The sequence below is a fragment of the Borostomias antarcticus genome, assembly GCF_949987555.1.
Source record: "Borostomias antarcticus genome assembly, chromosome: 2".
Classification (NCBI taxonomy): Eukaryota; Metazoa; Chordata; class Actinopteri; order Stomiiformes; family Stomiidae; genus Borostomias; species Borostomias antarcticus.
In genome coordinates, this window is record NC_140235.1 from 14,720,260 (window position 1) to 14,864,438 (window position 144,179).

Sequence of the window (144,179 nt, forward strand, 5' to 3'; positions counted from 1 at the left end):
TTATCCAGGCTGCCTCTGTCTTCCCCTGCAGCCCAGCTTCTAAAATGTAGGTCCTACATAAATCAATATCCAAAGTAAACAGACCGCTGGATTGCTTCTGAACAACAATGCATACATTAGTTAACTTACTCCAAGCCTTTCAGCGTGGTGTTTCTCTTCCCCGTAAACGGGGAAGAGTTGGCCGTCCTCCAGAGGGAGGACCGGCTGATGTTGAATGAGGGAGAGAGAAGGCAGAGATGAAGGCTGAGTGGAGGGAGGAAAGGGGGTTGTTTAAGGAGAGGGAGGACCGGCTGATGTTGCTTCTAGAAGCCTCAGTCAAAAAAAACTGTTTTATCTTGTTCCATTGTTTTTATTTTTTATTAAATGTATTTTCTTGAATTAAATTGGTGTTTGTGTGTCATTCCTTGTAATGTATACCCAGTCAAAGAACAAATGTCACTATACCTAAAACCAGTCATTAGAGTAAAAGAACATTTCTAATGCACATTGTAGTTTGCAATTAGGCATAAAAGACGGCACACACATGTTGGTTCACAATGCTTCATTGGAATTATTCAGAGACGGTTATGAAAGCATCACTGTTTAATGTGTCTGACTAACGACTACTTGATAAGGGAGTTACATGTCCAAAGCGCTCTGCGTGTTGTTGTGGGCCCAGCTCGGCCTCTGGGTCCAGTCCGGGAGTCGAGTCGTAGGGGCAGTGAGGCACACGCTTCGAGGACGCGGACTCCACCCCTTGCCGGAGAGGCCGGCTCCGCCCGGCAGCAGCAGCAATCACCTACCAACTCGTTGCAGCTGTTGCCTGTTAGCGGAGCCACTACAAGAGGACGCTGGAACCACTGCTCGGGGCTCAGACGTTTTTAGCCCTCATAGGGTAAATCAGACGAGCCGGCTATCGCCCTGATCATTTTCGAAGTTTGCTTACGGACTAACCATTTGTTTTCCCCTGTGTTGTGTTCCCTCTTTTGTTCCCCCCGGAAGGTCCAGCGTCCTCGCGCCTCTCCGGCCCCCGCGTCCTCCCGGCCTCCGCGCCGCGGTTTCCCATCGCCTCCTGCCCGCGACTCTCCCCTCCCGGACTCCGCTCCCCGCACGCCTCCTGGACCTCCCTCGCTCCGCGGGCCTGCCGCCGCTCCGCCTCCTCTCACCACCAGAGACCGCCAGAGTTCCCGGACCCTTTCCCTCCACCTCTCGTAGGGCCTCGCAGCACATACACAAACACATTCCGGCTGATACCCATACCACACACACCGCACCCACACACCCCTCATAGTTCCCCCATCTCATGTACATACCACACACACGCATCCATACATACCCCCCATTGGTTTGCACCTCCCCCATTTTGTTGTGGCACCAGTTCTCCCCATTTTATTATTTATTAAACGGCCAAGTGCCAACCACTCCCCTCTGTCTGCCTGTTCTGTCCGGGGGTCTCACTACACGGGTCCAGGGTCCGCGTTCCGGCCCCTGACAGAACGTCTGAGCCATGTCGGACCCAAGTGAGACTCCTGGGCAGGCAGGCGGATCCCCGCCCCCTCCCCACATACCGCCGCTGATCCACTCAGTAGTTTCCGCCCACACTACCCAGCTGGCTTCCCTTAATGCGGAGCTAACCAGGGCGTTCAGCCAGGTTACCGGGGAGATTGGGTCCCTCCGTGGGTCCTCCAGGGCTACCACGGAGGCCCTAGCCTCCCTCGCCGGCCAGGTGGCCGCCCTCGCCCGGTCGGTCAACCAGCCGCTCGCCTCCCTCACGCCTCCAGCGGCTGACGGTTCCCCTCCCGTGGCTGACCGCCCCGAGCCCCGTCCCGCGGCTCCCCCTCACGCTCAGGCCACTCCCCCGGATCCCCGCTGCGAACCCAACCTTCCCTGCCCCAGGCCGTTCGGAGGGGAGTTCGAGCTGTGTCGGGGGTTCCTCGGCCAGTGCGAGCTCCTGTTCCGCCACCAGCCCTCCCGCTACGGTTCTGGGGAGGCCAGGATTGCCCTCGTAATGTCTCTGCTCACCGACCGGGCCCTCCGCTGGGCCATTGCGGCGGCTGGCGGTGGCTCCCGGCTCTCGGTGGACTACCAGGCGTTTATCACGGAGTTCCGCCTGGTGTTCGACCACCCCGCTGATGGGCCGGATGCCGCCAGCCGCCTCCACACCATCGCCCAGGGGACTCGGTCGGTGGCAGATTACACTCTGGAGTTCCGCATCCTGGCAGCGGACAGCGGATGGGACGACACCGCGCTCCGGAGCACGTATAGGCGGGGCCTGAGCGAGGCCATCAAGGACCTCATCATCCGGGACCGCCCCATCTCTTTCGCTGCACTGGTCTCCCTTGCGCTGCTTATGGATGAGCGGCTCCGGGAACGCCGCGTGGAGCGCGCCCAGCGCTCAGGGGGGACCCCCAGACCCCCTCCCGGAGGCTCACCCAGTAGCAGCAGCAGCAGTCGTCGGGAGACCGCCTCCCCTCCTCTCGCCGCGTCCCCAGGCCATTTCTCCTCCACCTCGCGTGAGGAGGAGGAGCCCATGCAGCTGGGCCGGTCCCGGCTGTCCCAGGAGGAGCGGGAGCAGAGGATGCGGGACCGCCTGTGCCTCTACTGCGGGAGACCAGGACATCAGATCCGAGCATGTCCCACGCGGCCAAAAGACCAGGCTCACTAGGTAAGGGAGTACTAGTGAGCCTTATCAACCTCCCACGGGGTGCACAAGAGCCTAGTCATCTGTTTCCGGTTACACTCACTTGGGGTAAGGACTCTCTCTCTGTTGGTGCGTTACTCGACTCGGGGGCGGACGAGAGCCTGATTGATGCCACCTTGGCTCGCCAAGCAGGCATCCCTCTCGTCCCCCTCGAGCGCCCTCTCACGGCTCAGGCACTAGACGGGCACTCCCTGGGGCGCATTACACACACCACGACCTCCCTCACCCTCACCATATCCGGTAATCACAGTGAACAGATTAGGTTTATGGTTACGCACGCTCCCACTTCACCCCTGGTGTTGGGCCGACCCTGGTTTGCCAGGCACGAACCACATGTATCCTGGGCCTCTGGGCGGATCTTGGGGTGGGGCGTGGCCTGCCACGCCAACTGCCTTCGCTCTGCCCCCTCTCCGCCCAGCGGTTCCGGTTCTGTGCCTGCGGCCCCGGTTCTCACGGGCGTGCCCTCCTGCTATCACGATTTGGCAGCCGTGTTTAGCAAGGAGAGCGCGCTTTCACTTCCCCCTCACCGGCCATATGACTGCGCCATAGACCTCCTCCCGGGGGCCCCCCTCCCTGTCGGCAGGTTATATAACCTGTCCGTCCCTGAGAAGGAGGCTATGCGCAGCTATATCGCTGAGTCCCTAGCCTCAGGCATCGTAAGACCATCGTCTTCCCCGGTCGCGGCGGGCTTCTTTTTTGTGAAAAAGAAGGATGGCAGCCTGAGGCCCTGTATTGATTTCCGCGCCCTAAATGACATCACCATCAAGAACAAGTATCCACTCCCCTTACTTAACTCCACATTCGAGCCACTCTCGCACGCCACTGTGTTCACCAAGCTCGACCTTAGGAATGCTTACCACCTGGTGCGGGTTAGGGAAGGGGATGAGTGGAAGACGGCCTTTAACACCCACCTAGGGCATTTCGAGTACCTCGTCATGCCCTTTGGCCTCACCAACGCCCCGGCCGTCTTCCAGGCTCTGGTCAATGATGTGCTCAGGGACATGCTCAATACCTTTGTGGTGGTATATCTTGATGACATCCTTGTGTTCTCCCGTTCCGAGGTGGAGCACCGCCAGCATGTCCGCCTGGTCCTGCAACGGCTGCTGGAGAACCGGCTCTTCGTGAAGGCCGAGAAGTGCGTGTTCCACGCTGCCTCCGTGGAGTACCTGGGTCACATCGTGGAGAAGGGGCAGGTGCGCGCTGACCCCAAAAAGGTGCGTGCGGTCGAGGAGTGGGCGCGACCCGCTGACCGCACTCAGCTCCGGCGGTTTCTCGGTTTTGCCAACTTTTACCGCCGGTTCATCCGAGGCTTCAGCCGGGTCGCTGCCCCCCTCACGGCACTGACCTCCACTCTCCGCCCCTTCTCCTGGTCTCCGGAGGCGGAGACCGCCTTCTCGGCCCTGAAAGAGCGGTTCACGACGGCTCCGGTGCTCTCTCTGCCCGACCCCGACCGACAGTTCCTCGTGGAGGTCGACGCGTCGGACGGGGGCATTGGGGCCGTCCTCTCCCAGCGGTCGGCGGAGGACCAGCGCGTACACCCCTGTGCCTTCTTCTCCCGGCGGTTCACCCCCGCGGAGAGGAACTATGACATCGGCAACAGGGAGCTGCTGGCGGTGCACGCCGCCTTGGAGGAGTGGAGGCACTGGCTGGAGGGGGCCAAGCAGCCGTTCGTGGTGTGGTCAGATCACAAGAATCTGACCTACATCCGGACGGCTAAGAGGCTTGGTCCCCGTCAGGCGCGCTGGGCCTTGTTTTTCAACAGGTTCGACTTCACCCTCACCTACCGCCCGGGTTCGGCCAACGTTAAGGCGGACGCCCTCTCCCGTTGCTTCCCCGAGGGCTCCCCTGACGCGCCGGGGGTCCCCGACACCATCCTACCCCCCACCCGGGTGGTGGGTGTTGTCACCTGGGGGGTCGAATCGGCGGTTAGACAGGCCCAGCGCACCCAGCCTGACCCCGGCGGCGGTCCCCGCAACCGCCTCTTTGTTCCCTCCACGGTCCGAAGCCGGGTGCTGGAGTGGGGGCACTCCAGCCGGTTTGCCTGTCACCCCGGCGCCACGCGGACTGTGGAGTTCATCCGTCGGCGGTTCTGGTGGTCCTTGGAGGCGGATGTCAGGGAGTTTGTGGCAGCGTGTGAGACCTGCGCACGAAGCAAGGCCACCCATCATCCCCCTGCGGGCCTCCTCCACCCGCTGCCTATCCCCGGTCGACCATGGTCTCACATTGCCCTGGACTTCGTCACCGGCCTTCCCAACTCCCAGGGCAATGACACCATCCTGACCGTGGTCGACCGGTTCTCCAAGGCCGTCCACTTCGTGCCGCTGCCCAAACTCCCCTCGGCGGCTGAGACTGCGGAGCTATTGGTCCTCCACGTAGTGCGGCTCCATGGGATCCCCCAGGACATTGTGTCTGACCGTGGTCCCCAGTTCGTCTCCCAGGTGTGGCGATCCTTCTGCCGTGGGATTGGGGCCACGGTCAGTCTCTCCTCCGGGTACCACCCCCAGTCCAACGGGCAGGCGGAGCGGGCCAACCAGGCCCTGGAGGCGGCCCTACGTTGCGTCACCACCAGCAACCCCGCCTCCTGGGCCAAATACCTCCCCTGGGTGGAATACTCCCTGAACTCCATGGTGAGCGCGGCTACCGGTCTATCCCCCTTTCTTGTGTCCCTGGGCTACCAACCCCCCCTGTTCCCTAGTCAGGAGGCAGAGATCTCGGTGCCCTCCACCCGGGCCCACCTACGCCGGTGCCACCGCGTCTGGAGAACCGCCCGGGCCGCTCTGCTGCGGGCCACCGAGCGGTCAGAGCGCTACGCCAACCGACGGAGGTCACCAGCGCCCACCTACCGGCCGGGGCAGAGGGTCTGGCTCCTCGCCCGGGATCTCCCTCTCCCCCTCACGTCCCGCAAGTTGGCCCCCCGCTACGTCGGTCCCTACACCATCGACCGCATCGTTAACCCTGCCGCGGTTCGCCTCATCCTCCCTCCATCCCTCAGAGTCCACCCCGTCTTCCACGTGTCCCTGCTGAAACCGGTAGCCGCCAGTGCCCTGTCTCCGCCTGCCCAGGTGCCCCCTCCGCCTCGGGTCCTCGACGGGGGCGACATGGTGTGGGAGGTCAATCGCCTCCTTGCCGTCCGCCGTCGGGGCCGGGGGTACCAATACCTAGTGGACTGGGTGGGGTACGGGCCCGAGGACCGGAGCTGGGTCCCACGCTCCTACCTGGTGGACCCTGCCCTCCTTAGGGAGTTCTACCGGGCCCACCCTGACGCCATCGGGTCGCCCGGTGCCTCCCGTCGGGGGGGGGGTCCTGTTGTGGGCCCAGCTCGGCCTCTGGGTCCAGTCCGGGAGTCGAGTCGTAGGGGCAGTGAGGCACACGCTTCGAGGACGCGGACTCCACCCCTTGCCGGAGAGGCCGGCTCCGCCCGGCAGCAGCAGCAATCACCTACCAACTCGTTGCAGCTGTTGCCTGTTAGTGGAGCCACTACAAGAGGACGCTGGAACCACCGCTCGGGGCTCAGACGTTTTTAGCCCTCATAGGGTAAATCAGACGAGCCGGCTATCGCCCTGATCATTTTCGAAGTTTGCTTACGGACTAACCATTTGTTTTCCCCTGTGTTGTGTTCCCTCTTTTGTTCCCCCCGGAAGGTCCAGCGTCCTCGCGCCTCTCCGGCCCCCGCGTCCTCCCGGCCTCCGCGCCGCGGTTTCCCATCGCCTCCTGCCCGCGACTCTCCCCTCCCGGACTCCGCTCCCCGCACGCCTCCTGGACCTCCCTCGCTCCGCGGGCCTGCCGCCGCTCTGCCTCCTCTCACCACCAGAGACCGCCAGAGTTCCCGGACCCTTTCCCTCCACCTCTCGTAGGGCCTCGCAGCACATACACAAACACATTCCGGCTGATACCCGTACCACACACACCGCACCCACACACCCCTCTTTGTTCCCCCATCTCATGTACATACCACACACACGCATCCATACATACCCCCCATTGGTTTGCACCTCCCCCATTTTGTTGTGGCACCAGTTCTCCCCATTTTATTATTTATTAAACGGCCAAGTGCCAACCACTCCCCTCTGTCTGCCTGTTCTGTCCGGGGGTCTCACTACACGGGTCCAGGGTCCGCGTTCCGGCCCCTGACACGTGTTGTGTTAAGACCTTCCAAGTTACTGTACATGACATGAAGACATATCAAGACAATGTGTCTGATGTGTAGATATTACACTTTGTTGAAATGTTAATACATCAAGAAGTAACCTTTACATGTATAATGGAGGAAACACAACCATAAACATTTCTTGGATATTTTTATTACACAATGGTCTTCAAATATACTTTTGACTTGTTTATATTTGGTCAGATCATTAGCTTTCCTTGCAAAAGGTACTGACAGGAGATGCGATGAGAACGCTGATCTGTTGTCTCCCCCCAAAAAACTTCAAGAACTGATTACTATGTACAGTGTTACACATACATTTAAATACATTTAAACAAATGCCTCAAGGCTGCCTATAACCAACTGATCGGTGTTTAAAGCCTCAAGGCTGTCTATAAGGAACAAGGCAAAGCACACTCATGAACTGATAAGACTGACTACTTATGACAGGATGGGGGTAATCGTGCTCACCAAGAGCTGGGATCCACTCAGCTTGTGCTGGTGCTGCCGCTGTGAGACACTCATTTCTGAGGCCATCTCCAGGGTTGGGATGCTCTGCAGCAGCAGGACCATGGCCACCATCAAGGTCTTCAACCTTTAAATGGTTAAATGCAATTAGGCCTACTGTAAGTCGCTTAGCAGACACACAAAAGTGTCTGCTAAATAAATTACTAAGGTAATGTTGGACAAAAGTGTCTGCTAAATGACTGATGTAATGTTACCTCCAAAGACTAGCACCTGTGTGTGAATGACAAGACCATTGTAAAGGGTGAGTACTGAGAAAAGCTCTAAATGCAATGAATTATTATTATTATTGTTATTGCTATTATTAGCACCTCCATGGTCTTGCCCCATCCTCCCTGACCATCACCAAGGTTCCTCTGTGTCGATTTTGACAATCTGAAGTCCCTCCTTGTGTCCGCGCAGTCAAAATAGGTCCTCAGCAGGGACGTGGAGGTTGACTTGGTGAGGACCTCTGTCTTCCATGTGAGTCTACAGGGGGAATATTATTAGGGCAAACTTTAACTCATTTGTGCGTATGGCATATACTTGTCTTTACAATATGATAATAGATAGATGTCATTATCTGTAGAGCTAAAATGTAACATTACAAAGCAGGCGTGTAGTGATGAGTAAACCCAGGTAAACTCAGTTTACCCACCTCTTTAAAATGAGTTGAGTTTTATTGTTTTGCTTACTTGCCTCTCAGAATCTATTTAATATAACATCCCTGGTACAAATGTAACAGTATAGCTAGCCCCAAGCGAGCACGTGAGGGCTATCAACTAACCTAGCTAACTAGCGTAACTAGCAAGCTAACGTTCAATATTTACCTCAACTACAAGCTTGTCGAGAAGATCTCATGACGGCTCTTCTCCTTGCAGCGTTAACACGACTTCTCCTGGCGGCAGCAGCAGCCGCACATCCCATGCCAGGAAAAGGCAACATTTTTGTGGATAATACACAAAATGATCACAGAAAACACCGGATAATTGTACCACAGTTTTGCGGGAGTAAACAGTATCGTACCCTGTCACTTCCGCTGGATGACTCGAGTAGCATGCTGTATTTTCTCGCATACTACACGCGTTTTGTGGAACAGTAGGTACTATATAGTATGTAGTATGCCTACTATATAGTGCCTACTATATAGCAAGTAGCAGGTAGTATGCATTTCGGACACGGCCAGAGACCTCTCTCTTTCTCTTCCGCTTCGCTCTCGCATCACGTGAACTAGTGGCGCGAGCTAGTAGGGTGAACTCCGGCTGAAATAAGTTACTGATTGGAGGAGAAATGAATGGGGTTGGTCAAAGACCATTGAGTTAGGTGCATTCACCGGGACCTGAGCTAAAGCTACATACCAAGGTTGTTAGGCGTTCACGGTAGGAAACGTTTTGAAATGTGTCCGATAAAGTCCAAACGTTTGGGCAAATTTATGACAAATTACGTAATGAAGTGAAATAAGCAACTAAATATTTTTTATTGACGTTCTTGTCACTAGTTCAAAAGAATACATGTCAAAGGGCAAAATATAAAAAAATCTCAGAATTGGCAAAAAAAAAAATCAATGCTATTTTGCTAGGTGGTCTCCCCTTACACAAACAATTCAAAGAGCGACAGGTTAGTGAATGTGATAGAAGATAAGATACACACAGCAGCAACACCAGTACTGTTACTGAATACAACCGAAGGATATTTAGCCTACCTTATGTTTGAATGTATGAATGCACAATATATTTATTGCACCAGATGATAGCTAGAGAAGCTAATTTCCATCCGTAGCATGAGACTTTTAGCTAGCATAGCTGCAGCCTGTTAACTGTTAACCGTGAAACCATTATCTCTTCTAATAATTTGGAATAGCAAAAATGCTTCAATAGGCCTGGGTTAATTAATAATAATAATACTAATAATAAGCTTTTCAAGTTCTTCTAATTATCTCACAGTTTGCAACAACATAGGGATAATTTATTGATTTCTCCCCACACAGACAAACAGATGCCAGCACAATCACAAAACACCCAGTCGAGGCAGCTTTCCCTTCCAGCTGTGTTTGAAAGCTACAGGAAATATGATAAAGACTCAAAAGATGCAAAAAGACTGAACAGAGCACTAAAGAAGGCCAACAATTTAAAGTTCCATGTTCTGTCATCTATTATTCCTTTACTTTTCCTTATGTTTTAGATTTTCACCGTGGTATCGTTTCGGTATCGAGATATTTTGGGCAGGTATCGTATCGAAGTCATAATTTTGGTATCGTGACAACACTACTCGGGAGGTGCGAGTGGGAACTGGTAATGGTCACTCCCGAGGTGAGCGTTCCAGTTGCAACAGTGGGTGCGTTCAAATTCAGCGAACATAGCAAACGTTTGCGAACGTTTGTGAACGTTAGCAAACTATTTTCCGTTAGCTTTGTGTTCACCGCAAACGTTTGCTAACAGAAGCTAACAGTCTGGAGAGGTAGTTTGCCAGTAACAGAACGAGGATCACAATGGACCCAGGCTTACTGGAGATGTGCTCCCAGATGGGGATTGTTGCGTTTATGCGAACTATTTGGGACGTTCATTAAAAGCCATTCAAATGTGACCGTTTGGAGAAAACATGTTTGCGACGAACGTTCGCCTCTGTTAGCTGAATTTGAACGCACCCCAGATCTCGTTATCAACAGCTAACTAGTAGCTCTAGCCTTTGTTAGCAAACAAGTTGATAACAACGCACTAAGTGGTATTGTGCACACAAAACACCATATTCAACAATAGCTTTAGCAGCTTGTCACTCTACACTGCAGCCAGTAGTCTCGTCAGGCGCAAGGTGAAATTTAAATATTGCTGATTTAAATAATAACACTGCTGCATACGGAAGAGCATTAGGGCCAACAACAGTTTTTTTTTTAAGCTTCTGAGTTTAAAATCAGAAATTCTGACTTTTTTCTCTGAAATTCAGAGGTTTTTTTCGCAGAAATTCTGACTTTAATCTCAGAAATTCTGACTTTAATCTCAGAAGTTGTTTCTGACTTTTTTCTCTGAAATTCTGACTTTAAAGTCAGAAATTCTGACTTTAAAGTTAAAAATTCTGACTTTAAACTAAAGCTTAAAAAAGCCCTCAGTTGTTGGCCCTAATGCTCTTCCGTAGCTGCAGCATCATCTTCCATCTGCCGGACGGAAAAATGATGGTAGGCGGGCTCTAGCGTTATACCTTCCGGATCGAGCTGAAAAAGTAAATAGACACCAGCCTGTTGATGCGAGCATAACTCATCATGGCTGGATCATGGATGTTGCTCAGTGGCGCATGAAGCAAGCCCCCATGGCCAGGAACAGACAGTTTTTGGCGTAGTGGCCAAGCTCAGTATTGCAAGTGGCGCCAAGAACCTGAAACCTATGAGGAAACTGAAACCTAAATCCCCCACTACACTGAAGTTACAGTAATATGGATACTGTAGAGCCACCTATGAATGAATCATGGTCAAAATTGAACGGTGAGTTCCTTGGCCCATGCTGCACCCCTCCACCGAGTTTCATACATATCGGGACAGTAGTTTTTGTTTAATCCTGTCCGCATGCAGACAGACACACACACAGACAGACAGACAGACAGGGGCGAAAACATTACCTTAGGTAATGATGCTGAGCGATACCAACGAAGATGGAATCTTAGGCTCTATGGTCTAGAGCAGGGGTGTCAAACTCAAATACACAGTGGGCCAAAATTTAAAACTTGAACAAAGTTGCGGGCCAACATTGAACAAATGAAAATTTTAATATGGACCCAAACAAGTTTTGCTTTAACATTGAATATGCACTTATCACTTTCGCTTTTGGTGCGCATCAATGGTGTGCACTAACATATGTAAATACGCCCTCAGACACAAGTGTTGGTGCTCCATCTGCTCAGTAGAGAAGCTTGTAAAACCCTGACTGTCCTACAGCCAGGCAGACAGACAGACAGCCGGCATGCAGACAGGCCGGCAAGAAGGCAGACAGGATTGAATGAACAGGAACAGAGCAAACACAGCGGCCGGCTAGGTCAACACAGGTGTCTCTATCACAGTGAGACGTTACATAACGTAACGTTCTGTTTTCTGCTTTTCTTTTCACCATTTCAAGAAGGGGTAACACGGTTACAGTTGTAGTATGAGATTGCTATGACTACTGTCACAGAAGAGAGGGCGTTTCTGGGTCCTGTCTTGATTGACGCGCCAAAACAACAGCAGAGCATTATGGGATTTGTAGTATTAGCGGTGACTGCGGTGTATAATACTGGCGGGCCAGCTCTAGTAGTCATTTGGTATTGCCTCGCGGGCCAAATATAATTACACTGCGGGCCAAATTTGGCCCGCGGGCCAGAGTTCGACACCCCTGGTCTAGAGGAACAAGAAGGAGAGGATGTCAAACATCGTATGATCGACATCTGCTGTGCCATCATTCCAGAGGCTGGAGATAGCCTTCGCTTCCACATTGATGTCAGCCACAGAGTTGGAAGGAGGAATGGAGACAAGGTTTGTCCAGTGATCACAAGATTCACATCCAGATCAACCAGAGATCTGGTGTGGAGGAAGGCAAAGGGATCTGAGTACATAATGTCCAGGAAGCTAAGGTTTGGAGAAGATCTGACGACAAAGGACAAGGAAACTCGCAACAGGTTGTGGCCCCAACTAGAGGCAGCGTGCATAGAAGGAAAAAAAGCTTTCTTTGTTGGAGCCAAGGTGATAATTGATGGGAAAGAGCTATGGTCCTAAAGATGACAACATGGCACCATCTACTGGAGTTGATCTTTGAACACTAAGCCAATGCTTAGGAGCAGTTTCAATATAGTCAGGTATAAGTTTGATTATTTTTCATTTTGTTAACAGGAATTTATCATCTTTTCACTACTCTAATTTTTATTGAAAGTAAGTTGTATTTATCAATATGTTAAGTTAATGGTAGGGGTATCAGAGATCTTTTGAAAAGTAAGGCTGTTTTTTTTATTTTGTAAGACGGGTTAATACGGCTGATTTTTATTTTATACAAGAGACGCGACAATATCTGATTATAATTTCTGGAAGAACCAATGGGGAGACAATATTTGGATGTCTTATTGTAGTAATATGTCTGCAGGTGTTGCCATTATTAGAGGAAAGTTTAACGGTAGAGTTTTGAAAAGTTAAGCTCAGAGTTCTGGTAGATTGCTAATTTAAGTTGTAGAGTTAAATGACACATTTTTCATTATGGGAAATATTTATGCTACAAGTATTGGTTCAAGAAATAGAGATATTTTCTAAGAGTTTGAGGAGGAGATCTCATTCTTCCTTAGAACTTTTGTTAATGCAAATGTAACTAGGTCCAGCCTGGCTTATGTGCATGGCTGTCTTGTTTCTGTTCAGGATTGGTGGACGGAAGCTAGTCATGCCACTGAAATAGCTGTGAATTGAAATTACATGAAATAATGTCTGATACATTGAAGCAATACATCGTGATATTTTGACCTTTACAAACATGTCTGGTGCTAATTATCCAATTAGATTTACTAAAAGTAAGCTGAATCATCCAAACAGTCTACTCAGAAAGATAATACATTGACATTTATTACCTTTATAGCGGCTATCCAGTGCATGCGTAGACTAGATCTTGACGGGTACCGCAGGCTAAAATGAATTTATGTTGAAGCGTTAACTTTGCGTTTTGTCCATTTAATTACACTGGTGAAAGGGTACATCCGTTCACATCAGTTCCAATGCTTCCAATGCTAATCCAGCACAATAAGAGTGGGATAGCCAGTTAGCTCATGAGCTCAAAACAACTAGCAGCAGCTTCCATAACATTAATGGTAGCGGTCAGTGGCTAAAGCAGTTACACTAGCTGTGTTCGAAACCGTTCCCTATTCCCTATATAGTGCACTATATAGTGCGTCCACCATTTTTTTGTAGTGTTCGAATTCTCAACAGTTAATTTTATTCACTATATTCCACTACAAAATACCCACAATTCACATTGATTTCTAGTGAACAGACGATGTACCCTACAATTTTTCCTGTATACCACAATCATGGATGTATTAATAGAACTGGATACAGCCACTCCATTCACTGACCGCTATCAACAATGAAGCCCTATTGAACCGCGCCATCTTGGCAAATAAATAGTCATTTGACTATTTCCGGTGACTTTTGTACTTGCGCAGTTGTGCTTTTCTGGCCTTCCGGTGACTTTTGTACTTGCGCAGTTGAGCTTTTCTGTCCGACGCGCGTCCACGAAAAAGTTCACGTTTATGTGAAATGTAGACGCACGTTCCCGGCTCTCTTGGCTCTCCCCGCTTTGATTTAGCAATGAAAACCGGCTTGCATATTAACCTGTTTTGTCAAATATATCCATTGGAGAAATTATTTTTTCATCCAGGCATCTTAGTTTTAACAGGTTAAATATAACTGAACATGTTTTGTTTGCTGGTAGATGGTATTCATTCCATTCGCGATAACGTTATTGCAGCCAGGCTAAATTCCTCCAGGGAGCCAGTGACCGGCGAGTTGAAGAGCTTCACTCCCCGCCGGAGATCGGCAGTGCTGCATGCATGTTACAACATCATTGTTAGCTTTATTAACATAACCATAGCCTACATTTATCTTTCTAACGTTAGGCTATCCATCTTACACCAGTCGGCCATTCGATAGCTAGAAGCGGTCAACGCCAACGTTGACTGAAAACACCCAAACTCAGTGTATCGTTTCATCTTCATGCCTACACATCAACTCCTTTCCATTGTATGTGAATAAATTCCTGTTATTCTAAAAATATCCCATTTCTGTCCATTCCTGGAAAAGGCTAATAATTGCTGTCAAATGATCACTCCAGTTTATCACCGTATCCCACTACCATTTCAACTATGCACAGGAGGTTGTCTTGTGGTCATTTTCATTAAAAAATGATTAGCCTGATCAGTTTGTGTATTAAGCCCTAACAAAAAAAAGAGCAACAGCAGTTTGTTCATCATCACATAAAAATAACACACTGATTTATTTGAGCTGTTCTTATTAAAAAATAATGCTTTGTCAGTTGAAGTTGCAATCCAGAGGAGGTGTAGGCCAAAGCAACTTCAGCCACTCCGGATTGTTGCTTCAAGGGACCGCAAGATGTTTCTTAAAAAAAGGTCATTTCCCAAAGTGGATGAATAACATCCATCAGTCTCAAATAAATCGGAGTTGTCATGTTTTATTTGATGATGCCCAACACTGTTGCCGCCTAGTTCCCTAATAAATGTGACCATCACATTGTTCACAAATTTCCGAGCTTTGTTGAGTCTCGCCGGCTTGACAGGAATCCTCCACTTGCGTCTCTCGTTGATGAGGGAGATGGAGATCTTCATAAACGGAAACCGCTCGTGGAGGTCCTGCATGTCCCGCTTCATCACACCGACGAGGTCCACACTCCGGTTGTAGCCAAGGTCGTTTCCCCCGCAGTGGATGAGCAGGACGTCCGGAACTGTTCTTCCTCTGAGGGACTCCTCGAATTTGGTTTGGAAATGCTCCCTATTTCTGAGGTCCCAAGGTTGGTGAGTATGGCAAGCTATAAGCTATTAATACATCTATGATGGCAAGCCAGCAACGCAGACACAAGTTCAAGTACCACAAATAAAGGTAGCCTATTAATTCTAACAACAACGGGGTCCCGGCTAAAGTCTTTTAATACCATCCATCGTCATCCGCTTATCCGGGGTCGGGTCGCGGAGGCAGCAGTTCCAGCAGGGAGCCCCAGACATCCCTTTCCCTAGCAGCATCAACCAGTTCTGCCTGGGGAATCTTTAGCCGTTCATAGGCCAGTGCGGATATAGTCTTTTAATACCATTGACTGTTTAATCAAATGTGTTAATGAAAATGACCACAAAAAAGGAGAGTAGTCAAAGCACACCGCTCAAAAAGGGCTTAAAGGACAATGCTCGTTTTTGACAACCTGGACCTTATTTTTAATATTATATATTATATACATATTATAAGACGTTTGACTCACCGAGATCACTTTGGTGTAGTTCGGAGGCCTGTAGAAGAAATGTAAAATCCAGCGCGAGCCAGTATATTCATGTAATGGCGGTGGTCGGGGCAACGAGAATGCAGCTTCTTCTTCTGCCACGAAACGGTTGTTTTCATCAATCTGTCTTGATGAATCGCTAGTTGTGCTTACATAGAGCATAACTGTTGTGGTTTTCACATGCCATGATCTTTAGAAACGTCTTTCGAAACGAAATAGCTTCCTCACTTGCTCCAGCACTAATCGCACGCTGTGCGCATGCGTGCTGGAGCAAGTGAGGAAGCTATTTCGTGTCTAACGACGTTTGTAAAGATCATATTACAGAGGCATGTGAAATACCACAACAGGCCTATGCTCTCTATGTAAGCACAAATAGCGATTCATCAAGACAGATTGATGAAAACAACCAATTCGCGGCACAAAATAGATTTTTAGAAACTGCATTCTAAGTGCCCTGTCCGCCGCCATTACATGGATATACTGGCTCGCGCTGGATTTTAAATTTCTTCTACATGCCTCCGAACTACACCAAAGGGATCTCGGTGAGTCAAACGTCTTATAATATGTCGTAAATAAGGTCCAGGTTGTCAAAAACGAGCATTGTCCTATAATACATACAACAAACTGATCAGGCTAATCATTTTTTTATGAAAATGACCACAAGACAACCTCCTGTGCATAGTTGAAATGGTAGTGGGATACGGTGATAAACTGGAGTGATCATTTGACAGCAAATATTAGCCTTTTCCAGGAATGGACAGAGATGGGATATTTTTAGAATAACAGGAATTTATTCACATACAATGGAAAGGAGTTGATGTGTAGGCATGAAGATTAAACGATACACTGAGTTTGGGTGTTTTCAGTCAACGTTGGCATTGACCGCTTCTAGCTATCGAATGGCCGACTGGTGTAAGATGGATAGCCTAACGTTAGAAAGATAAATGTAGGCTATGGTTATGTTAATAAAGCTAACAATGATGTTGTAACATGCATGCAGCACTGCCGATCTCCGGCGGGGAGTGAAGCTCTTCAACTCGCCGGTCACTGGCTCCCTGGAGGAATTTAGCCTGGCTGCAATAACGTTATCGCGAACGGAATGAATACCATCTACTAGCAAACAAAACATGTTCAGTTATATTTAACCTGTTAAAACTAAGATGCCTGGATGAAAAAATAATTTCTCCAATGGATATATTTGACAAAAACAGGTTAATATGCAAGCCGGTTTTCATTGCTAAATCAAAGCGGGGAGAGCCAAGAGAGCCGGGAACGTGCGTCTACATTTCACATAAACGTGAACTTTTTCGTGGACGCGCGTCGGTCAGAAAAGCTCAACTGCGCAAGTACAAAAGTCACTGGAAATAGCCAAATGACTACAAATCTAGCCAAGATGGCGCGGTTCAATAGGCCTTCACTTTAGATTTAGAATCCTGGGGGCTTGGACCACAATGCAACGCTGTCGTGTTTTACCGAAACATAAGACGTGAAGAAGACGGTAGCTATCGGTGGCAAAAGCAGTTGGCTAACGTTACGGTGATTCCTGTAGCTGTTTTGCTGCTAATGCGAGTTTGAGTTCTCCTCCGTTTATGCCTGAGAAACATAAGTTGAACCAACGCAGCATCAAAATAGCTACATGAATCATCATTGTAATGTTAGCTAACTGCTTAAACCACCAACAGCTACCGTTGATGTTATGGAAGCTGCTGTTGTGAGCTAACTGGCTATCATGGTCTTATTGTGCAACTTTACAGCTTGCTATTAGCAGACAGCACCATAGTTGACAAAACCACACTTGCACATCATTAGAAATTCAACAATTTATTTGGGATTCAACATTCAAAACTGAACATGTAAAGTTAATACTAACTGAGTACATTTCAACCTGCTGTCATCAGTACTCGGTTTGTTTACATTACGCGCGCTGCTTGCGTCCATGAATATCTGACGGAATGACGTTCCATGTAGTGTCCCAAAACAGTTTAATCATTCCCTTTGTAGTTCACTATATGGGGTGCACTACATAGGGAATAGGGAGTGAGTGAACGAGTGAACGATTTCGAACACAGCTACTGATGATTCCTGTAACATTAGCTATTTTGCTGCAATTGGATCAACTTCTGTTTCTGGACAAAGGTAAGGGATGAACCCAGATAACACAAGGCTAGCGGACCTACAGCAGGTCCCCAATGGACGAGTTGGCGGACCTCCGGCGGAATATAACACAAGGCCAGCGGACCTACAGCAGGTCCCCGATGGACGAGCTGGCGGACCTCCGGCCGAATCCGCTGGTGGGTTCCTGGCCATTTGCACATCGAATGGCAAGCGGACCTCTGGCGGATTATTAGCGCCAGGGACCAGCGGTCTGCTAGTTATCCGAAATGCTCCCGCTATTTCTCCACCACCATTCCACCGGTAGTTTATTGTCTATATCCTAGGCCCATTGGCCCTAGACTTATGGATTTCTATTGCTAAATGAACTTACTCTGAACATTTTTTGGGTAATCCTTCCTTCCATAGTCCCCCAATTACTAAACCTTTACCTGGTAAATACATGCAAAGTATAGCTTAATATATAATAGGTAATTACTGAGACACCTATTACTGTAGGTATCATTTCAAAACAGGAGTATTTCATATGTTAATTACTGCACATAAATTCAATAACTGACATCCCTACTAACACACGCAGGTTGCGCAAACGTTCTACATACGGCCGCTTTAGGTGACGATTCATCTGCGCCACGTGCGGAAATTACGCGGCCATTTACGGAAACGCGAGATCTGCCGATTAGTAGCCGCTACGTTAGAACGACACGTCATTCAGAAGTTGCGGCCGCGTGCAAAGAACGCACGTGATCACGTGGGCAGGAACTTCCGTTATAAACTCACTTGGCTGACACTAGATTTACAGGTATCTATATGACTTGGTCTGCACGTCTTTTTCGCACGGTGCAAATATGGTTGCGGCCGCGTGCAAAAAACGTGGGCAGGAACTTCCGTAATAAACTCACTTGGCTGACACTAGATTTACAGGTATTTATATGACTTGGTCTGCACGTCTTTTTCGCACGGTGCAAATATGGTCACTTACTTACTAAACCCTGACCACTGGCTATATTTAGCATTTACCAGTACAAAAACGAATTAATGCTATATGGGGATATAGCAGCAAGCATTATGATACAAACCAATATAAGACTGAACACCATTAACAGTTTAGAACATTTTATTACACAAAGTACATTACCAATTAAAAGTATACATATGTGACCGCCGCTGGTAATTTGGTCCTCAACTAGGCATTTTCATTTTTCAGTTTTTTGCAGATTATGAAAGTGCAGATTGTAAGCTTTCAAATGAGGTCTCATACATTGAAATCTGAACATATTTGAAGAAGATATGCTTATTTGAATGCTAGTACTGCCAAATCAACTTAGCTGAGAAATCTCCCTCCAAAGTTCTCCAACATTTTCACACCTCTGACTGCCAGGTAATGGGCGTGAACAATAGCCTGGTAACCCCTCCCCCAGCCACTCCCCCACTGGACGATCTGTCATTATCTGTCGGAGTGGCTGTCAACTTGGGGTATTACCTGAGAGTGGCTGCCAAGTGAGGTGCTCTCTCACTGATGACCCCACACTCTTTGAGTCAGTATTAATATTGTGTTGTGAATGCAGTTAAGAACAATATAAGATGAAGTTCAAATTTAACGTTCTTTATTGTCACATACATGATATAAAGTACAAGCATAAGTAGTTAAGTGTACAAAAAAAGGCAATAGTCTAAGTGTTAAAGTGTACAGTCAGTTGTCTGTTTTATAGACAAGGTGCATAGTGTTCATTGTGATCAAGTGTACAACAAAGTAATAACAGTCCCCAGCTCAATACTCAAGGTAATAACAACAGTACTCAGCTCAGTATTCAATATTCTAACAATGCAGTCTGTGCAAGTGTGGGCAAGTCTGTGCAAGAGAACAAGCAACGCTTCAGTATACAAACAGGAAAACAGGAAAGGCTGTGGCCTTTCTCCTGCAGTGCTGTCCGTCCTGATGATCTGCAGTGAATCTACAAGCGGACAGTCTTGTTCTGAGCTGCTGTGGAGTTTGGCGGGGGACATGTGACATCTCGTCCCTCATCAGAACAGAACTCTCTGATCTTGTCAAAGAGATACGTCTGTCTGGCCATGTCCAGTCCGGGTGAAGCTTGCACAAGAAGACCTTCTCTGGGGGGCAGGACATCAGGCTTGCGCAGCAGCTGAAACTCGACTGCCGGTGCATCACGGTGTTCTCTGGCCACAACCATGCCAGGTCTCTCAGCATCAAAACTGCAATAGAATAGAAGGAAGAAAGTACATTAAACTATTGCCCACAGTACTGGCACTCCATATAGATAAAATAGTACCAGAATGTGTTGATTAAATAGACTAGCTAATGCATGATAGGATGAACGTATTCTCACCTGTTGTGCAAAATCAAAGCTGTAGTGCATAGTGATCTTCTTGCTGGCTGGTATGAAGGGAGAGCTGCAATTCCTTACAAGCTGGAGCTAGTTTTTGCTCATCCTGTAACCAAAACAAAGAAAAAGGTGTCAGACTACCATACCTCTCATGCTCTCTCATTCTGTTTCTCTCTATAATATAGCTACCTAGCTCGATATTAGCTGCCTCGCTGGCTAGTTTAGGAACAAAGGGCTAGCTCAGCTAACTAGCATGTTAGCTAACGTTAGCTAGCTAGCCTTTGTTAGTTAGTGCTAGTGCCTTTGTTATGCTAGCTAGACTTAGTCACTTGTTTAGAAAGGAGCTACTGCTAAACGACTAACGTTAATGTAATGTAAACAGCACAGATAGTATAAAGATCAGCTTACCCCAAAGCAAAGCAGAATGCTTGGCGGTGGTGTGAATCTGGTACGTCGTTCGACGTTTCGCTTGGTAGCAACTTGGTAGCAACAAGTTGATACAGTCATCTCTGTATCACAGGTCATCAAGAATAAAACTCCGTATACGAACGAGTCCTGCTCTGCTGGAGTTTTAGCTGCTCTTAAAACTCTTTCCATGCCCTGGATGCCATCATTGTCTTCTCTTTAGCAAAAGCTGTAGCATCCATGGTTAAACTTGGAACTGAATGTTAACAAAGCCGGCGTGTTGGGGAAGGGTGGGGGGCGGAGAACCCGGAAGCAATAGCCAATGAAACCAAATCATGCTAATCGATCTGCCCGCCCCCAAACCCGACTCGGAATCTGCTAAAAACGAGCTTAGTTTGCAGACTAATTAAACGTATTTCGTGAACCTAAAACTGTTGTCTGTTATAGTAAGTAGGTTCTTCACAACTTCAACTTTGGTAATACACAAAAAAACAAAAAACAAAAAAAAAAGTTTTTTTTAGTTATTTTGCCCCCTAGCGCATTTCGGGGTTTGCCGAGTTGCGGACCAAATCACCAGCCGCTGTCACATATTTACAAGGATGAGGTTTACGGTCTGTCACATTACGCATAGCCAGAAAAGCAAAAAAAAGTATGTACTAGCTCTGGCTAGCAACCCATTATCTGCAAAAGTTCTAAAAACAAAAATGAAACAAAGTGCGCATTCTGTGGCAGGCAGACCGGGACCAGACCGTTGTATCCCACAAAAAAAAAAGAGTTAAAATTTACAAAAACTTTTTACAAAAAAGGCATCCATCCTGGCAGGCTGGAAAGGCAGGTTTAGGGAGACGGGCTGGGCTGGAGGTCACCCACATCTGAATCGAGGGTCTGGGCTGAAGAGGTCATCCTCATCTGAATACTCCACTGTGGTCAGGGCTGGAGCTGCGGTCAGGGGCTGGGCTGGGGAGGTCAGCTGGGCTGGAGCAGTAAGGACATAATGAAATGGCTGTAAAAGCAAGTCGCATACGTTCATTGGAAGCGTGCCATGTCACTGGATACGAGAAAATTAACTGCCTGACATTACATACCTTTTTGCATCGAGCAGGGGCATGTTTCAGCATCTCCTGCAGCTGGGCAGACACCTCCGTCACAGTGGTGCTTGGCTAACAGGCCATAACTGCACCTTTTAACCAAAAAGGGAATGGTTTCAATGCACATGGCATGAAGCAAAGACAATGTATTATTTTGCGAAAATATGAACAATCCCTTACGTAATATGACATTGTAGAGGGTCATATTCTTCAGAGGCTTCTTCCCCCTCTTCCCATGGACGCTGTAGACACACCACACTCTGTGTATGGCAATGGCTGACAGCACCCGCCGGACCACATCTGGCAGATCTTTGCCGCCAATGGAACTCAGATATCGTGTCTGCAAAACATAAAGACAATCATTTACTTTTACATTTCCTTAACACTTCCCTGCAAAAATAAGGAACAAAGTTCTGCCCTGAAGTTACTCACCATCTTCCTTTGATGATCCTTGTCCTTCAGCTGCTCCTCCAAGACCAGCGCAGGTCATCCAGTACTGCTCCCCGATAGCTGTCTGCAGTCTCGCCGGACAGTCTCTGCTCCAGCCTCTGCTCCAGCCTCATCATTGTCTGTGCCATCTCCCTCAGACTCTGCATGACGCTGGAGAACTGCTGACACATCATCCTCTGGAAGTCTGGATATTAAACACAGATGTGGCTATAAGTAATTGTACGGTCCCATAATGGATATTCAACTCAAAGTATATCCCTACATGCAGCATGAAGTAGTTCACAAAATTCAGCATACCAGCATCTGCAGAGCTTGATGGCAACACTGCTGGAGCTGTTGGTCTCACAGGCAATGGCATCAGAGAACTACCTGAAAACCAGAAGATAAAGGGATGAGCAGGAAACTATGGTGCTGGCGGCGTAGTGATTCTGGCATAAGGGGAAGAATCAACTCGACATGAGACATGTCAGACCCTGACCTGGTCTGGCCGGGGTGCTAATCGCTGATGCATGCTGCTCGTGCCTGGACGTCTGAAGGGCTGAAGGGCCTGGTCTCACAGCGCATTGGCTCAAAGGACCCGGGCGATTAACATCTACTGCCGAGTAGTGAGATGTGAGATGAGCGAATTAGTGAACTGAGTACATGAGTCTTCAGAAAGTCCTGAGTTAACTGTCAGTGTGCAAATATGCATAGACATTTCACCAACACAAACATGCATGGATACCTGCATTGATAACTGGCAGAGCAGGCCTTCCGGCTCTGGCACCTGGCATAGCTGGTCTGGTCTGAGTTCTGCCGACCGGCTGCCTGGGCACTGGAACATATAGTAGAGGTAAATTAGCTCAGATTAGTCAACTCAAGTAGTACTCTTTTGGGACTGTTGAATGCACTTTATTATATTACCTTCGTCACTGGAGTCATAGCGCGTGTTGCGCTGTCTCTTCCTTGTGTCTTGGGAGTTAATCCATTGATGACTGCTGCTCAAACACCTTCGCCAAGGCACTGGCTACTTCATAATGCTCTGTGTGTTCCTCAGCAGAGACAGAGGTTGTCATGGCTCCTCTTGATGTGCTTGTGGAGGTAGATCTGGGAGGTATAGCAGAATGGGCGCTCAGAGCAGGAGAACACCCAAGTCTTGCACAACTCTAACATCACAGCTAGGAGAGCGAATGAGAGAGACCATTAAAAAGGATTATCTCACCTGTAGTACAAGTTCAAATATAGTGATTATACGTCATTGTAAATGAGAGCTTACTCTCAATTGATTCACGAGGTTAAATAAAGATTGAATGAATATGTAGCTAGTGGGGGGTAACAACCACACAACTGTGGAGAGAGAATGAGACACTTGGTTCCCTCCTCTATTGGTGTTCATGGCCATGGCATGGATATTCCCATTTGTTTATCCCGTCTATGGAAAAGTATGTGCATTTGTACTTACGTGTGCCTGCCTATATTGATGATCAGGTGTTTCTCCACCTAAGGGCAGGCCAGACAGAACCATCAGAGACCATTGGGCTGAGCTGAGGAGAGAGCGACATGTTAGAGTGTATGTGTGCATATGTATATCGTGCTCTTCTGTTAATACTCATGAGGGCATTCAACTGAACAAGACTCACAGAGCCTGTGGTGCTGTCCCAGGACTGCCCCTGGCCATGCCTGTCCCCGTCTTAGCGCCTCTTCCTGTCCCGCTCACCTGCTTCTTGCTCAGTTCAAACAAGAACTGGGAGGTTGGCAACTGAGAGCATGGGAGGGGAGAGAGGGAGAGAGTGGGTGGGTGACCCTCTCGTTGGCTGACATGCACACTCCACAGGACCACGTGATTTCTGACACGTTTAGAGGAACAGGGCAACATGTCTACCACCCTTCACACTCAGTAATTAAATAGATTTTGCAAGACACTATATTAGTAGTCCACATCATGAGTACCTATTATGCAAAATTTGGATTTGTATGTGAGTGAAAACGTAGTACACAATTCTTTACCCGTTTGACAGCATGAGCAACCATTTGTGACCGCCGCTGGTGATTTGGTCCTCAACTAGGCATTTTCATTTTTCAGTTTTTTACAGATTATGAAAGTGCAGATTGTAAGCTTTCAAATGAGGTCTCATACATTGAAATCTGAACATATTTGAAGAAGATATGCTTATTTGAATGCTAGTACTGCCAAATCAACTTAGCTGAGAAATCGCCCTCCAAAGATCTCCAACATTTTCACACCTCTGACTGCCAGGTAATGGGCGTGAACAATAGCCTGGTAACCGCACCCCCAGCCACTCCCCCACTGGACGATCTGTCATTATCTGTCAGAGTGGCTGTCAACTTGGGGTATTACCTGAGAGTGGCTGCCAAGTGAGGTGCTCTCTCACTGATGATCCCACACTCTTTGAGTCAGTATTAATCTTGTGTTGTGAATGCAGTTAAGAACAATATAAGATGAAGTTCAAATTTAACGTTCTTTATTGTCAAATACATGATATACATTACAAGCATAAGTAGTAAAGTGTACAAAAAAAGGCAACAGTCTAAGTGTTAAAGTGTACAGTCAGTTGTATAGACAAGGTGCATAGTGTTCATTGTGATCAAGTGCACAACAAAGTAATAAGGTGCATAGTGTTCAATGTGATCAAGTGCACAACAAAGTAATAACAAGGTGCATAGTGTTCATTGTGATCAAGTGCACAGCAAAGTAATAACAAGGTGCATAGTGTTCATTGTGATCAAGTGTACAACAAAGTAATAACAGTCCCCAGCTCAATACTCAAGGTAATAACAGTACTCGGCTCAGTATTCAATATTCGAACAATGCAGTCTGTGCAAGTGTGCGCAAGTCTGTGCAAGAGAACAAGCAATGCTTCAGTATACAAACAGGAAAAGGCTGTGGCCTTTCTCCTGCAGTGCTGTCCATCCTGATGATCTGCAGTGAATCTACAAGCGGACAGTCTTGTTCTGAGCTGCTGTGGAGTTTGGCGGGGGACATGTGATGTCTCGTCCCTCATCAGAACAGAACTCTCTGATCTTGTTAAAGAGATATGTCTGTCTGGCCATGTCCAGTCCGGGTGGGGCTTGCACAGGAAGACCTTCTCTGGGGGGCAGGACATCAGGCTTGCGCAGCAGCTGAAACTCAACTGCTGGTGCATCACGGTGTTCTCTGGCCACAACCATGCCAGGTCTCTCTGCATCAAAACTGCAATAGAATAGAAGGAAGAAAGTACATTAAACTATTGCCCACAGTACTGGCACTCCATATAGATAAAATAGTACCAGAAAGTGTTGATTAAATAGACTAGCTAATGCATGATAATTACCTGAAGTGCTGGTAACTCGAAATCTGTGGGAGTGCCCGGAAGTAGGGTTTCAGATGCTCTTGCCAGTTGTAGCATTCAACAAGCACGGTGCCGTCTTCCAGTCCAACAAGCTGGGGGATGTTGACGTGCTTCACAGGAGAGCTGTCCCTGACGACTCCAGCAATGGCAGACAGAGTGTCCACTCTGGTCTTCCTGAAGCTCTGCTTGACCAGGCCGAAGCACCAGTCAGGGCCAAACTTGGTGTGGCCTGCAATCAGGAAGTGGACGTCCAGCTTCAGGTGAAGCTTGTGCATGGTCCGCCAAGCACAGTACCACAGCACAAAATTGTTCTTGTTTTGTCCACGGCAGTTGTCGCAATGAAGGTCCACGTGTGTTTCTCCAACTCCATAGTTGTTGAAGAAATGATCCACGTAGTTGATGACTGCATTGCTGCCCTTGCTTGAGGCCATCCCTTCGTCGATCAGGTAGTTCACTTGCTTCGGTATTCCCTCACAGCAGACACCAAAAATGCCACACTTACGAGGAGTCAAGAAGTACATGGGTCCTGGCTGAAAAGGGTCAGAAGGGAAGTGAACCTAAGAGACAAAGGAAAAAATAGGAAGAAAAGGAAAAGATGAGATGCATTGAAAATCAAAAACACACATGTAACCCTAACCATACCACATCACATCACAACACACTCATCATAGGATGAACGTATTCTCACCTGTTGTGCAAAATCAAAGCTGTAGTGCATAGTGATCTTCTTGCTGCCTGGTGTGGAGGGGCCAAGGGAGAGCTGCAAATCCTCACAGGTCTTGGCACATGCAGCTTTCATGTCATTGTAGAGTGACCGCTCCCGTAGAACAAGGTTGAGATGCTGCTCCTGCTTCTTCAGCTTGGCTGATTTCACGTTGTCAGGCAGGTTGGCACTTCGGTAAACTTGATAGTTGTTGCTCTGACACTGCCAGCAGAGATCTGTCCGGGGTTTGGTGCTTGCTATGTGAGGGAGCAATGACTTCCACAGCCGTCTGAAGGTGTCCAGAGCCACAACACGGTGTTCTGAAAATAAATAATATTTTATTAGTATGATATTGAATTAAATATGTATGTTTTTAACCATAGGATGTAAATATGTATGTATTTATCCAACTTTTACATACCAAGCTTTTCCACAGCATCTTTGTAGAGCCGCCACACTGAAGCTTTGGAGACATTGGATGGCAGCAACTTTGCAGTTAAATCCCTGTGACCAGGGTGTCTGCCAGGCAAGACAATGGCATGGTCTTCAGCGTAGTTGCCGATGAACGTCACAACTCGTTCGATGTCCTCTTTCTTAAGGAAGTAGCGGTTTGTACGTGGACCTTTCTTCCTTTCTCGCACTTGTCCACCATTCTCCTGGTAGTCTTGGGCTATGGCCTGGAGCTTGTTTTTGCTCATGCTGTAACCAAAACAAAAAACAAAGGTGTCAGACTAACATACCTCTCATGCTCTCTCATTCTGTTTCTCTCTATAATATAGCTACCTAGCTAGCTAGCTAGCTACATATTAGCTGCCTCGCTGGCTAGTTTAGGAACAAAGGGCTAGTTCAGCTAACTAGCGTGTTAGCTAACGTTAGCTAGCTAGCCTTTGTTAGTTAGTGCTAGTGCCTTTGTTATGCTAGCTAGACTCAGTCACTTGTTTAGAAAGGAGCTACTGCTAAACGACTAACGTAAATGTAAACAGCACAGATAGTATAAAGATAGCTTACCCTATAGAAAAGCAGAATGCTTGGCGGCAGACAACAGTCGTGTGAATCTGGTACGTCGTTCGCCGCAACTTTCGTTTGGCAGCCACCTGCTTTGTTGATACAGTCAGCTCTGTATCACAGGTCATCAAGTACAAAACTGCGTGTACGAACGAGTCCTGCTCTCCTGGAGTTCTAGCTGCCATGTTCAGTCTCGACCAGTAAACCAATTCAGGGTTCACTTTGCGAAGGCAAGAGGTAGGAGCCACAGCAGAATTCTCCTTTCGTCTCACTTGGCACTTGCAATCAAAGTTTTTGATCCTGTCCATTTCTTCTGCTTCACAGTCGGTGTTCACGGTAACAATATCGATTGCTCTTAAAACTCTTTCCATGTCCTGGATGCAATCCCCGTCTTCTCCATCTTCGTCGACTTCCAGCTCGAGATCAGAAGCATTGTCTTCATCTTCACTACCACATTCCGAGTTTGTACCATCGTCAACATCCATGTAGTCCTTTAGGTACGAATCCATAAGTTCTCCATTGTCGAATCGTCGAGCGGCGTTGAGCAGATCTTTGTTCAGAGCTTTAGCAAAAACTGTAGCATCCATGGGTAAACTTGGGACTGAATGTAAACAAAGACGGCGTGCTGTTCTTATGGGCAGGGTGGGGGGCGGAGAACCCGGAAGCAATAGCCAATGAAAACAAATCATGCTAATCGATCTGCCCGCCCCCAAGCCCGGCTCGAAATCAGCTAAAAACGAGCTTAGTTTGCAGACTAATTAAACGTATTTCGTGAACCTAAAACTGTTGTCTGTTATAGTAAGTAGGTTCTTCACAACTTCAACTTTGGTAAAACACAAAAAAACAAAAAACGAAAAAAAACGTTTTTTTTTGTTATTTTGCCCCCTAGCGCATTTCGGGGTTTGCCGAGTTGCGGACCAAATCACCAGCCGCTGTCACATATCTTCTTCAACTATGTTCAGATTTCAATGTATGAGACCTCATTTGAAAGCTTACAATCTGCACTTTCATAATCTGTAAAAAACTGAAAAATGACCTTTGCCTAGTTGAGGACCAAATTACCAGCGGCGGTCACATATATATAGCCTTCAACGACCTCCTGAGCTGCCTGCCTCATGGTCTCAGGGCTAAAGAGACCGCGCGTCGTTTTTGTGTCCTGCTGTATTCTATACAATATTCTCTCTATAGAGTCTCCGCCCCCACCCTGGCAGCCGTCGCCGCCGCCTCCGTCCCCGCGTGGCCCCCGCCAACCACGATGACGTCATACTTCTGCCCGGCGACCCCGCTGGCAGCCCGGACGGAGAGCGACGACAGGAAGTTGTGGCGAGGGGACAGTTTCCGTGCCAACATGAGGCAGCTGCGAATAAAAAATAGCCTATATAAGGCAAATACAGAAGGACAGCAGATGAGTGGTTATAGTGTTTGATTATTACACAACCCATACTTAGAATAGTAGTGGTAAACCTATCCAAGCCAAGACTGGACCAAAACCTCCACAACATGTTACCCCCAGAGGTAATAGTTTGGGCTTTATCCCCTCTAGACACAGAGGTTATTCTTCCAGTACGATAAAACTATCGGAGGATCAGGTACGCAGATAAACTCACTCACCAACCAGGTCCCTTCGCAGTAGAATAGAAACGAGGACTGGCGCTCTCGTATTTAAAGTCTTTCGTTGATGTTTGTGGTGGTGACTGAACAAACAAACCAGCGTGAGGAAATGTAAAAGGGAGGATTACAAAACATCAAGCCATTCGCTCGGATGGGGGCCGCCATTGCTGTCACAGCCTAAAATCACAATACACTGAATATAAACGCACGATAGTTTCATCCCAAAGACGCACCAACAAAACAGGCTACAACTAGCTAACGCTAGGTCAGTTGAATTTTCGGAGCGAGTGAACCTACCTCGAAAGGTGGTGACTGACCGCAGGTTTTCATCCAGAAAAGGCCTATAGGTTAAGCTCTTTGTGTTCATAAGGTAACGTCATTGTAAACGAAAGTAGCCTATAGCCTATAATCCAATTGACTGGAACCAGGGGGGTTGACAAAAGTTAAGAGGCAAAATAATTTGTCTTGACTGCATTCAAGATGTATCTTTCACATTAAAACTACATACAAAGCTAACCAATAGCATTAGAAAGATCTCTTAGAGAGCTTTCATTTCACCTGTTCATTCTGCCCAAATGTCACTCGCGCACCTGTGATAGTAAAATAACTATCTATTCAAAAGGATTTACCAAGATTCGTTCAAAAGGTTAAGTCTGGTTTATTGTGAAAAGCATACGAGCGCAAGGACTTCCTGAAAACGCAACAAGGGTGGTTTAGTCAGCGAAGTCCCGATTATGGGTTTTGCTGTGCCTTATATGCAATCAAAACAAAGGTACGGTGCTTCCAGGATGTGATTGGCTACTCCATTGTACGTCATATAAAATGGCAGGCGTGGCCAAGAGTACAGACATGTGACATGAGAAAAAGGGCGGCAATTGGGGACAAAGGATGGTTATTCTATTGTAGACAGATGGCCTTCTCTGGAAGCCATTTTGTATGTTAGCACAGCTATGTGAAGATTTGGGGGAGGTGATGAATTACAAGAGAAGTGAGAGGACAAAGGTTTAAGGTGTTTGGATGTAAATTCCTGAACACACCCCTCTGGTTCTAAGCCATCATGCGACTTCTGTCCCTCTACGGGATGCGACTTTTGTCCCGCCACGGTCTCCTGTCATTTCTCCCTGGCTTGCAGGCACGACTTGCTCGCACGAAACTTGAAAGCTATGTTATGTAGCCAGTAGATATGCTAAGAAAATTGCATATGTTTGCAAACTAAAACAAGTGAACACAATTTTACAATCGAAAAATGCTTATGAGACCATTATTTTACTTATATGGGGCAAAAGTGGTTTCTCTTCCTGCTTCTGCCTAAGCCACAATACCACAACACAACGGTGTCATGTTTTACCGAAGGAGAAGTGAAGAAGACGGTAGCTATCAGTAGCTAAAGCAGTTAGCTAATGTTAAGATCATTCCTCTAGCTGCTTTGCTGCTAATGCGAGTTCGTCTCCGTTCCTGCCCGAGAAACAGAAGTTGAACTAATAGCATCAAAATCAAAATAGCTACAGGAATCATCGTTGTAAAGTTAGCTATCTGCTTTTTAGCCACGACAGCTACCGTTAATATTATGGAAGCTGCTGTCGTGAGCTAACTTGCTATCACGGTCTTATCGTGCAGCTTCACAGCCTGCTATTAGCAGACAGCATTAAAGTTGACAAAATCACACTTAAACATCATTAGAATTCCAACCATTTATATGGGATTTATCATTCAACTAAACATGGAACCTGAATACTACCTGATATTTCAACCTGCTGCCATCACTGATCGGCGCGTCTGCTTGTTTGAGTCATGAATATCTTACGCAGTTACATTCCATGTAGTGTCCCAAAACTGTTAAATCATTCCCCATGTAGTTCACTATGAGTCGCACTCAATACATCCATGGTAATAGGGAATAGGGAGTGAGTGAACCATTTCAAACACATCTCTGGTCATCTCCGTTAGCCATCTTACTCGTCCTGATGCCATGTTCCATATGAGAACACTCAGTTAGCCTAGTGTATTAAACTTCTACTTGTCCCGACAGTTAACAGATATAGACCATGTTAAAGAATTTCAACTCATCACCCATGTGTTCACTCCAAGATAGTTTTTCTGTTATCTTACTCAATTGATGTTCCTGTTTTCTCTGAGTTTATTGTTTTACAATGTTTGTGGAAAGCAGAAGTTAACTCCATTCACACAACCTAATCTGTTTAGCCAGACCAACTGGTACAAACGACTCTCATCCCCTGCCCCTTTAAAAGGACTCTCCCTTCTCACTGTCGGGGCTCTGACTATAGGAATCACTTCCTGTGTGAGAGACCGCTTGCAAACGTATTTGAGAATAAAGCTATTGTCTTTGTTTAAAACCAGCTTGATCGACCACTCAGCGTGTTCTTTGAAAAATCTAAACTAAAGCAAGTAAGATTTTTCATTTACAATATTGGCGACGAGGAAGAAGAGAATTAAGTCACTTTCGGGACAACTGCCGGTTTTTCAGCGAGCTCAGGAGGAGGAACGTGGGCCCACATCAACTTTATAGTTGCGGAACGACTCCAGGGCACCGTCGTAGCATGGGGGTGTATTTTTCCGGAGCCTGCTGTTCCGAAGCTCGCTGAGAAACTGGTACGTTGATCGAATCTAATAGTGGTCCTGCATTTTTGCTCAGCTGTATAGACTTAAGACTATAGTTTTCTTCGAACCGGTTTCCATCTCACGCGTGTGTCCTTATAGTGTAGCTGTGCTGGTCTGTAAGGGCATGTTAAACTGGTTGTTTTGCTATGTATATTTGTATGATATACTGGCTGTTGGCCACGTGCCCGCTTTAAGAACGTCTTGTAAATGTACCAGGTTTTGGATTTCTTGTTAGCGAAGCATTTGCGTCCGTACCTCAAAGAAGCCTTGTTTAGTTTTGTTTTGCGTTCAGTTTTGTGGGGTTGCACGAATCGAAGAACCTTGTTATTTTAGGTTTAATCAGGGTTATGGTGATGCATGACTCGGAGGCCTTGTGTTTTAAGGTATAGTTTTGATATCAGGGCTGTGATGTTGCGCGGCTTGGAGGAACCCTGTTATATAGGGTTGGATTTTGTTTTACTTGTGTAATGACGGGCATAACGCTGTAAAGGGCTTGTTATATTTCGAGGTTGGTTAGGATATCAGTGTTATGATTTACATGACACGAGGAAGCTTTGGTTTCGGTTTGTTTCGTTTTGTTTGAGTTCTGTTTGTCTGGGTTGTTAGTCTTATATTGGGATTTATGGTCCTGTTTTCTGTTTTGTTAGATGTTAAACCCATGTTTCTGCTGGCTACAGTTCTCATTTTGTGCTGGCTATGTTCTGTGGTTGTGACTTGTTTGGTTTTATGCTGGTTTTGGTTTGTGTACGTTTCTGTGATTCATTTTCATGCTGGTTGCATTCTAGCTGAGCATACTGTTCTTGTTCTGCTCCAAACTAGCTATTTTCTCTGTTAGCTATGGTTTTCGATGTTCTATTGTTTCAATGCTAGCTTCCACATGCTAGCTAGTTCGTCCACATGTTGATTAGCCCACGTGTTGGTACTTGCTTCTACCTTTGTGTAACTTCCTGTTTTGCTGCTTGTGTGGGGAAAAAAAAAAAGCGAGAGACTTCCTGTTTTCCGTCGTGGTCCGCCATTTTGTGGGTCCACCATTTTTGTTCTACAACTGTCTTGGCTCCTGAGTCGGCCATTTTGTGGAACAAAAGAAGAAAAAATAATAACAGGAAAAAAAAAAAGAGAATCTCTCAGCACAGCAGTAATTTGGTTGACTGAACGTGTTTAGTTTTTTTCTGTACTTTTTATTACATTATTTGTTCTCATATTTTCTTTTAAAATGGGAGCTACTGCTAGTACACCAAAACGTGAACCTTTTCTGGGCGCTGCTAAGGTAGTGGCATTAAAGTGTGACCCTGCTGTGTGTGAGCAAATTGATTTATGGGCTAAACACAGTGATTTTCCTCCTGTTTCAGGTACTCTGTCTGTTAAGTTGCTAGGAAAAGTTAAGGGACAGCTTCAGGAGTTTCAATTAACTAAGCTAGGTAGGAAGTCAGAGAACGCCATTAAGGGGAGACACGGTAGGTGAAAACATCGTTTTTCAACGCCCTGGTCAAATGTGAGATTTTTTGCTAGTTTGCTTCCATAACATGTCTTCTTTCATACTAGTGGAAATAAAACATCAAAAATACGCATTTAGATGTTTATTTTACTTCATTTAGTCTGTTTGCGTCTGTAGATTCTTCCTAAAATCACGAAAAGTTAGCATTTTTTCGCAACGAACCAGAGCGCGGCCGTCTTTTGGATCCGCTCATGTCATATATCATTAGAGAGATCTCTCTCTCAAGCCTGATGTTACCGCAACCAAACCTGATAGTTTCATTTGTATCAGCAACCAATCGTGGAAATACAAAGGCGGGTTTGATGCTAATCGTGAAATCTCATTGGCTGTTGATGATTTCTGAGAACGTGATTGGTTCAGAATCGTCATGTGACACGCTTCCGCGTTTCTCAAACTCTAGTCACAATGCCGTCTATGAAGTATTCGAAGCGTACAAAGCAACAAGAACAACAGCTTTTGCTCGCAAGATTGAACAGGAAACCAGATGGAAAGGATGATAAGGATGACATTTATGAGACAAAAAGTGCCTCTTCGCGCAAGTTGTCATTAGCCGGTGCTAGCATGTCTAGTGAGCAAGAGGAGGCTAACGTTAGCATGTCCAGTGAGCAGCAGGGAGATGAGGCTGCTACTCAGAAATGGTTAATCATTCATGTGGCGCGTTTGAATGAGCTGATAACTGGGTTGATTTGTCCTAATTGTGCAGGGACTGGTCTTAAAATTAACATAGATCCTCAGAATAGTGGGTTCTGTAGTACTTTGCTCTTAGAGTGCAGTCTTTGTGAGAGGAATGGCTATCGCAAAAGTGTCTACACATCGACTCGGCTTCATGATACAACTAGGAATGATGTTGCATTTGATGTCAATGTGAGGATGGTCCTCTTAGCGCACGAGTTAGGGTTGGGGTATGCAGCTCTCAAAAAGATTAGTAAAGTGTTAGGGATCCCAGGGCTTCATCTGAAAACATATCAGAAACATGACAAGAGGGTGACAGGTAGGCTATTGAAACGTGTCCCCCCCCCCCCTCTCTCTCTCTCTCTCTCTCTCTCTCTCTCTCTCTCTCTTTCTCTCTCTCTCTCTAGCCAATATCAGAACTGTAAACATTGGTTAATAAATGAATATTAGCCTATACATTATAATATTATACAGTAGTCTCCCCCTCTCTACCTGTGGCATTTTTTCTACATGTATCAATAAACTGACCGAATAAACTGTTTTAATTCCAGTTGCTGAAATAGAGAGAGGTCTGGAGTCCTTGCACAGAAGCAGAGAGCAGATAAGGCAGGCATATGCTGATGTGGACCCAGAGGTCGCAGCGTTGCTGAGGGAGGATACAGACACAGTGATAAGTATTGGTGTTTCATTTGATGGTACATGGCAGAAACGGGGGTTTAGTTCCCATTATGGAATCGGTGTGTGTATTGATCTCATTACAGGACTGGTGATAGATTATGAGGTTCTGTCCTCTTATTGCCATGCTTGTTCGTTGAAAGAAAGTGCAATGAGACAGAGCAAAATTACAGAGCAGGAGTTTAATGACTGGAAAGGGACACACACTGAATGTGCTATAAATTTTGTAGGTTCGAGTAAGGCAATGGAGCAGGAGTCAGCTAAGAGGATGTGGGCCAGGTCTCTGAACCGTCACCAGCTGCGGTACACAGAGATGCTGTCAGATGGGGACAGTGCAGCATTTAGGGAAGTGGTTGGACTGAACCCATATCCTGGGCATGCAATAGAAAAGTTAGAGTGTATTAATCACGCCCACAAGCGAATGGGTACAGCATTGAGGAAGATAAGTGCAGAGAAGAAGTAAGGGGGAAAGGGTGTAGGTAAGCTGACTGCCAAAAAATGCAAAATGTTACAAAATTATTACAGGGGGGCAATTCTCAATAACCAGCGTTCAGTGGACTACATGAAGGAGGCAATATGGGGTAGTCTGCTTCACTGTATGTCCACTGATGACAACCCCATGCACACCAGGTGCAGCCCCTCCTGGTGTTGGTATAGAAAAGCCGAGGAAAATGATCAACCACCTGAGAGCCATGAACACCATGCTCGCAACTTTTAAAAAAAAGAGGTGGGGCAGAAGCTCATCCCAGTGTACCACCGCATGTCGAGCGATAGTCTGCTGCAGCGCATGCAGCACGGAGGCACTCAAAATGCAAACGAGTGTCTCAACTCAGTTATATGGGCACGGTGTCCAAAAACAGTCTTTGTAGGGAGAAACAGGGTTGAAGCAGCAGCTAGCATGGCAATTTCGACTTTCAATGAGGGTGCCTCGGCCATGCTTAATGTAATGGAGAGGCTGTGGCTGCAGAGCACATTTATTACTGTAAATGCAATGAGGGAAGCAGATATGCTCAGAGTCACAAAGGCTGAGGCCGTCACAAGCTCCAGTGCAAAGCGTAGGCGCAAGACTGAGAGTATAGCTAAAAAGATAAAGAGACATCAGCAGGAAATGGATGAGGGACCTACATATGGCGCAGGCATGGACTAGTTTGTTTTTAGGTTAGATTAGAGTTTTGGGCATAGAGGGCGTTTCCAAGACGCCTTGGTGAACATATTGTTGCTTTATGACAGTTTCGTGGACTGCAGCTGAGTGGGATCTACAAACCAGCTGCTTAGAATAGTTTTGTGGACTGCAGCTGAGTGGGATCTACAAACCAGCTGCTTAGAATAGTTTTGTGGACTGCAGCTGAGTGGGATCTACAAACCAGCTGCTTAGAATAGTTTTGTGGACTGCAGCTGAGTGGGATCTACAAACCAGCTGCTTAGAAGTTTTGTGGACTGCAGCTGAGTGGGATCTACAAACCAGCTGCCTAGAACAGTTTTTTAGATAGCTAGTGTGGTGCCATCTGAGGAGTGACCCTGTAGACCTATGACGGCGTAGCCTGATGTCTCCTATGGTGTTGCTTTTGACGATGGTTATATCACTTGTTTGTTTGTTTGGCAATCTATATTTAGCTTCTATTGGTGTTTACCCTGGATTGTTAACCACATCTTGTCCTGTGTATTTATGAATCAGTTTACTCTTTATGTTCATTCATTCATGTTTTCTCCATGTAAAACGCTTCAAAAAAAAGTTGGATAATCTGTTTTCTCATGCATGTCCTCGTCAAATGTGTCTGTCTTTGTCCATGATCTGTTTAACAAAATAATACAAGCTTTCTTAAAGGGAATGTTCTCTTCCCTACTAACATTGTCTCGTCTCATGTCTTGTCTTACTAACATCCCACTCGTGGCCTGTACCTTGACGTGGTGAGTGGGCTTCCAACTAAACAGGTCTTGCTTCTCTATACAAAATGTCTACTCCTGGACTATTCTGAATCCACAACATGCTGTGTTATTCAGTTTTCAGTTTCTATGTGTTTTCAGATGTTGTGTAATGTTGTTACTAATGATGTGATTGGATACTGTGTTTGTCAATATTGGTTTACAATGCAAATGTATGGTTTTTTACAATACAAATTTTCAAAGCCCGTTTTCTCAAAATGAGTTATTTCTCATCTTAGGGACATCAAAACCACCACTTGAGTAGCACCTACATACACCTAACTTTCCAGTTTTGTTCCAATCCATATTCTGAGAGTTTGTCCAAGGGGGATTTTTTAAATTTCATTCATAGCCTGATTTATATAACAGTTTATCCCTAAAACATGGCGAAAATTGGTCTTTTTATGACTGTTGACAGTATTTTCTGATTTCTGAAGTGAAGAAAAGAGATATCAAAAATCCCCCTTGGACAAAGTTTGAATAGGGATATGTGAACAAAATGAAACAAGAATTTTGAATCTGGCTTGAACCAGTTAAAAAAAATGATTTCCCGAAATTATGCAAATTAGCGCATATTTAGCGCATATAATGCCTAATTTGCATATTTATCCATAAGATTTCAGAAAACTTGTAATACAAAAAAGATGCTCCTTAATGTACCTAACAAACTGGGGGAGTTTGATGGTGATACCTATTAAGGATTTTTTTTTTCCTATTCACCTGGGGTGTCTCCCCTTAACTGGTCTCACTTTTTTGCCTGGGAGACGACTGCGAATAACTCAATTGATAGAGCTGAAACTGCCCGCATCAAAAGGGAGGCTAAAAAGAACTGTCACTGCTAAAGCTAACCTCCTTTACTAAATCCCCCTGATCATACTCCTGCCCCTGCTCTTGAGACATTAGAGGACCAGCCACATTATAGTCTTACATCTACTGGTCCAGTTAACCAACAACAGCTCTCTTCTGCATTAGGTAATCTGCTATTGCCAATGATTAGATGCATTAATCCTGTACCTCAACCACCTCCGGGCCAACCAGGTCACGTCACATGGAGCCCTTTTTCCGATGTCTATAGACCTTTCCGTTGTGATGAGCTGCGGGAGCTTGCTTCCTCAATACCTGATCCAGCTAAAGACATTGACAGTTTTGACAGAGATGTGAATGCTGCCGTTCAGATGTACAGGCTGCATTCTGAGGAACTTGAGGCTGTAATGAGGCTTGCGCTACGTCTCAAATGGGCTGATCTGAGGGGAAATTTTGATGATAAGTTGACTTTTGATGATCCTGGATTTGCTGCTCAGGTGTTGGCACTACTGCAAAGAATCAGGCTCCGGTTCCCTCCTCAAACTAACTGGGACCTGATCTCCTCCTGTAAGCAGAAACTGAATGAGTCTTTTGATGATTTTTATGAACGCCTGGAGAAGACCTTTTCTCTCCACTCTGGTATGAACAAACATGCCAATGACTACAAAACTGTGTTGAAACAACAATTTATGAACAATTCTCTCCCTGCCCTCAGTGACCAAGTCCGGACTTCTTGTGTGAACTGGGAGACTCAACCCCTAGAGCAGGTGGTGGGTGTGTTCAGATTTGCAGAACGTTTCAATCTACTCAAAGAACAGCGGGAGGCCGTGGAGAAGAAAGACTCTGACGCGAGACTACAAGCTGCACAGTTTAGGTACTTCGACAACGCTCGCACTGAGCAACCAGAGACGGGTGAACTGCAACAATCAAGGGAATACAGAGAGAATCAGAGATATTCACAACAAAACAGCAGGGTTTACAAATCTAATCAGCATTGTCATCACTGCGGCCGCAAAGGGCACTACCGGAGGGAGTGTAGACTATACGCTAAAAAGCATAAGTCTCCCCCTGATCAATGGGGTCCAGCACCCCCAAATGGGGTCTCTGTCAGTTCTCCACAGGGAGATGGATACTGACTAGATGGGACAGATAGGTTTCTGTAGGGACGTCTAGGGAGAGTGAGGGTGTACGTGACAGGGTGGAAAGAAAGAAAAAATGATGATAAAAATCATTCATATTTGCCAATATCTTAGTCTGATACATATTGTCTGACAACCCAATTTTGAGATTTTTTTTGTTCTGTTTAAGATTTCATGTTATAGCTGATTTCAGATGCACATTCATCGGTTTTGAGTTTTACAGAGAACTGACGTTCCTGGACTACCGGATACATGCCAAACCGGTTGGAACCGCAAGTATTTTAATAATTTGAAATGACTGCCAATTAAAGTTGTGTTAGATGATGCTAACTTCAAACTCAATTCACGGTATTGTCATGTTAACTTAATATGCTCAGATCTGTTTTGCAAACTAGTTTTCGGAGGTGTGACTCCAACGGAATTGATATCATCCAGCCCTTAGAGGTAAAACCGCCATATTACAATATGAAGCGCACAGCCTTTAACTAATTGGACATATTCTTGGGGAAAAAGAAAAGAAAAGACATCACTCCAATTTATCAAAACTGTTTTTTGTTATGTTTATGTGCCTCCGGCGCATAGTTTCTAAGACCTGGTGTTACCCACAAGGGTGGTGAGAAATTGAAATGTCTTTTATTTTGTCTGTCTTTCATTTTGTCTGTCTTTTATTTTGTCTGTCTTTTATTGTATGTAAACTGCCCATGCAGCTCTGTCTGTGCGTCTGACGGCCCACAGAGACAGCTGCATGGTAAAACAAATGTGTAACGTATTATTTCTGAAGTTTGTTTACAGAGTAGACACAGGCACGGGACGAGAGATGGATGCTACTCCAGGAATTGGATACACAAGGTGACTCTCCGATAACCGGGGTAACTGACTTCCCATTTAGATGGGCTGACACCTTGGTTCGTGGGGACGCTGGTCAAACGCCTCACCCCCACGTTGCCCAACTGACTGTGGGTAAGAGATAGATATGATCTAGGCTAAATTTAAGAATAGTAACCAAGCGGTTGTCAGACCCAAGGAACCATCACGTCCTAAGCGTGCTCATAACTCTCTGTCCTCAAACGCAGAAATGTGGTTATTGAAATTGAGCTCAACTTATAACACCCCTTTTGAGAACGGTTTAGATAAATTATATTTGTTCATGGTTTGAGAACCGCATATGAAGCTATTAATTTAATGTTATTTTGGTTTGAGTAATGCATTTTTTCCATTTGTTCACCCTGATTTAAGGGAATTTTTGCTTTTACCCTTAGAGGGCGTTGTTTTACATAATGTGTTGGTGCTCCCCTTTTTAAATGATTATTTTGAATGACAATTTCTTGTTAGAAACAAGGACTCGTGGTTTGATAATACAAATGTGTTGTTTTATTTTAGGAAATGGCCATAGAATTTCTAAGAACTAAATCTAATTGGTGCGTGAGCAGGTTAATTACCTTGGTCACGTAATAATGATAAATAAACAAAAATGCACTGCTTGAGACTAGGCTACTGCAGAGTCTATCCCTGATTTTGCAGACATAACCCTCATTAGACAAAAGCTAGCTCCCCTTGACAAGATTACATGGACTGACGAGCCCGACTGGCTCTAAATAGCTGACTCTAAAAAGACTTGACTCTGTTAAAAGGACTTGTGTCCTACTTGAAATCAGTGGCAGCTACCACTGGCGCTATGTTTTAGACCTAGTAGCACTGCACACGCTGTTTTGTCCATGTCCTGCATGTTGTGTCTATTCTTCTTTTACATCGCACCTACACACAGCGTGGCTGCTGCTTTAATAAGAATGAACTGTTGACCGTACATTTCAAAGATGCACTGTTCTTAACTCTGCTTCCTCCTCCAGAAGGCGGAGAGACATGACTCAACATAGTGAACGAGATCAAATAAGCCACGCTCAAACCTCTCAGATATTCTCCTCTCTCACTCTGATTTTGAATGTGGATGAATGCTCATTTCATAGTTAGCATAACCTATACTGCATCTTCCATGCTTTCATTATGTTTTCAAATTAGCACACTGACCAGATCATGTTTCAAAAAAGAGGGGTAGTGAAGGATGTTATCACGTTAACTGGTCGTTGCTAATGAAACAGACTAGTAGTAGTAGTGAAGAAGGTAATGAAGAAGTTGAATTGAAGGTAGTGAGGAGGTTGTATTGAATAATGAGTAATGAGAACGTAGTTGAAGGAAATTAGAAAGTAGTTGAAAGAACAAGATGCAGAGCTGAAGAAGAAACTTAATGTGTAATATTTTAAAATGGTGGCAAAGGCCAAGCTCCTATTGAAACCTCTGATCCTGTGTCCATAGGTAGTATGGCTGCTAACTCCGCTGCTAAAAGCTGCGGTGCTCTCCTGTTTTGTCTATGCTGTCTCATCTGTGGATTCACAGGTCTCTCCTCCCATGTCACTGAAAGACATTGCCGACCTGAGAGAGCCGACCTGCATCATTTCCAAACAGGCCAGTGGGTTGTGAGCAGAGACCTGAAACCAGAGTGCCCGTTGGCTGGGCCCGTACCAGTTCCTGCTGCCAACCCAGGCGTAGCAGAGAGGACTTTGTGGGTACACGCCAGCCACTGCAGGCTGGTTCCAAACCAGGACAAGGCACCCGGCCCGAGGAGTCAACAACCAAGATGCAATATCCTGTGTCACCACCAGGGCGAAAGCTCACTCTCTGGTCTCAGATGAGGAATCAGACAAAGAATAACGCACTACTTTTCCTCATTGCTGTCAGGATGACAACTCTGACCGCCACTTCAGCAAAACACACTCATAGGCCACCACACTGTGGCTTCCTCTGAGGAGGAGCTATTGAAAGAAGTGACCTTGCCTGTCACCTCCTTCCGAGGATCGTTATGGCAACGTGGACAAGCGTTTGTCCTATTTGAATGTTGCACTCCACTTGACTGTTGGGTCTATACGGTAGACGAAGATGGATGGAAAATACTGCATTCTGCATATATAAGATTTGAAAGCAACAAAGATTTCCAGGTTATACTGTTGTAACTGTGACTGGAGTTTAGTTTAGAGTGGGTATAGTATTGAAAATTCATAATTATAAAGTTGATCTTTGAAGAGCTGTTCCAGACTATTCTCAGGGGAATGTGTTTAACTGTGTTTAACTGCTCTGCACCTAACTACATCAACCAAGTATTAAAATGAAGCCTAACAGAATTGCATCCACAGGGCTGAACTTGAAAAGCGAGTTAAACAAATTTGAAGTGACCTCTTCAATATATCACAGCATGTATTAATATTTTCAGATACAACACATAGATTAGGACAAATTAATGTTTAAGCATATTTGAGATGTGAAATTAAGGTCCAGAGAGCCATTCCAGATGGCGTATTGTTGAGCTATAGGGAAATAGCGTATTCAACTTTAAATTGCAACAGTGTCATATGAATGTTATCTTGCTCATGTAATTTCCAGGATTAAGAAGGTTGATCACACTCAAATGCAGGTAATTCATCAGCAATCAAACTAGACACCATAGAGAATTTTCAATTTAGTTCTGGTATATTATTTCTCTCATGAACGCATGACACATGATCGCATAATACCAAGTAAATTTCAGCCTTAGCTACAGAAGTAAATTACATGAAAAAGATGGTGCTACAAAATAGACTTCCCTTAGAGATAGTACTGGCTATATCTGCTGTTCGTTTAGTTCAGATCCAAATGCTACATTGAGTTCTATGAAGCAAACGATAAAGGTATTCAGATCTTAGATAATGTTCCTAAATGGAATGCTTTTTCAGGTCCTGGATATTCTCAAATATGTGTTTTCATTTGTATGTATGTTTTTCATCGTTATTATTTTTAAAAATATTCTTAAGTGTATGTTTAACTGCTGTTCCAGATATGCCTATGCTGCCTTAATAATGATAGAAAAAGTTAAATTTACTATTAATTCAATTCAAGATTTTAATGATGTCTGTGCCATTGACATTGACTATTTGGAATATTTTGATACATAATCTGTTGGTTCTAATTTGAATTTAAGGGTTTTCCTCTAAAATGAAGAAAGAGGTTTTTTCCCACTCAGTCATGAATATATGATGTCTTAGATTAATAATCATGTTATCTTTTTACCTTGCTTATGCCAAATTAGGGTGAGGAGTTTTGGTACGTGATTGCATATGGGAAGAAAATGATCTTAGTGTGTTAAATAACCTTGAGTTTATTAATCTTTATTATGCTCCACCTAGTGGAGAAATAGCTTGCTTCCTTTCCATATGTGTAGAATTAGGTTTTTGCCAAAAATGTTGGATTATTTTTATGATTTTATAATTTGATTCCACATGGTTGATTCTTTCATTTATATTATTATTGTTGTGGATGTTTTACCCACAAGAGTAGGGAATTGTTAAAGAATTTCAACTCATCACCCATGTGTTCACTCCAAGATAGTTTTTCTGTTATCTTACTCAATTGATGTTCCTGTTTTCTCTGAGTTTATTGTTTTACAATGTTTGTGGAAAGCAGAAGTTAACTCCATTCACACAACCTAATCTGTTTAGCCAGACCAACTGGTACAAACGACTCTCATCCCCTGCCCCTTTAAAAGGACTCTCCCTTCTCACTGTCGGGGCTCTGACTATAGGAATCACTTCCTGTGTGAGAGACCGCTTGTAAACGTATTTGAGAATAAAGCTATTGTCTTTGTTTAAAACCAGCTTGATCGACCACTCAGCGTGTTCTTTGACAAATCTAAACTAAAGCAAGTAAGATTTTTCATTTACAACCCGGCGACAGTTACAGAGATAGAAACTATAAATAGATAGGCTTTGTTCGGAATAATTAAATTACAACCAGACAGAGAACAAGGAGTTTGAGAACGGTAGGCTCATCTAATGTGCGAGATGAGCTACAGCAATGGGTCAATGAGTGGTATTACTGCGCCCCTATGGGCAGGCGAGCGGTGGTGCGGAATGCCGTAAAGCGCCTGTTAGAATACCGCGGGTCAAGTTACATTCTTATGTTCCCACATCTGTAGATGAAAACACATGAAACTTTGCAGATACGTCAGTTCCGGTGAAAAATTTGATATTTCATGGGTGACGGAAATGGGCGTGGCAAAACGGCTCAAGAGCGCCCCCTGGAAATTTTCAAATGGCGAGCCCCACCTATCAGTTTGATGTAGGCGAACGAAATTCGGTGGGCATATGTAGTTCGTCGAGACACACTAAAATGTATCTTGGATCCAACAGGAAGTCAGACATTTTGCTTTTAATGTGCCATTTTTTCCTTGTTTTTACCATTTACATGCCTCATACTTTAACAAACTCCTCCTACAGATTTCATCCGATCAACTTCATATTCGGCTTCATCTTAAGACCTTTGTGATCAAATTTACCAAAAAAATTAAGTTTTCACCAAACACCCTTGCCGTTGCGCCCCGACAAATTTTGACATTTCGCCATAAAACAGGAACTCCTCATAACTCCTCCATACATTATCCAATTTGTCCAATATTTCTCACGCTTCATGAAGGTTCTGTCCTGAACACATCTGTGTCAGTATTGCGTCATAATAGCGCCACCTATTGGTGAAACAGGAAGTCCTCAAAACTCCTACATACATTATCTGATTTGCACCAAATTGCTGATGCTTCATGAAGGTCGCATTCTGAACCCATTTATGCTTTGGTATTGAGTCACACTTACAGCGCCACCTACTGGTGAAACAGGAAATACTCCTACATAAGTTATCCGATTTACTCCAAATTGCTCAGGGTTGATGAAGGTCGCATCCTGAACACATCTGTGCATCAGCATTGAGTCATACTTATAGCGCCACCTACTGCTTACAGGAAGTCCTCATAACTCCTACATACATTATCCAATTTACCCCAAATTGCTCACGCTTGATGAAGGTCACGTCCTGAACACATCTGTAGGTCAGTATTGAATTATACTTATAGCGCCGCCTACAGGCCTACTGTAATGTGCTAGACAAGGCTACAGCAATGGGTCAATGAGTAGTATTACTTCTCCCTCTATTGGCATCCGAGCCATGGTGTGGAATGCCGCAGGCGGTGCGTTGAGATCCCGCGGGTAAAGTTATTTCACTGATTATCTGTACAATAAATTATTTATAATACAAAATAAAATGGCATGGGCTACTAGGGCTGGGTAACATTCAAATTTTTTTGATACAATACCTTTTTCGATACCTTGAGTTCGATACCGATACCAAAACGATGCCTTTTTCGATACCTAGACTAATAAAAGCACATTTTGTAATGCAATCACCTGAAAATGTTTTTACCATTATGAAAGTCTTTTTAAAATAACTTTTCCCAATATAAATTCCAAATGGAAAGGTAGCAGATATACTACTTTAATATATATAATAATAATAATATAATTCTATACAGATGACAAAGGACACTGGAATGTGTTGGTTAGCCAAAACTGGCTCAATAAATTTTATTCAACTCTCCCCCACAACTCATTGCAGTCTCCCCCTCACTTTTCCCTTAGTCCCACCCCCTTAACCATATTTGTCCAATTACCTTCTGCCGTGGTCACCTCCCCCAATCATCTTTTTTTTCATGAACAACTCCTAAATGAACAATTTTAACTTAAGTAGCCAAATACACTAGCAATTCTAAATAAATAATGTGCATTTATGCCATTAAAAACATAAAAGGCCATACAAAGTGCAAAGTGGGGATGTATGAACTGTGACTGACAGACTAGCAGCTTAGCAATTCTTTTTTAAGAATATGAGCATGTCTGCTTTCTCAGGCAAGAGACACGCTCGCTCCCGGCTGATGGTGTCTCCTGCGGTGGAAAATATGCGTTCTGCAGGTGTAGAAGATGCCTGGATACACAGGTACTTGCGTGACAGTTCTGACGGCGCTGGCAGGCCATCCCTGTGACCTGTGCTGCTCAGACCACAACACGAGGGCGTTTGGCAGAAGGGCAACCTAAGACATGAAATCAACGTTTCATTAATATTATGTTTAGCTACTGCGTTGCTGCAATATTAAGTGGCCCTGCATAACATGTTAGCTAACTAGCTTCGACGCAGCGTTTAGCTAGTTAGCTAGCTAGCTATCTAGCTAGCAAGCAAACTAAAGCTTGCGCAGGAGCATGAGGCTAACTAAGCAGCACTAATGTTAGCTAGTTAGCGTACACTCCCAATGATGTTACCTGAATAAGACGTAGAAGCTGCTTCTCCAAAATCTTCATCAGTCACTGATGCATTCTCCACCGACGACATAGATTGTGTCGGACAAGGGGGCACTGGTGGTGGTGGCAGCTGGCTAACATCCATGATCTCGTCCTCTTTTGTGGAAGTGGGCTGTGTCTGTTTCATAGTCAAACACGGTCCAGCTCTCTTGTCGCAAATTAATGTTGTGGACGATTAGATGCTTCCTTAATTTAGAGGTATTTCCTGTCTAGTCTTGTCAAATTACCTTGTCGCACACATTGCACCTACCGTAACACTACAGCTGAATCCCAAATCGCGCACTTAGGCGAAAGTGCAGAGCACTCGCGGCCTTGTGGCATTACATGCGCGTTCCCGCTAAGTCCACAAGGGCTCAGGGTAGTCCCAAAACGGAATTGCTAGGTCCACAAGTGCACCACTGCCGCCATTTTGCGCACTTTAACCGCACTTACCGAAAGTCCGCAATTTTGCGGACTTAGGAGCAGAAAATACCCACAGTTCACCGCGTCTCATGACACAGTGCTTGAGTGCATCCGAGTCATGATCCGAGTGCATCACATATAAATGATGACATTTGCCGATAACACAACATTTATCTTGAAATCCACATGCTGCAAACATATCCCACCCAACATACATTTTAAATTATTATAAAATTAAAGGGTTCCACATATGCTAATTTAACCTACCTTCTATCTCTACCTTTGGTCCCGAAAATGTGCTCTATAATGTCCTTTGGTCTGAATAAACATGTATTTATTTATCAGGGCTATTTTAGTATCTCCCCCCCCACCCCTCCAGGCTGAATTGACTTGATTCAGAGTATGCTAATTATTTATTTAAATTAGTTCCCGCCAGGTAATGTTACCGCCCACTTTGCTGTTTTGAAAAGATGGCAGCTAATTTGGTTACTTACGATTTTGACCCGCCTAGCGATCCAGAAAACGACAACCACCAGCCGTTAGGGTTAGGGTTGCTACCAGGTGCATCAATCAAATGCATCGATTCTATTGACAGGTGTCATTACAGCGATGCGTGTGCAATTTCGAAACAGGATGATGACGTTGCACAGAAAAAGGTCTATAGCTTACCAGCAACTTGTTGGCTAATGTACCCGAGCCTTTTTAGTTAAACCAGGAGGCTAAAATAGCAGTCACATAGGCCTAACGTTATTCCAAAATAGCAAATAGGCGAGCCAACTGTAAACAATCTAAGTGCCTGTTAGAATAATACTAACGTTAGCGCGCCGGCTACAACAGCCACCATCCACACACACATAGCACAACTCAGGGAGTTTGGTATTTTTGTACTTACAGTTTCAGCGTCTTCACGAACAGTTGGTATAGCATCGTTCCTTAGAAGCAGGAACTTTGCAAGTCCTTGTTCAAACTGGCCGAGATTTATGAACGATTCGCAAGTAAAGTGCGCAGCGCACACTAAGACTGATTTAGGAAGGGTTTCGGGAATATTACAATTATAAATAAAATTCAACCACTTATCCTTTCTTTCATCGCGTGGGAGGGAGTGGAGAGGCTTGTTTGTTAGAGAACAGCCAAGGACATGGCACCGTTTACCAAATTTAATGTCCATCCTCGTAGGAGAGACTGGAGACGCGAGGCTAGGTAAATGATAAGGTGGCCTACGCAACAAGCTAAATATGCTATTCAGGGGCGAAGTATGCAAATTCTCAAAAAACGTGACGTCAGGGCCCCCACTTCCGGAAAATGAAGCCTATTGATAGGAGGGGGGAGGGGGGGAAAGCGCTCACGGGCAATACAGAGAGAGCAGCGAGTGTTAGGAATTGGGACTGGGCATATCAGTAAGACTCTCAAAAACCGAAATGAGGGTGAAAAATACATTTTCGATTGAGTTTAGCATATGTGGAACAATTTGCAGAGCCGAGCGTAGAGCTGAGGAGCACGTCAGAGCAGCCTCTGCGTCGGAGGGACGCGGCAGCCAATGAAAACGAAGTGGGGGGGGCATTGAGCTTAACTGGCTTGGGAATCGTTGGCACGCCGCTGGAAGTGCTGTCCCATTTAATTCACGGCACTGCACCCTCTGGCCATTCCAGCTGACGTCAATTAAGTGCTCAGGCCTCAGGCCGCAAGTGCGAGGGGCCGCAATGGTGGTTTGCGCACTCAGATTGGGATTCAGCTTCTCAGTGTCTGTCGCTTTTGTGAAATGGAGCCAGACCTTAGACCACCGCTTCGCCATTTTTCACGTCTGAACAAGTGTAGACTGCGGCGCGAGGGGACACATACAATTTGTTTTCCTACCTCAGCCAGTCAGTGGCCACGTTAGATTTTAGAACAGGTAGTGATAGGATGATGAGAGACAGATACAAATGTAAGAAATAAATAAAATACAAATGTTTTTTTGTTTAATAAATTTAAAAAAAAGTATTGGGATTGAATGTTTTAAGATCTTTCGATACCTCGATACCTAGCAGTGTTTCAGTCGATACCAAAAAGGTATTGAATTTCGATACCCAGCCCTAGGCATAACAGTTTAATACACAACAAGGGATAAATAAGATGATAAGCTGTCAAATTGAGGCTGGCTGAAAGCTATTTGATGTTATCTCTGTCTAGAAAGGTAGGCACCTGAGAAGTCAAGATGGTAGAAATAAGCATGGGACCATCTACTGTACCTTGTTTAACATCTGCTCTAAGATCTGCTCCTTGTTAGGGTTCAATATAAGCTCTTTGGGTGACGCGGAGGTAGCTGAGAGAAAAACAAGATCACTGTGGTTATCAGAGAAAAGGACGACTCCATCGAAGTGGAGGAGGATACAAGTTTTGGCTCTTAGAAACTGTGGTGATGTTGATGGAAAACAACTGCAATTCGAATAGGCCCCAGGCTAGTATCAACTAACTAACATGAAAGTTTCCATGTCTGTTTGGGAGCTCCCATAGTATCACCATACTTGTGTTGAATATGGTTGATTTTCAGAGAAATGCCTTTTAATATGATCCTGTTAGCTATTTCCTAATTATGATGATTGACCTTTGAGTATGGCTGTCGGCTTGAGTTTTCGGTAAGAAACGGTATCCCTCTTCCATAGACTTATGAGATAAAGACATTCCATGGCTGGTACACTCTGTGCCAAACACCATTGTTGTGGTAAGAGATAAAGGCCTGGGCGCCGAGGCGGCGTAGGTTAACTTGACTAAACAAGGCCACAGAAGAGACCAGAGAGACAGTCTTATCGGAGAAGAGACGAGGGAGGGGGGGCACTCAAACCACATAAGAATGTTGCAACGAGACCAATACTTTGATTTGGGTCCAGACAGCATACAGACAGGTCATCTGTGCATTAGACCATGCCATTGTCTTTTGTATGTTAAACTTTCTGAAATAAACCGCTTTTGCTTGAGGCTCAAATCCCATGTTGGAGAGATTCATTTGGGATACACCTGAGAAAGGAGACCCTGGACTGTGTGGTATTTTGTGAGATTGGGGGCCGTCTTTTATTGTCATCAAAACACAACGCAGAGCTTAATAAGGCCAATGATAAAAGACAACGAAAGTCATCACATGGTATCACCATACACAAGAATTATGTATTTTATGCATTTTAGTTATTTTCCATCAAGTGTGCTGGTTGGAGGGGAAGGTTCCAGACGTTTGAATGTGATAGACATTTTTACTATTCCTTTATTTGTTTTTTTGTTAAAACTTTAACCTAGCCAGGTTAGTCTCATTGAGATAAAACATCTCTTTTTCAAAAGAGACCTGGCCAAGATAAGTTTAAAACAAGTTGCAAGTTGCAACGTACAACATAAAAAGGTTTATAAAACAAACAAAAAACAGCAAATTAATACTGTAGATTTGAAATGTCAGGTTGGTGAATATGGTAATTCTCTCTCTCTCTCTCTCTCTCTCTGTCTCTCTCACACACACACACACACACACACACACATGTTCTTCCGACTGGTTTCGGAAGTACGGCGAAAATGTATTTTCCGCTGAGAAACTGCTATACTCTTGTTCTTTAATTGTTATTGAGTCTATTTTTGCAATAACTGCACTTATGGCTGTGTTTAACATTACGTTACCGCTTTTTGCTTCCTTCTATTAGCGGACTCCTGTTGTTCTCGTCATCATCTACGGGAACCAATCAGGTACTGGGGGTGGAACAGCAGTTAAAATGCAGTTTCCTGATTGGTGCCCCATTTTCTGGGAAAACTCAAATCCTTCTGGGTGGCTGGAAGTCCAGATATCATGAAAACGTGTTTTTTTGTGCATGGCTGTAAGCCAGCGCACCAAAGATGGCAAATGTCCGATTGTCACTCCCTCCCTTCCTCCCTTCCTCTGTCGTGTTGTTGACCTGCAGTTCTATGTTGCTACCACAAGAGGCAGTGTTTTTTGTGCCTGGCTGTAAGACAGCGCACCTAGACAAGAGGCAGTTTTTCCTCAGTTGTCCCGTGATTAAAATATTACTTAAATGTTAGTTTTAATGCACAACAATAGCCATTGGTATTATAACAAGAATAACGAGTTTGTACAAGAGGGAATACAGACAAGCAAACAATTCGGTCAAAAGTACAAAGGCCGCGCTCTAAACATAACAGCTTTAGGTGGTGTTGAAGGAATGAGCTTAATGTATTAATGCTTTTTTGTGAGTGGCTGTAAGCCAGCGCACCTAGTATAGCGTTCGTCCAGTTATCACTCACTCACTCCCTCCGTTACTGCGGACAATGTTGGCCTGCATTTCTCCGTTGGCACCACGAGAGGCAGTAGTCCCAGCACACCAAAATAAAGAAGGACACCAAAATCAACCCGCCGATTTTCACTGCACAAGTAGAGTAATGGTGAGAGCATTGGACTCCCACCCTGGAGACTGGGGTTGAAGATGCGGTGGGGATGACTTTGTGGGACTATACCCCAAACCTCCACATGTTCATCCTTTCACTCCAACCTTTACCCCTTGCCTTATAGATCAGATCCTGTCCCAACCCAAACACATATTCTAACCCCAACCCACACTAAGGACTGGAAAAGGGAAATGGCGGACTGGGCATTGGGATGCTCGGGTCCCGATGGGCCGGTCCACAAGTGTGCCTGCCTGGCTGCTGTGAGTGATATATTCAGATGGGATATTCCCGGCGCTAACTGTCCCGTCCTGCTGTAAATGGCCGTAAATGCCCCCCCCCCCGCGCTCAACAAATCACACGAGCACCCCCCCGCTCAACAACTTGCCGGCTGGTCGCAAGATCAGTGGGCTGACTGGGGCTACATTGCCCGACCTGAATTATTTCCCCAGTCCGCCCCTGGAAGAGGGACACCAAAACCAACCTACCGATCTCCACCGCACAAGTACAGTAGTGGTGAGAGCATTGGACTCCCACCCAGGAAACCGGGGTTCCCGGTGGGGATCACTTTATGTTATCATCAGTGTAACTGCTTTAGCCACTGACCGTTACCATTAATGTTATAGAAGCTGCTGCTAGTTGTTGTGAGCTCATGAGCTTACTGGCTATCCCGCTCTCATTGTGCTGGATTAGAATTGGAAGCATTGGAACTGATGTGTCCAGGCGACAAGACCTACTGTATCTTAATTTGTTAGACATTATTTCATGTCATTTCAATTCACAGCTATTTCAGTGGCGTGACTAGCTTCCGTCCTACCAGTCCTGAACAGAACCAAGCCAGCCACGCACATAAGCCAGGTTGGACCTGGTTTTGCGATGAGTCTGGCTTCCAGGCTATTGTTTTCCTGCAGCCTGTGTGAAAAATTGTGTTTAGAATGGATGGATTGCCTCTGAACAGATCCACCTACTCTGAAGAAAACTTTGTTCGATCCTTGCAAACGCACCTTTAGGTGGCACAAACATTCCTAAATGCCTGAGCATTTGAGGCCAGCACAAGTGGTTCTGCGTGACCTGATTAGAGCCCCTTGTTCTCTGTTGGGACTTCTGACACTAAGACTCAAGATCTGGAAGATAGCAGAGGCTCATTTGGCCTTTTGTTTAAGTATAAAACTCAGCTAATCATAGAGATGTGAATCTATTGGTCTCTCAAAGGCATGGGTGCAGAAACACAGTATTTGTGTGAAAATACAATTGGGAATGTGGGAATGTCAGGATGTGTGGGAAGGAATCACAAGCGTGTGGTTGAAGGGAGCAGCTCATAGTACACAAACACACACACACACCCAACCAACCCTGACCACACACACACACAAACACACACACACACAACCAACCCTGACCACACACACACACACACACACAAACAACCCTGACCACACACACACAAACACACACACACACACAATCAACCCTGACCACACACACACAAACACACACACAACCAACCTTGACCACACGCAAACACACACACACACACACACACACACCCAACCAACCCTGACCACACACACACACACACACACACACACAACCAATCCTGACCACACACACACACACACACACACACATAGGTGCAAAGGGAGCAGCTCACAGCAGGAAGTGCAGGTGTTAAAACCTGGGAGGAGAGACACACACACCCAACCCTGACCACCACACACACATACACACACTCTTTCTCTCTGTCTCTCTCTCTCACAGTGTATACTGTACTACCCACACGAGCAGTGCGGCATACAGATCTACAGTACATGAGACCAGAGACAGCGCTGCTCATCACACAGCCTCCACTCTCCAGTTCAGCAACTTCAGCTTGAGGTAAGGGTTACTAGTGCTGCACAGTGTGAGGTTGTTGATCACCATGTTTGAGGTTGAGGTAAGGGTTACTAGTGCTGCACAGTGTGAGGTTGTTGATCGCCATGTTTAAAATTGAGGTAAGGGTTACTAGTGCTGCACAGTCAATCAATCAATCAAAGCTTTATTTGTATAGCGCAATTCATACCCAGAGGCAACACAATGCGCTTTACAGAGAACAAGGGAGGTGGGCATACGACCCACTCTCTACATATTCCAGAGGGAAGCAAAAAAACAGTAATCACCCGGGGGCCAGATAAGTGAGCTGTAAAAATTCTTCCCTGACCCCTCTCAACAAGGCGATCGAGCAAGCTCCAGGAGTATGTTTGTCTACCGGCTAAGAACATTTATAAAGCAATACATTGCATTAAATTACATTTCAGAGTGAGAGAGGCTAAAAGCATCATAGGAGAGAGAATATTCTACGGACATGCTACATCATCCACAGCAGACACAGGGGTATCTATCGGACTTCGGGAGGTCTGCTGGTGACAGTGGGGCATCCACTGGACCTGGTTAGAAGATAGGAGGGAGAGAGAGAGGCACTAGGGAGAGGGAAGGCAGAGGGAAGGCAGAGCAGGGTTAGTAGCACATAGAGCCATACAGACCACACAGATATTGAAACAGGCAACCTGGGGCAAGCTCCTGGAATATATTTGTCTAATGGCTAAGAACATTTAAAGAACAATAAATAACATTAAATTAAATTTTCGGAGCAAGAAAGGCTAAGAGCATCAGGTCCAGGCCTAAGCCGGATATGGACTGATGTGTGTCTGTGTGTACGTGTGTGTACTAAATACTACGATATCCACAGCTCCGCAGCTGACACAGGGAGAGAGAGAGACACTAGGGGAGACAGAAAACGGTTAGTAGCACACTGAGTCATTGAAGCAACACAACAGTCAGAACAAGCCTGTTTCAGGATAACCAGCTTCTGTACACTACTTGATATACATATATTGCATAGCAGGATAAATACCAATGTATACAGAGGATTCACAGGTAGGTTTGAGGCTGCCTTTCTGTGTCTCGAGGTCCTAGCTAGTGATTGTAGGCTAGGTCGAAAAGGTACGTCTTGAGGTCTCGCTTGAAGACCTCCGTTGTTTCGGCCCTTCTTAGGCACTCCGGTAGGGTGTTCCAGAGGTTGGGGGCATAGAAAGTAAAAGCTGCCTCTCCATGTTTCTTGGTCCTGGCTTTTGGAACTGTTAAAAGTTCAGTGCCTGAGGATCTAAGTGGTCTGTTTGGCATGTACTTAACAAGCATGTCTGAAATATATTCTGGTGAGTGACTGTGGAGAGATTTATAGACTAGTAATAGTATTTTAAAGTTTATTCTAGAGTTGACTGGTAACCAGTGTAGTGATTTTAACGCTGGTGTGATGTGTGCCCTTCGTCTAGTCTTAGTGAGGACTCTTGCTGCAGCATTCTGTATTATTTGTAGCTTAGAGATTGCTTTCTTTGGTAGGCCTGATAGTAGAGCATTGCAGTAGTCCAGCCTGCTTGTGATGAAAGCATGCATTAATCTTTCGGTGTCAGCCTGAGAGAGAAAGGGTTGCACCTTGGCAATGTTCCTTAGGTGGTAAAAGGATGTCTTTGTAATATTCTTGATGTGGTTTTCGAAATTAAGATCTGAGTCAAGTATGACACCTAGGTTTTTAGCCTGGCAATTGGTGTCAATTTCCAGAGTTTTTAAGTGTGCAGCTAGTTTCTCTCTTTCAGCTTTTTCTCCAATGATCAGTACTTCTGTTTTGTCCTGGTTTAGTTGGAGGAAATTATGTGACATCCATACATTTATATCTGTAATACACTTGACAAGGCAGTCAACCAAGCTGTAGTTACTGGGTGTTACGGAAATATAGAGTTGAGTATCATCTGCGTAGCTATGGTAGCTAATATTGTGCCTCCTGATGACACTGCCAAGGGGCAGCATGTACAGGCTGAAGAGTAGAGGTCCTAGGATCGATCCTTGGGGCACCCCACAGGTCATAGGGATCTTTCCTGAGATATATTCACAGAGGGCAACGAAGAAATCACGACCGGTTAGATAGGTCTTAAGCCAATTTAGGACTGGACCAGAGAGGCCAACCCACTTTTCCAGTCTTTCGATGAGGATTGCATGATCTATAGTATCAAAGGCTGCACTCAGGTCCAGGAGGACGAGAACAGAAAGCTCTTTGGAGTCAGCATTAATTCTGAGGTCATTTACAACTTTGACTAATGCCGTCTCTGTGCTATGGTGGGCACGGAAGCCGGACTGGAAAAGGTCAGGGGTACAACTTGTAGCTAGGAAATCATTAATCTGTTTGAAAACAATTTTTTCCAGAATTTTACTCAAAAAGGGAAGGTTGGAGATTGGTCTAAAAACTGAAGTGTCTAAGTTGTTTTTCTTCAGTACGGGTCTCACCAGAGCAGTTTTAAGTATTGGTGGGAAGACACCTGTAGATAGGGAGTCATTAACAATGGATCAAATGTCATAGGATACAGTTTATATTTATTAATTTATAATAATAATTATATAATTTATATAATATTCTTGCATGAAGTTATAGAGGGAGAGGTCCTGAACTCATGGATATGAGACACTCCCATTAACAAAATTATATTTCTCCTATAATCACCTGTCAAAGTTCAGAAAAACAGTCAAAATGTGCTTACAGTAGGATTTTGTGATAGGATTCTTCAAAATCTACACTGTAAAAGTCAAATATTCCTGCATGACATGATAGAGGGAGAGGTCCTGAACTCAGGGATATGAGACACTCTCATGAACAAAATTATTTTTCTCCTATAATCACCTGTCAAAGTTCAGAAAAACAGTCAACATGTGCTTACAGTAGGACTTTGTGATGGGATTATTCAAAATCTACACTGTAAAAGTCTAATATTCTTGCATGACATGATAGAGGGAGAGGTCCTGAGCTCATATGTATGAGACACTCCCATGAACAAAATTATTTTTGTCCTATAATCACCTGTCAAACCTCAGAAAAACAGTCAAAATGTGCTTACAGTAGGACTTTGTGATGGGATTATTGAAAATCTACACTGTAAAAGTCTAATATTCCTGCATGACATGATAGAGGGAGAGGTCCTGAACTCAGGGATATGAGACACTCCCATGAACAAAATTATTTTTCTCCTATAATCACCTGTCAAAGTTCAGAAAAACAGTCAAAATGTGCTTACAGTAGGACTTCGTGATGGGATTATTGAAAATCCACACCGTAAAAATGACATTTTTTCATAGTTTGGTAGAGGGAGAGGTCCTGAAAGCATGTATGAGAGACTCTAATGAACACCGTACAATTATCCTTTTATTACTTGTCAAGAACGAGAAAAACACACTTCAAATGTTTGTACATTAATACTTTATGAGGATTGATTCAAAATGCATCCTGTGAAGAGTTTTGGATAATTCACATTATATTGACTACATGAGTATTAAATATTCTTAGCCAGAGAGACTGAGAGCAAGAGAAAGGCGAGCAAGGGAGAGAGAGAGAGAGAGAGGGAGGGAGGGGGGGGCTCAGCTCGGAGGAATCAGATTGACGTGAGTGCGTGAGAAGTAGCCTAGTTCTGTGTCTAGCCTACATAATTTCCGAAATACAGACATTTGTTAATTCTACATTATATCTAAATTATATACATGGATGTCGCAATGTGTGTCAGTTCGAAGGAAAAGCTGCAATGACGATCTAAAATGGCATCCCAGCAACCGGTTCACTGTGTACCGTAATATGTGCGCACCCCTTTTTTTTTTCTGAATTAAAAAAAAAAAAGTGCGGCTCACTTGACTGCAGTGGCGCTTGGGTCTGGTTTTCTGGTTGAACATTAGTGCTATACTGTAGAAGCCTACTGCTAGCTAATTTAGCTGTCAGTGGAAGTAAGGTTAACGTTAGCTACCCTAACGTTTGACATTAGCTAACGTTAACTTACCGGCAAATGTTTTTTCAGGTTGGACATTGAGTCCTTGGCCGTCAAGGCAGGTGGCTGGGAGGCATAGTTTACACTGTGCTGTAATATTGTTGTGGTTCTGTGACAGGTAAATAAAAAAAATGCTGGTATTTCCAGGATTTTAATGCACATTGCGGTATTTCTGCCATGATGCCCGTGCTGCTCGCTGTCTGTCTGGCAGCTCTGGTCCAACGAGCACATCAGTGGGAATCTTGTTGGCGCGCTGCGCGCAATTGGTATTACTAGCCTACTTCTTTTTTTTTTTTTTTACTATTTTGTAAAATTGATGAGGAGGCGAGGGGTTATTGTAATCACGCCTGTAATCCCCGTTACTATGCAAATGTAACTGTAATCTAGATTACATATTTTAAATTGTACTGTAACGGATTACAGTTACTGTTTTTTTGTAATCTGATTATGTAACGGCGTTACATGTAATCCGTTACTCCCCAACCCTGGCTACAGTTATAGTTATGGTCTAGAATAGCTCAGGTTTGGGACTGAGTCTCTCAGTGCTGTTGTGGGACCATGTTGATATTGTCATGTCCAAACGGCAGCTCCCTGTTTCTATAAGGCAAGGTCTGTTTTCTGTTGGCAGAACATCTGTCACTTCCAAAGAACAATAGGCGTGGGGATTTTGTTAACACATTTGATTTGCCAAATTAATCATATAATATTTTTGAAATGGAATGAATGGAACTGAAGTCTACAATGATGATAATGATGTTCTATCATGATTATGATGATAGTGATGAAGGTAGATGTTCACCTAAATAATTATGATCAAACTACTATAGCTGTAGCCCCCACACAGGGTGGTGCAATGCTGCTTGCTCTGTGTAACAGGTCTCACTATATAACAGGTGGGTCACTGTGTAACAGGTGTCACTGCATACTTCTGCTCTCAATTAGCCATGCTGGGTTTAATATTTGAGTAATTTAGCCAATTCTACTCAGTTGCTGTACATATACACTTTCCACTGACAAAGGTCCCTGCGTGGACCGAAACGTTTGCATTTTTTTGATCCCAGTAAAATGTTCTTACTAACTTTCAGTCTTTATTAGCTTCTGTGTGAGTCCACTTTTGCTTTTTGTACATATGCAAAAGAAATGCTAAATTAAGCAATAAACCATGAGAGGTCTTGCGTTACAGTGATTTCAGAACAGCTAGGGGGCATCGTTAGGCATGACGCGAAGCAGAGTAACCCCCCTAGCTGTTCTGAAATCACTGTAACCCACGGCCTCAAGTGGTTTATTGCTTTTATACAACGTGTAGTTCTGGTCCTTGATTCTGATTGGCTGGAAGCCATTGTAAAACACTATAACCGCACACCTGTGACCGCATAACAAGTATTAATGTGCCCTCAATCCTCCTGTTAACATATGAAAAAATCTGAACATTAGACCTAATGCATTTACTAGCTATCCTTAGCTCTGCTTGTCATGAACGAAACACGTTTTTAAATGATTTCTGATGTCCCACAAACTAAGCTTGTCCCGCGTTGTGTTCATAGATAAAACATTAGTTTGAAGAAAAAATCTTTAAACATACACAAAACCGGCCTGCAGGCTGCTGAACCATAATGTTATAAGAAAACAAGCTCCATGATACTCCACACCTCCCTCCACACATCAGTTTACAGCAGCGCCGACACAAAAAGCTACGAAACTAGTAACATTAGGTGCTTGGTGTATAGTAGGCTAGCTACTGTAATTAGCCTGTAGCTAGTAGTTAACAGATCATTCTCACAGGCTTATTTTCTAAGAATGGGGGCCACTAACTTACTCACCAGCTTTACATATGCAGTTAGACTATGATTTTGTCCTGATGAATTTCAATTTGGAGTTTGTGAGGCGCCTGTGCCTTCCGCATAGATCACCAACACCTATAGCATCAACTAGTAGGCCTATATTGTCACCTGCTCAGTCCAAAATCCAAATCTCATGCATATACAGTACAGTATCCTTGTAGTTCAGGCCTTTGCTACTGGGGCTGACAGCTGTTAACATGTTTAGCATTGAAATGATAAGTTAGGCTAAAACTGCTTCGATGGTATGCAAACGACCATGCTCTTATTACCCGTCCCATCTGGGAGTTTTTTGAAAGTGAGCTTTCCATTTAGAGGGCAAAGCAAAGTCTGATTATCCACCTCGTCAAGTTTGTTTGAAGGCAATGATGCTTTTGCGTGACATACAATGTAGCCTATGGGGTCATTCATGTCCAAATTAAGTTTGTTGCTTCAATAATGTTAAATCAGGCAATGACGCGGCAACTATGCCCACCTACAGCTGGACGAAATCGATGAATGCGATTAATTTGCGTACATTTTTATTAACATGTTAATGTTTGCATAATTAATTAATCTAATTCATTAGTTAAATTGACAGCCATAGTAAATGTGTTGGAAAAATTATGATAAATGTGCATTTCCGAGACGGGAAGCACAGGGTGTAATCTCATCAGTCTCAGTATGCTCTCCTGTGAAATGTATCGCAATCTGAATATTTGTACATGTTTGGCATGGCTTGGACATAAGCTTTCCCCTGGTGCTTGTTTTCCCTGCTCCCACAGAGGACTATGTGCAAGCTATGTCAAACACCTAAAAATAGGATGGGATTGCGCTACATTTCACAGGAGAGCAAACTGAGCCTGATGAGACAGGAGAGCAAACTGAGCCTGATGAGACAGGAGAGCAAACTGAGCCTGATGAGACATGAGAGCAAACTGAGCCTGATGAGACAGGAGAGCAAACTGAGCCTGATGAGACAGGAGAGCAAACTGAGCCTGATGAGACATGAGAGCAAACTGAGCCTGATGAGACAGGAGAGCAAACTGAGCCTGATGAGGTTACACCCTGGGCTTTCCGTCTCGTGAGCATGTGGTCGATGTTTTGGAGAAATCAATTAGGATAGACTTTTGGAAGAGACTGTCTATCTGAACATTTTACTTCTGAATAACCAAATAAATCAATCTAATGAGATGCCTCTTAGTACCATCATGTGTGTGTTCTCCAGCCTGAACACATGCATTGCCTTTCAAACAAAGATATACATTTCATATTATTAAACTGGTCTCGGCCACAACACACATGGTTTTATGAAGTGGAAATCTTGTTTGGCCTGTGAATGACACACCCTCACTAAATCATGAGATTATTGAGCCCGTGTGAGAGACCAAATCTACTGACTCCTGACAGCAGTGAAACACCAACATTTGGACATTGTGCCTCTGCCGTTACCTATGCCTGTATCCAAGAGCATTTGACTGCAACCTTTGTCAAACGGTGCCGTTGTGTTCTGACCCATAGTGTGAATAATGATATGAACCATCTTAGGCTTATGTCCTTGATCCACAGAAATACTGGACCGCAGCTAGTGAAATCACTGTTAGCACAAACCCTACTGTTTGACCTGACTGTTGTGTCATCATCAGCTTGGTTTTTATCTTTGACGTGGATTTCAGCAGAACTGAGTGGGTATTAAACAGAGGTGTGGTTCCTCTGTGCTTACATCCTGCTCCAGTTCACCTGATCAAACACCCCCTCACCTGGACCTGACACCTCATATAACAGTCATTCATATTATGTAGAGGGTGTGTCCCAGCGTTGAGGACAGCCACCGCCCAGCCCAACTACATGTCATAGCACCAGGTCACCGGCCATGCCAACACACAACAGAGGGCACAGAGCTGTTTCAGGCAGGAGCTGTTGGTATGTGTGTGTTTGGTGGTATTGTTGTTGTTTGTATGTTTGTGTTTGGTGGTATTGTTGTTGTTTGTATGTGTGTGTTTGGTGGTATTGTTGTTGTTTGTATGTGTGTGTTTGGTGGTATTGTTGTTGTTTGTATGCATGTGTTTGGTGGTATTGTTGTTTGTATGGTATTGCTGTCCTTCCTACATTAACTAAAGTCTTGAGAGACTTTCCTGGGATGGCTCTAACTGTGTATCACGACAGGAGACACAATTTGTGATTGTGATGATTCTATGACCTCCATCCTCCTGTTCATGTTCAGTAAATGTGCATTGTGTAAGCCTTTTCTTTTCTGTTTTCAGATAATGTTTAAACTGTGATTGTATCTATTCTGTGTCAGTTTTGCAGAATGACTGAAGGAACTCCAGATGCTTTCAGAAGCGTCAGCAGGAAGCCTGGCCTACAGATCTGGACCATCAACGTGAGTTACCCTAAACCCAGACCCTAACCTAACCTAACCTGGGCCATCAGTGTGTTTGTTCCCATATCACATTCAAACAGGATTTCTACAGTACTTGTTACACAACTCTTCTCTAAAGAGTTCTCTTCTCTAACTGTTGTGAGGTTATATTATGGCAGATTTCTGTTCTAGTCTTGGTGATATGTTGTTTGCTGTTATAAATCAGAACATGGCCTTGGTCCCTGTTTTATGCCAGTGTTCTGTTTATGTTGTTTGATGTTGGTCTGGTCTTGTGTTGTAAATCAGAACATAGTGTGTGTGTGTGTGTGTGTGTGTGTGTGTGTGTGTGTGTGTGTGACTTGGTCTGGTCTTGTGTTGTAAATCCGAACATGATTTGTGTGTGTTGATCTGGTCTTGTGTGTAAATCAGAACATGGTTTGTGTGTGTGTTGATCTGGTCTTGTGTGTAAATCAGAACATGGTTTGTGTGTGTGTTGTTCTGGTCTTGTGTGTAAATCAGAACATGGTTTGTGTGTGTTGTTCTGGTCTTGTGTGTAAATCAGAACATGGCCATGGTCCCTGTCCCAGCTGAGGGCTTCGGCAGCTTCTTTGAGGGAGACTGCTACCTTGTACTCAATGTGAGTAGCTAAAGATGCACATGATTACCACTTGTTTTTAATACAGAACAGACCAGCTCAAATGTGCGTGTGTTTGCGTGTGTATTTGTGTGTGTGTGTGTGTTTATGTGTGTTTATTTGTGTGTATGTGTGTTTATGTATGTGAATGCGTGTTTGTGTTTATGTATGTATGTATGTATGTATGTATGTATGTATGTGTGTGTGTGTGCGTGTGTGTGTGTGGGTGTGTGTGTGTTTATGTATATGTGTGCGTGTGTTTATGTATGTGTGTATGTATGTGTATTTATGTATGTGTATGCGTGCATGTGTGTGTGTGTTTGTGTGTGTGTTTATGTATGGGCATGCATACGTGTGTGCTAGATCTCCCCTCAGTCCATGGACATCCACTACTGGATCGGTCGGTTGTCGTCTCAGGATGAGCAGGGCTCTGCGGCCATCTTGGTCTCCCAGCTGGACGAGACCCTGGGAGGAAGTCCTGTCCAGCACCGCGAGGTGCAGGATTGTGAGTCACCCCGCTTCAAGAGCTACTTCAAAAACCTCATGTGAGTGGAAAGGTTGTGTGTGCGTGTGCATGTATGTTTGTGCGTGTGTCTGTGTGTGTGTGTATACGGGCGGCTGTTTTTCGGGCGGCTCTGTGTCGGAGCCTGGAGTGCACCACATTGCCCTCCACTCGCTGTGATTTGAGGGGGGCGCCACATGTAAAATGTATTATTATTACATAGCTGGCCAAATACAGCCAACCATTCACCTCCGGTCATTTTAAACCTCCTCCCCAGCGAATCACAGGGCGGGTCCACGAGCCGCCCAAACACATCCCGGACGGCCAATCACCTCCATTAATTTTTTGGACCAGGATTACATTAAAAACTACCAGACTGCTTTTCATGAAACCCGGTAGAGGGGTGTAGCATGGGCCAATTTAGAGCCCATTCAATTTTGATGAGCACAGAGCCACGAAATGCATTCAGGAGCGGAGGTCTGTGCTTTCTGAGCACCATTTCTAGTTGTAGTATAGTCTTGAACGGCCTTTATTTAACTGATTTGACAACGTTTGCAAGGTCCGTTGCACTCTTCTTTCTGTCCTAGTGTTCAGTATAGTCTTGGGTGCCAGGGAAACAATATTCTACCGCACCATAGCGCTGCCAGATACAAAGACAGAGAGGGAGAGGAGAAATAATCCCCCACCTGATATTGACACTGACGACCCAAAATTGCACCAAAATATATGCTGATGAAGGTCATATCCCGGGCTAGGAGTATCTCGTCGACTGACCTACGTGTTCGGGAAACTTATAAGTTATGATAATATGAACAAATAAGTTCATAGGGCTGTGTGTCCAGCTTGCGCAGTGATTGTTACCGATCGTTATCGAACTAACTAAGCCCTGATCTCTCTCAGCTACAAAAAAGGTGGAGTGGCGTCTGGCTTCCATCACGTTGAGACCAACGTGTACAACATCCTGCGACTGCTGCACGTAAAAGGGAGGAAGCATGTCACTGCCACAGAGGTACGCACCTGACCCTAACCCTGACCCTAACCATGACCCTAACCCTATCCACAGAGGTACGCACCTGACCCTAACCATGACCCTAACCCTAACCACAGAGGTACGCACCTGACCCTAACCCTAACCCTAACCACAGAGGTACGCACCTGACCCTAACCCTGACCCTAACCCTAACCACAGAGGTACGCACCTGACCCTAACCCTGATCCTAACCATGACCCTAACCCTAACCACAGAGGTACGCACCTGACCCTAACCCTGATCCCAACCATGACCCTAACCCTAACCACAGAGGTACGCACCTGACCCTAACCCTGATCCTAACCATGACCCTAACCCTAACCACAGAGGTACGCATCTTTACTACACGGCGCTCTGAAATACAAAATTCTAGCTAACGTTAAGATAATTCATTGGTGGCGAGAGTAGATATATACGGCGGTGAAACACATTGTGAAAAGAGGGGTAGCTCTGGAGCAATATTTACCTCTGCGACAGCGCAGAGTAAGAGGTTAACACCACCAACAAACAGCCTATTACAGTGTAAAATATAAGCCTATAAGGCCCTTTCTCCATGACAATTCTCCCGATCTACCGGCCACCCAAACCAAGCTCAGCTTTCATCCCAGAGTTACATGACCTTCTCTCTACACTCTGCACAACCTCAGCCAATATCATAATACTTGGAGATATTAACATCCATGTCAACACCCCCTCCTGCCACTCTGTAGCAGAGTTCCTGCATCTCTTGACTGCCTCAACCTGACACAACATGTTGATGTTCCAACACACACCAGGGGCCACACTCTGGACCTGGTCATCACCAACTCTGCCCCCATCAGCAATCTTCAGGTGTATGATCTGGGCATGTCCGACCACAAGGCCATTTCAATGGTGCTGCCATTCCTGTCCCCCCTCGACAAACCCAAACGACATCAGTTTCAGGAACCTAAAAAACATCAATCCGGATACTCAAAACATCGCTGAGCGGCCTCCTGGACCTCCATGTCCCTGCCAAAACCAGAACAGTCACCTTCACACGCTCTGCCCCCTGGTACACCACCGAGCTACGGAAAATCCAACCCTCTCTGCAGCCCTGCCATCATCCACACTAACCACCTGCCTGGAGGAGATAAAGGATTGGATGAAGCACAACTTTCTGCAGCTCAACAGCTCAAAAACAGAAGCCATTCTCATTGGCACCCCACACCAGACCCGGACATCCACCATCACTCATTAAATTCTCTGGTCATGGCATCCAACTCTCATCATCAGTTACTAACCTGGGTGTTAGAATGGACCCCCACCTGACATTTGAGGCTCACATCAAACATCTCTGCAAGACCTCCTTCTTCCACCTCAGGAACATTGCAAAACTCCGCCCCACGCTCACTCTCTCAGATGCTGAAAAGCTTGTCCACGCCTTTGTCTCTTCCAGGCTGGACTACTGCAACGCTCTTCTCATTGGGATCCCTAGCAAGAACATCCAGAAGCTGCAGTACATTCAAAACAGAGCTGCTAGGATCCTGATGAAAGTGTGAAAATATGACCACATCACACCTGTCCTCAAATCCCTTCACTGGCTTCCTGTCCCACTCAGGATTGAGTACAAAGTCTCCCTGCTTACCCACCAGTGCCTGCATGGAAATGCCCCCCTCTACCTCAAAGAGCTGCTCTCCCCCCAATCCTCCACACAAGACCTCCGCTCTGGACAGGCCAACCTCCTCCAGCCCCCGAGGACCAAGCTCCGAACCATGGGAGACCGGGCTTTCTGCTCCGCTGCTCCCAGTCTGTGGAATGCTCTTCCTGACCATCTGAGGGCACCACAGACGCCTTTATAAAAGGCCTAAAAACCCATCTTTTTAAGAAAACCTTTTGTTTTTAAGAATGCTAGCTTTAGCCCTACATGTATGAAGTGTTCTTTTTTCTAAATGTTTTTACTTACTATCTGTAGCACTTTGAGATTCATTCGATGTAAAGTGCACTTACAAATAAAATGTATTATTATTATTATTATTATTATTATTGTTATTATTAAGGCTATCCTTATAATATATTAGCCTACATATTGCCTGAGTAAATATGGCATGCACAACATTGCACATTTAGAGATTTCTTGTTGCGGAAGGCTAGGCTGCATGTTGGCACACGGTGAGATCATCTTCTCTACGACTAGAGTGATTGCTGCTCTACCAAAATTGGGATTCACATAACAGTGTAAATATGAAGGCCATTCACAAGTCATTCACAACAGTATTTGAATTATATTGATTGCTTTGAACACATAGCCTATGCTGTCCACATGATTATTTACGAGAATAAATAAATAAAGGAATCATTTATGAGAATAAATAAATACATACAGGAATTATTTATGATAATAAATAGGCCTAAATTAATCAATTGTTTAGCGATGACAGATCCATTTGATTATGATTCCCGGTTGGACTGCAACATAGGCCTATTTGAGGGGTTATTTTGCAATATCAGATATATTTATTGTTCACAATGGTGTCAATTTCAAAGCGTTTCTCGGGTTTCACCTTTCTGCCATTAGGATCGCAGTTTCTCATTTTGCCAGAAATGTGCGTACTCATGGGTCAGAGTGTGCTTGGAGGTGAGCACATTCTCCGCCATTCTCCAGTCAAGTTTGTTTTTTATAAATCCCGAAGTTTGCTCAGGAGTGGCGTACGGATTCTTTTGTGCGTACGCAAGCTTTATAAATGAGGCCCCTGGTCTGTTGGCCTGGAGGGATGTAGCATGGGCCAATTTAGAACCCATTCAATTTTAGCATGCACAAAACTACGAAATGCATTCAGGGGCAGAGGTCTGTGCTCTCTGAGCACCGTTTCTAGTTATATTTAATAATAATTATTAATAATAGCAGCTTCAACAAACCTGGTCTTGAGGAAGCAGCACCACTCAGGTCCCCCAATGTCTGAAACGTTGTATAAAGGTTGATAGATGTTGTAGAACGGTTGATAGACATTGTAGAAAGTTTGATAGATGTTGTAGAAAGGTTGACAGATGTTGTGGAGACGTTAGAGGTGGTCTTTGGTACAGCTGGTCTGGGACTCAGGGTGGAGGGTTTAGGAGGGGCTGGGGATGAAGAGAGAGAGAGGTGTTCACAAACACAGCCGTCTGATATAGTAAAGGGTTCAGAACAGCATCTCGACTCACTGCAACAATGTCTGTTGACAACAACTTTTCTGACTTTCCTGTGAGAGAGGATGGGCCTCTGAGCTGACTTTTATACTATTACTGCGTTCCGAATCGCATACTACCCTGCTATGTAGTATGCCCAAACGGATGTAGTATGTCCCAATACTGTAGTATGCCACATGCAGTATGGCAAAAATACCAGGATGTCTTACTGCATCCGGTTGTATTTTGCAGTATGCAAGCCAGCAGGCTTTTCTAGCTATTCTGACCCACAATCCTGTGCGCAGCGGAAATGTGCGTCACATGTGTGAGTCGTGACAGCTGTAGACGAATGTCGCGTTATGGACAGCGACGGATGTGGGCAAATTTCAAGATGCAATGTTATAACAAGGTAGTATGTCCCAATTGGATGCCTACTGCTTGCAAAGTACGTGCTTTCTAAGGGCAGCTGTAGTAGGTACTGGTAGTAAGAAGTAGAAGTATGCGATTCGGAACGCAGCCTATGTCTAGATCAGAGATGTGACCCTGGTTGAGGACAGAGGTGATTGGTCGACCTGGTGAGGTGTGGGGATGGAATCTACACCTTGGGGGTTTGTGTGTGGGGTTTAATGTTACAATCAATTTAACACATTCCAAGACAATACAGATTATCACACACTTCATTATTTCTATCATGGAGTTCGTCATTATGATAGCACATACAGTACTGTATATAGTTTGGAGAACTTAACATATTCAGAGAAATATCCAAATGTGTGGATTTTTGTGTGTGTGTGTATGTGTGTGTGTGCATGTGTGTGTGTGTGAGTTATATCGTGTTGGAATGCACTCAGGGAGAGTACATACTGTAAGCACATACTGTAAGCACCGATAATTTGACCTTCCCCTTGGGTCCTTGGAGGAAAAATAATTTACTGACCACCAGTCAGCCTCTGTCACATACCAAACAGGGGTGAAGGATGTGAGGTGTGTGTTTGGGGCCGTGACCAGGGCACTAAGCCCTTCCTGCTGAACGGCCACATTCTCTGTGGTTGTAAACGGGAGAGACAGAAAATCAATGTTCACATGAACAGGAATATTTCTCTCTTTGGTCAATCAAGAAAATATTCCAACAAGGGCTGTCCATTTAACGTGTTAATTCAATTAATTCTGCAAAAATTAACGCATTAATAAAAATGTACGCAAATTAATCGCATTCATCGATTTCGTCCAGCTGTAGGTGGCATATTTGCCTCGTCATTTACTGATTTAACATTATTGAAGCAACACACTTCATTTGGACCTGAATGACCCTGTAGGCTACGTCGTATGTCACGCAAAAACATTCATTACATAACGGAAAGTTCTCCCAGATGGGACAGTTAGTAAGAGCGTGGTCCTGTGCAATAGAATTTTCATACCATCAGAGCAGTTGTAGTCTAACTTATCTTAAAGCTGACAGCCCGTGCTTCAACCGGCTGCCTAGGGACCTGGGGCCGGTTGCACAAAACACCTTAAAGTCCAGGTTAACCCAGTTAAAATTTTTGTTATGAGCTTCATACTACACAGGAAAACATGTCATTAACCAGCCAGCCAAATCTGAGTGATTAAAAATGTCGCTAAGTATATAAATTAAGGCTTCAAAATCGGTTAAAAATCAGCAGCATTCTCTGGTCTGAGACTGTGGGGGCGTGTCTGCTGAAGGCACCGAAGCCACACCCAATTGCGTGGGGAGGGGGTGTGGACAGAAGAACCTATCAAATAGTACCGTTCTCTGGTCTGCATATTGTCACACTGGCACGCCGTCTCTTTTGTGGTAGGAAGGCACAGCTTTGTGAAAACAGAGAGGTGTTGAAATTACACTTGTCTAATGAGTCAAATGCACAGATGCTTCCTCCTAACCTACCTCCTGACAAACAACACAGGTAAAACTGTAGCTACTCTATACCAACGCGCCAGTGTTACTGCCCTTAGATGCAAAATACAAAAACAGGCAACGCGGAATGTATGAGTCTGTCCCTATTTTCTCCCTGCCACCTCCGGACCCATTTCTATCCCTCCCAGGCGATCCTGTCGTCCCTTGGGATCAATGGAAAAAGTTGTTTAAAATGTACCTTTTAGTCACTGGCTTGAACAGCGCTGATAGCGCGAAGAAGCGTATACTACCGGAGTTGATAATCGGGACAGACTCATCCACTCTCGTTGGCAATGTTATGTGTGAGAATAACGAGCACTCGGCTTCAACTTTCCCGCAACATATCCAACAGAACTGGAATGTTCAGCCAGTAGCCGCCGAGCACCGCTTCACTGGGAGAGGGTGCGTCTTTCTCCAGCTGCAGCTGGTCTGAGAAGGGTATCTCTGCAGGCCCGGAGACTTCGAGGGGGCGGGTCAACTGTCAATCATTTTTTACTTTGGCCAATCACAGGCTGACAATCGTCTTGTCAATCAAAAACTCATTTCGCCTGAAACGGTTGTCAATCACTTTCTATTTGGCGAATCTCCTTTCTCTAAGGGCGTGGTAGAAATGACGCTATAGCTAGTTCGCTAGCTATTTACATTTGCTAGTTACGTAGCTAGCTAAGCTAATTAATAACGTAGCTAGCTATCTACATTGACTTCGTTTGCTATAGTTAGCTTGCTAGTTACGTAGGCCTAATGCAATTTGTTATGGAGTTAGATTTACTGGATTACATGACTGTGTGTGAGAGAGATTATATTTTTAATGCAAATCATGTATCTTGAAAGACTTAATAAATCATGATGATAAAAGCCTTACCAAGACTCCCCTTGGTATTCTCTTAGTAGGCTTATGATCAATGCAATGGAGGCTTGTGGGTAGAGGCTAGCAATGGCCTACACTAGCCCAGTAGTCCAGGCATTTTATGAGACAAAAGGGGTCAATATGGAAAAAATTGCAACAGAAATTATTTCAACTGTTTTAGTGTCATAAATATGTTCTTTATAACATATCAAAAGTCCCCCAAAATCCCAGTGGTGGAAAGTAATGAAAAATGCAGATCAAGTATACCATTTTCCAATTTTTGCCTATGTAAAAGAAAAAGGTTTATGCATGTTTTTCTTGTCTGATGTCCACACAACACTGTCCCCAATCAACCAGAAACTATATAGGATGCATCACAGTGCATATACAGAAATATATTTTTAATTCTATTGGCATTTGGTGAAGAGAAAAGGGGTGAATGTCACACATATTGCAACAGAAAATCTGACGTGTATTAATCAAATAGCTCAAGAGTCTAGAACCCTGGAGAGGACAGTCTACAACCCTGGAGAACAGTCTACAGCCCTGTAGAGAACAGTAGAACCCTGGAGAACAGTCTACAGCCCTGTAGAGAACAGTAGATCCCTGGAGAGGACAGTCTGAGACGTAGAACCGTCCATAGCAGAGCAGCCAGGTGCTAGAGGGTCCACTTCAGATACCTGTGGGAGAAAATCACACGCGCGTGCGCGCACACACACACACACACACACGATTAAAGGGTCCACTTCAGGAGAGAAGAGAACATGAGCAGGATGATAATAATAATAATAACTTGCATTCATCATCATCTTCATCATCACATGCCGCCTGATGTGAATTTGCACACCCTGATCCTTTACAGCTGCTACATGCAACAGAACACTCAAGGCCATGTTTCTTGATTGTGCACCTCAGGCTGCTGCAGTCTGTCTTGCAGGTGCATCTGAAGACCTTAAGAAGTTCTTGTGGAGCTGGTGGTAAGTCCGTCTGGACAGGGACAAGCCTCCCATCATTCTCTTTCCACCCCCATTCTTGGCAGGAGTTCATCTACAGGTCCCTTCCACTGTTGCACCTGGTAGTACACACGGAGACTCTGGTACTTTGCTGCTGCTGGTGGTAGACTCTGTGGCTGTACATGAGAACTGCTGGTAGCCACCTTCTCACAAAAGCGCTTGTATCTTAGACTGTCAAGTCCCTCCCCAGGCTTCCCATTGTACAGGCACAGCCAAGCATTCTCTCCTGCTGACACAATCTCTGCTCTAGAAGCTGACTATGAGTCACACTGTAGCTTGCTGATAGAACTCGCTGCTGGCTCTGAACTTCTTGAGGGGAGCTCCTTTCCCAATGCCATAAAGGCAGGACGTAGTGTCACACCCAGCTATAGCATGAATGAAGAGAATGTGAGTGCACACACTGGGACCTAGCTGCTGCTTGACGGACTTGATGTTCCAGATGCGTGGCTTCATGCTTTTCTTGGGCTCAAGTTTGAAGAAGAGGTCATGGGAGTTGAGGTTGGTGTGGTAGATGAGGAGGACGAGCAGATCTGTATCATGTCACCAGGATGGGGGTGGAAAGAGAATGATGGGAGGCTTGTCCCTGTCCAGACGGACTTACCAGCAGCTCCACAAGAACTTCTTAAGATCATCAGATGCACCTGCAAGACAGACTGCAGCAGCCTGAGGTGCACATGCAAGAAACATGGCCTTGAGTGTTCTGTTGCATGTAGCAGCTGTAAAGGATCAGGGTGTGCAAATTCACATCAGGCGGCATGTGATGATGAAGATGATGATGAATGCAAGTTATTATTATTATTATTATTATCATCCTGCTCATGTTCTCTTCTCTCCTGAAGTGGACCCTCTAATCGTGTGTGTGTGTGTGTGTGTGCGCGCGCACGCGCGTGTGATTTTCTCCCACAGGTATCTGAAGTGGACCCTCTAGCACCTGGCTGCTCTGCTATGGACGGTTCTACGTCTCAGACTGTCCTCTCCAGGGTTCTACTGTTCTCTACAGGGCTGTAGACTGTTCTCCAGGGTTCTACTATTCTCTACAGGGCTGTAGACTGTTCTCCAGGGTTGTAGACTGTCCTCTCCAGGGTTCTAGACTCTTGAGCTATTTGATTAATACACATGTCAGATTTTCTGTTGCAATATGTGTGACATTCACCCCTTTTCTCTTCACCAAATGCCAATAGAATTAAAAATATATTTCTGTATATGCACTGTGATGCATCCTATATAGTTTCTGGTTGATTGGGGACAGTGTTGTGTGGACATCAGACAAGAAAACATGCATAAACCTTTTTCTTTTACATAGGCAAGAATTGGAAATTGGTATACTTTATCTGCATTTTTCATTACTTTCCACCACTGGGATTTTGGGGGACATTTGATATGTTATAAAGAACATATTTATGACACTAAAACAGTTGAAATAATTTCTGTTGCAATTTTTTCCATATTGACCCCTTTTGTCTCATAAAATGCCTGGACTACTGGGCTAGTGTAGGCCATTGCTAGCCTCTACCCACAAGCCTCCATTGCATTGATCATAAGCCTACTAAGAGAATACCAAGGGGAGTCTTGGTAAGGCTTTTATCATCTTTTTTTGAGTTTGAACGTGCTATTTGCACAATAGGACATTGAAGAAACACAATAAAAACATTAAATATATCCGTTTTGTCGTTTTTGAGGAACTGGAAGCGTAACATTTTCAGTCCAATTTGACTTGGGGTAAAAATACTCCGAATTCGTGACGTTTTTCCCTTTGTTGACGTCACCCTAAAGTTTGAAAATCCCGCCTCCACTCCCCTGCACCGCCTCCAACAGAAATCTGTCTGCCTCCCGCACCTGCTGTCTTTGCGCCGTTTCACCATCTATCCAACATGGTAAGGCAGCTCTGAACCCTTTCTCATCTTGAGAATAATTGAATAGTTGCAGTCTCTTAATTTTATATAATTTGTACGTTTTATAGGCCTAATTGTATTTGTGGTTGTCATACATATTGGGAGGTTTTTACCATGATCTCCGTGTCTGAGTAGCCAACCTAGCTAATGTTAGATAAACGAACCATAACGTTAGCTGTAATTGGCAACAGTTTTTAAAAAGCTGTCTGATCCAGCTAGCTATTTGTCTTTATCCAGCATGTTGACGTTAGCTAGCCTAATGTTTGGAATGTCAGCTAGCTGTGTTAATTATCCTAGCATCCCTACTAACACACGCAGGTTGCGCGAACGTTCGACATACGGCCGCTATAGGTGACGATTCGTGTGCGCCGCGTGCGGAAATTACGCGGCCATTTACGGAAACGCGAGATCTGCCGTTTCGTAGACGCTACGTAAGAACGACACGTCATTCCGAAGTTGCGGCCGCGTGCAAAGAACGCACGTGATCACGTGGGCAGGAACCTCCGTCATAAACTCACCTGGCTGACACTAGATTTACAGGTATTTATATGACTTGGTCTGCACGTCTTTTTCGCACGGTGCAAATACGGTGCGGCCGCGTGCAAAAAACGTGGGCAGGAACCTCCGTCATAAACTCACCTGGCTGACACTAGATTTACAGGTATTTATATGACTTGGTCTGCACGTCTTTTTCGCACGGTGCAAATATGGTCACTTACTGACCACTGGCTACATTTAGCATTTGCAGTACCACTGGCTATATTTAGCATTTACCAGTTCAAAAACGAATTAATGCTATATGAGGATATAGCAGCAAGCATTATGATACAAACCAATATAAGACTGAACACCATTAACAGTTTAGAACATTTTATTACACAAAGTACATTACAAATTAAAAGTATACATATTTACAAGGATGAGGTTTACGGTCTGTCACATTACGCATAGCCAGAAAAGCAAAAAAAAGCATGTACAAGCTCTGGCTAGCAACCCATTATCTGACAATTGCAAAAGTTCTAAAAACAAAAATGAAACAGTGCGCATTCTGTGGCAGGCAGACCGGGAACAGACCGTTGTATCCCACAAAAAAAGGTTAAAATTTACAAAATCTATTTACAAAAAAGGCATCCATCCTGGCAGGCTGGAAAGGCAGGTTTAGGGAGACGAGCTGGGGGTCACCCACATCTGAATCGAGGGTCTGGGCAGAAGAGGTCATCCTCATCTGAATACTCCACTGTGGTCAGGGCTGGAGCTGCGGTCAGGGGCTGGGCTGGGGAGGTCAGCTGGGCTGGATCAGATGCCTAAGGACATAATGAAATGGCTGTAAAAGCAAGTCGCATACGTTCATTGGAAGCGTGCCATGTCACTGGATACGAGAAAATTAACTGCCTGACATCACATACCTTTTTGCATCGAGCAGGGGCATGTTTCAGCATCTCCTGCAGCTGGGCAGACACCTCCGTCACAGTGGTGCTTGGCTTACAGGCCATAACTGCACCTTTTAACCAAAAAGGGAATGGTTTCAATGCACATGGCATGAAGCAAAGACAATGTATTATTTTGCGAAAATATGAACAATCCCTTACGTAATATGACATTGTAGAGGGTCATATTCTTCAGAGGCTTCTTCCCCCTCTTCCCATGGACGCTGTAGACACACCACACTCTGTGTATGGCAATGGCTGACAGCACCCGCCGGACCACATCTGGCAGATCTTTGCCGCCAATGGAACTCAGATATCGTGTCTGCAAAACATAAAGACAATCATTTACTTTTACATTTCCTTAACACTTCCCTGCAAAAATAAGGAACAAAGTTCTGCCCTGAAGTTACTCACCATCTTCCTTTGATGATCCTTGTCCTTCAGCTGCTCCTCCAAGACCAGCAGCTCCTCCTCCGTTTTAGCAGGGTGCAGGTCATCCAGTACTGCTCCCCCATAGCTGTCTGCAGACTCGCCGGACAGTCTCTGCTCCAGCCTCATCATTGTCTGTGCCATCTCCCTCAGACTCTGCATGACGCTGGAGAACTGCTGACACATCATCCTCTGGAAGTCTGGATATTAAACACAGATGTGGCTATAAGTAATTGTACGGTCCCATAATGGATATTCAGCTCAAAGTATATCCCTACATGCAGCATGAAGTAGTTCACAAAATTCAGCATACCAGCATCTGCAGAGCTTGATGGCAACACAGCTGGAGCTGTTGGTCTCACAGGCGATGGCATCAGAGAACTACCTGAAAACCAGAGGATAAAGGGATGAGCAGGAAACTATGGTGCTGGCGGCGTAGTGATTCTGGCATAAGGGGAAGAATCAACTCGACATGAGACATGTCAGACCCTGACCTGGTCTGGGTGCTAATCGCTGATGCATGCTGCTCGTGCCTGGACGTCTGAAGGGCTGAAGGGCCTGGGCTCACAGCGCCTTGGCTCAAAGGACCCGGGCGATGAACATCTACTGCCGAGTAGTGAGATGTGAGATGAGCGAATTAGTGAACAGAGTACATGAGTCTTCCGAAAGTCCTGAGTTAACTGTAAGTGTGCAAATATGCATAGACATTTCACCAACACAAACATGCATGGATACCTGCATTGAAAACTGGCAGAGCAGGCCTTCCGGCTCTGGCACCTGGCATAGCTGGTCTGGTCTGAGTTCTGCCGACCGGCTGCCTGGGCACTGGAACATATAGTAGAGGTAAATTAGCTCAGATTAGTCAACTCAAGTAGTACTCTTTTGGGACTGTTGAATGCACTTTATTATATTACCTTCGTCACTGGAGTCATAGCGTGTGTTGCGCTGTCTCTCCCTTGTGTCTTGGGAGTTAATCCATTGATGACTGCTGCTCAAACACCTTCGCCAAGGCACTGGCTACTTCATAATGCTCTGTGTGTTCCTCAGCAGAGACAGAGGTTGTCATGGCTCCTCTTGATGTGCTTGTGGAGGTAGATCTGGGAGGTATAGGAGAATGGGCACTCAGAGCAGGAGAACACCCAAGTCTTGCACAACTCTAACATCACAGCTAGGAGAGCGAATGAGAGAGACCATTAAAAAGGATTATCTCACCTGTAGTACAAGTTCAAATATAGAGTGATTATACGTCATTGTAAATGAGAGCTTACTCTCAATTGATTCACGAGGTTAAATAAAGATTGAATGAATATGTAGCTAGTGGGGGGTTACAACCACACAACTGTGGAGAGAGAATGAGACACTTGGTTCCCTCCTCTACTGGTGTTCATGGCCATGGCCAAACACCTGGAATACTCCAACCCTGATTTAAAGGCATAAAAGTGGGGAACACATTCTTGAGACGGTTCCTAAAACTGGAGGGAAAAAAAACGGGAAAATGATCTTCCCTCTCCTCATCACTCACTTCTGCATGGGGCTGAGCTCTACCCTGTCATCAGTGGCAATACATGGGATAGCGGCTCAGCACACAGGAGAACTGCACAGAGAGGAAGGAGGAGAGAGAAAACCAACAACAAAAAAGGCAAGAAGGGTTAATAACTGAGCGAATCTTGCAAGTTTGCACTACAGGGAAGCAATTGCTCAATTTCCCTGATATTGTGGCGTCACTGGCGTCAGTGATGCGTCTTATGAATCTCACATGTCTACCGCTAACATTTAACTCAATATCAATATTCCCATTTGTTTATCCCGTCTATGGAAACGTATGTGCATTTGTACTTACGTGTGCCTGCCTTTATTGATGATCAGGTGTTTCTCCACCTCAGGGCTGGCCAGACAGAACCATCAGAGACCATTGGGCTGAGCTGAGGAGAGAGCGACATGTTAGAGTGTATGTGTGCATATGGATATGGTGCTCTTCTGTTAATACTCATGAGGGCATTCAACTGAACAAGACTCACAGAGCCTGTGGTGCTGTCCCAGGACTGCCCCTGGCCACGCCTGGCCCCGTCTTAGCGCCTCTTCCTGCCCCGCTCACCTGCTTCTTGCTCAGTTCAAACAAGAACTGGGAGGTTGGCAACTGAGAGCATGGGAGGGGAGAGAGGGAGGGAGAGAGAGAGAGAAAGTGGGTGGGTGACCCTCTCGTTGGCTGACATGCACACTCCACAGGACCACGTGCCAAAAGCCAAGATGGCTGCTATAACAATCCTGCTAGCTAGCCTAGCTCCGTTGTTGGGGCTTCTTGTATTCTGTTAACGTTAAAATCGGAAAAATGAATGCCTAAAAACAAACACATACTAACGGTGTCGTGGGTTAATGCGAAATCAATGAGTAAGCTAATTATCACATTTTATTCCAAGCGATGAAACAGTACGAACGTGCAGGAGCTCGCGCGAGCCTGTAATTAGGAAACAATGGCCCACAACAACACTTCATAAAAGTTATAGTGTACACAACTGAAATATTCTCACGTTGCCAAGCCAACATTATAATTTAAGCTACAATTACACAAAAGCGAACGTTTTAACAATAATTGCGAGAGTAATTTTACGTAGGCTACTTAGCTAGCCATGTACAGAAAAAGGCTAATCACGTTAGCTGGCTAGCTAGTTAGCTAACATTGGAAAGCATCTGCATATAGATAATCATTACAATAGGGTAGCTTGCACATAACGTTGGTGTTTTATCTGGGACGATACCAAAATACATAGTATGTATACATACTAATGTATACATTGAAATTGAGAGACTTACAAGATCTGTGTTGTCGCGGGCGTGTTGGTCTTTCTCAATCGCTTCTGTTCAGAACGGAACCCGTTCTCGTTCTTCTTCTCCTTCGCTGGGTTTAGTGGCGGATGTGCATACAGCCACCTACTGGCACAGAGTGTGTAACTTCACCTAACAAAGTAGCCCAATGCCTTGCATTCTACGTTCACTGCTCAGCGTTCATTGCTCACATTTAGGTTGCAAAATTAGGACTTTATTTATAGGCATATTTTTTATCATTATTTTTATTAGGCCTAGACTGCAAATCTTTAGTGTTAATATTAACTGTAAATGAGAAATTACACACAAAACAGACATGCAGGATTTCTCCTCATTATTACAATTCTGTAACTGTATGACTTCAAAATTTATTTTAAAACCTAAGTAATTTACAAATGTTCTGACCCACTGTGACACATTTCCAATAAAGTCAGATTGGGACTGTGATCTAACCACATTGTCACGTTATTTAATTACATCGTAGTTACGGATTTAAGCAGCAGTGGCGGCTACGTTCCCTTACAGTGTACTTGAGGACGGCTATTTTGGTTATTTTGCGACTGAAAAGGCAAGTGTCAGCTAGGTGTCAGCTAGGTCCGCTGCTGGTGACGTCGCAAAGTTACCACAATTACACCAATGTGTCCCGTCAGTTTTACGTACTGTGTTAGTAGGGATGCTAACGTTAGCTCTCAATGCATTTGCTTTTAATAACGTTAGCCCTCCAGTGCAATGGCAGAGACACAGCGCATCATACTGTACTCTTCCCTGGCATAAAATCTACTTGCACCAGGTGCAAACTGTGCTGTAAGGTTTCCGAAGCGATAGCCTACCAGAACTGTTGTGAGCGTGCTTTGTTGTATAGGCCAATACAATAGGCAACGTTACGAAGTCAAAGTTGGATATAAGTCAGTTTGTCTCCACAAGAATCTCCCGATTATCTCTCGCTCAAACTTAATTCGATATAATGTAGACTTACTGATAAATAGCCTATTGTTGTAATTTATGCTGTTTTGCATATGCAAAATAACGATGCTATTACTAATCGCTTTTATAATTTGCCCCCTTTTCTTGTAGCCAGATCACTACATTTCCAATACTGGGACTCGGGAGGTCCAGGTCCCGCGCTTCAGGGCTCTGGAGGTGTGCAGGTCCTGGAGGACAGGTTGCAGCCAATGTCACCTAATGATATTATAAATGTTACAACACCGCCCTGTTTTATGAGAAAGTAGCCTATGTCTTAATTTAATGTCATGTTGTATGCGCAACAATTACTTAGGAAAATAAAGACGTAGTCCTACCCGTGCGGGTTTTTGTCATTTATTTATTCTCACATTGAGATCTTAACTTGATCAAACACACCTGCTGTGTACTGAATCGTTTGTCCTAAGGTCTTGTATTGCAGCGTTGTGATGCGCATATAGAGGCTACTGTGCTAAAATTATGACTACATTTCAGGGTGGGTGGAGGTGAAGATATTAAGTCAAGTTATGTTCCTTTCATAATTTACAACTCCAAATAATTGTAATTCTGCAAAACATTCTGAAAGTTGTGTAAGGCTTATCATCACTGGCATCTGCTCCACATAATCTTGATCATCCCAGCACCTCGATCCGACCCAACTTCAGGAAGCATTGCGCATTTTGGGATTAAACAGCTCCAGTAGCGATATTCTATTATAACCAGAGGGCATTACAATAACATTCAAAACGAGATCTATTGACTGCATGACCTGTTAGTCTCCAGACTCCGGAGTAGGCTATACCCCTTGACCGCTGCGCTCACGGAGTCGTGGTGCACGGCCCTCTGTCTCCAAACTCATCGATTATGTTGAATCGCTGCGCTACGCATGCAGTCTGCCACATATTAGTAGGATCAGTAGGCTAGCCTATATGTAGGCTACATCCCCAGCCCCTTTCTGCAAAATGTATCGTGTTGCCTTTGTATGTGAAATGAGCTATAATGATTTAATTGATCTGACCAATAATCAGTTATTGCAGTGGTATTCCGCTCGATTCCTTACATCACCACAACTGACAGATGTTGAACCCAGAACAGTAACGTTTCAGTGTTCAACTGGCTTTGTTGGACACCTACTAAGATAAATAACGTTAGACTGGTGAACAATGCGGATGTTATGTCGGTTTCACAGCGCAAATGATCTGTCTTCTGGCAAGACCCACAATTGCAATTATTTGACTAAATAGGTACTGTTCGTAGCTGGCTGAAAGCTATAACGTTAGTCTAATAGCCCAAGCCTCCAAGCTTGCGTGGCCGGCTGCTTTTTCCTCTGTGTCGTGGGGGAGACGTGTCGTCGTTATACTTTTATCGTACTTTTCCCAAATAGGCCTAATGCAAATTCGAGGATACGGCCTGTTAGGTAGCGTGTATCTTTATAATGTTTGGGGGTTAATATAATATTAAGGACTTTGTAAATGCCCCTGGTTAGCAGCTAGAAAAATGGCTATTGATCTGGCTGTTGTGCGATCTAGCTCGTGTTGTCTAGCTCGGAGCGGTGGTAGCTATGGTAACGGGGCACACGTCTGTCAATCATAATGATTCCAGTTGGTCATTTGCTCAGAGAACTGTCAATCAGTTGTAATGAATCACGCCCAGTTTTGAGTGACTGAACTTTTTGAGTGGCAGATTCAGACCTATAAAAACATATTTTAAAATAATTTTTATGGATGAATTCTGAAATAGTTAAACACATTTGTTTTGTTGTTGCCTAAAGATATCTGGAAAGTGTTATATTGAATTACCATGTTAATCCTTTAAGGGTCATACTTAAGGGGAAAACTTAAGATTGTAGACAACCGGCCCCTGGCCAGCCCAATCCTCCGTTACAGTTTGTTCAGTTCTGTTACGGCTCGCATGCCCTCGCCTCCACAACCGCCTCCCTCTCTCCCCTCTGGGCCCGCTGCGCGCTCGGGGCGTCCTACGCGCTCTTCCGTACGTCGCATCGGCCCAGGCATGCAACGCTCTGACTCTCCGGAGTTTCCCCCCACTACCGGGCGTTCCCCGTCTCCGGCCAGCTCCGCGGACTCGGCAGTCTCCTCCTACTCCGGTGGCGAAGAGTCGGATCCCGACATGCCCAGCACATCGGCCCGTGCGCAACAACAAGAACGGCGCGCTCGTCTCCGACGATGACGCGGGCGCGGCTCTACTCACCGGTTTCCTATTCATCATCACCACACCTGTCCCTCGTTCTGCAATCACCTTCAACCCCTACAAGAACCTGGTCTACACTCCACTCATCGCCAGATCTTACCATAAACTCATGTGGTAAAGTATAGCCTAGCCTACATCTCCTTACCTGTGTTTTGTAGTGTTTTTTCCAGTTCCCCGTTTGTGATTACTCTCACTCACCCTGCCTCCCCTCCTCATCTCTCCAGTTCCTGCCTGACCCACGCTTGTCCGATTACCCCGCTCCTGCCTGACCCACGCCTGTACGACAACCCTGCTCCTGCCTGACCCACGCCTGTACGACAACCACGCTCCTGCCTGACCATCGCCTGTACGACAACCCCGCTCCTGCCTGACCATCGCCTGTACGACTACCACGCTCCTGCCTGACCATCGGCTGTACGACTACCACGTCCCCCTTTTTGTTATCTCATTAAATCGCCCCTCCGGGCTTTACCGTCCCTTGCCTCCTCCTTTCCTGTTGCGCCTGGGTCCCTAACCAAACCCTCACAGTAAGATCTGGCCAGTTTGGACCCAGCCAACATGGAGGAGAGACCTGCACCTCCCGGACTACTCCAAGCCCTCCCACAGACCCAAGCTGTGCAATTGCAGCAGGTATCCGCCCAACAGCAAGCCCAGGACGAGCGACTGAGGGGCCTCGCTACTCTGGTCTGCACCCTGTCCGACCAGGTCACCGCGCTCAGTGCCCGCCTGGCTCCGTTCCTGAACCCCACCGCTCCACCAAACCGGGAGCCCCATCTCGCCTCCCCGGCCCCCTACGACGGGACGTTCACCCTCTGCCGGGAGTTCCTCATGCAGTGTGAGTACGTGTTTGACCTCCAGCCAAGTATGTACTCCACTGCGTCGGCTCGGGTAGCCTACATCGCCAACCTAACCACGGGACGGGCTCGCCGTTGGGTCATGGCGGGTCGCGAGGGCGCAGCTGCCTACATGCAGGACTACACTGCCTTCGTGGCTGAATTCAGGGCCGTGTTTGACCACGACGTCCACGGACAGGACGCGGACGCTGCTCTCTCCGCCCTCACCCAGGGTCCCAGTTCCGTAGCGGACTACGCCACGGAGTTCCGCATCCTCGCTGCCCGTTGCCCCTGGAACGAGTCTGCCCTGTACAGCGCTTTCCGACGGGGCCTAGGGGAGGCCATGAAGGACAGCCTGGCTGGAAGAGACAGACCAGCGACCCTGAACCAACTCGTCTCCCTCTCCATAGCCATTGACGAGCGCCACCGGGAACGCAGGCGCGAGCGGGCGCACCAACACCACAGCGCACCCAGACCGTCTCCACCTCCCTCTACCGGCCTCTCTCGGCCTGTCCCGGCCTCCCTCGCACCCCCAAACACCGCTGGAGAGGAATCCATGCACCTGGGCCGGACCCGACTGACCCCGGCGGAGCGTGAGCACCGGAGTCTGGACGGACTGTGCATATACTGTGCTAGCCCAGCGCACGCCGTCGACTCCTGTCCCTCTGCGCCTCCCAGGGCGGCAAGAGGAGTAGGTTCACTCGCCAGGGGGTACCGAGTAAGCCGGCTCATCCATCCCCTAGCCCGGACCCGTGCCGCCAGGTTCACTGTCACCCTCGCCTGGCAGGGGCACACGCTCTCCGTCCCTGTCCTCATCGACTCCGGTGCCGACGAGAACTTCGTGGACGTCCAGTTCGCCCACAAAGCGGCGCTCCCTCTCTCCCCTCTGGAGAGGCCCCTCTCGGCTTTCGCCCTGGATGGCCATCCCATGGGCCCCATCACGCACCGGACCCTGCCCCTCACTCTCACAGTCTCGGGTAACCACGTGGAGAACGTCCGCCCCTTCGTCATCCACTCTCCCGACGCTCCATTCATCTTAGGGAGGCCCTGGCTGGAACTCCATACCCCTCATGTCTGCTGGAGCTCGGGGCGCATCCTCAGCTGGAGCACCACCTGCCACGCCCGCTGCCTCCGAGCTGCTCAGACCTCCACTCGGGTTGACCGGCCCCGTCCCGCTCCTCCTGACCTCTCCACGGTCCCTTTGATGTACCACGACCTCGGGGAGGCCTTCAGTAAGGAGCGCGCCCGCACACTCCCCCCTCATCGACCCTACGACTGCGCCATCGAGCTCCACCCTGGCGCCCCTCTCCCAGCCAGTCGTCTCTACAACCTCTCCCTCCCGGAGAAAGCTGCCATGGACACCTACATCTCCGAGTGCTTGGCCGAGGGCCTCATCCGACCATCTCGTTCCCAGGTGGCAGCGGGGTTCTTCTTTGTAAAGAAGAAGGGAGGAGACTTCCGGTTATGGAGGCCTAGAGAACAGACGTGCGGTACCAACCTCTGCTGAATGGCACTTAAATTAGCCGAATTCCACCCCACAATTCCAAGAATTTGACACCAACTTTGATTTAATAAGTGATAATAATCTACTAGTAGAGAAATTATACCGTCGAAAAAGAATGAAGAAAAGATGAAAGACGAGAAAAGGCAGACGCTGAATGCTAATCCGTCGATTGCTAGCCATGCGGTTAGTGAGCCACTTGATGAACCTCCACAGTGGTTCATATCGGAGCTGCAGAAAGGTATGCTGAGAATTGAATCCATGATCGAGGGACGCTTGGCTAAATTTTCTGAAACGATGGAGAAAATTGTCAGTGATAACGAGGCTATTGGGCATCGACTTAAGGACGTTGAGGCAAAACAGAGTGAGTTTGTAGACTGCCTGACCGTTATGCAGCAGGAGTTAGACGACTACAAGAAAGCTACGGGGAGCGAATTGAAAGAGCTGAGGGAACAACTGGACGATCAGGAAAATAGAGCCCGCAGACAAAATCTTAGACTGCTGGGCTTCCCTGAAGGAGTCGAAGGGAGGGACGCGGTGGCATTTATTCATGAATGGCTACCGAAGATACTTGACTTAGAAGGGGAAACTTTCGAAATTGAACGCGCACATAGGTCGTTGCAGCAACGCCCAACAGATGGCGCCAGACCCCGCGCTATCGTGATCAGGCTTCTCCGCTTCTCCGACACGGTCAAGATCAGCGATGCAGCCCGGAAGAAAGGCTCCCTGAAATATGGCAATTCGGCGATCATGATCTTCAGAGGTCTACCGCGCTATACCAGAAGAGGAAAGCCTTTGCTCCACTGAAAAAGAAGCTCAAGGAGAAGGACATCACTTTCAGATTACTACATCCAACCACCTTTATTATGGACCTGGAGGGAGGAAAGCGCACTTTCTCGACACCACAATCTGCTGAAAACTACCTGAAGAAATATCATCCAGACTTGCTACCGTGAGACTGATCATGACTGTTCTTAACTTCTTTCATAAGGAGAAATGTTGGTCTAGGCGGCAATGTTAGACTGCGACTGATTAGGGCTTAATTTCTTTTCAACCTGCCCTGATTTAATTTGACTGCTCGATGAAGGATTGCTGCTTCCGTGGGGACATCCACTGATGGACTGAACTCTCACGGGTCAGGATGCCTGCTGGACTTCTACATTTACTCAGATCTTGTTCTTTGGTCATTAGCCGAGGCCTACGTGACCCTACGCGTGAGTAGCCGTATAATGGCAACAGGGGGACATAGGTTACCAGGCTAACATATGGTTTACCCTGTTATACAGGTCTGTACTGTACATATTTATGTTCTAAGTAGCCTATGTCATCGACAGCAGATGCTGTCAATATGCTTATCTGGTCACATTCTTAAGAGGGTGACATGTTGAGTTACATCATGGCCACATGTTCTTTTTAGGGTTTTAGTCTGGCCAAAATTATTGTGACATTATGGGAGACCTACCTACTTTATAAAGTGGTGATTGTTCTATGGGATTGGGCTAGTAAATAACATTATCTAATGAGGTTTGGTATCGTTTAACAATGTAGCTAGTTAGATAAGTCACAGCTACAGGGAAATACGTCAATAAGACAAAAGGGCCTGTACTTCCTCAGTTGGGGAGGAAGTCAGGGAACGGGGTGTTGTATGGGGTTTAGTTTTTTATTTTTTCTAATCTATTCTGCTGACTTTAAGGTACAGGGTATAGAAATGACACACACAGATCGTATATTGATTGGAAGTGCACACCATATATGGTTTAATAATATACTGCATTACTTTATGGGAGAAGTAGATAGTGACAACTACAGTTCTTAGGTATTTGACATGGAATACTAATGGCATCAACATATTGTCAAAGCGTAAAAAGGTTCTCAGCTTCCTGAGAAATCATAAAATAGACATAGCTCTTCTACAGGAGACGCACTTAACGGATGCTGAACATGCTAAATTGACCCGTCAGTGGCAGGGCCAGGTCTTTTACTCATCCTTTACATCCCAATCTAGGGGAGTTGCCACGCTGATAGGAAAACATGTCCCTTTACATGTGGATAATGTTGAGAAGGATAAACAGGGCAGGTATTTGATACTTAAAGGCTCCTTAGCAGGTGAACCTATTACTTTAGTTAATATTTACGGTCCTAATTATGATTGCCCTCAGTTCTTCCAGAGTCTGTTTTACGCGTTATCGTGCCCTTCTAGTGAGATTATTATTGGAGGGGATATTAATTTAGTTTTGGATCCTACTAAAGACCGATCATCTTCTAACCCCCAGGTTCTAACCCAAGCAGCCAAGGCTCTCAATAAAGAAATGTTAGATTGCAGGTTGGTAGATATTTGGAGGGAGACACATAAATCACTACGTGAGTACTCTTTCTACTCGCATGCTCATAATAGCTATTCCAGAATCGACACCTTTATTGCTCATGCTGAAAAGATCCACCTGGTATCCTCGTGTGAATATCTAGCTATGACGCACTCAGACCATGCCCCTCTCATGCTTCTGATAGCTCAAAGAAACCCTGCCAGTGGAACGAGACTTTGGCGACTCCCCAGACATCTACTTAATGACGCGGACTATGTCAAACATATCAACACCAATATTGACACATTTCTTAGCATTAACAAAGGGACTGCCTCGCCGACTATTGTTTGGGAAGCCTTAAAGGCTTATTTGCGAGGGCAGACAATAAGTTATGCATCTTGGAAAAAAAAGCAACATCTGTTAAAAACTAGAACACTTGAATCAGAGATTAGGGCTCTTGAAAAGGAGCATTTTCGGACTCGAAATGAGAGGACCTTTGAGGCCCTCAACACCAAAAGGACTGAGTATGACATGCTATCTACTCGGGTGGTTGAAAACGCCATGGCCAGGACAAAACAACAATATTACGAGCATGGGGATAAATGTGGTAAATTACTGGCCTGGCAGATTCGGAAGGAGGATAGTTCGAGATGTATCCCTTCAGTTAAGACCAAGGACGGCACCTCTGAAATTCGTGATCCTAAACGTATTAATGAAACGTTTAGAGACTTTTATTCTAACCTGTACACATCTCAGGGAGTAGATAATCATAAGATGGAGACTTTTCTAGAGGGACTTACCATCCCAGAGTTGACTGTGGAAACTCAGGTCAACCTGGAAGCTCACATTACTAAGCAGGAAGTTTTGGAGGCGATAGGCAGGCTCTCAGGGGGAAAATCACCAGGGCCTGACGGGTTTCCTATGGACTTTTTTAAAGTCTTTGCGCCCAGTCTGATTACACCACTAATGGATATGTTTCAGCATGCAATTGAGATCAATCGGCTACCTAAGACCCTGGAACAAGCTCTGATTACGGTCCTGCTAAAACCAGGCAAAGACCCGAAACTATGTGGATCCTTTAGACCCATTGCCCTCTTATCGTCAGAATATAAGGTGTTCACTAAGGTTATAGCCACTAGATTGGAAACTGTGATACCTAGTCTCATAAACAAAGATCAGACCGGTTTTGTTCAAAATCGTTTTTCATCGGATAACATTCGGAGGTTCCTCAACATAATTCACTGTGCTAAAGCTATCCCCACCCCAGTAGTTGCTCTTTCATTAGATGCCGAAAAGGCATTCGACCGTTTAGAATGGCCCTTTCTTTTTGCGGTTTTACAGAAGATGAATTTTGGTCCAAACTTAATACGAATGATACAAATTCTATATCTCAGTCCATCGGCAATGATCCGGACCAACTGTAATATATCTACTCCTTTCCCCTTGTTGCGTGGCACACGCCAGGGTTGTCCCTTGTCCCCTCTTCTGTTCTCACTAGCGATTGAACCTCTTGCAATAGCTATAAGAGCACACCCTGGTATTGAGGGGGTGGTGGTAGGACAGGAAAAGCATGTGATTTCCTTGTACGCGGATGACATTATGGTGTATTCATCCAATGCGGCGGCCTCACTTCCTGCCCTTTGCTCTCTATTGGATGAATACAGCTGCTTCTCTGGTTACAAAATTAATATGAATAAAAGTGTGATATTGCCTCTCAACACAGCGGCCCAAGGAATGTTGAAGGTCAACATCCCCTTCCGTTGGGAACCCCATAAGATCTGTTACCTCGGAATACAAATACCTAACCAATTAGATCTAATTTTCTCACTCAACTATGACCCCTTGCTTAAGAAAGTGGAGGCAGATCTGGGAAGATGGTCTTGCCTACCTATATCATTAATTGGACGAATAAACTGTATCAAAATGAATATTTTACCCAAATTTCTTTATCTATTTCAAGCGCTACCAACACCACTCCCCAAATCTTTCTTTAAGACTCTGGATAAACAGATTTCTAGATTTCTATGGAACGGTAAGGTTCCGAGGGTCAAGCTTGAGACCCTTTGTCGTCCCATTGACCAAGGAGGGTTGAATCTACCTAACTTCCAGCTATATTACATGGCTGCCCAGTCAAGGGGCATTTGGACATGGATTAAAGAATTAGAACATCCCCCGGCATGGAAACAAATTGAGCAGTCTCACACGTCACTGATGCTGTCAAGTATTCCATTTGTCCCCTCCTACCACAGTCAGAAAAGTGCCACTTCAAATCCAATAATAAAACATACATCTAAGACATGGCATCAAATCAGAGTCAAGTTTCAAAGTGTTCGTTCAATATATAGGTCCACCCCTTTCCATTTTAATCCTGTATTACCTGAGGCTCTGCGTGATGGCATTACTAGGGACTGGTATAACAGAGGTATATGCACGTTTGGAGACCTTTACGAGCGCAACGATTTGAAATCCTTTGAGCAACTGAGAACCTCTTTTGGGCTTCCCTCTTCACATTTCTTTAAATATCTACAAGTTAGAGATTATATTAGAATACAGCTTGGAGGCAAGCTTGTCCCTTTGGAGGATTTTCAGCTGGATGTTATGATGCATGAGAAACACAACCCCAGAGGTTTCCTATCCTATGCCTATAATAAACTCATAAGTTTTACAGAACATAAAGTACTTAATGCAAAGGTTAAATGGGAAAGAGACATGGGCACAGATTTTGAGGACAGTGAGTGGAAGACGATCTGTGAAAGCTCTCAATCGTTCTCCTATAACAGTCGACACAAACTCCTACAGTTTAACCTCATTCATAGGGTCTACTTCACACCTTACCGTCTCCATAAGATAAGTGATAGCTACTCTGAACAGTGTCCTAGATGCAAGACTGAAACAGGGACGCTGTTGCATATGTTTTGGACATGTAGATGCCTGGAGCAGTTTTGGAGATCTGTGTTGGACAATATTCAAGTAATTGTGGGGGAGGAGGTCCCACACGACCCAAGACTGGCACTACTGGGAGACTGCTCAGTTCTTCCAGCCAATTTAAAGGGCAGTATTCGTTTCATCAGAATGGCCCTAATTGCGGCAAATAAATGTATAGCCATTCGCTGGAAGGATGAGGAACCACCTGCCGTGTCTTTGTGGCTCAAGGAGCTCTCATCATACTTACCCTCAGAAAAGATCATGTTTAACCTCAGGAAAAAAACTGTACTTTTTGATAAATGCTGGGGAGACTTTGTAACCTTTTTACGAGATAGGACTTAAACGTGATGTCAGTGTTCATAATTGATGCCTAATGCTGTATTTCTGTGATGGTATATGTACCTTCGGTGTGTGGTGTGCAATTTAATGCCTGTATATATTGTGTCTAGCTACTGTATCTGTGTTTGATTTAGGGTTGTTTATTGTATTTTATTTTGTTGCAGGGGTGGGGGGGGGGTGGGGGTGGGTGGGTGATACCTGATACTTTGTCGATTGTCTTGTACCCTTTCTGTGGGAAACTAAGTAAAAAATTCAATAAACAAATTGTAAAAAAAAAAAAAAAGAAGAAGGGAGGAGACCTGAGGCCATGCATCGACTACAGGCTGCTCAACAACATCACGGTGAAGAATAAATACCCACTCCCCCTCATGAGCTCCAATTTTGAACCCCTCACCAGTGCCACCATCTTCACCAAGTTGGACCTCAGAAACGCTTATCACCTGGTGCGTATCCGTGAGGGGGACGAATGGAAGACCGCCTTCAAGACCTCCCGTGGCCACTACGAGTACCTCGTCATGCCCTTCGGCCTCACCAACGCCCCCGCCGTCTTCCAGGCCCTGATGAACGACGTGCTCAGGGACATGCTGGACGTATTTGTGGTTCTCTACCTGGACGACATCCTTGTGTTCTCCAGGAGCGCTGAGGAGCACGTCCAACACGTCCGCATGGTCATCCAGCGTCTCCGGGAGAACCGCCTGTACATCAAGGCGGAGAAGTGCACCTTTCACTCCTCGTCAGTGGAGTTCCTGGGGCTCATTGTGGAGGGAGGCCTGACGCGACCGACCCCCGCAAAATCAAGACCGTGGTCGAATGGCCTCAACCCACTACCCGGAGGCAACTCCAGAGCTTCCTTGGCTTCGCTAACTTTTACCGCCGTTTCATACGGGACTACAGCCGGGTAGCAGCTCCCCTCACCCACCTCACCTCATCCCTGCGTCCGTTCATCTGGACACCGGCTGCCAGCGCCGCCTTCTCCGCGCTCAAGGAGCGCTTCACCACCGCTCCGGTCCTTCTCCATCCTGACCCCTCCAGGCAGTTCGTGGTCGAGGTGGACGCATCGGACACAGGCATCGGTGCTGTTCTGTCCCAGCGGTCAGTGGAGGACCAGAAGTTGCACCCCTGTGCCTTCCTCTCCCGCCGGTTCACCCCAGCTGAGGTGAATTACGACATCGGGAACAGGGAGTTGTTGGCGGTGGTGGGGGCCTTGGAGGAGTGGCGCCACTGGCTTGAGGGCGCGGAACACACCACCCTCGTCTGGTCGGACCACAAGAACCTGACCTTCATCCGGGCGGCCAAGCGCCTCAACTCCCGCCAGGCGCGGTGGTCACAGTTCCTAGGGAGGTTCGACTTTACCCTCACCTTCCGGCCCGGCTCCCGCAACGCCAAGGCCGACGCGCTGTCCCGCCTCCACGCGCCCGAGGCGCCCCACGCGGAGCCTGAGACCATCCTGCCGGCCTCGCGTGTCGTAGGGGTGGTCACCATGAACATTGAGGCGGTGGTGAGGCAGGCCCAACGCGCCCAACCCAGTCCGGCCAACGTTCCTCCTCGCCGGCTCTTCGTGCCTGACTCGGTCCGGTCCCGGGTGCTCCAGTGGGGCCATGCCAGCCGGTTTGCGTGCCATCCCGGGGTTCACCGCACCCTCTCCTTCCTGAGCCGACGGTTCTGGTGGCCCTCCATGAGGTCCGACGTCCGGGAGTTTGTGGTCGCCTGTCCCGTCTGCTCCCGCAGCAAGGCGTCCCACCAGCCCCCGGCTGGCCTCCTGCGTCCTCTCCCGGTCCCCAGCCGCCCCTGGTCCCACATCGCCCTGGACTTCATCACCGGTCTTCCCCCCTCCAGGGGCAACACGGTCATCCTCACCGTGGTGGACCGGTTCTCCAAAGCGGTCCATCTGGTGGCGCTCCCCAAGCTCCCGTCCTTTGCGGAGACAGCTGAGCTCCTCGTCCAGCATGTCTACCGGCTCCACGGTCTCCCCGGAGACATTGTCTCGGACCGTGGGCCTCAATTCACCTCCCAGGTCTGGAGGGCCTTCTGCAAGGAGATAGGCGCCACCATCAGCCTCTCCTCTGGCTACCACCCGCAGACCAACGGCCAGGCCGAACGGGCCAACCAGAGCCTGGAGTCCGCTCTCCGCTGTGTGTCGGCTCTCCACCCCACCTCCTGGAGCAAGGACCTGCCCTGGGTCGAATACTCCCTCAATGCCCTGACCAGCGCTGCCACTGGCAGGTCTCCGTTCGAGTCATCCCTCGGGTACCAGCCCCCGCTGTTCTCTCTCCAGGAGTCGGAGGCCTCCGTCCCCTCCGTCCAGGCCCACCTCAGCCGCTGTCGCCGTGTCTGGAGGGAGGTCCGCAGGGCCCTGCTCCGCTCCAACGAGCGCTCCTGCCGCGGGGCCAACCGCCGCCGCACTCCTGCTCCGGCGTATCGGCCCGGTCAACGTGTCTACCTCTCCACTGCTGATCTTCCGCTCCAGGTCCCCTCCAGGAAGCTGGCTCCGCGCTTCGTTGGGCCCTTCGAGATCGACCGTGTCCTGAACCCGGCTGCGGTACGTCTTAAGCTCCCTGCTTCCATGCGGGTACACCCTGTATTCCATGTGTCCAAGATCAAACCTGTCTCCTCGAGTCCTCTCATGCCTTCTGCCCCAGCTCCTCCGCCTCCCCAGATGGTCGACGGGCATCCCCAGTGGACGGTTCGGCGGCTGCTGAAGGTGCGCCGCCGGGGTCGGGGGTTCCAATACCTGGTGGATTGGGAGGGGTACGGCCCCGAGGAGTGCAGCTGGATCTCCAGGCAGCTCATTATGGACCCGTCTCTCCTCCGGGACTTCTACCGGGCACATCCTGACGCCCCCGGTCGGTCGCCAGGTGGCTCCCCTCGGGGGGGGGGTCCTGTTACGGCTCGCATGCCCTCGCCTCCACAACCGCCTCCCTCTCTCCCCTCTGGGCCCGCTGTGCGCTCGGGGCGTCCTACGCGCTCTTCCGCACGTCGCATCGGCCCAGGCATGCAACGCTCTGACTCTCCGGAGTTTCCCCCCACTACCGGGCGTTCCCCGTCTCCGGCCAGCTCCGCGGACTCGGCAGTCTCCTCCCACTCCGGTGGCGAAGAGTCGGATCCCGACATGCCCAGCACATCGGCCCGTGCGCAACAACAAGAACGGCGCGCTCGTCTCCGACGATGACGCGGGCGCGGCTCTACTCACCGGTTTCCTATTCATCATCACCCCACCTGTCCCTCGTTCTGCAATCACCTTCAACCCCTACAAGAACCTGGTCTACACTCCACTCATCGCCAGATCTTACCATAAACTCATGTGGTAAAGTATAGCCTAGCCTACATCTCCTTACCTGTGTTTTGTAGTGTTTTTTCCCGTTCCCCGTTTGTGATTACTCTCACTCACCCTGCCTCCCCTCCTCATCTCTCCAGTTCCTGCCTGACCCACGCTTGTCCGATTACCCCGCTCCTGCCTGACCCACGCCTGTACGACAACCCTGCTCCTGCCTGACCCATGCCTGTACGACAACCACGCTCCTGCCTGACCATCGCCTGTACGACAACCCCGCTCCTGCCTGACCATCGCCTGTACGACTACCACGCTCCTGCCTGACCATCGGCTGTACGACTACCACGTCCCCCTTTTTGTTATCTCATTAAATCGCCCCTCCGGGCTTTACCGTCCCTTGCCTCCTCCTTTCCTGTTGCGCCTGGGTCCCTAACCAAACCCTCACAGTTCAGGTTTAAAATCAGTCCTATAAGTCAATAGTAATCCCTTACGGAAATGCCTCTAACAAGAGTCTCTATGAGTTGAATTTGAATTTGCTCTGCGATTTCTGTTGCCTTTGACCGCGCCAGTCGACCCCTCGGTCACCATCTCATGTGAGTCTGTATAGAGTGTAGCTGCACATCTCCTCAATCACCAGGCCACAACAGAATACTTCATTCTCTTGATACAGAGCATAACAGGCAGCTGTTGTGAGATCACCGCTGCTGCGACATAGACAATAATGTCATGTCTTTGAATTGAATTATCTTCATTTGGGGGCTTTTGCTAGCAAAAAATGGATATGCAATCAATTTGCGATTAATTAGATTAATTAATTACAGATCATGTAATTGTGTGGGTGTCAGGTGGAGGTGTCATGGAGCAGCTTCAACCGTGGTGACATCTTCCTGCTGGACATGGGGAAAGCCATGGTGCAGTGGAACGGCCCTCAGAGCAACAGGAGTGAGAAACTTCAGGTAGAGTCAAACCCCACCACTGTGGAGCTCAATGCTCATTCATTTCATTCATTCATATCATTGCCTCCGTGCCTGGTGGAGGTATTTTCAGACGTGTGTGTTCGTTATTTCGTTTGTTTGTTCGTTCATTCTTTATCAGGATTACACAAAAACTACCAGAGCGATTTTCATGAAACTCGGTGGAGGGGTGTAGCATGGGCCATCTTAGAACCCATTCAATTTTGGAGCGGATCCAAATCACTGGACGGATACAGAAATGAAAAGAAAACAAAAATTTGGCCATACATGGACCATTTCCCTTCACTTCATCCTTACTTACATCTTCTAGCAGGTTTACCGTACTGTTAAGGCATTGCAGTAGTGATCTCTAGTCCCGGGTTTGCGAAGATGAAGATGGTTTTTTTTAAAGAACATGGCTCTTTGTTACAATGAGTCAAATCAACTTTAGATATCAACTTAGATATCAGCTTCATTTAATTGCTGGTCATGTTATGTTTCTCTGCATGTAAAACAAAATCATATCTGATTCATGAGAAACAAATCAGATAAACACTGTATTAGGAAAGGTTACATTTTCTTAGCCTGGATCCTGTGGTATTACATATAAATGATATGCTATCCGAATCACTGGGCAGATACACAAATTGAAAACAAAACCTTCACTTCATTTTTACATCTTCTGCCATGTTTACCATACTGCCTGGTGTGCCAGTGCACAGTACAGCTGTTGCAGTAGTAATCTGTAGACCCGGGTTCGAATCCAGACCAAGACCCTGTAGTTGCATGTCCTTATATGGGGCTAGCGGTGAGTTTACCTATGTTAATCCAGACCAAGACCCTGTAGTTGCATGTCCTTATATGGGGCTAGCGGTGAGTTTACCTATGCTAATTCAGGTAATCGGCCACATGCTTTCAACTTGAGAAACCATGAGATTCACCATTAAGAGAAGGCAGGTGAGAACCCATCCATTATGAGAAGGCAGGTGAGAACTCATCCATTAAGAGAAGGCAGGTGAGAACTCATCCATTAAGAGAGGGGAGGGTGAGAACTCATCCATTAAGAGAGGGGAGGTGATAACTCATCCAGCAGTTTACGAACACGTCGTGAATCAGACTCCCGTCCTGCTTTCTCTAGAAACGTTCTAAGGAAGAAATTAAAGAGTGGAACTTAGGAAGATATTGGTGAATTTAGGCCCATGTCTGATTCTCATTAATTATTAGGAAGGAAGCATTGAGACCCGTTAGAGCCGTTAGCCTAGCCTAGCACAATCACTGGAAGTGGATTTGAAACATTAGCCTAGGCTAACGGCTCTCACAGGTCTCAATGCTTCCTACTGCAGGCACAGAAAAGATAAGGGTGTCTATCTGGGGACTCTGGGGAAGATGGCAAATAAGCTAATTTACCCAAAATTGTCCTGTTCCTTTTTACCCAAAAGTTTCAAAAAATGTTCACCCTGGAAGGAGTTTTCAAGATCTCTGCCTCCAAAAGTCTGGAGATATCTCCATCGAAAATCGTTGTTAGAACAGTGCCAAAAACCAACGCTACCAATTAGAGCAACTCCCTACATCTCCAATAGGGTGAAACATCTCCTTACTGGAAATCATGTCCTCCAAACAAACTGGAGTGGAGAATCAAAACAAAACATTCACCGTCCCATAGGAAGGACCACCCTAAAGACGTTGGATTGGTTCTGCAATGCAGGTTTTTTCAATCCCTCAAATTGTTTCCACCCACTTTTAGCGAAGAAATCTGGATGAATTTCTTCAGTCTCTAGTTGAGCATAGTGTTTAGTGACTGACGCGTAAGTCTATAACTTAAGAGAGAGGTTATGTTGGGCTTCTGTTGATCATTACCCATACTCCTCTCCCCTCCCTCCATCCAGGCGCTGCTCCTGGCGCAGGACATCCGTGACCGGGAGCGGGGCGGTCGGGTGCAGGTGGGCGTGGTGGAGGGCAGCGATGAGGAAGACTCCCTCGAGCTGATGAAGATCATGATGGCAGTGCTGGGCTCGAGGACAACGCCACTGAAGGAGTCGGTCCCTTACGACACGCCAAACAGGCAGCAAGCGGCCAACGTCAGGCTTTACAAGTACGTGCTGTACTGTATCTGACCTGTTTCTACTGTATCTGACCTGGTTCTACTGTATCTCACCTGGTTCTACTGTATCAGTCCTTGTTCTACTGTATCAGTCCTTGTTCTACTCTATCAGTCCTTGTTCTACTGTATCAGTCCTTGTTCTACTGTCTCTGTACTTGTTCTACTCTATCAGTCCTTGTTTTACTGTATCAGTCCTTGTTCTACTGTATCAGTCCTTGTTCTACTGTATCTGTACTTGTTCTACTCTATCAGTCCTTGTTCTACTCTATCAGTCCTTGTTCTACTGTGTCTGTACTTGTTCTACTGTATCTGTTGTTGACTTTCGTTGTCTTTTATTATTGTCCTTATTCAGCTCTGCGTTGTGTTTTAATTTCAATAAAAGACGGCACCCAATGTCTCACACAGTCCAGTGTCCCTTTTCTGATGTATTCCAAATGAATCACTCCAACACGGGATTTGAGCGACAATCAAAAGCTGTTTATTTACAGAAGGTTTATAGCATACAAAAGACGATGGCATCTAGTCAAATGTCAGCTTGCCTGTCTGTATGGCTGTCTGGCCCAAATCAAAGCATCTGAGCTCGAGCAAGGTTCTTATGGTTCGGGGGCGTTCCACCCCCCCCCCCTTCCCAGATCAGACTGGTCTGGGCTGAGTTTCCCAGAGGCATCGTAGCGCTATGTTCATCGTAGCGCTATGATGAACGCCATAGCTTACGATGAACGTAGCGCTACGATGCCTCTGGGAAACTCAGCCCTGGTCTCTCCTGCAGCCCACGGCCTTGTAGTAGATAACCGGCCGATGGTTTGGCGCCCAGGTCTCTATCTCTTACCACAACAATTTGGTGTTGTCTACAGAATGTCCCAACCATGGAATGTCACCCTTATCTCAAGTCTATGGAAGGGAGACACAGTTTCTTACAGAAAACTCCGGCCAACAGCCACACTCAGGGGTCAACATCATAATTAGAAACAGCTAACAGGATCAGGTTAAACAGACATTTCTCTGAAAAACTGCCATTTTCCTCACTGTACTTGTTCTACTGTATCAGTCTTTGTTCTACTGTAGCTGTCCTTGTTCTACTGTATCTGTCCTTGTTCTACTGTATCTGTTCTGGTTCTAGACTGAATGGAGATTTACCAATAGAAATCATGTTTGATTGTGTGCACTGTTCCTGTCCACCCTGGTGTGTTTGTGTGTGCTGAGTGTGCTGTGTGTGAACAGCCTGGGCTGAGTTTCCCAGAGGCATCGTAGCTTACGATGAACGTAGCGCTACGATGCCTCTGGGAAACTCAGCCCTGGTGTGTCTGTGTGCTGTTCCTGTCCACCCTGCTAGGGGGCGTAAATTCACTTTAATTCCCATGGATTGTTTTCATCTCAATGGGGAACCTGTCAATCCCTTGTCCACACGCACACAGGTATTTTTTGAAACTGGGGTTTAGAAACTCAGGAGTTTCTAAAAATGTTCACCCTGGAAGAAGTTTTCAAAAATGTCCGGTTTCAGTGACCTAAAACGCAGTTTGCATGTGGGGGAGACAATCGTATATAATCCCATGTATGTGTATGTGTGTCTCCGCCCCCCCCCCAGCGTGTCAGACCACAGTGGGAAGCTGGTGGTCCAGGAGGTGGCCAGCCAGCCCCTGACTCAGGACCTGCTACGCTCATCGGTACGCATTCCACATCAGCTTCCATCACATCATACTTCAGCTGTATACAGTTTGTGTCCCTTATTCTGCGCTGGTGTTGTAGTTTCAGTCCTTGTCTCTCTCTCTCTCTCTCCCTCAGGACTGCTACATAGTGGACCTAGGCGGGTCTGGGGGCGTGCTGGTGTGGAAGGGCCGGCAGGCCTCCAAGGAGGAGCGGCGAGCTGCTCTGAGCAGAGCAGTGGTGACTGGAGGGTTTTAATCAACCAACACTCTGAACACAGCAGCAGCAGCAGCACAGACTCCACAGGGATGCTGCACACATATGCATGAGATAATCAGCACTTTGGCCCTCTGGTAGTGATACAAACTGCAGTATACTACTGTAGCAGTACACTAGCAGTACTAGCCAGTACACTGAAATTCTAAAATAAATAATAAATTCACAGGGTCTCATACGGTCTCATGTCACAAAAATGATTTTGGTGGTCTTGCTTGAAGTTATCTCATGCAGCTTTAAATATGTATAACCAAGGCTTGAACATGTTGATATTTCACTTACAGTTCAATAATCCATTCTACCAGGGCTTCATCAAGGCCAAGAACTACCCGTCCAGCACCAAGGTCCAGGTGATGGGAGACGGAGGCGAGTCCGTTGTGTTCAAGCACCTCTTCAGGTCCTGGAGAGAGAAGGGACAGGGTCTTGGTCTTCGCCAAGGGCACTCTCTGGGCAAGTCAGGTAGAAAGACAATAGCAACACCTTCTCCCTGGACATTGTCAACTGTGGATTAACATGTTCTGTAGTATTGTTGTGGTAATCCATAGTTTTGTCACCTAGCTAAAGAGTTCTGTAGTATTGAATCAGAATCAGAATTTGTTTATTGCCATTGTACTTTACATACACAGGATTTTTTTCAACATCGTGGTGCTTACAACAATACAACAATGGACAGGTGCAAGGACAGGACAGGACAGTGCATGACAGGACTCTTTAAGTGTATTGTTGTGGTAATCTAAGTGTTCTGTAGTATTGGTGTGGTAATCTAAGTGTTGTGTGGTATTGTTGTGGTAGTAATAAGTGCTCTGTGGTATTGGTGTGGTAATAATACGTGTTCTGTAGTATTGGTGTGGTAATAATAAGTGTTCTGTAGTATTGGTGTGGCAATCTAAGTGTTGTGTGGTATTGGTGTGGTAATAATAAGTGTTTTGTGGTATTGGTGTGGTGGTAATAATAAGTGTTCTGTGATATTGTACTGGTAATCTAAGTGTTCTGTGGTATTGTTGTGGTAATAATACATGCTCTGTAGTATTGGTGTGGTAATAATAAGTGTTCTGTAGTATTGGTGTGGTAATAATAAGTATTGTGTGGTATTGGTGTGGTAATAATAAGTATTGTGTGGTATTGTTGCAGTAATAATAAGTGTTGTGTGGTATTGTTGCGGTAATAATAAGTGTTGTGTGGTATTGTTGAGGTAATAGCCTAATAAGTTTTCTGTAGTATTGATGTGGTAATCTAAGTGCTCTGTAATATTTGTGAGGTGATATTAGTGTCCTGTGGTATTGTTGTGGTAATAGTAAGTGTTCTGTACTATTGGTGTGGTAATAATAAGTGTTCTATAGTAGTGATGTGGTAATAATAAGTGCTCTGTAGTATTAGTGTGGTAATAATAGTAAGCGTTCTGTAGAATTGGTGTGGAAATAATACGTGTTCTGTAGTATTGGTGTGGTAATCTAAGTGTTCTGTAGTATTGGTGTGGTCATCTAAGTGTTGTGTGGTATTTCTGTTGTAATAATAGTTTGTAGTTTTGTTGTGGTAATAATAAGTGTTCTGTAGTATTGGTGTGGTAATGTAAGTGGTCTGTGGTATTGGTGTGGTATTCTAGGTGTTTTGTGGTATTGTTGTGATAATCTAAGTTTTTTGTGGTATTGTGTGCTAATAATAAGTATTCTGTAGTATTGTTGTGGTAATAATAAGTGTCTTGTGTTATCGTTGGGGTAATGTTAGTGTTCTGTGTTATTGTTGTGGTAATAATAAGTGTTCTGTGGTATTGTTGTGGTAATAATACGTGTTGTGTGTTGTGTGGTATTGTTGTGGTAATAATAAGTGTTCTGTGGGATTGTTGTGGTAATCCATGGTTTTGTCAGCAGCTAAAGTGGAGCAGGTGAAGTTTGACGTGATGGAGCTCCACGCCAGACCTCAGCTGGCAGCACAGCAACGCATGGTGGACGACGCCTCTGGAAACATCCAGGTGATGAAGTCTCAGATACGCAATACACACACACACACACACTTTCCATCTCTCTCTCTGACGCTCACACTTCCTAACTCATCACATGGTTGTAAGTCTGTGTAACCTTGCCTCCACCTACAGGTGTGGCGTATAGAGGAGCTGGAGTTGAGAGAACTTCTCCCCAGCTCCTACGGCCAGTTCTCTGGAGCAGACTGCTACCTCGTGCTGTACACCTACAAGAGATATAACTGCCTGCAGTACATCCTCTACATGTGGCAGGTCAACTAACAACCTGAATTGAGTGCAGTTATGTTATGTTTAAGTTGTGTTTTTAATGTTACTGTGTCGCTTATCATTTCACCACATCAGTACTCAGTCAAACACTGGTGTGACGGTATACTGTGATTGGCTGACGTGTGTGACGGTATACTGTGATTGGCTGACGTGTGTGGGGGTGTGCTGTGATTGGCTGATGTGTGTGATGGTGTATTGTGATTGGATGACAGGTGTGACGGTGTACTGTGATTGGCTGACGTGTGTGACGGTATACTATGATTGGCTGATGTGTGTGAGGGTATGCTGTGATTGGCTGACATGTGTGGTGGTATACAGTGATTGACTGATGGGTGTGATGGTGTACATTGATTGACTGATGTGTATGGCAGTGCATTGTGATTGGCTGATGTGTGTGATTGTGTAATGTGATTGGCTAAAAGGTGTGACAGTGTACTGTGATTGGCTGGGGGATGTGACGGTGTACTGTGATTGGCTGACGGGTGTGACGGTGTACTGTTATTGGCTGATGTGTGTGACGGTGTATTGTGATTGGCTGACGTGTGTGGCGGTGTACTGTGATTGGCTGACGTGTGTGGCGTGTACTGCAGGGCCTCCATGCCACCCAGGATGAAATTACAGCCTGTGTGTCCCAGGCTGCCAGCGTGGATGGCCAGTACAGCGGAGCGCCGGTCCAGGTCAGGGTGGTCATGGGGAAGGAGCCGCGCCACTTCCTGGCCATCTTCAAAGGCAGACTCATCATCTCTGAGGTGAGAGGCGGGTTCCTGTTCCAGAGACCAGGTTTCTCTGTCTCTCCCTCCATGCTGAAGTTCTGCGCTGATCAGCTGTCTCCGATGTTCACCGACATCTTCAACACCTCACTAGAGACATGCCATGTTCCAGCCTGCTTCAAGACCTCCACCATCATCCCTGTCCCCAAGAAAACAAGGATCACTGGCCTCAGCGACTACAGACCTTTCGCCCTGACCTCTGTAGTAATGAAGGTTTTTTAGCGGCTTGTTCTGCGGCATCTTAAATCCATCACAGACCCTCCCCTGCAGTTCCGGCGGACTGTGATTGGCTGACGTGTGTGACGGTATACTCCGCTGAGAGGGTGATGGGTTGTAGACTGCCATCTCCAGGGTCCTGAAACGGGCTAGAAAGATTGTGGCCAACACCTCCCATCCCGTTCACGGTCTCTTTGACCCACTCCCCCTGGCAGGAGACTCCATCGGGAGCCGGGTCTACACACCACAAAAACGGCTTCTTTCCCACAGTCATCAGACTCGTTATCAAGGCTTGCGTCTCCCCACGATGCCCCCCCACACACAATGACTCTATACCCCTTGCTGCACACGACCTTTGATTGTCCCACATATCTCAACAGCACACACATTGTGCACACTGTATACATAAAACATCACCCTTGTGGTCGATTGACACGGTCTCATCATTAGGTCGTCGTCAGACGAGCTTGACAGCGAAGTCTCCAATCCTCTCGGTCGTCCATACATCCAGCCAGTTCCGCAGAACTCTCCACTCCTGCGTCCCTCCTCAGTACATCCACGTATGTTGGTGTGGGACGTCCTCTTAATCGGTGCATTAAACGGTTGGTTCCCAGAGCACCAGCTTGCTGGCTGGGAGCTCATGATGTCTGTGGCAGTGTCCAGCAAGTTTCATCCTCCTGGATGCCACTTTCTCACTCAGCTTTGGTAGCCCCCCATACAGATGCTTGTTGGTAACATGCTCGCTCTGGTTGACATTTAGCACCACATGCAGCATTCTGGTGTAGCACCCATCCAGAAACTTCTGCAGGGTGGGCTTCAGGGTCCAAGTTTCACAGCCGTATAGGAAGACAGACTCCACGGTCGCATGGAAGAAGTTCAGTTTGATGTGTAGAGGGAGATTGGAGTTCCACACACTATTCATGCCATTCAGTGCCCTCCATGCCAGCGCTTTTCTCACCTTAAGTTCCTGTTCTGATGAGTTGACCCAGGAACCCAGGTATTTGAAGTCGCTAACTTCTGCTAGAGCATTTCCCCCTGCTGTCTTGAGAGGTGGGTGGTCCAGGAGGGTGTTGTAAGTGATTGCATTCAACCTGAGGCCAACCCTGGCACATCCTGCCTCTACTCTGTTCAAGAGCTCCTGTGCCTGCTCCGCACGGTTGGACATCAGACAGATGTCATCTGCATAGTCCAGGTCTGCCAGGACTACAGCGGGGTTTCTTCTAGACTTCCTAGGTGTTATTATGAAGCCAAGCTCCTGCTCCTGCCCACTGATGGCTTTCCTAAGCGCGTAGTCCAGGGATACAATGAAGAGGAAGGGGGCAAGAGTGTCCCCCTGTAGCACGCCTGTTGCCATCCGGGGTTACCACTCTGGCTCTTGTGCCCCTGTACATGGTCTCTATGGCCCGGAGTAGGTTTGGAGGGAACCCGTAGGCCTTAAAGGGGTAGGCTCTTTTTTCGACAACCTGGACCTTATGTACGGCATATTATAAGACGTTTGACTCACCAAGATAACTTTGGTGTAATTCGGAGGCCTGTAAGAAGAAATGTAAAATCCAGTGTGAGCCAAGTATATCCGTGTAATGGCGGCGGATGGGGCACCGAGAATACACCTCGGTGAGTCAAACGTCTTATAATATGCCGTAAATAAAGTCCAGGTTGTCGAAAAAGAGCCTACCCCTTTAAGGATTTTCATCATCACGCCTCTGTGTATTGAGTCAAATGCTTTTTTGAAATCAATTGTAGCGTGTTCTGGGGTTAGAGCTATGACCAGTATAATTCATGATTATACCACGGTTATCACCAATATGAAGGAAAATGGATTTTATCAACTCGTATGGGGCACCACCTTGTTTTGTACAGGGAAACAAGATAACCGTTATCAATAGTCTTAATTATTCATCAATCTCATTCTGTAGGCGGAGTCCTTGACTCAATCAAGTGACTTAAGATAATGTGATGGCGCTCGGACGTGGTCAAAAGTTAATAATGTTTATTGAAATTATACTAATCAATTATCAAAATAATATTGATATAAATATTATTATATTTATATAACACAGTTCAAATAACAGATGAAAAAACACATGTGGCAATATGAAAACACAGCAGAAATGAAAAGAATGATGTCATGGGTTATCACTGCCTATCCTAAGTCTTCTAAGCTTACAACACTTTGGCATCTCACACCACAATCATAGGAGACTGTTGGATACAACCTTAGTAGCGGTGTGTTAGCGCGTTGTCCGGGCGGTGTTGTCTGGCTCGAAGCATGGAGGAGGCACGTGACGTGGTGGTTGCTCAGTTTGATGAAGGGGCAGCACGCCTGCGCTCCCGTTGAAACAGTGATAGTAGCGTTGCTGCGCGAAGTTGAGGTTCGCGGAGTTCAAAGTTCAGTTTCACGAGTTCACAAGTTGCAAATATCTCATTCAAAACCTCTGCTCTCGCCAGAGGTGGATCTTTGAAGAGTATTTTCCTAAGCCCCTGTGTCGACTCAGAGATCTTAGGTAGCAGTCCAGTGTGGATACAGGCTGATCTTATCAACCGGCACAAACTTAGTTACTGGAGAGATGAGAGCACACAAGAGTGTGAAAACAAGAGAGCTGCACAAGAGTGTGAAAAACGAGAGAGAGAACAATGGCGTCTCACAGCTTACCTGCGGCTTGTCGGGGGGTGGGTGCTTGTGACCCCAGTTCGATGATTGGCCAGTTGATTTGTGACCCCTCCTTTGGGGGGGGGGTGGGGTTGAGGATTAAACAGCAATTTTTAGGATATGTTTTAATCCGATCTCATTACCAACACATTGGAAGGACATCAGTAAAAATGACATTATCATATTCAGTACATTGGCTGGAACATATAGAATCCAAACACTTGCATCTTTAATCACACTCACATGTTGGATTCACAATTTTAATACTGCTCTGAGCCCGTTCGCTCCCCAAACCCTGTTTATTCACAGGTATGTCCCCCATTGAAGAATAAACACTGGCACTGGGAGCATGACTCAGTTTCATGGCTGAAACAGTTTTCTTATGAATGCAGGCTCTAGAATCCTCCAGACAATAGTGTGTACTGCAGTTGGTGAGAGACAGAGGGGGGGAGAGAGGCAGAGAGGAAGTGAGAGGGTCGTAAAGTGTTATGTGGGCTATGCTGGTCCTTCCTTTTCTGAAGCCATTTTGGTTGTCCCTCAGATGAGGGTCAATGGCATCTCGAATCCGGTTTAGTATCATGCGGTTGTACATTTTCGCTGACACATGTCAGGCTAATGCCACGATAGTTGTCTGGCTTAGACAGATCTCCAGATTTTGCACCAGGATGATGTTGGAGAGGGACCATATATCAGGCTTGATATTTTCTATCAGAGCTTGGTTGCAGATCTCCAATATGATGTTGTCGAGAGAAACAGCGCTTTTTCCTTGCTTCAGAGCAGACTTCGCTGTGGCAAACTCCTTAGCTGTAAAGGGGCCATTGTCAATCACAAGATTTGTGAGGACTGCAGGTATTTCTTCCTCAGCTCCTTCAACTGTCGGGTGTGTGCCTAGGAGGAAGTGGGTGAACCAGGAGACCACTCTCTCCTCTGGGCTGCAGCCTGCTAGTTGTCCTTCCCTCGACCAAAGAGTCACGGCTCTTCTCTGTCCTGGCCCCACAGTGGTGGAATGAACTGTCCACTGACGTCAGGACAGCAGAGTCACTGCCTATCTTTCACCACAGGCTCAAAACTTACCTCTTCAAGAAGTACTACCAGGATCCTCCCTCTTAAAGCAACTATTATATTTATATTTTGCTACTCTTGCACTTTGGCTTTAGCACTAGATTACGCTCTTAGTCATGTATTTATAAAGGAGATACACTTGGGAGCTCTGGCGAGTAGTAGTACACTGACTACCTATGTTAAATGCAAGTCATTTTTAATTGTCACTTTGGATAAGCATCTGCTAAATGACTATAATGTAATGTGTGTACGTGTGTGTGCGTGTGTGTCCAGGGTGCCGCTGGCAGGCCTGGGGTGGTGAACGCTGCCCCCCTTGCCAGGCTGTTCCAGGTGAGTGGGACCCACCAGCTGAACACCAAGGCTACTGAGGTTCCCACCCGAGCCTCCTCCCTCAACACCAACAATGTCTTCCTGCTGCAGACTGACCACCTGTGTTACCTGTGGTATGGAAAGGTACACTGGGCTAACCCTGACCCTAACCCTGACCCTAACCCCGACTCTGACCCTAACACTGACCCTGACCCTAACCCTGACTCTGACCCTAACCCTGACTCTGACCCTAACCCTGACTCTGACCCTAACCGTGACCCTAACCCTGACCCTGACCGACCACGTACCTGTGGTGTCTAGTAAGTATTTGCAAATAGTATTTTACCTAGGTCTGTGCAGGGTGTGTTGTGCGTTAAGGTGTGTATATAATACGTGTTTGTGTTTCTGTGTGTTTGTGTGTGTGTGCATGTGTCCGTGTGTGTGTGTGTGTGTGTCCGTGCGTGTGTGTGTGTGTGTGCGTGTGAGTGTCTGTGTGTGTGTGTGTGTTTGTGCGCGCGTGTGTGAACGGGCAGGGTTGCAGTGGTGATGAGAGGGAGATGGGCAGGGTGGTGTCAGAGGTTCTGTCCAGACAGGAGAAGCAGGTGGTCTCAGAGAACCAGGAGCCAGCAGAGTTCTGGGTGGCTCTGGGAGGGAAGGCCCCCTACACTTGTGACAAGAGGTACAGTACACACACACAACCATAGCACCAGAAAAAACCTACAACAGGAGTGGTTAAAATGCAAGGAATAATATTTTGAGGCAATAATATTTTGCCCAAACACTCTCTCTCTTCCTTTCTCTTTCTCTCTCTCTCTCTCTCTCTCTCTCTTTCTATCTCTGTACCAACTCTAAACTCACACACACACACACACACACACACACACACACGCCTCCCTCCATACAGCATACATACATACATACACGCACGCACGCACACACACACACACACACACACACACACACACACACACACACACACACACACACACACACATTCATACCTGGGTTCTCATTCACAAAATGGCTTGGATTTGATCTTATGTTGTGCTTAAGCACAATGCTCAATGTGAGTAAGCATTGAGCATAATGCTTGTTGTCTCCCACCCGATGACATCGAGTGGAAGGGACAATAGATAATATTATCTATTATGTTTTCTGTCTAAATAAGAGTCATCTGATCTCCATCCATCCATCTTCATCCGTTTATCCGGGGTCGGGTCGCGGAGGCAGCAGTTCCAGCAGGGGGTCCCAGACATCCCTTTCCCTAGCAGCATCAACCAGCTCCGCCTGGGGAATCTTTAGCCGCTCACTGGCCAGTGCGGAGATGTAGTCCCGCCACCTGGTCCTGGGTCTACCCCGCGGCCTCCTCCCAGCCGGACACGCCTGGAACACCTCCCTAGGGAGGAGTCCAGGAGGCATCCTCACTAGATGCCCGAACCACCTCAACTGGCTCCTTTCGATGCAAAGGAGCAGCGGCTCTACTTCGAGTCTCTCCCGGATGACTGAACTTCCCACCTGATCTCTCAGGGAGACCCCAGCCACCCTCCAGAGAAAACTCATTTCGTCCGCTTGTATCCATGATCTCGTTCTTTCGGTCATGACCCATCCTTCATGACCATAGGTGAGGGTGGGGACGAAGATAGACCGGTAGATCGAGAGCTTTACCTTTTGGCTCAGCTCTCTTTTCGTCACAACAGTGTGGTAAAGCGACTGCAGAACCGCACCAGCTGCTCCGATTATGCTATCCTGTCAAATATAACGACTGTAATGATAATTGTATCCACAATGCACCTAACCCCGATACCAACCTGAGATGAGATGAGAATCCTAACATTTAGAACCAGAACCAAAAAAGCTAATCAACACCTCAAGCTCTGAACTCTGTGGATTTAAAAAGTAGAATAACTATACTTTCACTGAGATGCCAAACATAGTTTTTGATGTACAAAGCAGAATGTACGTGGCAATGGGAAACATGAATAAAGTGTATAGTGTGTGAAGGTGCAAATGTGCATGCAAGTGTGTGTGTGTGTACGCGTGTGTGTGTGTGTGTGTGTGCGTGCGTGTGCGTGTGTGTGTGTGTGTTGTGTGTGCCTGCAGGCAGCAGGCCACTAGTGTCCCTGGTTCAGGAGTCTGGCAGACTGGTGGAATAAACTGTAAACGGTCTCTGAGCCTGCAGGTCTGGGCTTTGAGGCTGTGATACTGTTTGTCAGACGGCAGCTGCAGAAACTGGCCAAGGTTGGGGTGTCTGGGGTCTTGATCTTGGTGTGTGTGTGTGTGTGATTTTGATGTTTTGTTTGTGTTTGTGTGTGTGATATGTTGATATGTGTGTGTGTGATATCTTGATGTATGTGTGTGATATGTCGATGTGTGTATGTGCGTGCGTGTGTGTGTGTGATATCTTGATGTCAGACTGGAGGTGGAGGAGCCAGCCCACAGCCCCAGGCTGTTCGAATGCTCCAATCAGACAGGCCGCTTCTGTATGACCGAGGTCAACGACTTTGCCCAGTCCAACCTGGACGAAAATGATGTCATGCTGCTGGACACCTGGGAAGAGGTCAGAGGTCACATGGGTGTTGTCACACTCCTCAACCTAATCCTAACCCTCACACCCCTCACCCTGACCCTAATCCTCACAACCCTCACCCTCACCCCACTCTAACACTTGAGCAGATGTTCTGTTCTATATTGCTGCTACTTTTCTTATTACTTACACTTAGACCGGAAACCACAACTGCAAAGCAAAGCTCCAGGGTGAATGAAGTTGATCTTTCTGTCTCCTGTCCCTGCAGATCTTCCTGTGGATTGGCAGATCAGCCAACCAATCTGAGACCAAGCAGGCGGTCAGCAGCGCTCAGGAGTACCTGAGGACACACCCCGCGGGGCGGGACCAGGACTGCCCTGTCATCTCGGTCAAACAGGGCCACGAACCCCCCACCTTCACCGGCTGGTTCAGCGCATGGGACCCGCACTGGAGTGTGAGGGGCGCCACTAGAGGGCGCCATTACTGTAGTATAGAACATGATCCCTCCACAGTCTAAATGTGATGGCATCAGATTTGTTGAATGACCTCAGGGATGGAGATGAGACACAGATTCTACCTCTGCAGATTAGTAGGCCACATGTCCTAGTTCAGATGTTGAAATGAATGGGTTGGTTGATGTTCAGTGTTGAGGGGGCTACTGAGTGAATGTGTTGGTTGATGTACAGTGTTGAGGGGACTACCGCCAACCTTCCAATAACCAGCTGTGCTGATATTGTCAACAGGGCGGCAGCTCCTATGAGGACATGAAGAAAAAGCTGGGTGATTTTGCATCAATCTCACAGATCACTGTAGTAAGTGTTTGACCAACTCCCCTTACACCAAATGACTAGCACAAATTCACTAACACAAGTAGACAAATTCGCTCTAACCCAATCTCACTATCATTATGTTAGGGTCTATACAAGTTCAACTGTCTCAAATTGTCCAAGCAACCATTTTTATTATTATTATTTACGATTTTATTTGAACAGGGACAGTACATATTAATCAACAGCACACATTAAAAACATGACTATAAATATGTCAGTATTAGCTTAAAGCTAATTTCCAACTATTGTCCTATAACCTGTTGTTTTGCTCCTATAACCACCTGATATGCTCCTATTTATATGCGATCATGTTTCCTGCCTGCAGAACCTGAGCAGTGCAGATCTGAGTAAGGCTCCTGGTGATTGGGGCATCATCGTGGCCCCAGGTGGTCCTGCCATGGGGGGCCACTCCTCCAGCCCCCCTGCCCCTACCAACCTCCCCTCCCTCTCTGGGACTGAAACTACTCCTTCCACGCCGCCCCTGGGTGGGGGCTCCAGCCTGGCCCCAGAGCTGCTGATTAACAAGACCCCCAGTGAGCTGCCCCAGGGTGTGGACCCCCAGCGCAGAGAGGTGGGCTGTAGAGCTACGTGTCCCTGCCAGAGCCTGTCCGCTAGGCATGAGTCTGTCCACTAGGGATGAGTGCCCACTAGGGATGAGTCTGTCCACTAGAGATGAGTCTGTCCACTAGGGATCAGCCTGTCCACTAGGGATGAGTGTCCAGTAGGGATGAGTCTGTCCACTAGGGATGAGCCTGACAGAGCCTGTCCACTAGAAATGAGTCTGACAGTCTGTCCACTAGGGATGAGCCTGTCCATTAGGGATGAGTGTCCACTAGGGATGAGTCTGTCTTCTGTCCACTAGGGATGAGTCTGTCCACTAGGGATGAGCCTGACAGAGTCTGTCCACTAGGGATGAGTCTGACAGTCTGTCCACTAGGGATGACCCTGTCCACAAGAGATGTGTCTGACAAAACCATACATTGTCAAACTGTCATTACAGTAAATTTCTTGACAAATAAAAACTGGCATTTTTATTAGTATTTGAACACATCCATGACCTAGTATGTAAATGTGAATCACAGACCATGGTCACAGATCTGGCTTATCTGTGATTGGCTGAGTGTGATTTGTGGTTCGGCTGTTGTCGTGCATCTGGCACAATCTGATATTGTCGTGTTGGACTCATTCCTGGAGCATCATAAAAATGTTGTTCCAGGACCATCACTGCAATGGACCAATCATGTTGTTGTGATGTCATAGCTAGAAATTCCTCCCCAAAAAAGCGGGAAGAGAAAGTTGGAGAAAGCGCTTGCCAGTGGCAACTAACTCAAAGGTAATTATTAGTATTTTTTATTATTTTATTATAATGTGATTGTCTGAGATTGAGTACATTTGTGTTACAGAAAGGCCCAGTGGAATCTAGCTGGTGGAAATCTACAAAACAGCTAACCTTAGCAACTAAGCAAGAGTGCCCTTCAGCGCTGAAATGTTAACTGTTAGCTACAGATGTTTTAAATGTCTTCTTGTTACATATAAACAAAAACAAATGTTTGACCGTGGCTTTTGTGAGACATTTTTTATGTTTTTCCAAATCGGTTTTGTGTCGAAATGATAGCTACAGTAGCTAGTTAATGTTAGCCTAGCTAGATGGCCAACTTGCAGACGTTTTCTGTAGCAAGCTACATAAGCACATTAGTGATGTATTTGCCATTAATTTAAATGCAGAGTGTCTTGCTTTGTGACATTATGGATTATATCAATTATATATACTGTAGACAAATGTACTGGATCAGCATATACAGTAGTAAGCAGATGGGCCAATTAATGGTTGCCCTGGGCCATCATAAAAATGTTTGTCCTGGGTCATCATACATGTTTGTCCTGGGTCATCATACATGTTTATCCTGGGTATATATGTTAATCTGCTATATGCTAGATGTTTGTTCTGGGACAGCGTATTTGTCCTGGGCTGATATAAATTCTGTATTGCAGCCCCTTATCAAAAAGAATTGTAGGATACTAAATTTTATGTGTTTGTATATTTTTTCCAGATGGCACCAGTTGCTTCCAAAATGTCCGGTAAATGTCCATTCACCCAGTGTTAGTTGTGGTTGTGGTTATAACTGCAAAATGAAAAATACTGACTGCTTACTGAGTACAGCATACTCTTCTTCACAGATGACCTTGTTGGAACAGTGGGGCCACACTCGATTAGCCTGTCGAGTTTGAAATCCCTTTTTGAGCAGGAATATATAACTGATGAGGTAGCCTTTACCTTCAACAGTGATGCATACCAAATCACATCAGTTGTGTGTGTGCTAACTATATAATTTTTTTAGGTAATCGATGCCATGATACATTTGAAGTGCCAGGTATGTTGAAATGGCCATTTCATTGCTATTAATGTTATTTTTAATAATAACAACAACAATAATAATAATATTAATAATTTGTGTGTTTGTGTGGCTGTTCATATGACTTTCATAGACTTTTCCCAACGTATTCCCAATGTCCAGTCATGTGACAACAAAAATTTTGGAAGGGTCATCAAGAGCTCACAACACATACTTTCTGAAGGTGTGATGCACACATTGACATAATAACAATAACAATACCAATAATATGTATAGTAATAATAATTGAATAAATACATGTGTTGTACTGTATACATAGTATATTACAAATTGGTTTAATAGTAGGATTAGAAGTAATCTCTGTTAAACCTTTTTAACTCTAGAAAGACATCTTCAAAAAGTATGACAAACTGCTCTTTTTTTCATCTTTCAGAACTGTTCTTATTATTATTTCTTCCATTTCTGAAATAAAAAAGAAACATACATTTAACAAGTGTTTATTTATTTACTCAATTCACTTATGTGTTTTTATCATATATAGAAAAAATGACACTTAACTCCTGGCCAAAACCACTGTCCAGGACAAACATGTATATGATGGCCCAGGACAAACATCTATATGATGACCCAGGGCAAACATCTTTATGATAACCCAGGGCAAACATCTATAGGATGGCCCAGGGCAAACATCTACATGATGACCCAGGACAAACATCTACATGATAACCCAGGACAAACATCTACATGATAACCCAGGGCAACCATTAATTGGCCCATCTGCTTACTACTGTATATGCTGATCCAGGACAAACACATGAAAGTACTACTAAGTAGTATTTGTCTACAGTATATGTAATTGATATAATCCATAATGTCACAAAGCAAGACATTCTGCATTTAAATTAATGGCAAATACATAACTAATGTGCTTATGTAGCTTGCTACAGAAAACATCTGCAAGTTGGCCATCTACAGTAGCTAGGCTAACATTAACTAGCTACTGTAGCTATCTTTTCGACACAAAACCGATTTGGAAAAACATAAAAAATGTCTCACAAAAGCCACGGTCAAACATTTGTTTTTGTTTATATGTAACAAGAAGACATTTAAAACATCTGTAGCTAACAGTTAACATTTCAGCGCTGAAGGGCACTCTTGCTTAGTTGCTAAGGTTAGCTGTTTTGTAGATTTCCACCAGCTAGATTCCACTGGGCCTTTCTGTAACACAAATGTACTCAATCTCAGGCAATCACATTATAATAAAATAATAAAAAATACTAATAATTACCTTTGAGTTAGTTGCCACTGGCAAGTGCTTTCTCTTCCCGCTTTTTTGGGGGGGAATTTCTAGCTATGACATCACAACAACATGATTGGTCCATTGCAGTGATGGTCCTGGAACAACATTTTTATGATGCTCCAGGAATGAGTCCAACACGACAATATCAGATTGTGCCTTGCATCTGTGTGACAAAGATTGTAAACAGAGAACAGTGGTTACTGTAATACAGTACATAGATACTAGTTTGATAGTTTACTAGTTTGTTAGTAGATAGTTCGATATGCTAGGACTAGGGTAATACAGTACATAGATACTAGTCATAGTTTGCTAGTTAGATAGTTTTCTACTTAGATAGTAGATATTTAGGTAGGCAAGGACTAGGGTAATACATTACATAAATACTAGTCAGATAGTTTACTAGTTAGATAGTACATAGTTAGATAAGCTAGGACTAGGGTAATACCGTACATAGATAGTTTACTAGTTAGTTGATAGTTAGATAGGCTAGGATGAGGGTAATACAGTATATACTAGTTAGATAGTAGATTGTTAGATATTAGTTAGGCTAGTACTAGGGTAGTCTCTCTCCAGACTGAAATATTACTTTGAATCGCTGCACACCGCATACTACATAATAGAGTCTGTGCCACTTCGCCGCCCAGGCTGGTGTTCTGGGGGGAGTATTGACGGGTCAAAATTGAAAGAGTGACAGGTCGTAGCAGCAAATGAGAGACACTGGCCCAGGTTAGATGAGCGGGGAACATCTATGGGTGGGAGCGCCTGATCGCGAAAGTCGTTGCTGATTGGTGTCACCCGGATTCCGATTAAAATCCTACCAATAAATTGCGAGGATTTGAACATCAGATTTTTGCATGACGTGTTCCAGACCCATAGATAGATCTGCAGCATGCGGTAAGTAGGTAGTATAGCTTACGTAGTGTATCAGAGTAGTTAGCGTAGCTTACGTAGTGTATCAGAGTAGTTAGCGTAGCTTACGTAGTGTATCAGAGTAGTTACCGTAGCTTGCATAGTGTATCAGAGTAGTTAGCGTAGTTTATGTAGTGTATCAGAGTAGTTAGCGTATCTTATGAGAATCTTATGTCAGCGAAAGAACACTCATGGGTCTGGCGTTGAGATTAGGACTAGAGTAATACAGTACATAGATACTAGCAGGGTTGGGAAGGTTACTTTTAAAAAGTAATCCCTTACAGTTACAAGTTACTTGTGAAAAATTGTAGTCAGTAACGTAATCCAATTACCACAATTTTAAAGTAAAGTATGGGATTACTTTCAGTTACTTTTGGATTACTTTAAATTTAATGTACTGTGTATTTAACCAGAAATCCTACATTATTTATTCTTTTTCTGTGTTCTAGAGCTGACAACATAGAACAGCAGTTGCCCAGCGCCTGCCCAGTTAGAGCAAGTTTTAATGCCAAGAGGTTAGGGTGCGTGTCATCTTGCCTTGGCTAGTTAATTGCAGTCTGCAAAACACGACACTCGTTGCTAATGTAGCTAATGTTAGGTGTAAACGTCGGAGCCAGCTCTAAACTCCAGCTCTAATGCATTCTAAGCAGCTGTGATTGACGCTATTCAGCTATACAGCTTGCCAGTGGACACACAGCCTTATATATTATGGATAAAGCACCCACTGACCAGTTTTCCCAGGCAGTTAGTTATAGCTCTTGAATAACACCGACAGGCACTATTGAGTGAAAATAATCTGAATGGGTGCTTGGGTCTGGTTTTCTGGTTGAACATTAGTGCTATACTGTAGAAGCCTATTGCTAGCTAATTTAGCTGTCAGTGGAAGTAAGGTTAACGTTAGCTACCCTAACGTTTGACATTAGCTAACGTTAATTTACCAGCAAATGCTTTTTCAGGTTGGACATTGAGTCCATGGCCGTCGAGAGGGTTTTGTTGGCTGGGAGGCATAGTTTACACTGTGCTGTAATATTGTTGTGGTTCTGTGACAGGTAAATAAAAAAAATGCTGGTATTTCCAGGATTTTAATGCACATTGCGGTATTTCTGCCATGATGCCCGTGCTGCTCGCTGTCTGTCTGGCAGCTGTGGTCCAACGAGCACATATGTGGGAATCTTGTTGGCGCGCTGCGCGCAATTGGTAGCCTATTACTAGCCTACTTCTTTTTTTCTTAAGCTATTTTGTAAAACTGATGAGGAGGCGAGGAGTGATTGTAATCACGCCTGTAATCCCCGTTACTATGCAAATGTAACTGTAATCTAGATTACATATTTTAAATTGTACTGTAACGGATTACAGTTACTGTTTTTTTGTAATCTGATTACCTAACGGCGTTACATGTAATCGGTTACTCCCCAACCCTGGATACTAGTTAGATAGTTTAATAGTTAGATAGTAGATAGTCAGATACGCTAGGACTAGGATAATACAGTACATATACTAGTTACTTAGATGGTTTAATAAATAGGTTAGGACTAGGCATGGAGGCTAGCCTCCCTTAGGGCGGGTTCTTTTCTCTTAAATCAATGTAGTGCCTTTTTTCTTGCTAATTTGTGATTGGCCAAAACACAGAAAAATTACCGCAAGGGAGGACAGTACTCCGGCCCTGTCTGAACAGGATTCAGATATTGACATTTTGTAAATCCAATCAGATTCCAGATTTACCACAGTGAAGGCCGATTGAGTCGGCGTTGATCTGTTTCTCTTCCCTGTGCCATTGGAGACTTTTTGTGTGTTCGTAGCTCCATAATATAATACATCCGAAAGTATTATGGGACATATTATACATCAAACTGTTCGTCTATTTGTCTTGATTCTAGCCATCTAAATATCGAAGCTGACATAAATACTTTTTGAGCTAGAGCCGTCTGAACACGACAGTTCTATTTCGTGGAGCTCCGCCCCACAGGGCTAGCTCCTATTGGCTAGCGAAACCCAGCTAGCTACATTGACTGAAGAAAAAAACATACACGCACCTGTGTCCAACCAGGTCCGGTGCACCACTGTATAAGCGGGCTACGCCCGCACATCTGCTCCTTCGAAATTTTCAGCTCGCATTGCTACTGGAGAAGATAAGAAGATGTCTACTCAGCGGACCCAAGCGGAGCTGGCGGCGTCCTCAGATGACCCCCTGCCGGCGCCGATTGATCCGCCGGATCGTTTCTGTGTCTGCGGCTCCCGCTACAGCGACGTGGGACACCACCTCTGCTTCCGCTGTCTGGGGCCGCAGCACGCCAGAGCGGGTCTGGCTCCGTCCCCCGCCTGCGAGATCTGCGCCCTCCTGGACCCCATGGAGAGGATGCTCCGGGCGCATTTCTTCGCTCCGCCGCCGCTGGAGACTGAAGGTCTGGTCCAGCTGGTCGGCGAGGACATCGGCGCGCCCCCGCAACAACCGGCGGCCCCGATTACCTCCCTCGCGCCTACGGATGATGAGGAAGAGCTCTCCGAGGCAGACGAGGTTCTCTCTGCGTCGGAAGCCACTACGGCTAGTGGCGCCTCCTTCCCGGGGCGGGGTTCCTTCGATCGCGACCTGCCCCGGCTGCTGGAGAGAGCCGCGCATCACCTCGGTATCTCCGTCCCGGAGGTTGCTGCGACTACGGGGCTCCCACTGTGGAGCTCCGTCTGCTACGGGCGTCCCTCTCAGCCTGCTCCTCGTCTCCTGCCGGCTATGCCTGACCTGGAGGCGTACGTCGGTGGTGCAGCAGCGCCACCTATGGCTCTCCCTGACTCGTCTGCGCGAGGAAAACAAGAGTGTCCTCCTCAACTCACCGGTCAGTAGGGAGGGGTTGTTTGGGGCGGCTGTGTCTAACATCCTTGAGCAGTGTCGCAGCCAGGAGCAGGACCGGCTCCTCCTCGCTCGCCACGCTGCTCCGGGGGAGCGCAGTGTGCCGGCACGTCCGCGTGCTCCGGCTGATGCTGCCGCGACTGGGAGCAAGCGCCGGCGGACACACAAGGCTAAACAACCTGCCACGGGGTCCCGCCCCGCTACGGCCCATGGACCGGCTCGCCCGGGCTCCTGGACTGCGCACGCGGCTCCTCCCCCGCGACCTCCCCCTGCCTACCCCGCCCAGGGTGCCGGGACCGGTCCGGCGTCTTCAAGCGCGCCCACCACTCCGCCTCCGGCTTGGGGTAGCAAGAGGCGCACCTATTGACGGTGCGTGGAGATGCGTGACTGTGTTGTGCCCACACCACGCTCTGTTAAGAGCGGCGGTGAGCAAGTTTACCTGTTCAATAAAGCAAACACGATGCAACGTTATCAAGCTGGTTGTAATGTGCAGTCCGCATCTCCTCCCTTTTCAACTACTGTAATGTTCTCGGCTAGAGCCGCTGGGTCTTCTGTGAAAGAGTCAGAATTGACCACGGCAGGTCTCGCCGCAGCTGGAAGACCGGCTCGAGCCGCGGAGTCTTTTCCTGCTAAAGCAGACGTGACTCACGCGGGGCTCGCCGGCTCAGCTGATGTGATGTATTCGGCTAGAGCCACCGGGTCTTCCGTGAAAAAGTCGGAATTGACCATGGCAGGTCTCGCCGCAGCTGAAAAACCGACTCGAGCCGCGGAGTCTTTTCCTGCAAAGAGAGCAGACGTGACGTGCGCAGCTCTCGCCGGTTCAGCGAATGTAATATATTCGGCTAGAGCCGCCGGGTCCTCTGTGAGAAAGTCAGATTTGACCACGGCAGGTCTCGCCGCCCCTGTTCTAAACAGACCGTTTGGGTTTTTAACAGAGGGGATGTGTGCGCCCAGGCCAAGTGCTATGGCTGTACTGCCCTGTTCGGAGTTTTCTCGGGACCGACCGCTGGCGGGGTTTAGCGGCGAAAAAGATGCGCTAGACCCCCAGACGGCGTTCGTTCATTCGGGCCGAGCGTTCGAGCCTCTCCCTGTGTGTTCGACAGGTAGAGAGTTTTCACGCTCACCGGTCAGTGAGAATACTTCCGTGTTTACTGCCTCGGCTGGCTATTTTCATGAGCAGCCGAGGCGTCGCTCCGTCAGTGTGTGTGATACCAACGCTCGGCCTTTAGCTAAAAGGAGCAGGCCTATGGTGTCTGATATCCACACTTCATCTCACAACGTGCACCAGTCGCATGGTTTTCGCCTGGCCGCTTTGTGTGATGTTGGCGCGAAATCACTGCCCGCCTCTCATGTCCCGTCTAGTCGGTCTGCGAAAGACGGCACCTTGACAGATCATGCAAATGAGAAGGCGGGGCTTCCCGCATTGCAACACTCCGCCGTTTTCTCTCAATGGGATGAGCAACGGCGGCTTGTTAGCAATGCGGACGGTGTCGGCTCACTTCCTCTTTTTGTGAATGAAGTGCTTCTTGACAGGAATGCCATTCATTCTCGCGCTGTTCAGGGACATGGAACTCCCAATGGGGATTTTTCATCTCCCTTTCGAGGGTGGCCCGCCTTGGGCCAGGACAGCAGAGTTTCTCAGCTGTCCGGTGGCGGTCAGGGCCAAATTGAACTATGGCAGGTTCCTCGATCTGTTCCCGCGATCTCCGGCACAACCTTTTTCCAACCGCTTCACAGTCTGGCAGGAGAGATGTCTCCTGGACAGCTGGTTGCAGCGTGTTCTACGGGAAGGGTATCTCATTCAGTTTTGTTGCCCCCCACCGCCCTTCATGGGCGTAGTGGAGACAGTGATACCGCGTCCCGCTCAGGCTGCCGCTCTGTCAGCAGAGATTGCAGAACTGATGGCGAAGGGAGCGGTAACTGTGGTCCCGTCAGGCCAGAGGGACGAGGGATTTTATTCCCGCTGCTTCCTCGTGCCAAAGAAGACGGGGGGCGTGAGGCCAATTTTGGACCTCCGCCTTTTCAACAAAACGGTGGCGAATCTGAAGTTCCATATGCTTACGGTGCGACAAATGCTGGAGGCATTCCTTCCCGGCGATTTTTGCACCAGCATAGACCTCAAGGACGCTTACTTCCACATACCGATAGCTCATCGGCATCGGAAGTTTTTGCCTACCTGGGTGTGGCGTACGAATATACCAGACTCCCGTTTGGATATGCGCTCGCCCCCAGAACCTTCTCCAATTGTGTGGAGGCGGCGTTGAGGCCACTGCGCCGGCAGGGCATCAGGATCCTGGCGTACCTGGACGACCTGCTGGTACTGGCTCCGTCGCCTTTGTTGGCTCTGATGCATACCGCCACGGTGGTGCGGCATCTCACCGACCTGGGGTTTGCAATCAACTGGGAGGAGAGTGCTCTGTGGCCGGCCCGTCAGATTGTTTACCTAGGTATCAATCTGGACACGAGCGCCATGAGAGCACGGCTATCCGATTCAAGGAGGGAAACACTGGAGAAGAGTCTCAGTGTTTGCCGTCCTTCTCGAAAGATCGCGGTTCTGTCGATCATGCGCCTTCTGGGTCTCATGGCAGCCGCCCATGTGGTAGTGTCACTGGGCCTTCTTCACATGAGGTGCGTGCAGAGATGGTTCGCGCGGCTTCGTCTGGACCCTGTGAGGCACAGACGGCGCCTTGTGCGGATGCCGGGGTCGTTGTCAGCAGACCTCGACTATTGGAGGGACCGGCGCGTAATAGCGCACGGTGTTCCAATAGGCAGGGTGTCGGCTCACGTCGCTGTCTTCACAGACGCGTCTCTAAGCGGCTGGGGTGGTACATGTCTGTCCCAGGCCGTAGGTGGTTTGTGGGCCGTCGGAGAACGGCGCCACATCAACCTCCTGGAGTTGGAGACGGTGCTACTGGCATTGCGCCACTTTGTACACCTGGTACAGGGGCGCGATGTGCTGGTGCGGTCAGACAACCAGATCACAGTAGCTTACATCAACCGACAAGGGGGAGTCCGCTCGCCAGCGCTTCACCGTCTGGCGGTAACGCTGTGGCGATGGGCTCATGTCAATCTCCGGTCACTGACAGCGCGGCACATTGCCGGCCGTCTGAACGTCGGGGCGGACCTGATGTCTCGGGGCGGGCCTCACCCGGGCGAGTGGAGCCTACATCCTCAGATAGTGGCTCAGCTCTGGACCCGGTTCGGCAGAGCAGGGGTGGATCTCTTTGCTTCGAGAGAGAACGCGAAGTGTCCCCTCTGGTTCTCTCTGAGACAGCAGGACCAGCCTCCGCTGGGCGTGGATGCGTTCGCGCATGCCCCCTGGCCGGGGGCGCTGCTGTATGCTTTCCCGCCGATGGGGCTGATTTTACCATTGTTGGCCAGGGTGCGGTCAGAGGGTGCATCAGTGATACTGATAGCGCCGGACCGCCACTGGGCGAGATGGTATGCAGAAGTGATGGCCATGACTACTGTAGAACCGTGGCACATCCCTCATTGGCCGAACGCTCTGTCCCAGGCGGAGGGCTCAATTTGCGCACCTCCAGTCTTGGGACGGCCGCTGGTGGCCTGGCTCTTGAACGGCGGAGATTGTCTGATAGGGGACTCTCTCCGGCCGTGATCTGTACAATTCGGAGCGCGCGCGCGGCTTCCACTGCCTTGGTTTACTCTGGCAAATGGGCTGCTTTTGCGCGTTGGTGTGAGGAAAGGGACTTCGCTCCCGAGTCATGCTCGGTCGAGGCGATTTTGGAATTCCTTCAGCACCTGTTGGATCATGGTGGCGGTTTGGCAGCATCCACTATCAAGGTGTATGCGTGTGCTATTTCCGCATGCCATGAGGGGTTCGCCAAAACTACGGTTTTCGGGCATCCCCTGGTTAAACGCTTCCTGGCCGGCACGCGCCGTCTTCGCCCTGTGCGTAAGGCTGCGGCGCCGCCTTGGGATTTGCTCTTGGTTCTGGATGCGCTATGTAAAGCGCCGTTCGAACCAATGGAGCGGATATCTCTCAAGTGGCTATCGATTAAGACCGCGCTGCTCCTTGCTCTTACGTCGGGCAAGCGGGTCAGTGATCTGAGGGCGTTGACAGTTTTTCTCATCACGGGTGATGGGAGCAAAGCTGTGTTGCGCACGGATCCATCTTTCGTTCCGAAGGTGGTCCGGGGCGCCTATAGGGCACGGGATTTGGAGCTGGGAGCCTTCTATCCTCCACCTCATGCGAGCGAGGAAGAGGCCCGCCTGCATTTGTTGTGTCCTGTGCGTGCGTTGACGTGTTACGTCCAGCGCACGGCTGCGGTCCGCACCACCCCCCAGTTGTTGGTTTGCCACGGCCCAGGGAAGGTGGGTTCTCCGTTGTCGAAACAGCGTCTCTCCCATTGGATCTGTGAGGGCATCGCCCAGTCTTACGTGACTGCGGGTCGTCCTCTGCCTGGTGCTGTTCGGGCACACTCCACAAGGGGTGTGGCCACGTCAGTTGCCCTGTTCAATGGTGTGTCAGTGGAGGACATCTGTGCGGCGGCGACTTGGTCATCCCCGTCTCCTTTTGTCCGTTATTACCTTTTATCCATGTCCTCTGTCTCTGTGGCGTCATCTGTGCTAAACACAGCCGCCGGTGCGAGCCAGCGTTAGACAGGATTTTTTCATGTAGGTGTTCGGCTCGAGTCGCCGGGTCTTCTGTGAAAGAGTCAGAATTGACCACGGCAGGTCTCGCCGCTACTGGAGAACCGGTTTGAGCTGCGGGGTCTTTTCCTGCTAGGAAAGCAGACGTGACTCACTCAGGTCTCACCGGTTCGGCTAAGGTAGGAGCGGGCCCGTCTAGTGACGTTCCGCTCCTGTTTATGTGTGAGGCTGGGACGGGCTTGTTACGGAGTAACCGCTTTGGTCCAGCTCTCGCCCCACGTGCCTCTCCTTGCCCTCGGCTGTGATAGACTGAGTGTGGCGGGGTGGGGCCAGTGCTTGGGTCGGATCAACTGTTAGTATGGTCTCGCCTTGGAGCCCTGGCTTGTGTCCTGACTGGTTTCCCTTACTGGGGCCAGCAAGAGTGTATGGTGCGGTCGTGTAGCTCCGCTTATGCCAATAGGAGCTAGCCCTGTGGGGCGGAGCTCCACGAAATAGAACGATGGTTACGTATTGTAACCCTAGTTCTATGAGTGGAGCGGAGCCCCACAGGGAACAGACTTGCTGACCCCGCAGTCTGCTCGCTGAAAATTTCGGTTAGGAGCAGATGTGCGGGCGTAGCCCGCTTATACAGTGGTGCACCGGACCTGGTTGGACACAGGTGCGTGTATGTTTTTTTCTTCAGTCAATGTAGCTAGCTGGGTTTCGCTAGCCAATAGGAGCTAGCCCTGTGGGGCTCCGCTCCACTCATAGAACTAGGGTTACAATACGTAACCATCGTTCCACTGGCTGGCTATAGCCTACAACGTTAGCTACGAGGTGAACGTCAGGCTACGGCATAGGCAGGCGCGCAGATTGGCTGGAGGCGCAAACTGTCGGCAATTCGTCCAAAACATTTCTAGAGACTCACCGGATCGGAGAAATCCACAGCCTGGCTCCTGGGTCAGGGTATCATCGTATAATTCCTTATTCCATTATAATTTCAAAACGAGTTTTATTGTTGTTTTGTAATATTTTATCATGAATATGATAAATAAATGCTGCATGTAGTTAAAGAAAGTGTTATTCAGTTTTTCATAAGCTAAAATTGACTGTAAATCCACTTTAAAGCTGATATTTCAAATAAATAACTGACTTAAGGAAAGTGCCCCCCAGCGCCCATGGGCGGTTCGCCTCTCTTCCTCCTGTCCTCCTCAGTTTTTTGAGTCACCAGCCGCCACTGATATATATATATATATATATATATATATATATATATACATATTTGTCTTAAATGGATCCCCAGACTGTCCTGAGTGCACAGCTATGTCACATGCCATGTTTCTGACATGATATCCAGTCAATATAACATTTTTCATGATTGGACATTCCTGACATACCTTGACCCAACCCACATTGAAACCTCTCCAGAGAAGTCATATTATTTAATATTCTCATCGGATTTTGCACAGTATATGTTGAAATATTGAAGAACTGATCCAATGTGTTGTTTGGCAGATATATACAGAGTTTCAGGGTGTAACTGGCCTTCTTATTTGAAATTCTGAATAAACGGAAATAAAATATTCAATTTATACTGTGTACTTAGTCACATTACAGTAATTTGGTAATATCTATGTTAATTATTTAATCAGATTTAACATCTCACAGGTCTTAGCTTTCACCAGATACCAGATTTACCAAATTTGACCTTGTAGTTTAAAAGATAAAGCAGTTAAAACAGGCTGGACAAATTTGGCCGCGAACAACTTGGAAAGGGGGGCAAACAGGAACACAATAGAAGGGTTAAAAAGAGGGAGGCCACATATAAAATAGTTTGTAATTCCTACACCGTTCACCTGATTTGGATGTAAATACCCTCAAATTAAACCTGAAAGTCTGCAAGTAGAGGACATCTTGTTTCATTTCAAATCCATTGTGGTGGTGTATAGAGCCAAAATGATGAAAACAGTGTAATGTTCAAATATTTATGGATCTAACTGTATACTAGTTAGATAATAGATACTTACAGTAGGCTATGAATAGGGTAGTATAGTACATATACTAGTTCTACTACCTCTCTGAGGTGTCTGTGTTCTACTACCTCTCTGAGGTGTCTATGTTCTACTACCTCTCTGAGGTGTCTGTGTTCTACTACCTCTCTGAGGTGTCTGTGTTCTACTAACTCTCTGATACGTGTGTCTATTCCAGGACTACCTTACTGATCTACAGTACCTACCCGTTTCTCTGTGTTCCAGGACTACTGTACTTCTCTGATACCTACCCATGTCTCTGTATTCCAGGACTACTGTACTTATCTGATACCTACCCATGTCTCTGTATTCCAGGACTACTGTACTTCTCTGATACCTACCCATGTCTTTGTGTTCCAGGACTACCTCTCTGAGGCTGATTTTGAGAAGCTGATTGGTTCCTCTCGGCCCAGTTTTCAGCGCTTACCCATGTGGCAGCAGAGCAACCTCAAGAAGAAGGCGGGGCTCCTCTGAGTGGGAGAGGCTTCAGTTGGGATGACAGCTACAGTGCATTAATGATGATGATGATGATGATGATATCTGCCATGCATTAATGATGATGATAATATCTACATTGCATTAATGATGATGATAATGATAACTACAGTGCAATGATGATTATGATGGTAATGATGATATCATATACAGTGTATTAATGAGGACGATATCTACAGTATGATGATGATGATAGTAATGATATCTACAGTGTATTAATGTTGATGATAATGATGATAACTACGTATTCATAATGATGCTGATAATGATGACAGCTCCAGTGTATTAATAATGATAATAATGACAGCTACAGTGTATTATGAGTAGCAAACTTCAGTTGCTTCATTAGATTGTTGAAAATTGTTTTTACATTGTTCAGAAATGGATGACGTGTGTTCCCATGGTATCAAGATCCAGTCAAACTAGTGTGAAATAAATAGTCCATTGTGGGGTGACCAGGGTTAGGGTTAGATCAGGAAAGGCTTGATCAGGTGATATTGAGTGATATTGACATGTTATTGAAAGATATTCCAGCCATTGGTTTTGAGTACTGCAGATACATTTCACATGCTTCAAATGGCATCATTCCTGTCCAAATCTGAATTTTGATTTTACATGTATTTTAATTTCATTCCATCATGCCAAGTTATGAAATATCAGCTCTAGATGCAAATCCTAGATGTTGTATGCATTTCTAATGATCACATCAACAAATCTTCTCAAAATAACACTGCAAATTAACCCCATAGAGTAATCAAAAACTTTAATTTCATGAATAAAAACAATAAACCATTACGTTTCTTCTACGTGTTTTATTTGACAGCTTGTGCAAGTCAGTGCAGTTCAGAGAAATAACATTGATGTTACAAGCACAGCCACTCTGCTTTCAGTTTGACAGAAGTCACAAGTCACCATATAAACAGCTTTGATATTGTCCAGCCAATTTTTTATATACCATACAAGAGTTTAGTTAAACAGGAAGGTTGATGGCAAAGAGCACTACATGACAGTACAGTATATTAAAAATCTGAAGTTACAAAACGCTGTACAATAACAAATCTGTTAGAGGCTACCAACTCAATAACATACAGCTCAAACATGAAGAATGGCTTGATACAGTTAGTGTTTCATATTGATAAAGTGAGTAGTGTTTCATATTGATACAGTGAGTTCTGTTTCATATTGATACAGTGAGAACTGTTTCATATTGATACAGTGAGCGCTTTCATATTGATACAGTGAGCAGTTTCATATTGATAAAGTGAGTACTGTGTTTCATATTGATACAGTTAGTACTGTTTCATATTGATAGTGAATGGTGTTTCATATTGTTTCATATTGATACAGTGAGTACTGTGTTTAATATTGATATGGTGAGTTCTGTGTTTCAAAGAAATGAAGGATCAGATGCATTTTGTTTGGAAGAATTGGCAGCTCAAGCCCTACAGCCTTGAAGATCACTGTTATGTGTGGCTTTTTAATAATGTGAACACTTTAACAATATTGCATGAATGATAGTCCTTAATTCCCGTTGCATGACATGATGTCTTCTTCCACACAGGGGATGGAGTGTGCGTCACATCCCTCTCATATACATTATATTCTACCTGCTGGGTTTGCTGGACAACAGACTGTCACCCCAGCAGTGTACTGTGTAAGACGCACTATCCCTGGACTCATGCTGACCAACATTGTCTCACGCTAACGGCCCACGGACATTGTGATTAGATAGCAAACAAGAAAACGCTTTCTATGAATGGATCATTAATAGGCAATGTACAGTATGGCATACATCCAAATAAAATAAGTAACTTATAGAATGTTTAAGTCATAGGCCTATATTTTAAAAGCCATGGATGCTTGTATTAATTAAAATGTACAGATAAAATATAATATATATATTGAAAAACAAGTAACATAAATGACTAGTAACGTGAAATTGATATGCCTAGCTCTGTTTTCCAAATCAACTTCAGCATGTAATATTTTATATAAGCTTCTCTAGCATCACTACCCTACACCTTCACAACAACAAAGTATACAGTACAACCCAGCTCAAATGTCTCGAGGAGTTGAGCACTAACCCTACCTCAGGTCAGACCAACTATGAGGAGTCGAGCACTAACCCTCAGGCCAGACCAACCATGAGGTGACAGGTACCGCAGCTATACTCTGTACGGGCGCCTGACACACCAGACCAGGCTCAGATACAATGAGTAGATACTGTCAAATACTTAATGTCAAACACGTACTGTCAAATACTTACTGTCAAATACATTGATTACATACTGTCAAATATAGTGTGTGCATACGCTGTGCCCTTGATCTGTTTGACGACCTACAGTTAAAGGGGACAGGGGACAGTCCCAACAGTGCAAACTCAAACATAAATCAAACGCACCTCACATTCTAATACATATTTGATCAATGTGCTTCACTCTGGTCTGCAGTTCACACATTAACTCTTCACAAACCTCACATTAGCTCTCTACAGTATGACTACTACTGTACACTCTGGTCCAAACCTCGCATTAGCTCTCTACAGTATGACTACTACTGTACACTCTGGTCCAAACCTCGCATTAGCTCTTTACTACAGTACACTCTCATCCAAGTCAAAATCATACTCTTTTTACGTAACACATCACCATAATAGGAAAGTAAGTTGTTAAGCATGAAAGATTAATATGTGCTGTTGTTAAAAACAGTTTTAGCTAAATTCAGAACCAAATATCTATTAGGCTATCCTGGTTAAACAAACATTTAAGGAACTGAACAACTTGGCCCTGGCACGAGGCACGTCTTGTTTAACTAGGCTGTTCTTTAACTTCTGCACTACCTTGCTTTCAGGTGGGGACAGGCACTGCTGTGTGAAGCGTCTACAAGGCGTCCAGGATCATCAAGTGCAGGAAGAGTCCAGCTGATGGGAGGACATCACCTCTCTTGGTGAGCAGAGGGATGTGGCGATATCCTAGAGAACAGGACATAGAACCCCAGAGAACAGGACATAGAACCCTAGAGTCAGCGCCTGATAGGCTAGGACTAGGTCAATAGCACATTGGAAGCTAAGTCAGTCAGACTTTATTTTGAGGCTTCATCTACACCGAAGACAGTTTTAACTAACAATCATCACATTCCAGCTAAGCCACATCTGAGCAGTTATTGTATATAAACAGAGATGCGGTTGATAGTTTGCTGACAGTTTTAGAATCTGTAGATCATCTGAACATGTATGGAGTTAAACATCTGTACACATACTGTAGGTATGGAGTCAAGTTGATGCCAAAAGTATCACCCACAAAGAAGAAGAAAAAAAATGGCAGCCTTACACCAACCGCCTTCTCGCCCAATTTCACTGTTGCAGACAAATTTCCAATGTTGAAATAAGACAGAGCTGTGTCAGTAAGTCAGAGTTGTGTCAGTAACACAGAGACCAGACAGAGCCGGGCCAGCCAGGTGTTGAAGGTGTAATACACCTGTCCTACATCAAATCACCCATCCTACATCACCATTCAACACACACACTACAGCAAACTAGGACGTGCCTCTCACTTGCTTGTCCGAGTGACCAATAAAATCACCCCCTTCCCTTCACCCCGCCTCCACATCAATGAAAAAGTCCAAGAAAAACATAATCATGATCACAATAAAAAATGACAAATGTTTGGTGTCTCAGTAAAAGTGTAGTCTATTCTACTCAGGAGCCCGTCTACAAGTTCCACTAGATGGAGACATTTGTACAGCTGAGTCAATGTTTTTCATTCAGTCCAAAGGGATCAATGGTATTCAATAGTCTGACCCATCTCCTCTCTGCCCTTTGGTATTGAACTTTGGTCCAGTTTTCAAACCTTCTATTATTAAGTTTTCTAACCCATGTGTTCTAAAATGTAGGTAGTGTATAATAATGCCTCCATCCCCATTGTTAGTGTGCTATGTGTTGTTCTAAATGTAAGGAATCTCGTAGGTTAGTATCGGGGTTACAGTAGGTGCATTGTGGGTACAATTCTCATTAGTTATAGTCATTATATTCACAACATACAGTAGATCAGATGAGTCTTATTTAGCTAACTGGATCATGTTGTATAGATCAGAGATAGAGTATGGCTAGGTCATATGTGACCATTTCAGTCATACTGTTAGCTGGGGAGTCTGTGAGGTTGAGTCAGACAGTTCAGCGCAGCTCTACTGTTGTGATTGACAATGAGGCACACAGAGAGAGGCTCGCGCTTGTAACGTAAGGAGTCTCTCTGGCTCAGACACAAGCAGCCTAGCTCTGCAAAGCTATTGGAGTTCTGTAGTTCCGCGTTCACTGCCTGAGATTGCATTTTGATCAATAACGTCACTCCGAGAGAGAAGCAGGGCAAATGTAACACAATGGTCTGTAGTTACAGTACATATTTATCATACTACACTGAATCCTTTCATTTAGCTGATGGTCGGACATGTAAAAAAGCTTGCGAGTTGATGGGATGATATGTATGAGGCGTGGGTGAATGAAACAATATTCATAAGATACATAATGTCTCATATATTACACTGAACCTTTCGGTGAAGGTGCGAGCGGTCGGACATTTCACATTTGCAGGAACTGTCTGACAAGGTAGCCCTCATAGGAAAATATGCACATTTTATATTCACAACATAGATCAGATGACTCTTATTTAGCTAGTTGAACCATGTTTGATAGATCAGAACTTATGGCTCGGTCATATGGATATGAGTCCCAAGTGGACGGTCAGTGGGCGGTTATTGTCCATGCCATTGTCAAGACTACTCCAAACTTCTCAAGCTAGCTAGATTTTGTAGGCTGAGAGGAATCCAATGATGTCCATCTCTTGATATTTGGTCGATTTTACTGACTGCTAAATCGTCAAGAAGACGGCCAATTTCGGCCAACAAATGTACATGTTGATGACATCCACCGTGGGTGGAGGACAACAGGTTTACTAAAAAAAAAGAAAAAAGATTTATTTATTTATTTATTTATTATCACGAGAAACATTTCCCCACTTGCGTGAACTTTCTTTTTCCCTATGCTTAATAGTTTTGGCATCAATTTACCTCCTCTCAAAACAGCCTTACCATTCTGTATACTCGTGAGAGGCAGGGAGTACTGGCCGATGAGGTCGTTGGCAGAAGTAGCATCGTAGTCCTCCACCACAAAGCGCACTATGGCCAGCTCAGCCACCTGGATGTCGAACCTGAAGTTCTCATTCCACATGGGGTTGAAGCCTGGGAGGGAACACGGCTCTTTGTAACTGTCCAGTGATTGCATGTTCTTCTAAGTGACTAGGTAGTCAGCAGGTGTGAACAGGGGTCAGTAACAAGCTAGCTCTGTACCCTGGGGTCCTGAGTCCTTTGTGTGTGTGTGTGTGTGTGTGTGTGTGTGTGTGTGTGTGTGTGTTTTGCTCACCATTGTTCTCGATGGAGTGGGTCTCTTTGCTAGTTGTGTCTGAAGGGACACCGTAGATCTCTACCCTCACCAGCGGGTCCACAATGGACTTACTTTTGTCCTTGTTCAGCTTGGGCAGCTGCTGAGCAGAGATGACCTGTCCAGACACACCCACAACATCCATGGTTTAACTGTGCCACAAAGCCTGTATTTGTCAAAGAATGTTTCAACGCAGCCTCATTCATTAATTTCACTGGTCTCACACTTGAACTTGTCTTATCAAAGCAAAGCTGATTGCTTAATTTAATGGCATTCTATTATGTAGCCTGATAGCTCTTGCCTGTACAACAGTACTGTGTATGAAGTAAGCACACTAGCTGAGGGTAAATTGAAACCACCTGAACAACACACTTCAGAGTTCCTCTTTGCTGGAGCCTCGCTTCCTTACTGATGCACAACTCTCTGTTCCAGCTTAGGCTACATTCTCTCTCCATGAGTGGAAGGTCTTTGGCTACAGTATGCTCTCTTGCTATGACGTGGAAGGTCTTTAGCTATGTTCCCTCACCATGATGTGGAAGGTCTTTGGCTTGAGACAGGGCCCCTTGGAAAGGGTGGTAGGGTCAAACTGGGAGGCTGGGTCTCTCTGGAACGCTGGTTTCAGAATGTAGCCGCACATGCCGTTGGGTCTGAAACGACCCTGGTTCAAGTCCATCTCCTTGGAGGGCGTCTGGAAGTTCAGCGCCACTACAAAACAGAGCAGGGGAGAGTGAGGAGGGTGGGGCTCAAACAGAGCAGGGGAGAGTGAGGAGGGTGGGGCTCAAACAGAGCAGGGGACAGTGAGGAGGGTGGGGCTCAAACAGAGCAGGGGACAGTGAGGACGGTGGGGGGTGGGGCTCAAACAGAGCAGGGGACAGTGAGGAGGGTGGGGGGTGGGGCTCAAACAGAGCAGGGGACAGTGAGGTGGCCCGGGGGTGGGGGGGGGGGGCTACTGTATGTCTATGGTGACAATGGTTAATTGTGATGAATGGATTTATATGAACAAATGGATCTGATTCATGGACACCATGTCAACTAAATGGACAGTGTAAATCAGTGTAAACCAAACAGTGCTATGATACTCAATGGCAGTATCGAGAAAACAGAGTTTTCTGGCAGGGGCTCGGCTAGCGTAGCCTAGCTTACCTATCTGACAGCCAACATTCCACATGGGTACAGGGTTGTAGTTTGCGTAGCCTAGTATAGCCTAGCGTACCTATCTGACATTCTACATGGGCACAGGGTTGTAGTTAGCGTAACTTAGCGTAGCCTAGCGTACTGTACCTATCTGACAGCCAATGTTCCACATGGGCACAGGGTTGTAGTTAGCGTAGTTTAGCGTAGCCTAGCGTACCTATCTGACAGCCAACGTTCCACATGGGCACAGGGCTGTAGTTGGAGGAGTCTGTGCGGGAGCCGGCTGGGTAGATCCTGCTCAGCTTGTCCATGTTGTGGCAGACAAAGGCTCTGGCTGGAGAACAGTCCAGGAAATGCACAGTTAAGATACAACACTGAACACCACACAGCATTCATAACACCCCACTCGCAAAATGTTTCTAAGTGTTCATGAGATATAGCTTGATCCTGGTCTTTTCTAGATCTTTAAGGGCTGGTTGCACAGACATGGATCAAGCCTAGTAGTCATGAACTAAATTGTACTTTCAATGGACAATCTGCATTGAAAATTCAATTTGGTCCAGGACTAGGCTTAAAGGATTAACATGGTAATTCAATATAACACTTTCCAGATATCTTTAGGCAACAACAAAACAAATGTGTTTAACTATTTCAGAATTCATCCATAAAAATTATTTTAAAATATGTTTTTATAGGTCTGAATCTGCCACTCAAAAAGTTCACTCACTCAAAACTGGGCGTGATTCATTACAACTGATTGACAGTTCTCTGAGCAAATGACCAACTGGAATCATTATGATTGACAGACGTGTGCCCCGTTACCATAGCTACCACCGCTCCGAGCTAGACAACACGAGCTAGATCGCACAACAGCCAGATCAATAGCCATTTTTCTAGCTGCTAACCAGGGGCATTTACAAAGTCCTTAATATTATATTAACCCCCAAACATTATAAAGATACACGCTACCTAACAGGCCGTATCCTCGAATTTGCATTAGGCCTATTTGGGAAAAGTACGATAAAAGTATAACGACGACACGTCTCCCCCACGACACAGGAAAAAGCAGCCGGCCACGCAAGCTTGGAGGCTTGGGCTATTAGACTAACGTTATAGCTTTCAGCCAGCTACGAACAGTAGCCTACCTATTTAGTCAAATAATTGCAATTGTGGGTCTTGCCAGAAGACAGATCATTTGCGCTGTGAAACCGACATAACATCCGCATTGTTCACCAGTCTAACGTTATTTATCTTAGTAGGTGTCCAACAAAGCCAGTTGAACACTGAAACGTTACTGTTCTGGGTTCAACATCTGTCAGTTGTGGTGATGTAAGGAATCGAGCGGAATACCACTGCAATAACTGATTATTGGTCAGATCAATTAAATCATTATAGCTCATTTCACATACAAAGGCAACACGATACATTTTGCAGAAAGGGGCTGGGGATGTAGCCTACATATAGGCTAGCCTACTGATCCTACTAATATGTGGCAGACTGCATGCGTAGCGCAGCGATTCAACATAATCGATGAGTTTGGAGACAGAGGGCCGTGCACCACGACTCCGTGAGCGCAGCGGTAAAGGGGTATAGCCTACTCCGGAGTCTGGAGACTAACAGGTCATGCAGTCAATAGATCTCGTTTTGAATGTTATTGTAATGCCCTCTGGTTATAATATAATATCGCTACTGGAGCTGTTTAATCCCAAAATGCGCAATGCTTCCTGAAGTTGGGTCGGATCGAGGTGCTGGGATGATCAACATTATGTGGAGCAGATGCCACAGTGATGATAAGCCTTACACAACTTTCAGAATGTTTTGCAGAATTACAATTATTTGGAGTTGTAAATTATGAAAGGAACATAACTTGACTTAATATCTTCACCTCCACCCACCCTGAAATGTAGTCATAATTTTAGCACAGTAGCCTCTATATGCGCATCACAACGCTGCAATACAAGACCTTAGGACAAACGATTCAGTACACAGCAGGTGTGTTTGATCAAGTTAAGATCTCAATGTGAGAATAAATAAATGACAAAAACCCGCACGGGTAGGCCTACGTCTTTATTTTCCTAAGTAATTGTTGCGCATACAACATGACATTAAATTAAGACATAGGCTACTTTCTCATAAAACAGGGCGGTGTTGTAACATTTATAATATCATTAGGTGACATTGGCTGCAACCTGTCCTCCAGGACCTGCACACCTCCAGAGCCCTGAAGCGCGGGACCTGGACCTCCCGAGTCCCAGTATTGGAAATGTAGTGATCTGGCTACAAGAAAAGGGGGCAAATTATAAAAGCGATTAGTAATAGCATCGTTATTTTGCATATGCAAAACAGCATAAATTACAACAATAGGCTATTTATCAGTAAGTCTACATTATATCGAATTAAGTTTGAGCGAGAGATAATCGGGAGATTCTTGTGGAGACAAACTGACTTATATCCAACTTTGACTTCGTAACGTTGCCTATTGTATTGGCCTATACAACAAAGCACGCTCACAACAGTTCTGGGGCCTCATTTATCATTGAGGTACGCCTTCTTTTACACGGTCTTTTTCGCGAGTTCAGGCGTACGCCATTTGCCCCCCCCACATTGCGATTTATCAAGCCGTAAGGGCGAAAATTTAGTCGCCTTTCTCCGCGCTTTTGTAGGACACCTCTCCAGTTGGCGTACCGATTTACACGGTGTTCTACGCCCTTCTTGAACACAGGGGGAACTGGCGACGCAGGTGGTGCGTCGGTGAATTACTATGTTTGACGGAGAGAATAAGAGCGACAGTTCATGAACGCACATACATTTAGGCTAATAGCCCAATTCAGCACAAACATATATCGCAATGCAAGATAAGACGTGTCCTCTAACCGGCTCATTCATGCTCCGATATGGATTCGTTCCCCAAAATGAACCTATGCGCTGTCCCAAACCTTTCCGCGCTATATGTCACACACCTAATGCAGGCACTCCATCAAACGGCAATAATTGACCAATTAGATTGTCATTAATATGTGATCATGTGGACCTGTTTGCTCTTTTGTAAGCATATAAATGACAGTCCTCCTGTGCGTAATGCGAGCCTAAATGAATCCGGCGCTACTCGGCCTACTAGCCGAGATAGAACTCCAAAGAGGTGACGGCGATGGCGACTGCACCCACATAAGGGCACCATCAATGAATGAATACGTCTATGTGAATCGCTAAAATGTGCACACTAGAAATACCCAAATCATATGTGACGCCGACATGCTCATCACAAGTGTAGTGGCACGGTGGCCTGGCTCCACGCATGACTCATTCATCCTGGCGCACAGCAGGGTAGGGCTAGACTGGAGGCAGGCGCTGCGCGTGACGGCTGGCTTGGTGTGTGCATAGCCAAGATACATATTCTTTGTCTTTTTTACTTTAATCTTTATTAGCATTTTCCATCCATACAACGACAATACCATAAAACATAAAAACTTACAATAACAGCTTATGGGTACTTCCATCCATGCAGCTTTTTTTTCTTACTCAAATATGACAATTTTAATACTAGTGGTATCATCACACTTCCTTCTATAATCCATCCATTTTTCCCATCTCCCTTCAAACTTTCCTTCCTGCATCCTCAATGCATAAATAAATCTCATAAATCTCCTCCACAACACCCACCACTGCTCCTTGGTTGGGGGTTCCACCTTATACCAAGCCCTCATTATTGTCTTTTTACTAGCAACCAATAGTAATTTCACTAGGTATCTGTCCCCTCCTTGTACATCATTCTGTTATGTTTGCCAAGATGTATATTCAAAGCTGATAAGAATGAGAACCAGTCAAGACCCCACCACAAAATGAGGACCCAAGCCCTCAGCCCCCTCCCCGTCATGAGGTTTACCAGCGGGGCCAAAGGGCCCACACTGAGGTCATGCGCCAGCTATGAAGACACAAACAAGTAAGGTTCACATTTCTACCATTTTATTGTCTGTTGGTGGGTGACTGTGTGAGGTGTGTGAGTGCGTTTGTGAGTGAATGTGTGAGGTCCGTGAGTGTGGTAGTGAGTGACTGTGTGAGGTCCTTGAGTGTGGTAGTGAGTGACAGTGTGAGGTCCGTGACAGCATGTGTGAGGGAATGAAGTGCAGTGAGGATGTCCTGTTGGCTCTGGTGGTGTAGTGTGGTGACCTCCACCAACTGCTGCACAACTGCCCCACAACTGCCCCAATCCCTTCTGCCATTTCCCTCTGGGCCTCTAGGGTCATGAGCCTCCAGCACAGCGTCTGATAGGAAGCCCAGCCCTCAGGGAACCTTGAGGCAGGGACGCTGGCAGCCGGAGGTGGAGGCGTGGGCGGTGGAGACGGAGACGGCGGCGCTGGAGACGGCACTGGAGGTGGAGGCTGGTGCGCTGGATGTAGAGGCTGCAACCGGCGGGGGCACGACCGTCAGGTCAAGGACCACTGCAGACTCCCCCTCCTCTGAGTCCCACCCCACGTCAGAGTCTGGAGAAACAATTTCAGTCATTTTCTTTGAGTTTGTCTGTTAACTTGATTATGCATTAAACATTTTATTGTGTAGCCATATTCAATTGATATGTTTTTCTGTTGGCAGCCAAATAAATGCTTAAGTGTGATTTCCCGGGTGATTTAGATGAGAGTCTAAATTTCCCAGAGGGGAAAATGTTTCATGTGGTCTAACATTATGAAGTGGTCATCTGTGTTATCGTTCCCTGTTTTTGGTCCTAAATCATTCATAGCCTACCACAGAATGTGTGGAATGTTTGCTTTCCTCACACATAATACAGCATGTCCGTGTAGCCTACGCCAAATACAGGATGCATGAAACATACAGTAGGCTACCTAAACTAGGAGCAATCAGACAAATGTAGGCTCGTACAAATAGCTTACCTTCCGAAGATGATTTTCTTTCCTCGCGTGGACCTCACCAACAAGCACATGCACCTCCGTCTCCGAAAGGTTTCTCTTCTTTCCGCGTTTTTCCATAAACGTATTTATCTGTCCCTATGCTCCACGCTATATTATGTCGGTTCCTTCCGGGGTATCCCCGTTGTGCCGTCATAGTTTTGACCATATATGGTTGGATTTGGGCGTGGAGAGGGCGGAACACGGGGCGCGTGCGCGTACGCTCTCTTCCCCGCCCGTCTCGGATTTCTCGTGCAGAAAAGGGCATACGACTTTTTTGATAGATCCGAAAAGCGTGTAAATATTCTCGTCGTACGCTACATTGTGCATTTTCCGCGTTTTCGTCGTACGCCCTCTTTTACACCTGAATTTACACGCTCTTTGATAAATGAGGCCCCTGGTAGGCTATCGCTTCGGAAACCTTACAGCACAGTTTGCACCTGGTGCAAGTAGATTTTATGCCAGGGAAGGGTACAGTATGATGCGCTGTGTCTCTGCCATTGCACTGGAGGGCTAACGTTACCAAAAGCAAATGCATTGAGAGCTAACGTTAGCATGCTAGGATAATTACCACAGCTAGCTGACATTCCAAACATTAGGCTAGCTAACGTCAACATGCTGGATAAAGACAAATAGCTAGCTGGATCAGACAGCTTTTTAAAAACTGTTGCCAATTACAGCTAACGTTATGGTTCGTTTATCTAACATTAGCTAGGTTGGCTACTCAGACACGGAGATCATGGTAAAAACATCCCAATATGTATGACAACCACAAATACAATTAGGCCTATAAAACGTACAAATTATATAAAATTAAGAGACTGCAACTATTCAATTATTCTCAAGATGAGAAAGGGTTCAGAGCTGCCTTACCATGTTGGATAGATGGTGAAACGGCGCAAAGACAGAAGGTGCGGGAGGCAGACAGATTTCTGTTGGAGGCGGTGCAGGGGAGTGGAGGCGGGATTTTCAAACTTTAGGGTGACGTCAACAAAGGGAAAAACGTCACGAATTCGGAGTATTTTTACCCCGAGTCAAATTGGACTGAAAATGTTACGCTTCCAGTTTCTCAAAAACGACAAAACGGATATATTTAATGTTTTTATTGTGTTTCTTCAATGTCCTATTGTGCAAATAGCACGTTCAAACTCAAAAAAAGTGAAAATTACCATGTTAATCCTTTAATCCATGTCTAGGCAACCGGCCCTAAAAGTCTATGTTTGCATGTTATTGTCCTAGGCTGAGACATCCTGTTGGACAGTGTACTGTACCTGTATATGCAGTGTCTTTCCTTACCGGAGGTCTCAGCCAGGCTCACAGCTTTGCTCTCCTTGAAGGAGGACATCTCGTAGAAGGCCTGGTTGTCTCTGGCGTAGTCGAACCCGTTGAAGTGGACGCTCTTACAGTAGATTACTAAATCAGACAGCAGCTTCGACAGCTTTATCTTTGATTTCTTTGAAGAAACAGGAAAGATCTTTTATAGTTTCTATCAAAATAAGATTTAGATTAATTTAAAACAGACATGTTTAGCATTGAGGGGCGGCATGTAGCTCGGGAGGTAGAGAGGCCAGCTGGGGATCCCAAGGTCCCTAGTTCTATCCCAGCTCCCGGCATGTGCCGAAGTGTCCTTGAGCAAGACACTGAACCACAAAATTATTCACCTGCAGCATGGTGGCGCAGTACCTTGTACTGTCGTCTCACAGCAATAAGGTTTCCCGGGCCTTTCTGTGCAGTTTGCGGTTTCTTCCCAAAGAACCGAATAAGAAAGACATGCAGAAGAACAGATGTTCTTCAGTCCGGTCCCTGACCAGGACTTGGACTGAGCACTTGGGCGCCATGAACGATGGCTGCCCACTGCTCCTGGCTGCCCCTGGAGGAGGACGGCTCAGGATGGGGGAAATGCAGGGAGCAATTCCCACCGGCGGCCCCCAAAAGGTGCATGTGTGCGCCATGAGCCATGTCGCCACTCACAATGTAATGTGTGTGTGTCACTGTGTGGCAAAATAAAGATCCCTTTTTTTTATAACTGTCTTTTCCTTGACCTATGATGTGGAATTTGAATATGGCTTTAGTGGCACAAGAGAAATTCGGCACAAAAAAATGTCAAAATCTCTTGGACAAGTTGAATGTTTTTGTCTCTTGGCAGCGCTACGACACCTTTGCTTTGGTTTTCTGTCCATTCTGCTTAGAGTCTGCCGCCTCGTCCTCCTCCGACACACTGTCCTCATCCTCAACCGAGCTGTTGTTGTTGAACGCTGCATCCAGCTTGTTCAAACGCTTCCCCTTGACAATGAACCTCCGCTTCAGCTCCTGCAGAGAGAGAACCGTTCAGAACACATCCATATCATGTATATCCATATATTAATGTATACCGTAGACCTATATCTATATATTCATGTATACCGTATATCCCGATCATATCATCCATATATGTGTGCTTTAGGGGTGTCATGATTTCGATTTGAAATAAAAATTTGATTGAAATGGGCATTTGATTTCGGTCATCGAAGTCAAAAGCAGGATCAAAAACAGCCCATACTTTCCCCCTCACTCTCCCAGTCACAGCCCAGGTGAATCACTGCCTATCATCAGCCAATGAAAGACGGAAATTTGTGTTACGCAATCTATCATTTGAAATCCCTCTGGGAGACAGCACCACAGGCCTCTGCCACATTTCTTTACACTCTAAAGCATTTTGGTGCAACTTCGGTTGATTTTAAATGTGCTGAATAAACAAAGGTGACCTTGACCTTGACTGTACTATAGAGGCTTTTTATTGTCAATATAGTATTGTCTCCCATACAGTATCTATCCCTGTGTTATACTGTAGAAAGTAGAGAGGAGGGAGATGCAATGAGAGAGAGGGAGAGAGAGAGAGGAGATAGAAGGAGAGAGAGCAAGAGAGGGAGACGGGGAGAGAGAGAGAGAAAGAGAGAAGAGCGGGTTAACTTACAGACACATTCTCCCTATTCCACAGTGAGAAGAAACGACTCATCATGATTATTTACTTGCTTAAATGAGAAGAGGAGCTGCTGCAGGCATTCCCAGGATGCCTGGTGAACAAACTCTAACAGCACACCCCTGTTCGCATGGACATGCAATTACTTTTTGGCAACAGTCCTGCCCCCAGTCATCTTGAGTCAAACCAGGTGCTTTTAATCTTCACACACGTCACATCCACCTCTTGTAGGGACTTGCCTGTTCTGCTGACATGATAGCAGTGGTGGCCCTGAGGGTTTGGACAAGGACTGCTGATCAGTAGTAGTAATGTAAAGCTAACCCTAACCCGTCTGATCAGTAGTAGTAATGTAAAGCTAACCCTAACCCGTCTGATCAGTAGTAGTAATGTAAAGCTAACCCTAACCCGTCTGATCAGTAGTAGTAATGTAAAGCTAACCCTAACCCGTCTGCCAAGGAAGATGGGGTGTGTGGTGTGAGCTGCCAACTAAACAGCTGTCCTTCTGCAAGACTATTATGCAAATCGTGGATTTTAAAATATCACTACAGTGATGCACAATGAATCTAATGAACTACTTTTTCATTATCCTTATGTTCAGTCTATTAAGAATTAAAAACATTTTTTAAATAATGAGTTAGGGTTTATTAAAAGCCTCAAAAGACAGGAAAATCAAATGACCAGCAGAACCCTAACAAGGTTTTTAAAGCACACCGCTGTGAATCAGAATCTGATTTATTTAACCAGGTAGATTTTCACATATACTAGGGATTTGTTTTGGACTGTTGGTGCATGACACTAAATATACAAGTACTGTGGCTATGTTGGTCTACTGTACTTCAAACAACATCACTACAGAGTAGGTTGCTTAGGATTCAGACCTCTGGCTTTGACTACTGTACAGGATGTAGCCACCGAATTATCAAACCTGAATACACTGTAACCTGATGTCATGTGGCATCGCCCAGGTGGGTGCTGTGTTGGTCATCTCCCTGTAGATAATGTGTGTTGATTGCTTAAGTGCCTTCACCCAGTTTATGTCTAAATTATCTCTAAGGGCCCTATTTCCGTGCTGGCACTAAGTGGCATTAAATGGTAAATAAATGGTAAATGGACTGGACTTATATAGCGCTTTTCCACCTTAGCGGCACTCAAAGCGCTTTACAATGGCCTCTCATTCACCCATACACACACACATTCACACACCAATGGCGGTAGCTGCCATGCAAGGTGCTAATCTGCTCATTGGGAGCAATTTGGGGTTAGGTGTCTTGCTCAAGGACACTTCGACATGTGGACAGTCGGAGCTGGGATTCGAACCACTGACCCTTCGATCACTGAACGACCCGCTCTACCAACTGAGCTACAGCCTCCCCTGACCAATCGCCAGTTTCATCTGTCACAAACAGAATATTTTCCACCTCTGTTGAGTTTGCCAATTTCATGGTGAGCAATGAAGGCGATTGTGTGACTAAGGGTCGGCGCAGTAGGGGGTGTGACAGCGAAAGGTACTGTATGAAAGTTTGGTGGCAAATAAGTTGCGTTGATGTCCAGCTAAACCAACTAGACCACCTCCTGGGCCCTGTTTCTGAACACTGTCGGTATTTGGGCCCTGTTTCTGAACACTGTTGGTAACTCTGACGCTAAATGGAGGACGCTGGAGCTTTAAGAAAAAAAAAAAGTTCTGATTGGCCATTATAACAACAAACCCCCACCACATTCATGTATTGGTTCTAGTTTTGACAGGATTGGTGTTGTTACCTGCAAGGCATCTCCAACCTCTTTTACAGTTATGCAGGCGGTGCTCTATCATGCTAAATTACAACACACTTAACCACACCATCCTCATTTTGATGGTGTGGTAGTTACCGACACAGTTCTGATTTACCACATTAGGGCCATAAATGTGTAAATGCCAACTGTGCTATCCCTGTCTAAAAACACTCTACCTACAGTACCTCTGGTGAGGGAAGGTTGCTGGACATCTGTTCCCCCAGAGGCTGTGTGAGCAGAGCGCTGCCCAGGATGGAGGTCATGTGCTGGGCCATCACTTTCTGCTGCTCCACACTGCAGTGGTTCTCCAGGGACAGGATCACTGGGTACTCAGAGGTCTGCACAACATGACAACAGTAGAACATCATCACTACATGACCACAGAGCAGAACAACACAATCAGAAATGACCATGGATTATGGATGAATATGATAAGCATATGGAAAATGTGATACAGCATTTTACTGTTAATTTTACTGTCATGAAATGACAGCAGGTTTTGCAGCTCAGGGGTGCATTCAAATTCAGCGAACATGGCAAACGTTTGCAAACTATTTTAAACTTTTCTCGGTTAGCTTTGTGTTTACCGCAAACTTTTGCAAATATAAGCGAATGGTCTGAAAAGGTAGTTTGTGGTGAACAAAAATAGACTCTGGACTGAAGAAAATGTAATTGTATGATTGAATGAATGAATTGAACACCAGAATCCCTTTTTACCTCTGACTAACATTAAATTATGTTGTACGGTGTCTAGAAAGGTAGAGAATTGCAATCCCCGGACCCCCTTCCCATCCCCCGTGAGCCTCGTGAGTCTAGGCCAGGGCCGAGGGACGGCCGTCGCCTGACCATAGGTCGCCTGACCGCAGGCCTTCACCAGAGGTCCCGGAGGTAAAGCCTCTTGGGGCTCCCGTTCAGCCTGTGTCTCCTGTGCCCATGAAGAGTGGTCCTCGATATAGAGAGGGGGATGGAGGGGGTCGTGCACCCCATAAGTATGCGCCTCAAGAGAAGAGGTGGCCAGAGAAGAAGAGGGGCTACGAAGAGCGACCCTGGTCACCCAACCAACCGAGAGATCAAGGGCGACCTCGGGATGACCTCAGGGTTCAGATGGAGGGTAAGAGGGAAACGGGGAAGAAGATTCGTCCTCTGATGCCACCGCCGCAGTTGACCAAGGGCGGGGGCACTCCAGCTCAATCACCTCCAGAGGAGCTGTTGGGCTCAAGGGAGGTCATCATCAAAGATCAGGATCAGGATCCAGAGAGTGAGTTTGATGTCTTGGAAGAATTCCTGAAGGGAAATGTCGTACAGGAAGGAGGCGATTTGGATGACGACTTTGCAGGGAAAGAGGTTGACATAGATCCGAACTTTTAAAGAGGTAACCATTTATGAGAGAATCAATGTTGCTAGCATTGTAATGAGAATCTATTCTGTGAAAGTTAACAATATTAACACAAGTAAAAAGTAACTGTTCTAACTCTGTGTGATCTTTGTAACTGTAATCATAAGACAGGGCCGTGCAGAAAAGTACCACTTCTCCTTTCTTTGGAAAGCCCCGAAGCTTCCATGGAGGGGAAATCAATCAATCAATCAAAGCTTTATTTGTATAGCGCATTTCATACCCAGAGGCAACACAATGCGCTTCGGGAAAGTGCGGGAAAGTGCATTGTCATCATCGTTAGTTGATATGATTTCTGTATTTGACTCTGTTCATAATGACTTGATAATAATTGTGGGATGATAGTCAGATGATGTGTGATTACCTTAAGAGTAAGGTGTACCATTGATTGGTTGATAATGTTGTGATGTTTAGAAAGAAGGAGGAGTGACAGGCCAAAGTTAAAATGATAAAAGATGATGTTTATGATGACAATGTTGGGATTCGTTCATACGGATGCCCCAGCCAACCATCCGTGTGGCAATGGGACTGGACCCCCCCGGTTTTAGCCTGTAGAAACTCTGCTATCCCGGACCTTGCTGTGTTGAAAGAAGAATCGTTACAAAGAGTGTCGTTGAGGAGGAGGACTTTGCTGCATCCGCATCGAGGACCCGGGGGTAGAATGAGTTGTCAGGTCAGGACCGTATAGGGTAGGGTGATAGAATTTGGCCGATTAAGTCACTCTCCTTCTAAATGTATACTTGTTATTGATTTATTACCTTGTAATCTGATTTTACTTGCTTATGCTTGTAGCCAAATGAATTAACATTTATCCAACTTTAATAAAATTGAGTTTTGCTTTTAAAGACAATAATTCTACTGTCACGTCACTCTTCCCCTCATGAAGCTAGTACTTCTAATGGGACTACATCCAAAATATATCATCTAGAAAATCCGTCTTGATCACAGAAGGACTCTCCATTCAAATGTACCCATTCAAAGAAAACTTGTTCACTGAATTTGAATGAATTACACACGTACTTTGAAGGCGTACTCCTTGATAGTCTTGATGACATCTCTGAAGAGCACTTTAGAGGTGAGTGTGTACCCGTGGTAGATGACAGGCTCTCCGTTGGCCCCGTCCCAACAGTCTAGCTCCACACAGCGACAGCTCTTCATCAAGGCCCTGAGGACAATGATAATGCTGTTAACATGTTGTTGTTGTTGTTGTTGTTGTTTTTGTGGTTGTCGTATGTTCACTTCACTAGTACAGAGGTATGGTAACAAAAAGTGAGGTTACCAGCGAGTGGCATGAACTATTAGGTCACATACTGCACCCCAAACACACACTCACACGCACGCAAGCACGCACGCACACACACACACACACATACACACATACACACACACACACGCACACACACACACACACACACACACACACACACACACACACACACCACATACCCCAAACACATGTCCAGAACACTTTTATAGAGATTAGGGTTAAACGTCTATGTGTGTATGCTGTAGACAGGTGTGTATGGAGACAGGTGTGTATGGAGACAGGCGTGTATGCTGTAGACAGGAGTGTATGGTGTAGACAGGTGTGTATGGAGACAGGTGTGTATGGAGACAGGTGTGTATGGTGTAGACAGGTGTGTATGGAGACAGGCGTGTATGCTGTAGACAGGTGTGTATGGGTGTAGACAGGTGTGTATGTAGACAGGTGTGCATGGAGACAGGAGTGTATGGTGTAGACAGGTGTGTATGGAGACAGGTGTGTTTGGGTGTAGACAGGTGTGTATGGTGTAGACAGGTGTGTATGGAGACAGGTGTGTTTGGGTGTAGACAGGTGTGTATGGTGTAGACAGGTGTGTATGGAGACAGGTGTGTATGCTGTAGACAGGTGTGTATGGGTGTAGACAGGTGTGTATGTAGACAGGTGTGTGTGGGTTCTTCTTGCCGTATGTAGGCCTCGGTGCTACTGGGCCCTTTCAGCTGGTCCTCCATCAGGTAGGTGTTGTGTGAGGAGGAGATGAAATACTGGTTGATTGGCTGGTTCATGTCCTGGAACACTTCCTTGTGGGCGGGTTTGAAGATGGAGCCCTCGTCCTGGTGGAGGTAGATGAGGAAGCCATCCTTGGTCATGCGCTTCTTCTGCTTGGCTGGGGAAACACAAGGAAGTGTGCTAAATGAGGTCAATTGAGTTCACGTTGAGTGCACTACATTGGAGTGCACTTCTGGAAGTGAGAGGCTATCTACAGTAGGTACTGTATGTCCATATAACGGGACAAAACGGGACATCTATTGAATCTCATAAGCCCCCAGACGTCTAAGGCAGTAAGAAAGCTAACAGTATATGATGTGCGTACATCTCTGTGTGTGTGAGTGTGCATGTGCATGTGTTCATGTATGTATATATAAATATATTATAAAATATATACAAAATATTTAAGACTCTACTGGCGATGACTGGAATGTACTGTCGGTTCACTTTTTCATTAAACAAAGCAACTTCCAATAAGTACATTTGTCTAGTATGATGATTACTAAAATGACAAAAATGCAAAATGCATAATATATTACAACTAAAATGTAAATACCAGGTGTTTCTTGACACACTTCTGAAATATCAGCCCTTAGCAGCACGTAGTAGCACACTCAGGCTACAGGGCAGAGACACCACACTGATATGAGACGCCTTACACATATATAAATGACTATGAACAGCCTTATGAACAACCTTACACATATATAAATGACTATGAACAACCTTAGACATATATAGATAACTATGAACAGCCTTAGACATATATAGATGACTATGAACAGCCTTAGACATATATAGATAACTATGAACAGCTTTAGACATATATAGATGACTATGAACAACCTTAGACATATATAGATAACTATGAACAGCCTTAGACATATATAGATGACTATGAACAGCCTTAGACATACAGTATATAGATGACTATGAACAGCCTTATGAACAACCTTAGACATATATAGATAACTATGAACAACCTTAGACATATATAGATGACTGTGAACAGCCTTAGACATATACTGTATAGATGACTGTGAGCAGCCTTAGACATATATAGATGGCTATGAACAGCCTTATGAACAACCTTAGACATATATAAATGACTATGAACAGCCTTATGAACAACCTTAGACATATATAGATAACTATGAACAGCCTTAGTGTGATGGTTTGGTTAGGGACCCAGGCGCAACAGGAAAGGAGGAGGCAAGGAACGGTAAAGCCCGGAGGGGCGATTTAATAAGATAACACAAAGGGGGAGCCACAAAAAAGGATGCCAAAAATATAATAGGATAGAAATAATAGGAGCCACTAAACTGCCACTAAATAATAATAAATGTCCTTGGCTCAAGGGAGCCGAAGGGATCGGGAGGTGGAGCAGGGTGAGGGCTCTGCTAGCTGGTACACTCAGCAGAGGGGGTCTGGGATACTGGAGAGACGAGGAGGAGAGGCAGGGTGAGTGATGGTAATCACGAGCAGGAAACGAGAAAAAGCACTACAAAAATACAGGTAAGTAATATCGTAGGCTAGGCTATACTTTACCACATATGTTATGGTAAGATCTGGCGATGAGTGGAGTGTAGACCAGGTTCTTGTAGGGGTTGAAGGTGATTGCAGAACGAGGGACAGGTGTGGTGATGATGAATTGGAAACCGGTGAGTAGGGCCGCGCCCGCGTCATCGTCGGACAAGAGCGCGCCGTTCTTGTCGTTGCGCACGGGCCGATGTGCTGGGCATGTCGGGATCCGACTCTTCGTCACCGGAGTGGGAGGAGACTGCCGAGTCCGCGGAGCTGGCCGGAGACGGGGAACGCCCGGTAGTGGGGGGAAACTCCGGAGAGTCAGAGCGTTGCATGCCTGGGCCGATGCGACGTGCGGTAGAGCGCGTAGGACGCCCCGAGCGCGCAGCAGGCCCAGAGGGGAGAGAGGGAGGCGGTTGTGGAGGCGAGGGCATGCGAGCCGTAACAGGACCCCCCCCCCCGAGGGGAGCCACCTGGCGACCGACCGGGGGCGTCAGGATGGGCCCGGTAGAAGTCCCGGAGGAGAGACGGGTCCATGATGAGCTGCCTGGAGATCCAGCTGCACTCCTCGGGGCCGTACCCCTCCCAATCCGCGAGGTATTGGAATCCCCGACCCCGGCGGCGCACCTTCAGCAGCCGCCGAACCGTCCACTGGGGATGCCCGTCGACCATCTGGGGAGGCGGAGGAGCTGGGGCAGAAGGCATGAGGGGACTCGAGGAGACAGGTTTGACCTTGGACACGTGGAACACAGGGTGTACCCGCATGGAAGCAGGGAGCTTAAGACGTACCGCAGCTGGGTTCAGGACACGGTCGATCTCGAAGGGCCCAACGAAGCGCGGAGCCAGCTTCCTGGAGGGGACCTGGAGCGGAAGGTCAGCGGTGGAGAGGTAGACTCGTTGACCGGGCCGGTACGCCGGAGCAGGAGTGCGGCGGCGGTTGGCCCCGCGGCAGGAGCGCTCGTTGGAGCGGAGCAGGGCCCTGCGGACCACCCTCCAGACACGGCGACAGCGGCGGAGGTGGGCCTGGACGGAGGGGACGGAGGCCTCCGACTCCTGGAGAGAGAACAGCGGGGGCTGGTACCCGAGGGATGACTCGAACGGAGACCTGCCAGTGGCAGCGCTGGTCAGGGCATTGAGGGAGTATTCGACCCAGGGCAGGTCCTTGCTCCAGGAGGTGGGGTGGAGAGCCGACACACAGCGGAGAGCGGACTCCAGGCTCTGGTTGGCCCGTTCGGCCTGGCCGTTGGTCTGCGGGTGGTAGCCAGAGGAGAGGCTGATGGTGGCGCCTATCTCCCTGCAGAAGGCCCTCCAGACCTGGGAGGTGAATTGAGGCCCACGGTCCGAGACAATGTCCCTGGGGAGGCCGTGGAGCCGGTAGACGTGCTGGACGAGGAGCTCGGCGGTCTCCGCAGAGGACGGGAGCTTGGGGAGCGCCACCAGGTGGACCGCCTTGGAGAACCGGTCCACCACGGTGAGGATGACCGTGTTGCCCCTGGAGGGGGGAAGACCGGTGATGAAGTCCAGGGCGATGTGGGACCAGGGATGGCTGGGGACCGGGAGAGGACGCAGGAGACCAGCCGGGGGCTGGTGGGACGCCTTGCTGCGGGAGCAGACGGGACAGGCGACAACAAACTCCCGGACGTCGGACCTCATGGAGGGCCACCAGAACCGTCGGCTCAGGAAGGAAAGGGTGCGGTGAACCCCGGGATGGCACGCAAACCGGCTGGCATGGCCCCACTGGAGCACCCGGGACCGGACCGAGTCGGGCACGAAGAGCCGGCGAGGAGGGACGTTGGCCGGACTGGGATGGGCGCGTTGGGCCTGCCTCACCACTGTCTCGATGTTCATGGTAACCACCCCTATGACACGTGAGGCCGGCAGGATGGTCTCAGGCTCCGCGGGGGGCGCCTCGGGCGCGTGGAGGCGGGACAGCGCGTCGGCCTTGGCGTTGCGGGAGCCGGGCCGGAAGGTGAGGGTAAAATCGAACCTCCCGAGGAACTGTGACCACCGCGCCTGGCGGGAGTTGAGGCGCTTGGCCGCCCGGATGAAGGTCAGGTTATTGTGGTCCGACCAGACGAGGGTGGTGTGTTCCGCGCCCTCAAGCCAGTGGCGCCACTCCTCCAAGGCCCCCACCACCGCCAACAACTCCCTGTTCCCGATGTCGTAATTGACCTCAGCTGGGGTGAACCGGCGGGAGAGGAAGGCACAGGGGTGCAACTTCTGGTCCTCCACTGACCGCTGGGACAGAACAGCACCGATGCCTGTGTCCGATGCGTCCACCTCGACCACGAACTGCCTGGAGGGGTCAGGATGGAGAAGGACCGGAGCGGTGGTGAAGCGCTCCTTGAGCGCGGAGAAGGCGGCGCTGGCAGCCGGTGTCCAGATGAACGGACGCAGGGATGAGGTGAGGTGGGTGAGGGGAGCTGCTACCCGGCTGTAGTCCCGTATGAAACGGCGGTAAAAGTTAGCGAAGCCAAGGAAGCTCTGGAGTTGCCTCCGGGTAGTGGGTTGAGGCCATTCGACCACGGTCTTGATTTTGCGGGGGTCGGGTCGCGTCAGGCCTCCCTCCACAATGAGCCCCAGGAACTCCACTGACGAGGAGTGAAAGGTGCACTTCTCCGCCTTAATGTACAGGCGGTTCTCCCGGAGACGCTGGATGACCATGCGGACGTGTTGGACGTGCTCCTCAGCGCTCCTGGAGAATACAAGGATGTCGTCCAGGTAGAGGACCACAAACACGTCCAGCATGTCCCTGAGCACGTCGTTCATAAGGGCCTGGAAGACGGCGGGGGCGTTGGTGAGGCCGAAGGGCATGACGAGGTACTCGTAGTGGCCACGGGAGGTCTTGAAGGCGGTCTTCCATTCGTCCCCCTCACGGATACGCACCAGGTGATAAGCGTTTCTGAGGTCCAACTTGGTGAAGATGGTGGCACTGATGAGGGGTTCAAAGTTGGAGCTCATGAGGGGGAGTGGGTATTTGTTCTTCACCGTGATGTTGTTGAGCAGCCTGTAGTCGATGCACGGCCTCAGATCTCCTCCCTTCTTCTTTACAAAGAAGAACCCCGCTGCCACCTGGGATCGAGATGGTCGGATGAGACCCTCGGCCAAGCACTCGGAGATGTAGGTGTCCATGGCAGCTTTCTCCGGGAGGGAGAGGTTGTAGAGACGACTGGCTGGGAGAGGGGCGCCAGGGTGGAGCTCGATGGCGCAGTCGTAGGGTCGATGAGGGGGGAGTGTACGGGCGCGCTCCTTACTGA

At 46.4% G+C, this 144,179-nt stretch overlaps 3 protein-coding genes across 4 annotated transcripts in view; 1 reads left to right on the forward strand and 2 right to left on the reverse strand.

Annotated features, from left to right (window-relative positions):
- Positions 1–59,658: 59,658 nt before the first annotated feature.
- On the forward strand, positions 59,659–119,760 carry vill (villin-like; the record flags this gene model as incomplete). Its single annotated transcript, XM_084453450.1, has 19 exons — positions 59,659–59,730; positions 60,272–60,346; positions 60,719–60,888; positions 61,746–61,854; positions 90,527–90,637; positions 92,521–92,726; positions 94,321–94,399; positions 94,518–94,619; positions 94,961–95,114; positions 96,524–96,624; positions 96,748–96,885; positions 97,491–97,649; positions 101,872–102,051; positions 102,441–102,586; positions 104,320–104,464; positions 104,700–104,885; positions 105,175–105,243; positions 105,587–105,832; positions 119,647–119,760. The coding sequence occupies 19 exons, from the start codon at positions 59,659–59,661 to the stop codon at positions 119,758–119,760; spliced, it is 2,562 nt and encodes an 853-aa protein (XP_084309576.1).
- LOC311327566 (uncharacterized protein) lies at positions 71,518–75,699 on the reverse strand. 2 transcript variants are annotated; one of them, XM_084460653.1, is made up of 12 exons: positions 75,330–75,699; positions 74,537–74,655; positions 74,359–74,440; positions 74,041–74,112; positions 73,433–73,615; positions 73,254–73,343; positions 73,013–73,121; positions 72,832–72,903; positions 72,504–72,718; positions 72,252–72,411; positions 72,069–72,163; positions 71,518–71,966 (listed from the first exon to the last, which is right to left on the reverse strand). In XM_084460653.1, the coding sequence occupies exons 7-12, from the start codon at positions 73,038–73,040 to the stop codon at positions 71,841–71,843; spliced, it is 696 nt and encodes a 231-aa protein (XP_084316779.1). In that variant the 5' UTR covers positions 73,041–73,121; positions 73,254–73,343; positions 73,433–73,615; positions 74,041–74,112; positions 74,359–74,440; positions 74,537–74,655; positions 75,330–75,699; the 3' UTR covers positions 71,518–71,840. The 2 variants fall into 2 exon arrangements, with proteins under 2 accessions (XP_084316779.1, XP_084316778.1); XM_084460652.1 differs by having other exon boundaries at positions 73,013–73,124.
- Positions 119,761–122,635: 2,875 nt separating the features above from the next.
- The window catches only part of plcd1a (phospholipase C, delta 1a), a gene marked incomplete at its 5' end in the record, with an annotated part of 46,022 nt that continues 24,478 nt past the window's right edge, over positions 122,636–144,179 (reverse strand). The window contains 10 exons of the mRNA XM_084453461.1: positions 122,636–122,752; positions 124,864–125,013; positions 125,195–125,330; positions 125,739–125,917; positions 126,564–126,680; positions 132,544–132,700; positions 133,405–133,557; positions 136,162–136,314; positions 138,390–138,534; positions 139,315–139,516. Coding sequence (XP_084309587.1) covers positions 122,661–122,752; positions 124,864–125,013; positions 125,195–125,330; positions 125,739–125,917; positions 126,564–126,680; positions 132,544–132,700; positions 133,405–133,557; positions 136,162–136,314; positions 138,390–138,534; positions 139,315–139,516 — 1,484 coding nt within the window. The 3' untranslated portion in view covers positions 122,636–122,660. The remainder of the gene's footprint in view (positions 122,753–124,863; positions 125,014–125,194; positions 125,331–125,738; positions 125,918–126,563; positions 126,681–132,543; positions 132,701–133,404; positions 133,558–136,161; positions 136,315–138,389; positions 138,535–139,314; positions 139,517–144,179) is intronic.

Excerpts from the sequence above, each read along its gene's own strand:
- LOC311327566 (XM_084460653.1), bottom strand. The coding sequence starts at position 73,040 with ATGCATCAGCGATTAGCACCCAGACCAG. Across the intron at positions 72,904-73,012 it reads GCGATTAGCACCCAGACCAG|GTAGTTCTCTGATGCCATCG; the intron begins GTCAGGGTCTGA and ends TCTGGTTTTCAG. Across the intron at positions 72,412-72,503 it reads AGGATCATCAAAGGAAGATG|ACACGATATCTGAGTTCCAT; the intron begins GTGAGTAACTTC and ends TATGTTTTGCAG.